The 126427-nt window shown below is 42.5% G+C and overlaps 3 protein-coding genes and 1 pseudogene across 8 annotated transcripts; 2 read left to right on the top strand and 2 right to left on the bottom strand.

The window, feature by feature from the left end:
* Positions 1 to 19570: 19570 nt before the first annotated feature.
* Positions 19571 to 61723, bottom strand: LOC135523970 (katanin-interacting protein-like). Its single transcript, XM_064951025.1, is given in 29 exon segments — positions 19571 to 21866; positions 22207 to 22292; positions 22577 to 22609; positions 22952 to 23112; positions 26353 to 26594; positions 29214 to 29324; positions 29969 to 30033; positions 30294 to 30484; position 30658; positions 30825 to 30989; positions 35529 to 35706; positions 35872 to 35950; positions 36291 to 36505; positions 37276 to 38073; positions 38898 to 39324; positions 39327 to 39728; positions 40776 to 40913; positions 47392 to 47601; positions 47734 to 47830; positions 48506 to 48612; positions 48874 to 49031; positions 49226 to 49366; positions 49680 to 49941; positions 50469 to 50624; positions 50800 to 50901; positions 51101 to 51216; positions 51577 to 51752; positions 52144 to 52232; positions 61487 to 61723. Coding segments are annotated over 29 exon segments (5037 nt in total). The 5' UTR covers positions 61559 to 61723; the 3' UTR covers positions 19571 to 21807.
* Positions 32327 to 33162, top strand: LOC135525200 (cyclin-dependent kinase 5 activator 1-like; annotated as a pseudogene).
* Positions 61724 to 62520: 797 nt separating the features above from the next.
* On the bottom strand, positions 62521 to 70561 carry LOC135523967 (DCN1-like protein 3). Of its 5 annotated transcripts, none has more exons than XM_064951019.1 (4): positions 70471 to 70561; positions 69216 to 69380; positions 68175 to 68754; positions 62521 to 66139 (listed from the first exon to the last, which is right to left on the bottom strand). In XM_064951019.1, exons 3-4 carry the CDS (start codon positions 68642 to 68644, stop codon positions 65593 to 65595), a joined length of 1017 nt encoding a protein of 338 aa, XP_064807091.1. In that variant the 5' UTR covers positions 68645 to 68754; positions 69216 to 69380; positions 70471 to 70561; the 3' UTR covers positions 62521 to 65592. The 5 variants fall into 5 exon arrangements, with proteins under 5 accessions (XP_064807091.1, XP_064807094.1, XP_064807090.1 ...); XM_064951022.1 differs by having other exon boundaries at positions 68175 to 68995; positions 70172 to 70541; XM_064951018.1 differs by having other exon boundaries at positions 70172 to 70541.
* Positions 69643 to 78456, top strand: lyrm1 (LYR motif containing 1). Of its 2 annotated transcripts, none has more exons than XM_064951024.1 (5): positions 69643 to 69694; positions 72025 to 72182; positions 77732 to 77792; positions 77891 to 77922; positions 78030 to 78456. In XM_064951024.1, the coding sequence occupies exons 2-5, from the start codon at positions 72030 to 72032 to the stop codon at positions 78144 to 78146; spliced, it is 363 nt and encodes a 120-aa protein (XP_064807096.1). In that variant the 5' UTR covers positions 69643 to 69694; positions 72025 to 72029; the 3' UTR covers positions 78147 to 78456. The 2 variants fall into 2 exon arrangements, with proteins under 2 accessions (XP_064807096.1, XP_064807095.1); XM_064951023.1 differs by lacking the exon at positions 69643 to 69694 and adding an exon at positions 70967 to 71034.
* The last annotated feature ends 47971 nt before the right edge of the window (positions 78457 to 126427 follow it).

Raw genomic sequence — 126427 nt, 5'->3', positions numbered from 1 at the left:
ACATGGAGTAAACAATTAACAAGTCAATACCACAGTAGAAAAAAGGGGAGTCTATATACATTGTGTGCAAAAGGCATGAGGAGGTAGGCGAATAATTACAATTTTGCAGATTAACACTGGGGTGATAAATGATCAGATGGTCATGTACAGGTAGAGATATTGGTGTGCAAAAGAGCAGAAAAGTAAATAAATAAAAACAGTATGGGGATGAGGTAGGTGAAAATGGGTGGGCTATTTACCAATAGACTATGTACAGCTGCAGCGATCGGTTAGCTGCTCAGATAGCAGATGTTTGAAGTTGGTGAGGGAGATAAAAGTCTCCAACTTCAGGGATTTTTGCAATTCGTTCCAGTCACAGGCAGCAGAGTATTGGAACAAAAGGCGGCCAAATGAGGTGTTGGCTTTAGGGATGATCAGTGAGATACACCTGCTGGAGCGCAGGTGTATTATTGAGACAGTGGAGTCGCAATTCAACGGCTCAGACACAAGACGTATCTGGTAAAGTTCACAGACAATGACGGACTACAAAAGGAAAAGCAGTCACGTCGCGGACACCGTTTTGCTTCCAGACAAGCTAAAGACGTTCTTTGCCCACTTTGAGGATAACATAGTTGCACCAACGCGCCAGCTACCAAGGACTGTGGGCTCTCCTTCTCTGTGGCCGACGTAAGACATTTAAATGTGTTAACCCTCGCAAGGCTGCCGGCCCAGATGGCATCTCTAGCCGCGTCCTCAGAGCATTCGCAGACCAGCTGGCTGGTGTGTTTAGGGACAATATTCAATCTCTACCTATCCCATTACATTTACATTTAAGTCATTTAGCAGACGCTCTTATCCAGAGCGACTTACAAATTGGTGAATTCACCTTCTGACATCAGTGGAACAGCCACTTTACAATGTACCCACATGCTTCAAGATGGCCACCATTGTTCCTGTACCCAAGAATGTAAAGGTAACTGAACTAATTGACTATCGCCGTGTGGCACTCGCTTCTGTCATCATGAAGTGCTTTGAGAGATTAGTCAAGGATCATATAACTTCCACCTCACCTCACCCTAGACCCACTTCAATTTGCTTACCGCTCCAATAGGTCCACAGACGATTCAATCACTATCACACTGCCCTATCCCATCTAGACAAGAGGAATACCTATGTAAGAATGCTGTTCATTGACTATAGCTCAACATTCAACACCATAGTACCCTCCAAGCTCATAATTTTTTACATTTATTTTATTTCACCTTTATTTAACCAGGTAGGCCAGTTGAGAACAAGTTCTAATTTAAAACTGCGACCTGGCCAAGATGAAGCAAAGTAGTGCGACAAAAGCAAAAACACAGACTTACACATAAACAAATGTACAGTCAATAACACAATATAAACATCTATGTACAGTGTGTGCAAATGAGGAAGTTTAGGGACGTAATGCAGTAAATAGGCCATAGAAGCGAAATAATTACAATTTAGAATTAACACTGGAGTGATAGATGTGCAGATGATGTGTGCAAGTAGCATACTGGGGTGCAAAAGAGCAAGAAGATAAATAACAATATGGGGATGATGTAGTTAGGTGTGCTATTTACAGACTGGCTGTGTACAGGTACAGTGATCGGTAAGCTGCTCTGACAGCTGATGCTTAAAGTTAGAGAGGGAGATATAAGTCTCCAGCTTCAGTGATTTTTGCAATTCGTTCCAGTCATTGGCAGCAGAGAACTGGAAGGAAAGACGGCCAAGGGAAGAGTTAACTTTGGGGATGACCAGTGAAATATACCTGCTGGAGCAACTGCTATGGGTGGGTGTTGTTATGGTGACCAGTGAGCTGAGCTGAGCTGGGCTTTACCTTGAAAATACTTGTAGATGAACTGGAGCCAGTGGGTTTGGTAATGAATATGTAGTGAGGGCCAGCCAACGAGAGCATACGGGTCGCAGTGGTGGGTAGTATATGGGCTTTGGTGACAAAATGGATGGCACTGTGATAGACTACATCCAGTTTGCTGAGTAGAGTGTTGGAGGCTATATTGTAAATTACATCGCCAGTCAAGGATCGGTAGGATAGACCGTTTTACGAGGGTATGTTTGGAAGCATGAGTGTGAAGGAGGCTTTGTCGATTCTAGATTTAATTTAGGATTGGAGATGCTTAATGTGAGTCTGGAAGGAGAGTTTACAGTCTAACCAGACACCTAGGTATTTGTAGTTGTCCACATATTCTAGGTCAGAACCGTCCAGAGTAATGATGCTAGTCGGGTGGGCAGAAGCGGGCAGCAATCAGTTGAAGAGCATGCATTTAGTTTTACTAACATTTAAAAGCCGTTGGAGGCCACGGAAGGGGTGTTGTATGGCATTGAATCTCGTTTGGAGGTTTGTAACACAGTGTCCAAAGAAGGGCCAGATGTATACAGAATGGTGTCGTCTGCGTAGAGGTGTATCAGAGAAACAACCAGCATCATTGATATATACAGTCGTGGCCATCAGTTTTGAGAATGACACAAATATACATTTTCACAAAGTTTGCTGCTTCAGTGCCTTTAGATATTTGTTACTATGTTACTATGGAATACTGAAGTATAATTACAAGCATTTCATACGTGTCAAAGGCTTTTATTGACAATTACATGAAGTTGATGCAAAGAGTCAATGTTTGCAGTGTTGACCCTTCTTTTTCAAGACCTCTGCAATCCGCCCTGGCATGCTGTCAATTAACTTCTGGGCCACATCCTGATGGCAGCACGTTCTTGCATAATCAATGCTTGGAGTTTGTCAGAATTTGTGGGGTTTTGTTTGTCCACCCACCTCTTGAGGATTGACCACAAGTTCTCAATGGGATTAAGGTTCGGGGAGTTTCCTGGCCATGGACCCAAAATATCGATGTTTTGTTCCCCGAGCCACTTAATTATCACTTTTGCCTTATGGCAAGGTGCTCCATCATGCTGGAGAAGGCATTGTTCGTCACCAAACTGTTCCTGGATGGTTGGGAGAGTTGCTCTCGGAGGATGTGTTGGTACCATTCTTTATTCATGGCTGTGTCCGTAGGAAAAATAGTGAGTGAGCCCACTCCCTTGGCTGAGAAGCAACCCCACACATGAATGGTCTCAGGATGCTTTACTGTTGGCATGACACAGGACTGATGGTAGCGCTCACCTTGTCTTCTCCGGACAAGATTTTTTCCAGATGCCCTAAACAATCGGAAAGGGGATTCATCAGAGAAAAGGACTTTACCCCAGTCCTCAGCAGTCCAATCCCTGTACCTTTTGCAGAATATCAGTCTGTGCCTGATGTTTTTTCTGGAGAGAAGTGGCTTCTTTGCTGCCCTTCTTGACTCCAGGCCATCCTCCAAAAGTCTTCGCCTCACTGTGCGTGCAGATGCACTCACACCAGCCTGCTGCCATTCCTGAGCAAGCCCTGTACTGGTGGTGCCTCAATCCTGCAGCTGAATCAATTTTAGTAGACGGTCCTGGCACTTGCTGGACTTTCTTGGGTGCCCTGAAGCCTTGTTCACAATAATTGAACCTTTCTTCTTGAAGTTCTTGATGATCTGATAAATTGTTGATTTAGGTGCAATTTTACTGGCAGCAATATCCTTGCCTGTGAAGCCCTTTTTGTGCAAAGCAATGATGACGGCACTTGCAGGTAGCCATAGTTGATAGAGGGAGAACAATGATTCCAAGCACCACCCTCCTTTTGAAGATTCCAGTCTGCTATTCGAACTCAATCAGCATGACAGAGTGATCTCCAGCCTTGTCCTGTGTCAACACTCACACCTGTGTTAACGAGAGAATCACTGACATGATGTCAGCTGGTCCTTTTGTGGCAGGGCTGAAATGCAGTGGAAATGTTTTGGGGGGATTCAGTTCATTTGCATGGCAAAGGGGGACTTTGCAATTTATTGCAATTCATCTGATCACTCTTCATAACATTCTGGAGAATATGCAAAAGTTGCTGCAGGGGGTGCAGAGCTGTTGGCCGGGGTATGGGTAGCCAGGTGGAAAGCATGGCCAGCCGTAGAAAAATGCTTATTGAAATGATCGATTATCGTAGATTTATCGGTGGTGACAATGTTTCCTATCCTCAGTGCAGTGGGCAGCTTGGAGGAGGTGATCATATTCTCCATGGACTTTACAGTGTCTCAAAACGTTTTGGAATTAGTGCGACAGGATTAACATTTCTGTTTGAAAAAACTAGCCTTAGCTTTCCTAACTGACTGTGTATATTGTTTCCTGACTTCCCTGAAAAGTTGCATATCGTGGGGGCTATTCAATGCTGATGCAGAACGCCACAGGATGTTTTTGTGCTGGTCAAGGGCAGTCAAGTCTGGGGTGAACCAAGGGCTATATCTGTTCTAAGTTCGACATTTTTTGAATGGGGCATGCTTATTTAAAATGGCGAGGAAAGCACTTTTAAGTAGCAATCAGGCATCCTCTACTGACGGGATGAGGTCAATATCCTTCCAGGATACCCGAGCCAGGCTGATTAGAAAGGCCTGCTCGCTTAATTTTTTAGGGAGCTTTGGACAGTGGTAAGGGGTGGTCGTTTGACCCCGGACCCATTACGGATGCAGGCAATGTGGCAGTGATATTCAGTTTAGGTCACCTAACAGTACGAATTCTGAAGATAGATTGGGAGCAATCAATTCACATATGGTGTACAGGGCACAGCTGGGGGCCGAGGGTGGGCTATATCAAGCCGCAACGGTGAGAGACTTGTTTCTGTAAAGGTGGATTTTTAAAAGTAGAAGCTCGAAATGTTGGGGCACAGACTTGGATAGTATGACAGAACTCTGCAGGCTATCTCTGCAGTAGATTGCAACTCCGACCCCTTTAGTAGTTCTATCTTGTCAGAATATGTTGTGGTTGGGGATGGAAATACATCACCAGAGGAGGAATAGGATAAGGGTACAGCTGAAGGCTATAAGAACTGGTTGTCTAATGCGTTCAACACAGAGAGTTAAAGGAGCAGATTTCTGGTTGTGGAAGAATAGATTCAATGCATAATAACCAGACAAGGGTATGGTAGGATGTGAGTACAGTGGAGGTAAACCTAGGCATTGAGAGACGATGAGAGATTTTTTGTCTCTGGAGGCTCCAGTTAAGCCAGGTGAGGTCACCGCATGTGTGGGGGTGGGACAAAAGTGCTATCTAAGGCATATTGGGCAGGGCTGGGGGCTCTCCAGTGAAATAAGACAATAATCACTAACCAAAACAGCAATAGACAAGGCATATTGACATTAGGGAGTGGCATGTGTAGCCGAGTGATCATAGGGTCCAGTGAGTAGCAATAGGTGAGTAATGGAGCCTTCGGGACAGAGACGTTAGCCAGGAGTAGCCACTCGGATTGCAGCTAGCTCACTGCGTGTCACACCCTGACCATAGTTTGCTTTGTATGTTTCTATGTTTTGTTTGGTCAGGGTGTGATCTGAGTGGGCATTCTATGTTGTGTGTCTAGTTTGTCTGTTTCTGTGTTTGGCCTGATATGGTTCTCAATCAGAAGCAGGTGTTAGTCATTGTCTCTGATTGGGAACCATATTTAGGTAGCCTGTTTGGTGTTGGGGTTTGTGGGTGATTGTTCCTGTCTTTGTGTTTGTTACACCAGATAGGGCTGTTTTCGTTTTTTTTTTCACGTTTCTTGTTTTTGTATATTGTTCTATTTTAATCTTTATTAAAGATGTATCAAAATAACCACGCTGCATTTTGGTCTGCCTTTCCTTCAACAGAAGAAAGCCGTGACACTGCGATGATCCGGTGTAAAGGTTCAGAGCTTGAAAAAGCAGTCCGATATGCTCTGGCTTGATATCGCGCTGTGTAGGCTGGCAGGTTCTGACCGATCTGAGGCTGGCTGGTGTCTGAGTTAACGGTGAAGACCGCTAGCAGTGGCTAATTGACTACTAGCTAGTAGCTAGTTATCTGGCTAGCTCTGATGGGGGTTCCAGTTCTAAAGTATAAAAATAGCAGATCCTTACCACATTGGGTGAGGCTGGTTGCAGGAGAGTATATTCAGTCCATAGAAAGTGAGATTAAAATATTTGTTTTAAAACAAGGAAAAATATATTTACACGGCACAAGACAAAACACACGTCCGACTGCTACGCCATCTTGGAACATTAAGCTTGAGGCCCTGGGTCTCAAACCCGCCCTGTGCAATTGGGTCCTGGACTCCCTGACAGGTGGCCGCCAGGTGGTAAAGGTAAGAAGCAACATCTCCACTTCGCTGATCCTCAACGCTGGGGCTCCACAAGGGTGCGTGCTCAGCCCGCTCCTGTACTCCCTGTTCACCCATGACTGCGTGGCCATGCACGCTTCTAACTTAAATCATCCAGTTTGTAAACAACACAACAATAGTAGGCTTGATTATCAACAACGATAATCGAGCTCTCATGGTGTGGTGTCAGGAAAATAACCTCTCACTCAACGTCAACAAAACAAAGGAGATGATCGTGGACTTCAGGAAACAGCAGAAGGAGCACCCCCTTATCCACATCGACAGGACAGCAGTGGAGAAGTTGGAAAGTTTTAAGTTCCTCTGGAGGTTGAAGAGATTTGGCTTGTCAGCTAAAGTCCTCACAAACTTTTACAGATGCACAATTGAGAGCATCCTGTCGGGCTGTATCACTGCCTGGTACAGCAACTGCACTGCCCACAACCGTAGGGCTCTCCAAACTACCTGCCCTCCAGGACACCTCCAGCACCCGATGTCACAGGAAGGCCAAAAAGATCATCAAGGACAACAACCACCCAAGCCACTGCCTGTTCACCCCGCTACCATCCAGACGGCGAGGTCAGTACAGGTGCACCACTGCTGGGACCGAGAGACTGAAAAACATCTATCTCAAGGTCATCAGACTGTTAAACAGTCATCACTAGCACAGGGAGGCTGCTGCCTACATAAAGACTTGAAATTATTGGCCACTTTATTAAATGGAACACTAGTCACTTTAATAATGTCACTTTAATAATGTTTACATATCTTGCATTACTCATCTCATATGTATATACTATATTCTATACTATCTATTGCATCTATGCGCTCGGACATTGCTCATTCATATATTTATATATTCTTATTTCATTGCTTTACTTAGATTTGTGTTTATTAGGTAGTTGTTGTGGAATTGTTAGATATTGCTTGTTAGACATTGTTACACTGTCAGAGCTAGAAGCACAAGCATTTCGCTACACTCGCAACTCGCAATAACATCTGCTAACTATGTATATGTGACCAATAAAATTGGATTTGATTTGATTACCGGGGAACCGGTCCTTAGTCTACTGTACTTCTGGATAATAACCGTTCTCGGTGAGGTAAATTACTTGTTGTCCATGTGTTTCCTGCCTGTCCCAGCCACCTTGTTGGAGTGGGGCGTCATGCCTTCTACATCCTGTTGACGGGCCGAGGGGGAAGGGACCGAGGATACGGTGGTCCTCAGCAAGCGCAAGCTGAAACAAGACGTCCTGACAGCCGGGTCCTCCACATTTGCTCCATGAGCAGCAAAGACACTAAGGAGGACATCAAAGAGGCCTTCCAGAGACTGCGCTTCAGCTACGAGTGACAGGCCGCTGTTACCATGACAACATTACCGCTGATGTATCTAAGCTGTGTATGTTATTACAATAGCTTTGACAACTGTTAGTTCTGACAATTAACAAAACTGGTTACCTTACTGCTGACAACTAAACCTTCCTCGGCTGACCATGTATTCAGACCAATCATGACAATCAGATTACAAATTGCTCTTCTCCTATAGAGAAATTATCACATTTTGTCTACATTTCTGGTCTCCTTAACTAAGCACTTTTGAGCATTGTTTTCTGAGCGCACAAATGGACAAGTCTCTTGGTAGAGGCAGACTTATCTTTGGGTCTATGCAACTAATAACTGCACTACTCACAAGACTGCCAGGGCATACCAACCAGGCAATATGTTATTATGAGTTAGCTTAATGCATTTATGCATAACTAGTTTTTAGAAACCTTTGGTCTTGCAGCTTGAGGCTATGTAAAGAGGGTTGATGGTATGCCACAAAAAGATGCACTAATAGCCCCAAAGAGCTGGAGAACACTAGTTATTGTCCTGCTTTCATATAAAATAAAGTCATAGCCTTATATTTAACCAGAGGTATTGTGCTAGATGACAATCCAGAGGAAACTAGTAGAAGGTGCTGTACTATTTCAAGTTGCTGTAAATTAAGGTCTATTAAATGTATATTGATAGAACTGTAGGCCCTGTGTGAGAGACTCAAGCCTTGAAAGTTGAACGTCTCTGGTGATCTGTTTGGCGTTGTCTGTTGACGTTCCAATCAGGCAAACGTTGACAAGGAGAGATGTAGAAAACTTTCAAAGATACTCATGGGGTTCATAATAAAATAAATAATGCTCTGTTTAAAAAAATATTGATTATGTATGGGAAGTTTGTTTTTTTGCCTTACGTTAATATATTGAACATGTAGAACAGGATTCCTTTTGAGCTAGTTGTTGTTCTCATTTGACTATCAATGTTATGATTTATTTTTAATTGTTGGAATTTCAAATATAATACATTGAATTTGAAAAATACTTGTCTTTCATAAATGAAGCTATGTAATGGTGGCAAGGTTTACCAGTTTGAAAATAGGATAAATATGATTAGCAACTACACAATGATAATGTTTAGGTCTGTAATGCATATTAAAGGGACATACAGGTATGTTACAGTAAACCCACTTACCTACATGGGTTGACGAGGGTTCGGTCACGTCTCACTAGGGTCCGCGTTATTACTTCATCTCTATACCTATCAATGTATAGGGAGCATCTCAATTGCAACTCCTCGCGGCCACTCTCCTTGCCTCCTCAAAACCCATTGGAGGAGAAGGTCAGAGGGGAGGGATCTGCCTACCAACTGCCCATAGTAAATGGAGTTTTACACAGAATCCTGTATTGTTTGTCATGCAGGGCTCCCTTGTAAAAGAGACCTCCCACTTGGCACAGATCTCAATTAACTTAATTGAAATGACGTGGAAACAACGTTGATTCAACCAGTGTGTGCCCAGTGGGCTTGGTTTCAATTGGAATCTCCACCCTGTCTAAATAAAGGTTAATGCGGTTCAACATTATGTGACAGCAGAATCGTCTAGAAAAGGGTAATGTGTGAAGAGGTAGACACTGTTGTGCAGTGACACGGGTCTCTGAGTTTGTTTGGGTTCATTTGGAGATTATCTTTAGCCTATAAGTGTACTGTGTAGGGTAGCTGAGGAACGCTCAACTCTGCTCTCTTATACAACTTGTAAAAATGTCATTTCTGAAAACGCTTACCTGTACCAATATATTTTTAAAGATGAAATTGAATCTGGTCAGCCTGTCAGGAATGAAGCTCAACCACTGTAATTCTAATTGTTGTATCTAAATGGTGACTGTTTTAACAATTAAACTCTATTTGGCTCTTTGGTGTAATGCACTTATTTCAGTTGCATTATGCCTGAAGAACTGCCAGTTTACAAACCTAACCTTTAGAGTACAACATAATAGATTTAGTGGTAGGACACTTTTACCCACGACCTGTCCAAACAGAGATGATTTAAGCCCACGCCTCCAACAAGCCACACCTCCAGATCCTCTGTGATCTTGAGATAAGTCGTGATCTTGACATAATGAGGGAATTCTTATGTCCTCTCTGAATTTCTGTATTCCCGAGCTATATGTAGGTTTAAAAAATAAAATGGTATATCACATTATTCCCTCTGAATCCCATTAGTAATTAAATTGGTCGCAATTTAATAAAATGTTTAATTTATATAGAAATGTATTATTTTAACATCACTATCTGATGTACTTTTAGCTTGCTTGGACAGTTTCCCCACCTGCACCATGTGAGTCATCTTCTAGTTACTGTAATTCTCCACCTTGTATTTGAAGCAGTTTAGCAGAAGGTCACTACAGAGTTGATAAGTGCATGAGAAAACAATATATTTACTAAGTGATTAATCAGTTTCTGATTCTGTCTCATATGAAGCTGACCGAAATAGTTTTATCAGAGATGGTTGAGCTCCCTCTATACCTATGCTTGATAGAGGGAGAAATGTCGATCATGAAATGGGGAGACGGGACTAAGATCAAGCGCGCAGAACAACCTGGATCAAAGAAAGCACAGTGTCGGTTTACTAACTGGTTGAAGGTTTCCTCTAACATTTCAGCAAATTTGCCAAAATAATCTCTCAAAAGCCTATAATAATAGTGCAATCTTATCGTGTATATATTTGATTGTGTATTTGTAAAAGTTTAGTTTTAGCTATTGTCAGGATTTGTCAGGATTGTTCAGGTTTTGGTCACTTCCCTTGATTGTATTTAAACCTTTAGTGTTCCTTAGTTCTTTGCTCTGTGTTTGTATGTTAGCACCCAGCCATGCTGTGAACTTTTGTTTTTCTAGTTGGATTTTCTTGAGGTCCTCTGGTTTTGTTCTTGTTTATTTTTTATTATTTTTTTGAGGTTTGTTTTTTCCCTGCTGTTCTTACCACTTTGTGGATTTTCCTTGTGTCTTGGAGGATATACATTTTTTTTCTTGGAATTGCTTTTGACGTTGTGGATTTATATTTTTGTCTGAAGATCTTTTCCTTTTTTCTTTATTAAATCACCATCTCCAGTATTGCTGTGTCTGCCTCATCTTCTGGGTTCTGCCGACTATTAGTGGCTCAGTTTACTAAGTGACTGTTTCTCACACCGGAGACCTGAGTTCGTAACCGGGTCCTGACAGCTAGTGTAGCTAACAGCAAGCTTTAGCTGCCACTACGTTAGCTAACCAACGCAAGAAGGATGAAGATAATTATCTTAGTTATTACTATTGTCACTGAATTTAGTTAACTAACTACTATAGTAACATGAGAAAGCACAAGTAAGGTTAGCTACATAAATAGTGTCGATCGTCTTGCTAGGTAGCTAATGTTCTAGCTAATGGTAGCTAGATAGTTAACGTTAGGTAGCCATGTGGCTACAAATTAAGCAAGCGTTAACGTTAACTACCAAACTAGTATCGACATAATTGATCGGGTTTGGTTTAACATTCAGGGCCATTCTTTGGCGGAGTTGTAGTTAACAATAGTTAGCTAGTTAAGTTGTATTTAATAGGCTGTTCACTGTTAGGGTTGCGTCAATCAAATCTGGAATCAGGACAGAAGGTGACACGGAGTCACCGAGAATCTTCTATGTTTTTATTATTAGTCAAGCAATAAATGGTACATGCAATTTTCATATATACGGGTTCAATGTAACACCACGCAGGGCAGAACAGAGAACTAGTTCCTGACAAAGTTCTTCTAATATACTCTGACAGAAGTAGTTCCCGCTTCTGAGCTGGCCTGTCAGAGTAGAGGCTGAGTGTGGTTCAGACTCACTCAGCCTATCGTTGGCGCACAGGCTGGTCCCAGCCCCAGGCTCTCCCGTTAGCAGGTGTAGTTGTTGCTGTGCAGAAGTGTGATAACAGTATCTAAGCGCTCATACCCTAGATACAGTTATCACACATCTGGCTCCTGTTATTGTCTAACAAAAGACAGTTTGTTTTCGCAACACTGTGCTCTGTATGTGTCCCCCACAACTCATGATTACTGCCTACACCCAAGGATAGCCATAACCTTCCCACTAGTCACACCATATGTTGCAAAATGTTACTTCCAGCACACACAGACACCCTCATGATAGGCCAAGCATATTTTCAACCCTCACATCACTCACTACTGTTTGACAATTGTGATGACCCTCCCACTCTGTCTCCCGTATTCTCTCTTTGTTATTGTTTCCTTATTAGGATGCCGGTGGGCGGAGTTGGGAGGGTCGTCAGCTGCATGGGAAACACCTGGGCCAGGTGTGTCCCAGGATAAATAGACCTCTTCCACATTCATGGAGGAGATTCTCTCCATGCAGACACCTTTCTAGATTTTGTTGTGTATCTTGGTAGCCTTTTGGTTGTTTGCTTTGGCACCTTTCAACACCCTGCATTATCACATTCATGCATGCAAAACACTCACTTACACTACTGATTACTGATTACACACACCATTGTATATTGTACTTAGTTTACTATATTTAATAAATATATGTTTTGTTATTCCTTATTTCCATGTTGTCTCCCTTTTGTTATGGGCTTTGAGCCGGTTCGTGACACAATGTAGAGAAAAATGTGGCAATTCAAGAGGGTGTGTCGTGGAGGATCGTTTAAAAATATAACACTTACAAGAACTTGTGAATTCAATATAGGCTTTTAATACAAACATATCAGAAGCCTAGATGGTCCGCGGAACACACCCCTTCCCAGAGCACTGGCTCTGTATTTATACACACACAGTATATGAGTCCATTCCATATGTTAATGGAGTTACTTCCCTCAGGTCATCGGCCACCATTATCTTTCAGTCCAGGCTTCCTCCATGTTCATGCCTAATAACGCTTTTATCAGCTCTTGATTAGATTACAATGGTGGCAGGACCCTCTCGTGTCCTAAAATTAATGTATATCTATCTTACCCTAAGCACTTATGGCCTTTAATCTAAGCACTTATGTCCTTTTCCCTCTCTATCTAATCTTTATAATGATGTCCTGCTCTTTCCATAATAGATCATGTATTTAAGGGTCACCTCCTCCTCTTTGCCCTAATTCCTGATTCACAATCATTCCTTTATCAAATGTACTAACTCATGTAGTTCTAACACCCAAATAGTTTATTCAATTAACTATGCTGTTTCCCACATCCATCCCATTATCTCCATAGCTGTAGAAACATTCATTTTTCTTTTTATCTTTTCTTTTTACAATAGTAAACCTATCATTATGAGGATCATTCAATTCAGTTCTTATGTTGCACATTCATGTTCTCCCAACATATTTTTTATTTAATTCACTTCTGCATTTAATGTTACCTAGTGCCAAACTGCATTCTGTGTTACACAAAGGAATGTAGTATTTTCTCTGAATCCATTGAACATTTTACATTTAACACATTCTTCAAATGATGCAAGTTCAGATACTATCAAAAGATCAGACAAAGGTGATTTGCTACACAAAATACAATTGTCCATCCTATGTTTGTTTGCTGTATACTTAGCCCATTCGTACCACTCGTTCTTCACTACTTCTTCTCGTGTGGTGTCCTTGAGTGGTTCTGATTCTGAGATATCTGTCGATTCTACAATGTTTTTGTCTTGAGGTATATCATTAGTTTGCCAAAAAGTTCCAAATGTCAGTAAAGAACCCTCCTGATTCTGATGCTTCAGGTTTCTTTGTGGGTACAGTGGACTACTTGGTAAGGGCAGTTGATGTTATCTTAGTGGTAGCTACAGTGGTCTTCACAGCAGCTGCCACCATTGTTGTTGTTGTTGTTCTAGTTGTCACAGGTTCTTCCTGTTCAGGTGCAGGGGTGGGATCAATCTTAATGACCATGGTGCTACTCCCTTCGGTCACTGTTGTTCTAACTATATGTTCCTCACCTTCCACTGGTTCAATCTTGTTCATGATGAGCACCCACTCGTCTTCTTCTTTGATTAATGTCAGGTCACATCCTTTCTGGTCCCAAACGACTTCTCCCTTTATTTGGTGATGTGTCCATCCACAGAGTGCAATCTCTGGTAAGTGTTGATCCTTTTGATTGAGATTGTCTTCTGTTCACCTGTTTCAGTTATGTGTTGAGGTGGAACAGAGATTCTAACCTTGTCAGTCTTTTTAGATTGTTTGACTGGTTCCTCTCTTCTCTTCCTGTTTCCACCCTACATCTTGATTGTGCGTGAGTCTGTTGTTTCTATGCTAGCGTTCACTGTTACTTCTGTTATGTCTGTTATGTTCTTCTGTGGTTCTAACTTCAATTGTCTGTTAAGGAGACCATTCAAGAGCTGAAAAGTCAATTGTGGGGAAATCCCCATTTTCTTCAGCTTGCTGGACTTTTCCTCCTCTTTGTGGGGTCTCTCCTTCTGTTCCTTGTGAGGCCTCTCCTCCTCTTCCTTCCCCTGAGGCTCCCTCCTCAGGCCGGACTGGGCTTCCATCTGGAAGGGTGTCAATTTTAGGGAAGAGATGTTCCCATTCTGTAGGTGATACTTCGGGGTCCCACTGTGGAGGGCTTCTGTCAAAGAGGTCTGCCACAACAGGTATTTCATCAAGAGTATCAGGCATGTTACTCCCTCCCATCCCTGGACTCTCTGGCCCCACAAGAGTGAATTCTGGTTATTCGCAGGTTCTCTCTCCAGTGTTGTCTCTCCTTCGTCTTCTTCTGGGTGCATTTGGCAATGCACCTGTCATATTTTGTCTTTCACTTGGTCTGCTGTTCTCTTGGCTCCTCCCTGGTGTCTCAATTGATTTCGCTGTTCCTGTTCCCTTCAGGGCTCCCTCCTGGTGAATCAGCATCCTCTGTGTCCTCATCTCTATATGATTGTGTCCTTCTTTCTGTTGAGACTCCGGTGCAGTGATTCAGATGGTACCACATCTTGCTTCCTTTCACTTGGACGGTTGTGTTTGTTGCTGCGGCCTCCTCGTAGGGTCCTTCTCTCCTCGGTTGATCCCACTTCCTCCGGAACACTCAAACGTAGACTAGATCTCCTGGTATCACTGGGAGAGGTCCTTCTGGTCCCCTTGGATCATCAGACGTGGAACCTCTCATCCTGGTTCAGGTTTCTGCCTTCTTTCTGTGAGGCATTCAGACTTAGAGACTTATGGCCCCTGTTCTGTGATTACACCATACATTCTCTTACTTCCATCTCTCATCACACAACAAACTGTCATTCCAGCTGAAGCTGGCGAACCCTTCTCCATCTGGTTTCCTAAACATAAGACTTGGAAAGCAAAGGACAAAACATAACAGTATTGACAATGTTATGTGTTATGCATGAATATATTCATGAATACTGACATCTAAGACCATGACAATTCCCACTCTCTCTTCACCTGACTCTTTGCCTCCAGGATACTTTTCTGCTGGACTCCACAAAAATGAAAGCCCTGAAAAGCTTCCTCGTGCTTTCACCCAGTCTTCCCCTTTCGGCCCCAGGTTCTGAGAGGTGTTCCCAAATCTTGTCATTTTTTACTTAGTTCCCCATCTGATCTATTTCAACTGATAAGCATGTGCATAACCTTAATCAACATGATTTCTTCTTGAAGTAATTCAACACTGAATGGGCTTTCACATCAAGCCTTCAACATGTTGTTTAGAGTACAACTACCCTAACATCTATCCTTTTTCACATGATACATTAACAAATAAAACAACTAACCCCCAAACTCAACCCAGTATTTCTACAGTGGAATCTAGTCTTTCTCTCTCTCTCTCTCTCTCTCTCTCTCTCTCTCTCTCTCTCTCTCTCTCTCTCTCTCTCTCTCTCTCTTTTTTTTGTTTCACGTCCTCTGTCATGGTGTTTTCAAGCTCACCCATTATTCAGCTGGACCTTACTTCTTGTGAGACTTATGCACCCACCAAAGAGAGACATGACGATCTTTACCACTGCAGGTGCTGTAAGAAGTATACCCCCAGCCTGGTGTATCTTGATGTACACTCAGTCTCCAGAATTCAGCCCATGCCCTTCCATCTGGCCTCTTATGTGCTGTTTTTTTCCTGAGGACATACACACTAACACATGGGTTATTTCCTGACAACAGGCATTCTTGTTATAGCAAGATCACTAAATCTTAATTTTTAAATAACAGCCCTACGTAAACATTCTGTCTCAAATACCTGGCCTCCTGCCACAAAAATATTCATAAATTATGGTCCCTACAGCAACTGCTGTAAGAATAACATGTAATCAGTCAAGTGTCTTCCAGTTGGAAGAATATCCAATCCTAACAAAACTAAGTCATAAGTTTCTTAAACGTTTGCTCTAGTGTTCAAAATGCCACTACTTATTACTTTTACCTTAATCTAGATATGTGTAATGTTCTATTTACTTTTAGAATTGTCCCTATATTTTATATCCCTATATTTTTACAATACCAACTGTCCTTCCTTTTCTGTGAGTTATCTTGTCTATTAATATACATTGTTTCTAGAAATAACACCCCTCCACTACCATAACCTTCATGTATGAGCCCCCAATGTAGTTAGTTTTTCTAACCCATAACACATAAGTCACTACTCCTAATTTCCTTCCATAGTTTGATACATACTTAAAACATTCTCAAATCATTTTTAGTCAATTTAGGAACAAGGAACAGGAACAATATACACACTTATTTTCCTCAAAACAAAAATAAATTGTCCAAACAAGAAAAAAGAGGTTCACCTTCCAGCAGGACAATGACCCAAAGCATTCTGCTAAAGCAACAATCAAGTGGTTTAATGGGAAACATTTAAATGTCTTTCAATGGCCTACTCAAATCCCAGAACTCAATCCATTTGAGAATCTGTGGTATGACTTAAAGATTGCTGGACACCAGCAGAACCCATCCAACTTGAAGGCCCTGGAGCGGTTTTGCCTTGACGAATGGGCAAAATTCCCAGTGGCTAGATGAGCCAAGCTTTTAGAGACATACCCCAAGAGACTTGCAGCTGTAATTGCTATAAAAGGTGGCTCTACAAAGTATTGACTTTGGGGGGTGAATAGTTACGCACGCTCACGTTTTCTGTTTTTTTGTGTCTTATTTCTTGTTTATTTCACACCCAAAAATATTTTTCATCTTCAAAGTGGGAGGCATGTTGTGTAAATCAAATAATACAAACCTTTAAATGTATTTTAATTCCAGGTTGTAAGGCAACAAAATTGGAAAAATGCCAATGCCAAGAACCAATCCCACTTGAAGGAGCTGGAGCAGTTTTGCCTTGCAGAATGGGCAAATATTCCCGTGGCTAGATGTGCCAAGCTTATAGAGACATACCCCAAGAGACTTGCAGCTGTAATTGCTGCAGAATGTGGCTCTACAAAGAATTGACTTTTTTCTAAAATAGGAAAAAGGAGGGTGAATACTTTGGCAAGCCACTACCTCTAGAAAGATGCTTTAAATAACCCCAAAAAACAAACCGTGAACGACCTGACAAGAAATGGAAAATGCAACGGGACAGAATTCTGGAGACCACAGGTAAAGTGAATACGTTTTGAGAGGGATAGTAGTATACAGTGCATTCGGAAAGTATTCAGACCCCTGACTTTATCCACATTTTGTTATGTCACAGCCTTATTCTAAAATGGATGAAATATTCCCCCCCCCCCAAATCTACACACAATAACCCATAACGACAAAGCAAAAACAGGTTTTTAGAAATTTTAGCAAATTTACCAAAAACAAAAAACACATTTACATAAGTTTCAGACCGTTTACTCAGTACTTTGTTGAAGCACCTTTGGCAGCGATTACAGCCTCGAGTCTTAGATATGACGCTACAAGCTTGGCACACCTGTATTTGGGGAGTTTCTCCCGTTCTTCTCTGTAGATCCTCTCAGGCTCTGTCAAGTTGGATGGGTAGTGTCGCTGCACAGCTATTTTCAAGTCCGGGCTGTGGCTGGGCCACTTAAGGATATTCAGAGACTTGTCCCGAAGCCACTCCTGTGTTGTCTTGGCTGTGTGCTTAGGGTCGTTGTCCTGTTGGAAGGTGAATCGTCGTCCCAGTCTGAAGTTCTGAGCACTCTGGAGCAGGTTTCATCAAGGATCTCTCTGTACTTTGCTCCGTAATCTTTCCCTTGATCTTGACTAGTCTCCCAGTCCCTGCCGCTGTAGCTCTGTCATAGTCCTGACTAGGGCGCTTCTTCCCCAATTGCTCAGTTTGGCCGGGCGGCCAACTCTAAGAAGAGTCTTGGTGGTTCCAAACGTCTTCCATTTAAGATTGATGGAGGCCACTGTGTTCTTGGGGACACAGGATGCACCTGAGCTCAATTTAGAGTCTCATAGCAAACTGTCTGAATACTTATGTAAATAAGGTATTTCTGTTTAAAAATTAATACATTTGCAAAAATTTCTTCACCTGTTTTTGCTTTGTCATTATGGGGTATTGTGTGGAGATTGATTTAACGATGTGGGAAAAGTCAAAGGGTCTGAATACTTTGCGAATGCACTGTATATGAAATCTGGATTCAGCATGACAATCTAATAGGGCGCGTTCAGTACGGGACTTTACATTGGGATTTGGCCTATCATTTCAAACAGATAACCATTGCAGAATTATTTGTAATCAGATTATATATTTTTTAGAATCATATGACAGCCAAGAAAGCAAACTGGGTAGATTTAGCCACAGATAATTTCCCAAAAAATAAAAACCTCCCACTTTCGAGACTAACAAAGTCATGGTAATACCGGTAATCTATCAGTTAACATTACGGTGCCCTAGCAGGCCACCTTTAATTTATGTCGGTTACCATTGCATTGATTGTTTGTAATTTACATGTGCTTCGGTCAAAAAGGCAGAGGCAGAGCAGAGAAAGGAGATAGACAGTGAAAGTAAGCACAAGTGTAGGCTGTTTCTTGATCACCTGTTTTGTTCAATTATGGTGTGGACATTGAAAAAGCAATACATGTTTGATTCACACTTTTATTTAATTGTATATTAAAGATGTATCACATACATTTTTTTTCATAGATTTACACTTTTTCCCCTAACATCTCCATTGTTGTTGCTATATTTATAGATTATCATTGGGGGCAAAAATCCATGGATGCTAAAGGAGCCGACACTGACCCATGTGTCTGGTATAAGAGGATCTACAAATCACTGTGCCACATTTCCTAAAAATCCTGAAGTTAATTGCTAAGGATTTCTGAAGTATTGATAACACAAATTTACTGTGGGTTTGTTTACTGGTTCACTGGTTTTGTGCAGTATAAGGTAATGCATCCACTGTTCAACCATACTGTTACACATTTTTCAGCATTCAAAAAGCAAAACCACAGGATATTATGTTACATAATGTGATCTGCTCACATGTACACAACTGAATTTCAAGTATGACATTTTTTTCTTAAAAGGGGTCACTGGGTTCAAAGTGTTAAATACATAATTTAGAGGGGGGTTTGTTTTAACCAAATTTCAACTATTGCTGGTACAATACAGTACGTAAGCATTAGTGGAGAAATATTTGCCGTATTCTCAGCTAAACATGACTTTGGCCTTATTTAGTCAAGCAAATAGACCATCGTGGCCATACAAAGGCAAACTCTTTAGTCAGCAGAGTTAATATTCAAACATTGGATTTCTCTTAGAGATTATTGACCGAGTTTGACCCATTACGAAATGAGTTATTAGTATTTGACAAAGTGTTAGAAATTGTACATAATCCAAATCCTGCAAGATAATTGGTCTGTTATTCCTACTTCAACATTTTTCTTTTTTTTCTTCTTCAGGCACTACTATGGTCTGTCAAGTAAATGTTTATTTTATGTGTTTGTCCCCAGATTCAGAAATGGGAAGACCAGAGGGAGGAATGGACTTTCCCAGGGAAATCTGAGAGGCATCTCCAAAGAACTCATCTTCATGGCAATTTTTGCATGAGTTGTAGAAATCCAGGTTGGTCCTCCACCACCTTTTCTCCAAGTACTGCTCCTCTAGAATGTAAGCAGAGTATAACTCAATACCAGATTAATTCCTTATCAAAGAGAATAATTGTATTGTCTGACATCATGACACCAAGACCAACACTGTCACTTGGTTTTTCAATTATTTAATTTATTAAAATGTACCTACATGAAATATACATGTATTTGAACAAGATTAAAAAAATAAAATATTTCAAAACAGAATGTCACACATCAAGTAATAGCTATCATCACTCAGGTGCAGTGGGAAGCCTATACCTGTAGACTGACATTTTAAAATCAAATACATAAAACAGCATTTCAAAAAAACAATGCAACTCCTCTGTCATATTCAGTACAAGGGTATAAAGTAAGAAATAGGCTATATTGTGGCTCAACCGTGGTAACTTGTCCATGCAACAAATACTACTGGGTATAGGAATAAAACTGCAACTGGATTATACTCAAACATTTACTCAAACATTCAAGATAAAACAAGATTTCATCAAATAGCCATCCCTTTTAAAGATCACATCTTCCCTATTTGAGGTATGGTTTCAGTGTTTGCATATTAAATATTAAGTTGTTTCTGGTTACATATTCTTAGGTGTTTTTCAACCAAAAGCCAACATGATGTTCACACAACAATGTATATATTGGTAATATATCTCCAATAAACTTTTGGTATTAATTATATTTGACAATTTTCGCAAACAAATGGGTCTCAAAAAATATTTTCACATAAAACAACTTCAATAAAAGGTCACTTATTTTTCAAATAAGTTTTTCTAATAACTGTGGGTGTGTGTGTGTATATATACACATGTTCACCAATATATTCATTAATCCAAAATATTATAGATGAATATATTCAGTGCTGTAAAATATACATCTAAGAAGCAAGTGTACTGTTTCTGTGTTAAAGGCCCAGTGCAGTCACAATTGGTTTCCCCTGTGTTTTCTATCATATTGTACAACAGTTGATGAAACTAACACTGTAAAAGTATAAAAAAAATGTGATCTGTGTTATTTCCTGATAGGTCCTTCTAATCAGCAGGTCTGCATGGGCGGGATTTTCGGCTTTCCATGGTGATATCACCGTGCGGTAAATTGTTTAATAGACCAATAACAAAGAGTTCCAAACCACTCTGCCAATAACAGCTAGTTTTCAGTTTCCTCCTCCCTACTCAACCCACTCCCATACAGTCCTAGGAACATTCTTGCTTGAGAAATAGTTATTTGCTAAAAAATGACTTTTTCCCATTTTAACAGAATTCTATTACAGTAAGATACTTAATTGTTACCTAGAAATTATTTAAAATTGATATAAAACATCTGCATTGGGCCTTTAGGCAAATGGAGTGGTCTTGCATGGCTCAACTGTATCAGACCGATTGCTTCAATGTGACCAATATTCTGCTTGATTCTACTTTATGGAAAAGACAGTCATATTCTCCACCCTTTGTATTAAAACCCCCATCTGCCACCAAATGCACCTAGATAAAACAGACATGAGAAAACCTTAACAGGTTTACTGCATAGCATTCATGTGTGTTTCCATGTGTTATGCCACTAGGCTAGAGGCTCGGGGCTATCAAATCTATAGCCCACTAGGCTTTTCATGAATACAACTCATTTATAAATATAGGATCTAGATCCCATCTACTAAGAGTGTACTTGTTGCCACTGAATTCATATTTGAGTATCTGTGCATCAGTGGCAGCAGGAGAATGCAGCATAACATCACGAGAAGCAGCGACAGATAGGAGCCGTAATAGAACTAGGCACGAAAATGGCCGACATAGCAGCCTTATATAGGTTCACCCTGACACTGTGAAAAGGACAATCAAAACAGGTGCAACAACAAAGGTTCTATACATGTGATGTAGTACTGACATAGTATTACACAGGTACCGTACTCTTCATCTGATGTAGTACTACACAGGTATTATGTGATGTAGTAATACTACACAGGTACTATTAATCTGATGAAACGTAGGAGTCTAGAGAGAACGAGTGGCAAGAAAACCAATCCAATGAGACAATGGAAGGCTGATCCTGTGGCCAGATGGATACAAATAAAATGTGTTCTGTACAAGCTATGTCCTCTTCTAAAGTAGACCCAATTTACACACAAGGGCTGTCACTAGGCAACACTTCCCTACAGTGTAATTACTGATGGAGGGCAATGGAAATGGTTATTTTCAGCTGGTCAAGGCTTTGTGTTAAAAGTCCCCCGAGTGGGATAGTGCAGATTGTCAGTAAACCGTCATCCTTTCATTTCTGTTCCCTCCATTTGACCAGTGGGATTCCATCAACGTGGGACTCCATCAACGTCCTGTCCATCCGATCATCTGCCTGTCTGTCCATCTGTCAGTACCTCCTTTTCCCGAGCTTCCCAGTGTCTGTCATGCAGGTTTTAGGCCGAAGCGCTGCAAGATTAGAAAGTAAATATGGTTTTGTTTCATTAGTGTCCAAAAAATGAAGGCTGCTTCACACAAAAATAGAGCAAAACATCAGAAATTCAAATGTTCTGTTTTTTAATGTTTTCAGCAGGCAGGGGGGGAATTCAAACGTTTGTGCCTTTGATATGTTTAAAAGACACTGAAACATTTGGGTTGATAATAGTGTGGAAACATCAGCTCTGAAACACCCATATTGATAATGTAGCTTTAAGTTTCATTTGCTTCTCACTGATTATTCTATTATACCTGGTATGTTTAAGTGTATACAGTATATACTGAACAAAGACATTCTGGCTGAATTGCTTACCTGGATCAGCTGTTTGTTTCTTCTTGTGGTGATGGACTATCTCGTTCTCATTGGTCATCTTCACATCTTGGTCCTCAACATAATTGCTGAAAAACACCACAAGGGGGGGAAACACACCAGTTTCACTTGAGTCTCTGCATAATCTGGCTTGACACGAGCAGGTTCAAGTCTTGTGTCTTACAATGAAATTACAGAAAGGTGGAGAGACAAGACCCATGTGTGGCAAGGGACTAGGAGGTCTGTTTGGAAGTACTAGAGAAGGACATGCCATCACAAGCCAAGCTGTGGGTTGGAGGTGAGGTGACTTGGGAACATGAACACAACTTTTTATAACTGACTGACAAGGCTGATGAGGGACTCTGTTACTCACTGTTTCAGATCGCGATGTCTGCTACCGCGGGGGCTGGAGTAGAGAGAGCACATCTTCGTTGAACACGAGTCACAAAGAGGTAGACTTCAGTGCCAATTAAACACTGTTATAAGTGATAGGAACGCCTGTCCTTGAAAATAGTTTGTCCCACTATGGTAGCCACGGTCTCCTGCCATTTGAAAAAACTCACATCATGTGAATCTGGTAAATTACTTCGCATACTCATGTTGACAGCGGCTAGACAGAAGAACCAATAAGTATGTGTGCATGTTGATGGACAAGCAGCCAAACCTATCCGCACATGCGTGAATTTCGATGGACAGGGAAATAATTTGCTTATATCAGACTGCAGCAGCCAATCCCATGCTGGGTTACCTGATGACAGTGTTCCTTTCACGGTGGGCAATGTGGGCGTTGTCGGTGAAGAGGATGGTGTGGTAGGGCACCGCCGGGTCACAGGTCGGCAGGATGCCCTGCGCCGCCTGGCTCACACTGTCCAAGATGCCGTTATACACCAGGAGGTCATCTACTAGCAGCTACACAAGGAAGGCTTACAGTAGTCATTCATTTATTACCCCTTATTTAAGCCCAGAAAGTTTAACAGAGAACAGACTCTTGTTTACAGCATATTATTTATGTGTATATAGATGTATATATATATATATATATATATATATATATATTGATGTGTATATAGAGTGCATTTGGAAAATATTCAGACCCCTTGACTTTTTCCATATTTTGTTACGTTACAGCCTTATTAGAAAATTGATTAAATAGTTTTTTTCATCAATCTACACACAATCCCCATAATGACATACCAAAAATTAGAACGTTTTGCTAATTTATAAAAAATACAAAACTGAAATATCACATTTACATAAGTATTCAGACCCTTTACTCAGTACTTTGTTGAAGCACCTTTGGCATGGATTACAGCCTCGAGTCTTCTTACCACCCTGCATCCCACTGCTGGCTTGCTTCTGAAGCTAAGCAGGGTTGGTCCCTGGATGGGAGACCAGATGCTTTTGGAAGTGGATAACTTCTTGATGCACCCATCCCGGTAGTGGGATCATTTTCACCACACCCGCTGAATTGCAGCACGCCAAATTCAAATTAAATTACTAAACATACTTAATTTTCATGAAATCACAAGTGCAATATAGCAAAACACAGCTTAGCTTGTTGTTAATCCACCTGGCATGTCAGATTTCAATACAGCTTTTTGGCGAAAGCATAACAAGCGTTTATATAAGAACATCTCTCGCATTAGACAAAATATTACAAACACCTAGCAGCCCAGTAGATTGGTCACGAAAGTCAGAAAAGCAATAGATTAAATCGCTTACCTTTCATGATCTTCGAATGCTTTCACTCACGAGTTACACAAAAAAATGTTCCTTTTGTTCCATAAAGATTATTTTTATATCCAAAATACCTCCATTTGTTTGGCGCATTATGTTCAGAAATCCACAAGCTCGAGCGGTCACGACATCACATACAAAAATTCCAAATAGTATCCAAAATGTCCACAGAAACATGTCAAACATTTTTTTATAATCAATCCTCAGGTTGTTTTTAAAATATATAATCGATAATATATCAACCGGGACTGTCACTTTTTCAATAGGAGAGGGAAAGAAAATGGCTGCCCAACTCTGTTGTGCAAGCAAAACTTATGCGAACACCCAGCTATCCACTGACGCTATGTTATCTTTCTCGCTCATTTTTCAAAATAAAAGCCTGAAACTATGTCTAAAGGCTGTTGACACCTTGAGGAAGCGATAGGAAAAGGAATCTGGTTGATATCCCTTTAAATGGAGTGAAAGCAGGCTACGGAACATGGAGCATTCAAAATAGAAGCCACTTCCTGGTTTCATTTTCCTCAGGTTTTTGCCTGCAATATCAGTTCTGTTATACTCACAGACAATATTTTGACAGTTTTGGAAACTTTAGAGTGTTTTCTCAATTATATGCATATTCTAGTTTCTGGGCCTGAGAAATAGGCAGTTTCAAATGGGTACGTTTGTTTTGTCCAAAAACTAAAATCCTGCCCCCTACACTCAAGAAGTTAACCCTGGTGTCCTGGCTAAATTCCCACTCTGGTCACCTATCATCCCCAGCTTACAATTTGCTCATTTCTCTCCCCTGTAACTATTCCCCTGGTTGTTGCTGTAAATGAGAATGTGTTCTCAGTCATCTTACCTGGTGAAATAAGGGTACTTTTTTTTGTTGCTTAGTTGGTATACCTGTATTTGGGGAGTTTCTCCCATTCTACTCTGCAGATCCTCTCAAGCTCTGTCAGGTTGGATGAGCGTCACTGCACAGCTATTTTCAGGTCTCTCCAGAGATGTTAGATCAGGTTCAAGCCTGGGCTCTGGCTGAGCCACTCAAGGACATTCAGAGACATGTCCCGAAGCCACTTCTGCGTTGCCGTGGCTGTGTGCTTATGGTCAATTTCCTGTTGGAAGGTGAACCTTCACCCCAGTCAGGTCCTAAATACTCTGGAGCAGGTTTTCATCAAGGATCTCTCTGTACTTTGCAACGTTCATCTTTCCCTCGATGCTGACTAGTCTCCCAGTCCCTGCCGCTGAAAAACATCCCCACAGCATGATGCTGCCACCACCACACTTCACCGTAGGGATGGGTCAGGTTTCCTCCAGACGTGACGCTTGGCATTCAGGCCAAAGAGTTCAACTTGGTTTCATCAGACCAGAGAATCTTGTTTTTCATGGTCTTAGAGTCTTAAGAGTCTTTAGGTGCCTTTTGGCAAACTCCAAGTGGGATTTCATGTGCCTTTAGCTGACGAAGTGGCTTCCGTCTGGCCACTACCATAAAGGCCTGATTGGTGGAGTGCTGCAGAGATGCTTGTACTTCTGGAAATTTCTCCCATCTCCACAGAGGAACTCTGGAGCGCTGTCAGAGTGACTATCGGGTTCTTGGTCACCTTCCCTGACCAAGGCCCTTCTCCCCCGATTGCTGAGTTTGGCCGGAAATATTTTGGTACCCTTCCCCAGATCTGTGCCTAGAAACAATCCTGTCTTGGAGCTCTATGGACAATTCCTTCGACCTCATGGCTTGGTTTTTGCTCTGACATGCACTGTCAACTGCGGGACCTTATATAGACAGATGTGTGCCTTTCTAAATTATGTCCAATTAATTGAATTTATAACAGGTGGACTCCAATCAAGTTGTAGAAGCATCTCAAGGATGAATAATGGAAAAAGGATTCATATGAGCTTAATTTCAAGTATCATAAAAAGGGTCTGAATTGTGTATTATTGTGTAAATAAGGTATTTCTGTTTAATTTTTTTGATACATTTGTAAACATTTCTAAAAACCTGTTTTCGCTTTTTCATTATGGGGTTGTGTGTGTAGATTGATGAGGACTTAAAAAATAAAAAATACATTTTAGAATAAGGCTGTAACGTAACAAAATGTGGAAAGCCAAGGGGTCTGAATACTTTCCGAATGCACTGTAGATATGTATAGATGTGTGTATTTAGATGTGTATATACATATAATGTAATTGTTCTTTATTGATGTTTGACAGGTCGTCATTGAAAATAGGATTTTTGTTCTTAATTGACTTACCTGTGTAAATAAGGGTGAAATAAAACTCTAGGGAAGAATTCCCAATAATAGTACTTATTAGACCATTATAGTCTGAAATGATCCTTATTCTGCTTTGCTCCCAAGTCCTAAGACCTGGGTCTCTCTGATGAATATGGTCTGTGTTACTGTGCTGAGGAGAGAGAAAAGAAAACTGACTTACCCCAAACTCCTTTACCCCCCTCTGTGGTGTCTTGGAGTAGTTCCACAGTTTGATCATGGACACGGTCACTGGCTGGTCAAATATGAGATACACGCGATTCACCAGTCCGGGGAGTACCGGTGCTAGCCACATGTGTATGCCATCATGAGAGTTGTTCACTCCATCTACCAGCTTATCTGGAGTCCTCACGTCACCCTTCACACTGTCCAGGACATTCACACTGTCTGGGAATGCAGCGACATCTAGAAGCATTGTTTAAAGAATGGACTCAGCCAAACTGTGTTGACTACAGTGTCATTACTCCTGCCATTTCCATTTCCTCTACTGGAAGCCACCCTTTTACTATTTCAGGGTACATTTATAGTTTTGGAGTTCACCAAACTTGGTCCAGGGATGGTACATGAGATTCCCACTATATGAACAAGCTACAAAATTGGCTATATCGAAATTCCATAAAAAATTTAAAAAACTAAAAAAAAACTAGTGTGGTTAAGGTTAGGTTTAAAAACAGATTAGAAGAAGAGATTGTAGAACTAGGCGGTGCTTCCGACTTTGCAACTTGGCCAGATATTGGTAACCAGTACTCCAACCTCGGCAAACAGCTCCGCCCTCCCCGCAGCTACTCGCCCAAGCCTCTCCAGGTTCTCCTTTACCCAAATCCAGATAGCAGATGTTCTGAAAGAGCTGCAAAACCTGGACCCGTACAAATCAGCTGGGCTTGACAATCTGGACCCTCTATTTCTGAAACTATCCGCCGCAATTGTCGCAACCCCTATTACAAGCCTGTTCAAACTCTCTTTCATATCGTCTGAGATCCCCAAGGATTGGAAAGCTGCCGCAGTCATCCCCCTCTTCAAAGGGGGAGAAACCCTGGACCCAAACTGTTACAGACCTACATCCATCCTGCCCTGTCTATCTAAGGTCTTCGAAAGCCAAGTCAACAAACAGGTCACTGACCATCTCGAATCCCACCGTACCTTCTCCGCTGTGCAATCTGGTTTCCGAGCCGGTCACGGGTGCACCTCAGCCACGCTCAAGGCACTAAACGATATCATAACCGCCATCGCTAAAAGACAGTACTGTGCAGCCATCTTCATCGACCTTGCCAAGGCTTTCGACTCTGTCAATCACCATATTCTTATCGGCAGACTCAGTAGCCTCGATTTTTCTGATGACTGCCGTGCCTGGTTCACCAACTACTTTGCAGACAGAGTTCAGTGTGTCAAGTCGGAGGGCATGCTGTCCGGTCCTCTGGCAGTCTCTATGGGGGTGCCACAGGGTTCAATTCTCGGGCCGACTCTTTTCTCTGTATATATCAATGATGTTGCTCTTGCTGCGGGCGATTCCCTGATCCACCTCTACGCAGACGACACCATTCTATATACTTCCGGCCCATCCTTGGACACTGTGCTATCTAACCTCCAAATGAGCTTCAATGCCATACAACACTCCTTCCGTGGCCTCCAACTGCTCTTAAATGCTAGTAAAACCAAATGCATGCTTTTCAACCATTCGCTGCCTGCACCCGCACGCCTGACTAGCATCACCACCCTGGATGGTTCCGACCTTGAATATGTGGACATCTATAAGTACTTAGGTGTCTGGCTAGACTGTAAACTCTCCTTCCAGACTCATATCAAACATCTCCAATCGAAAATCAAATCTAGAGTCGGCTTTCTATTCCGCAACAAAGCCTCCTTCACTCACGCCGCCAAACTTACCCTAGTAAAACTGACTATCCTACCGATCCTCGACTTCGGCGATGTCATCTACAAAATAGCTTCCAACACTCTACTCAGCAAACTGGATGCAGTTTATCACAGTGCCATCCGTTTTGTCACTAAAGCCCCTTATACCACCCACCACTGCGACCTGTATGCTCTAGTCGGCTGGCCCTCGCTACATATTTGCCAGACCCACTGGCTCCAGGCCATCGACAAGTCCATGCTAGGTAAAGCTCCGCCTTATCTCAGTTCACTGGTCACGATGGCAACACCCACCCGTAGCACGCGCTCCAGCAGGTGTATCTCACTGATCATCCCTAAAGCCAACACCTCATTTGGCCGCCTTTCGTTCCAGTTCTCTGCTGCCTGTGACTGGAACGAATTGCAAAAATCGCTGAAGTTGGAGACTTTTATCTCCCTCACCAACTTCAAACATCTGCTATCTGAGCAGCTAACCGATCGCTGCAGCTGTACATAGTCTATTGGTAAATAGCCCACCCATTTTCACCTACCTCATCCCCATACTGTTTTTATTTATTTACTTTTCTGCTCTTTTGCACACCAATATCTCTACCTGTACATGACCATCTGATCATTTATCACTCCAGTGTTAATCTGCAAAATTGTAATTATTCACCTACCTCCTCATGCCTTTTGCGCACAATGTATATGGACTCTCTTTTTTCTACTGTGTTATTGACTGGTTAAGTGTTTACTCCATGTGTAACTCTGTGTTGTCTGTTCACACTGCTATGTTTTATCTTGGCCAGGTCACAGTTGCAAATGAGAACTTGTTCTCAGCTAGCCTACCTGGTTAAATAAAGGTGAAATAAAAATAAAATAAACAAATAAAAAAGGGAGAGCAGGCTTTCGTTCCACAACAGCACAAAACACACCTGATTCAACTAATCATCACAACCTTGATTGACTGAATAAGGTGTTTTAATGCTTGGCTAAAACTAAAGCCGGTACACCCTGTGGATTTCTAGGACCAGGGTTTATGACCTGTCTTAGGCCAGACTTGAAGTCTCACGCTAGCTAGCTCAGCCAGTCAGTGAGATACTGGGTGTAAGTGTAGATTGCAGCAGTTCTCAGTGTGTGTATGTGTTTGTGGTGTTAACATTGTAGGTAGGATACTGTTGTCACTGAGGGGTATCTTCTTGTCGTTTTGGTCATAGATCTCCAGGCCGTTCATGCCAATGTAGTAGGGGTCACCCCAGGTGGTCAGCAGCTGCAGCTGGAAGATGACTGGTGGGTCAAGGGTTAAGGAAGAGACGTGGAGCCGTGTACACACTTAGGACTTTTACAGTCATCAAGTCATTTAGTGATCACAGTATCTCAAGCAGGCAAAACTGGTTGTAATGACATTGAATATGTACAGTATGTCTTTTATGAAAGGTAAAATATATACTGTATATTGTCAATTCTATCTACTAAAAGGTGAAATATTTAGTTTGTAAATTTGATGCACTGGTCGCAGAATTTCTGCATGTCTATGTAAGGTGACATGTTACGTCAGTAAAAGCAGCGGGCCAAATCTGTGATTTCTCAAGATTTGTAAAAATGTGTATAACATTTTTGTTGTTGGACATAAAAGACTATACAATCACCAGTAAATCAGCTGAAAGTGATTTTCATTTAGAAAATATTCTAAATTAAAGTATTCTCATGCATAAATAGAGAGAAATATGTGATCTTAGCCCAATGTAATCAGGGTTTGATATGTTTTTGTCAAATACTATATCTGTTTAGGCTTCTTGTGTACAAATTATTTATAATTATGTTCTGGACTCCCGACCATCCGCTTAAGAAAAAAATCGTCCCATGGCTGAATGTAGTTGGGGACAATATTCTGTGGGACTATGTCTTGTGTGCAGCAGGAGGAAGGATACATCCACAAGGCATGATGGGGGCCTCGTAGTCCATGCTGGCTTGCTCCTGTCTTCTGGAGCCAGCCCTGAAAACCATCGAAGACACAAACCTTAATGACATCTCATATTGTATTGCATTACAGTAGTAGAGCGTATGAATGATTCATTTGATACATGTCTAGGCGTTTGGCACAGTGGGGATAATAGCCAGAATGCTATTTTATGAGAGGCTAAAACAATTAGCCTGGTCCCAGATCTGTTTGTCCCGTCTTGCCAATTCGTATGATCATTAGTAAGACATCCCAAACCGATATGGTACCAGACTAGCCTACAAGTAAGTAGTCACTTGAGTGTGTAGGCCGAGTCCTCTCCTGTACTCTTGCTGTTGACCAGGCCAGTGGTGGGGGTCTGGAGAAAGTCGATGAAGAGGATCTCCTGAGCAAAGTCAAAGTGACAGTTCCCTGGTCCCTTCCTGATGAGGAAGCCCTCTGCTGGAGAGATGAGCGTATCGTCCAGAGACACATGGATCACCTTCACCTGGAGCACACATGAATAGGGTTAATAAGAAATGGTTATCTTGACAAATGTGTTTTCGTAAGGAATAGGGATTCACCCCTTAACAATTTTTTTCTATCAGTCAATATTTAAATATCTTTAAGGATCTATGGCAGAGTGTGAATGTATATTAATTGCATATATTGTAAATGCACACTTACGGAGCATCGTATATATTTGTACAACTACAATGCACTGCACCTTTAATGACAAAACTCACAAATGCAAAAGCAACCTACAGGGCCCAGATATTTCATTTTGAATTGATACTTCCACCAGGCTACTAAAGCCAGTTCTCCATCCCAGTGACTCTCTCTCTCACCCCCTGTAGGAGTCCTCTGGGGTCTTGTTGTAGTTCCAGATGCGGAGGCCAGCCACCGTCTGGGCCTTGTCAAAGTTCACCGTCAGGGTGTGGTGCTGGCCACAGGAGAATGGAATCAGCCACATGTGCTGGTCCTCAGTGGTGATGTTGTGGCCATCAATGAGTCTGTACAGAGGAGAGAGAGACAGCTCACTGATTCAGGAATATGTTGGAAATGAAAACTTACAGTTATGAATATAACTACTGTTCCCTGAAGGAGGGAATAAGGTAGAAAAATATTACGGGGAGAGTCAACACCATTCACATTCACCGTAAGAACTGAAATCACGCCCAACAGGTCAATGGATGCAGAGCCAGCCCTCGGAGACCCCGCCTTCCTTGCTATAATACCGGGGCTTGCATTCATTTCCTCAATTCAGTACTGCTCTTCAGCAAGCCCAAAACCCCTGACGACGCAGGGCACTTCCTTCAGGGAACAGTAGTTATTCATAACTGTATGTTCCCATTTGGTCAGTCACTCAGTATAACATACTATGGTGACATACAATCACGCCCTAAGCCAGCTTAGAGGGTACCAAAATAGCAGGCACACGGCAGTCCAAGCACACAGGTTTAACCGGCTCCAAAAAGGGGTTACAGAAGCCACCTTTCCCCTAATATGTATCTGAGAAGCCTGAATTGTCAGAGCCTCATGAGGCCTGAACTGTCAGAGACCTATATAGGGACCCATTACCTTCTTTAACTTGGTTATGCTCACTGACACGCTGCCACTGCAGCCGAAGTCCATAGACCCCATGGTTCCAAGTAGAGATCGACCGATTAATCGGCATGGCCGATTACATTGTACTGCACGAGGAGACTGCGTGGCTTTCCCTGGTCATCCCTACTGCCTCTGATCTGTCGGACTCACTAAACACATGCTTCATTTGTAAATTATGTCTGAGTGTTGGAGCGTGCCCGTGGCTATCCATAAATAAAAAAAGAAAATGGTGCTGTCTGGTTTTGATACTTAATAACATCTGGCACAGAATAAGGACTACTGCCAGAAAATAACATTTGTTTTTTGAAGTTGGTCCAAGTGTGACTTGCTCAGAGATTAAGCTCCTCTGTCCAACTTTCATTACTCAAACTCTCCTGTTGGATTTATCTACAGCTATGCACATGTGCAAATGGTATTTATTTACCAAAGATAGCAGTCAAACAAGTTAAATCGGCAAATTATCTTTTATCTTGCGACATATGTAAATTCCTTTATTACGTCACGTTAGCTTACAATAATTATTATTTTGATGGAAAACTGAATTTAGCTTCTTACGTCACGTTAGCTTACAATAATTATTATTTTGATGGAAAACTGAATTTAGCTTCTTACGTTGCTACAAGTTACGTTGACATCCCTTCTTAAATCACTTGATAACGTTATGAAGTACGACATGCTCCTTTATTTTCTTAGTCTGCTCATACTGTCTCATGATCCAAGTCCTGATCGCTACCCAGTCACCATGGGAAATGTCCAGTCTCTCTCACCCAGCTATCAGGGAGGCCGGAGATGGGCCGGAGAGTGTGGGCCATGACAAGGCTGTTCAGAACAGTAGGAACGCCAAAGGCAAGAACCTGAAGCGCTGCTCAATCATCAACATGAAGCGGAAGAAGGGTTCCAAGAAGGTGCAGCCCAACAGGAACAACGAGAACAGCGAGACCCACCTCAACAACAAAAACTTGGAGAAGGCTCAGTCCTGCACCAACCTGTCCACTCTCACCCAGGACCAGAGTACCCCAGACCTCACCAATGCTCAGAAAATGTCCTCGCCAACTCCAACGTGGCAACCGACATGCCCAAGAGGGTGATAGTCCAGGCCTCAACTGGTGAACTGCTGCACTGGGTGAGTTCCTGTGTCGGCATTGCTACCGACTCCAGAATCTGTCCCCCAACGACCCAGGGCTGTGGCTGCAGAGTGTAGACCGCTTCCTGCTCAACCACAACTGGGGGAACCAGAGCATCCTCACCTCAGCCAATGTGGTGTTTGTCTACATGCTGTGCCGCAAGGTGGTCTCCTCCGAGGCAGCCACCGAGCACCAGCTGCAGGCCATGGTGATCACCCGCCTCTACCTGACCTGCTCCTACATGGGCAACGAGAATTCCTACCCACTGAGACCCTTCCTGGTGGAGAGCTCCAGTGACATCTTCTGGGAGAGCTGCCTGTCTATCATCAACCTGATGCGTGGCAACATGCTCCAGATGAGCACGGAGCAGCACTATTTCTTCCAGCTGTTTGCCAACCAAAAAAACAAAAGCCAAGAGGAGAGGAGCCGCTTGCTCATCGGTCTGGACCGGTGAGGGGCCTGGGGAGAGGGTCCAGGGGAGTGCAGGGGCCTCCTCTAGTCTGGCATTTCAAAATGGATGGAGGGAACTTTAGTTCAGAGACTAGGAAAGGGGAGAGGGGAAGATGGGAAATGATTCACCACATATTTTGGTGTTAAAATGAGGGTACATTTGGCTTAGATGAACCCCAAAAGTTAAAATTGAACAAATCAAAACGAATAATGAAAAATATATATAAAAAGGAACACAAATCTACAGCTATAATTGAATGTGGAGAAGACCAAGGCTGCAGCCCACCAGCCACACAACTGTTTCTCTGACTTTCTAAGATGTGCACTGCCTACCATAGGAGGGTGATTGAGCACCCTTGTGTGACTGTGCTAGTGCTCACATCACACTGAGACTGCAGCCTACCAACCTACTATTCTGACAGTCAGATATGCACTGCCTATCACGGGTGGGTAGATGAGCACTGCTATACAGTTCATTTGGAAAAGTATTCAGACCCCTTGACTTTATCCACATTTTGTTACGTTACAGCCTTATTCTAAAATTGATTCATTCATTTCCCCCACCTCAATCTACACACATTAGCTCATAATGACAAAAACGTTAAAAAAAACATTTTTGCAAATGTATAAAATAAAGAAAATATCACATTTACATAAGTATTCAGATCCTTTACTCAATACTTTCTTGAAGCACCTTTGGCTGCAATTACAGCCTCAAATCTTCTTGGGTATGACGCTACAACACCTGGCACACCTGTATTTAGGGAGTTTCTGCCATTCTTCTCTGCAGATCCTCTCAAGCTCTGTCAGGTTGGATGGGAAGTGTTGCTGCACAGCTATTTTCAGGTCTCTCCTGAGATGTTCGATTGGGTTCAAGTCAGGGCTCGGGCTGGGCCACTCAAGGACATTCAGAGACTTGTCCCGAAGCCAGTCCTGCTTGGTCTTGGCTGTGTGCTTGGGGTCATTGTCCTGTTGGAAGGTGAACCATCGCCCCAGTCTTAGGTCCTGAGCGCTCTGGAGCAGGTTTTCATCAAGGATCTTCGCTCTGTTCATCTTTCCCTCGATCCTGACAAGTCCTTCAGTACCTGCCGCTGAAAAACATCCCCACAGCATGATGCTGCCATAACCATGCTTCACCGTAGGGATGGTGCAAGGTTTTCTCCAGACATGATGCTTGGCATACAGGCCAAAGAGTTCAATCTTGGTTTCATCAGACCAGAGAATCTGGCTTCTCATAGTTTGAGAGTCTTTGGGCTGTCATGTGCCTTTTACTGAGGAATAGCTTCCATCTGGCCACTCTTCCGTAAAGGTCTGATTGGTGGAGTGCTGCAGAGATAGTTGTCCTTAAACACTGCAGAAATGTTTTGGTACCCTTCCCCAGATCTGTGCCTCGACACAATCCTGTCTCTAAGCTCTACGGACAATTCCTTCGACCTCATGGCTTGGTTTTTACTCTGACAACTCTGACAACTGTGGGACCTTATTTAGACAAGTGTGTGTCTTTCCAAATATTTTTTTTTTAGAATAAGGCTATAATGTAACAAAATGTGTAAAAAAAAGTCAAAGGGTCTGAATACTTTCCGAATGCACAGTATATCGAATGAAAGCCACAATAAACACTGACATGATAGACACTTAAGAGATAGAGTCAGTTGAATGAAATCCCTTACAATACTGTTGTTGGCTGTGTTGATGAAGTTGTTGACAAGTTGACTGGATAACGACTTAAAATAAAAGGTAACTGCCAAAATAAAGGAAAAATCAACAAAGTGTCTTAGTAGGGCGTTGGGCCACCACGAATCAAAACCGCTTCAATGTACCTTGGCATAGTTTCGCCAAGTGTCTGGAAGTCAATTGTGGACTCTATGTTGGACCCCAGGAAGAGTAACTGCTGCATGTGCAGTAGCTAATGGGGATCCTAATAAACAAAACAATTGGAGGGATGCGACACCATTTTTCCAAGAGAAATTCCATTATTTGGTGTTTTGTTGATAGAAAACGCTGTCTCAGGCGCCACTCCAGAATCTCCCAGAAGTGTTCGATTGGGTTAAGATCTGGTGACTGTCATTCAGTGACCACTCATGCCCTGTGGATGGGTGCATTGTCATCCTATAGAGGTATAGCCATGGTAGCCAAAATAATGGCCGGCCCAGCATTTTTATACATGACCCTAATTATGATGGGATGTTAATTGCTTAATTAACTCATGAACCACACATGTGGAAGCCCCTGCTTTTAATACTATTTATCCCTTATCTACTCAAGTGTTTCCATTATTTCCTCACTTATGCAGTTAGATCCATCTACATTGTCAGCAGTGTGAGGTCAGAGACACGCACGCACACACACAGACACACACACAGTACTGACTTATCGAGGGTGCGTGCTTCCTGGCTGTACTCAGGCAGGTCGTTGAGGTCCCGTGGCGAGGCATCCACCATGGACAGGTCCAGAGGCAGGCTGTCCCCCTCCTTCCCCACCACCTCTAACCCTGTCAGTCCCAGGTAGTGGGAGTCCCCCCACGTCATGCTCAACTCTATCCTAAGGCCTGAAGATGGGGAGGGGGAAGAGAAGGAGAGAGAGATCTTAGAGAGTCCGTGTGAAACAAGCTGAGCTAGCGACATTTTACAGAGAGCAAAATACAGTCCTGTGTTTAAAATGAGGAATTCATGAATTGATCATGAATAACACTAACTTAGAAGAGAGTACTCACACTTTCCGTTGTACATTCCTGGGATCTGCTCCAGGGTCTCCTCAGACTGACCATCAGTCGGGTTCAGATGGGGTTTTAACTGAAAGATGGCAGTGAATAGAAACCAGAAATGTTAGCGCTAGGCTGGAAAAAAACCTGCACGTCTTGTATCAATCTGGCAGGTAGCCTAGTGGTTAGAACATTGGACTAGTAACCAAAAGGTTGTGAGACTGAATCCCTGAGCTGACAAGGTAAAAATCTATCATTTTGCCCTTGAACAAGGCAGTTAACCCACAGTTCCTAGGCTGTCATTGAAAATAATACATTTGTTCTTAACTGACTTGCCTGGTTAAATAAAGGTTAAAAACATTTTTTTTTTAATGTATGTATGGCTTTCCATGTTTTCACTGTACAGTCCCAGTCAGTCATGTTGTACTCACAGCGAGGTCGTCCTCGGGTCTGAAGCCAGCCTGGGTGAAGGGTCGTTCCTCCCCCTCTCTGTCGGCCGTGCGGGGCCTCTGCAGCTCCTCCTCATACCCCACCAGCTCTTCGAAGCCCTCCACCTCCCCGCAAAACGTCTCGTCGTAGCGCGACATAGCCTCCAGGATCTCATCATCCGTGGTGAACAAGATGGTGTCCCCAAACTGGTCCAGACCTAAGAGGAGAGGGGTGGAGGTATAATTCAAGATGTTAGAGGCAAACATGTTTTAATGCATGGGCAACAAATTACATTAAACCTACACTGAGTGTATAAAACATAAAGAACACAAGCTCTTTCCATGACATATACTGACCAGGTGAATCCAGGTGAAAGACATGATCCCTTATTGATGTCACTTGTTAAATCCACTTCAAATCAGTGTAGATGAAGGGGAGGAGACAGGTTAAATAAGGACTTTTAAGCCTTGAAACAATTGAGACATAGATTGTGTTTGTGTGCCATTCAGAGGGTGAATGGGCAAGACAAAATATTTGAGTGCCTTTGAACGGGCTATGGTAGTAGGTTTGTGTCAAGAACTGCAATGCTGATGAGTTTTTCACACTCATCAGTTTCCCGTGTGTATTAAGAATGGTCCCCCACCCAAAGGACATCCAGCCAAATTGACACAACTGTGGGAAGCATCGGAGTCAACATATGCCAGCATCCCTGTGGACCCTTGTAGAGTCCATGCCCCGACGAATTGAGGCTGTTCTGAATGCAAAAGCGGGGGTGTGCAACGCAATATTAGGGAGGCTTTCTTAATGTTTGTACACTCAGTGTATTTAGTCACCAAACAAATGCTGTAGTTCTACGATCTAAATTAATATAATACATGAAGCTCTTAAAATAAGGACCTGTTATAGGCCAACTGTGGTAGAACTATAACATGGGATACATTTGGGTGTCTAAGGAGAGAGGCTATCCCTCACTCATGATCCCCCTACCTCCAGACAGTGTCCCTGACGCCTTGGCAATCTCTCCCCTGAAGATGCACCTCCCATCCAGCAGCATCTCAGCCTCCTTCACCCCCCTGAACGAGTGGATCCTGGACTTGTTGTAATTCCACACTCTTATCATGGCCACCTGACATGGCCCAGCAAACTCCAGGTAGATCACGTGACTCATCCCCTGGGTGAACGGCGCCAGCCACAGGTGCATGTCGTCCTGCGTGCGGTTGATTCCGTCGATTAGGTTGGCGACCACGCGCGGGTCTTTGCCGTAGACAGGCAGCACGTTAATATCGGGCGGGTCGGCTTGGATGTGGACGGGCCGTACGGGCTGACCGCTGGAGCTGAAGACTTCCAGACCGTTGAGGCCCACGTAGTGGCGGTCACCCCATGTGGACAGGATGTTAATGACCAGACGTTGACCACGTGGGAGGACTGGAATCTCAAACTCTGGCTCGGCGAAAAGGTCATCCACCGGGTCATCGCAGAAGCCCCCTTGAGGGGCGGGTGAAGAGAGGTGGGACGAAGAGGGGAAGGGGCTGCAGGTGGGGCCTGCTGGGTCGGAGGTGACTGTGGCGATACTGGCGGCTCTGGAGGAACGCTGGAGGAACTGGTCAAAGATGTCGCCCTCGAAGCCCATGTTGGAGATGCGACCGCGCTGGCACTGGTTGAACTTTGTGAGGGAGTCCCAGGACTCCATGAGGTTGTCATCCTGGGCCTGCCGGCTGTGGAGCGTGGCTCGGGGGGTACGATGCTGCCTCTTGCTGATGCTGCCTGACACTGAACTTGGCTCCTCTGTGGAATCAACACACTCATGTTACCTCAAAGACCATGCAGAGTACCTAATACAAGTGTAGCTAAAGCAAGCTTATTTTTTGACCGTTTTATACATTATGGTACTCTATATCATTTTGCGAGTAAGAATTCTCCAACTAAAGTTATGGACCACAATAATCCTAAAATAATTGTACATATTCCAGTTATGAAGAAGATACAATTTTTATGGTAATGATTATGTAATTTTCACACTGAATAGCCCAACTCAGACAGCTGGTGTGATAACTTTCAGCTGACACATTCACAACAGATATGGTCAGAACCAGCTGGCATGTGCCCTGTGTGTGTGTGTGTGCTGTGTTTGTTTCCAGATAGGGGAAAAACAAGCTATTACTAGAGGGTCTGGGGGGGGGTCTGTCTGTTGTCATGGAGATAAAAAGAGATTATTATAGGATGCAGGCCTAGATTTGTTGTGATGCAGCAATCTGTCTGCTCTATAATCTCATTTAGGAAAGAAAAAAAAGATATGTCTGGTCTGCCGTTGACAAGAACAACGAGATTTCTCAATATCCTCAACATTGGGAAACCAATGGCAGATCCTGGGGGGAAAACATTCTTGAGTTGCATAATAAAGGCAAGTAGACAAACAGGCTACCACTAGAGATGATTCTGTCTCAAATCACATTAACTTCTCATATCTTGCCTGCACAGCTCAGTATGCAGAATAGATAAAGGAGCCACAAAAGTATTGTACAAATGAAATTACTCACACAGGTCTCAGGACCACACGTACACACACACACGCGCGCACACACACACACACACACACAATATTATCCTACCTGTGGTCAGTCCAATGGCTCCATGCTGGTGCTCCTCTGCTGGTTTTCTGCTACTAGTGTTGTTGTTCATGCCTGAGCTCCTACGTCCACTAACAGGCCGGTCCTGGTGCTGCTGGTCACCTCCAAGGTCCAGAGAGTCTGCACTCCACTGGCCCTCGTTCACCGTCCTCTCCACCCCCCGACACACCCTCCCCGGGTTACAGCCCAGCTCCGGGAGCACTGAGGTGGAGGTGGATTGGGGGAGGGGAGGTTTGGGCTCCACAGACTGCTGGGGCACTAGCCAGAGGGGTCTTTCCCTTCCGACCTCGCAGCCCTCGGGGGCGCTCCGGGCCAGGGGCTGTAGCCACTGGGGACTCCTGGAGGAAGAAGGCTGGGTGGTGACTGTGCACTCTGTGGGTTGACACGACTGCTCCAGCTGCTGTTTCAGAGGGGGTGGGGGAGGGCCAGGTCCGGAGGGTCCATGCCAAAGGAGTCCCTCTGTAGTGGGGGACAGTTTGTAGATGTGGGGGAGGGGGGATTGTAGATTTTATCCTGCATGTCTATCCTGACCTGGGCTAGCCCCTCAGATAGTCCGTGGTTGGGGTCTCGATTCTCCCCTCTGCTTTCCACCCACGCGCCGCTCGTGTCATGGTGCTGTGGGCTGGCACCCCGCAGACTGTGGCCGGACCCCACTGGGCTGGGAGAGAAGGATTCTGGAACTTGGAGTGCCTGGAGGTCGATGCTGGTGCTGTAATCAAAGATCTGGTTGCCACAGCCCTTGTCCAGCTCACCTTCAAACACCAGAGTGCTGTTGAGGTAAAGATTCACATGCCGGGCACCAACGTCCAGGTCCTAAAAAAGAACAGAACAGGTATTTCAGGCTCTAAGCAGGGCAATATTTAGGTAATGCATGGATATCGGTAGACCGTATAAGAAAAGCAACATTGAAAATGAAAAATGAACAAGGAAAATGTCAAAGAGCTTGAATATTGATGTGAACGTGACATAGATCAACACTGAAACTGATACTATACTGTTAACCAAGGAGCTTCCTAGTTGTAGGCCCCAATATTCTTTCCCACAGGTATGTAGACAGAGTCAATTAAGCTAACCGTGCAGACGTAGTCAACTGTAAAGCTAATTGTAATTAGCCTCCCTACCAACACACACAGGCAGACATGGTGGATGGCTAAATGGCTAAGACCAGACTCAAATCTCCTCAATCCCTGCTCATTAAATCAGTGTATCCCCACCCCATGGATCCCACAGTATCAAACAGCTCCTTACCTCGCATCCTAAAACACACCACTAGAACCTGAAATAGGACTCAATAAACAGAGACACTGCTAATATCAACCCATATCATCCATAGTTCCAGACAGACCCCTGGTTGCCTGGGCTTTGTGATTCCCGTCCTTCCCTTTTGTGACAGCAGCAGGGCGAGAGGCGAGAGCAGTAACCTGGGCGTCCCCTCACTAATCCTCTAGGTCTAATCTCTTACTGTTCCACATTTGGACTGACTGGTAGCTCACACAGACACGGCTTGAAGGCTATACCCTCCCTCCCAAAGCCTTCTGCCAATATGGTGGTCACCCTGTAGAATGACAGGGGCTGGCTGAAGCAAGCTGGATTTATGAGCAACTGTTAACAGATGAAGGTGTTTATCTTAGTAAACCCTGAACTTGGACTGGTGTGATGAACCAATCAGAGGCTTTATATATGTAAGGGCTGCACATACAGTAAGTGCTAACAACTTAAGTACCATTTCTATCAAAATCCATTTGAATCATTACCTAATGCAACCCTTTTCACTATAACTGGCAACCTCTACTGCAAAATAAGGAATATGGTGCCATTTCAGACTCAATCTGCCAGTTTGGCCCTAAAATGGGCTCTTACACTGAGGCTCCTGTTGTAGTTCCAGATCTTGATCAGGGATATCCCAAAGTCCGGAGAGCGCTCCAAGTTCCTGATGATGAAGTACAGTTGAACCGGGAGATGGAAAGGACAGGTCCACATATGACACTCCTTTGTGGTCTGGTGGTCAAACCAACACACAACAACATAGAGATAAGCAGTCAGTTTAAGTAAAAATTAAAATCTGCATTTTTTTATTGGTCATATACACATATTTAGCAGATGTTATTGCGGGTGAAGCTAAATAGATGAATACATTCACTTACAAACCCGTGCAGTCAAAATGTTCATGTATTTTATATACACTGCTAAAAAAAAATCTAGGGAACACTTATACAACACAATGTAACTCCAAGTAAATCACACTTCTGTGAAATCAAACTGTCCACTTAGGAAGCAACACTGATTGACAATAAATTTCACATGCTGTTGTGCAAATGGAATAGACAACAGGTGGAAATTATAGGCAATTAGCAAGACCCCCCCAATAAAGGAGTGGTTCTGCAGGTGATGACCACAGACCACTTCAGTTCCTATGCTTCCTGGCTGATGTTTTGGTCACTTTTGAATGCTGGCGGTGCTTTCACTCTAGTGGTAGCATGATGCGGAGTCTACAACCCACACAAGTGGCTCAGGTATTGCAGCTCATCCAGGATGGTACATCAATGCGAGCTGTGGCAAGAAGGTTTGCTGTGTCTGTCAGCGTAGTGTCCAGAGCATGGAGGCGCTACCAGGAGACAGGACCGTACATCAGGAGACGTGGAGGAGGCCGTAGGAGGGCAACAACCCAGCAGCAGGACCGCTACCTCCGCCTTTGTGCAAGGAGGAGCAGGAGGAGCACTGCCAGAGCCCTGCAAAATGACCTCCAGCAGGCCACAATGTGCATGTGTCTGCTCAAACGGTCAGAAACAGACTCCATGAGGGTGGTATGAGGGCCTGACGTCCACAGGTGGGAGTTGTGCTTACAGCCCAACACCGTGCAGGACGTTTGGCATTTGCCAGAGAACACCAAGATTGGCAAATTCGCCACTGGCGCCCTGTGCTCTTCACAGATAAAAGCAGGTTCACACTGAGCATGTGACAGACGTGACAGTCTGGAGACGCCGTGGAGAACGTTCTGCTGCCTGCAACATCCTCCAGCATGACCGGTTTGGCGATGGGTCAGTCAGGAGACCATCCGCCACCTCATCAGGAGCATGCCCAGGCGTTGTAGGGAGGTCATACAGGCACGTGGAGGCCACACATACTACTGAGCCTCATTTTGACTTGTTTTAAGGACATTACATCAAAGTTGGATCAGCCTGTAGTGTGGTTTTCCACTTTAATTTTGACTGTGTGACTCCAAATCCAGACCTCCATGGGTTGATCAATTTGATTTCCATTGATAATTTTTGTGTGATTTTGTTGTCAGCACATTCAACTATGTAAAGAAAAAAGTAGTTAATAAGAATATTTCATTCATTCAGAGCTAGGATGTGTTATTTTCGTGTTCCCTTTATTTTTTTGAGCAGTGTATAATTCCACGGTAAGAGGTTGGACAAATACTGTGAAAATGATGATGATTCCCTTTTAGTGTAAGAGCTGTTTGAAAAGACAGCCTGAAACTTCAGCCTGTTTTGGTGGGATGGAATTTTGGCCTGGCTGATGACATCACCAGGTGATAAATTAGTTAATAGACCAATAAGAAAGAAAGTTCTAAACCACTCTGCAAATAACAGCTAGTTTTCAGTTTTTCCCTCCATACTCAGACCACTAAGACAGTCCTAGCAAAATTATTTCTAGAGAAATTGCTCTTGCTAAGAAGCTATTATTGTTTATTTTTTATCATTTTAATTGAAAACAATCACAGTAAGGTATTTAATTGTTACCCATAAATGATTTTGTATTGAGATAAAAAATGACTGCATTGGGCTTTTAAAATGACCAGAGACCCAATATACTATAATCTGGTAACACTCCACCATAGTACCATAGAGCCGTGAGTACCAAAGCCACAGAGCCGTGATAGTCCGGCAACCCATTGTGACATAGCTACACGGTTCTGAGACCACTGTCCGCGGGGACGCACAGCCTGACCGCGCACCTCCCCCAAATTCCCAACCAACACGACACTGCAAACACGTCTTCTCTTCATTTGAATGGGGTGAATGTTGGAGAAATTGCTCGAGCCGCACTGAGAAATCGGAAAGCAAACGGTCCAATATTCTAGAAAAGTGCTGTGCGGACCTGTACACCTTTTGGACTATGATAAGCATTTCATGTGTATTAAGCATATTTACAGTGCTGTGAAAAATAACTTGCCCCCTTTATAATTTCCTCTATTTTTGCATATGTTTGATACTACAGTAAATGTTATCAGATCTTCAACCAAAGTCGAATATTAGATAAATGGAAACTGAGTGAACAAATAACGCAACAATTACATACTTATTTCAATTATTACATAAAGTTACAGTTGAAGTCAGAAGTTTACCAACACCTTTGCCAACTACATTTAAACTCAATTTTTCAACATTACTGATATTTAATCTTAGTAAAAATTCCCCGTCTTAGGTCAGTTAGGATCACCACATTATTTTAAGAATGTGCAATGTCAGAATAATTGTAGAGAATAATTTATTTCAGCTTTTATTTTTTTTCATCGCATTCCCAGTGGGTCAGAAGTTTACATACACTCAATTAGTATTTGATAGCATTACCTTTAAATTGTTTAACTTGGGTCAAACGTTTCAGGTAGCCTTCCACAAGGTTCCCACAATAAGTTGGGTGAATTCCTGACATTCCTCCTGACAGAGCTGGTGTATCTGTGTCAGGTTTGTAGGCCTCCTTGCTCGCATACGCTTTTTCAGTTCTGCCCACAAATTTTCTATAGGATTGAGGTCAGGGCCACTCCAATACCTTGACTTTGTAGTCCTTAAGCCATTTTGCCACAACTTTGGAAGTATGCTTGGGTTTCATTGTCCATTTGGAAGACCCATTTGCGACCAAGCTTTAACTTCCTGACTGATGTCTTTTGAGATGTTGCTTCAATATATCCACATCATTTTCCTGCCTCATGATGCTCCTGCAGCAAAACACCCCCACAACATGATGCTGCCATCCCTATGCTTCACGGTTGGGATGGTGTTCTTCAGCTTGCAAGCATCCCCCTTTTTCCTCCAAACATAATGATGGTCATTATGGACAAACAGTTTTTATTTTTATTTCATCAGACCAAAGGACATTTCTCCAAAAAGTACAATCTTCGTGTCCATGTGCAGTTGAAAACCATAGTCTGGCCTTTTTATGGCGGTTTTGGAGCAGTGGCTTCTTCCTTGCTTAGCGGCCTTTCAGGTTATTTCGATACTGGACTCATTTTACTGTGGATATAGATACTTCTGTACATGTTTCCTCCAGAATCTTCACAAGGTCATTTGCTGTTGTTCTGGGATTGAGTTGCACTTTTCGCACCAAAGTTTGTTAATCTCTAGGAGACAGAACGTGTCTCCTTCCTGAGCGGTATGACAGCTGTGTGGTCCCATGGTGTTTATACTTACATACTATTGTTTGTACAGTTGAACGTGGTATCTTCAGGCGTTTGGAAATTGCTCCCAAGGATTAACCAGACTTGTGGAGGTCTCTTGTGGAGGTCTCTTTTTTTCTGAGGTCTTGGCTGGTATCTTTTGATTTTTCCATGAGGTCACTGAGTTTGAAGGAAGGCCTTGAAATACATCCACAGGTACACCTCCAATTGACTGAAATAATGTCAATTAGCCTGTCAGAAGCTTCTAAAGCCATTACATAATTTTCAGGAATTTTCCAAGCTGTTTAAAGGCACAGTCAACTTAGTGTATGTAAACTTCTGACCCTCTGGAATTGTGATATAATTCACTGTAATTGAAATAATCTGTCAGTAAACAATTGTTGGAAAGATTACTTGTGTCATGCACAAAGTAGATGCCCTAACCGACTTGCCAAAACTATAGTTTGTTAACAAGAAATTTGTGGAGTGGTTGAAAAACAAGTTTCAATGACTCCAACCTAAGTGTATGTAAACTTCAGACTGCAACTGTATGTAACACCCAATGCCCCTGTGTGAAAAAGTAATTGGCCACGTTCAGCTGCAACGACTCCAACCATACACTTCCTGTAGAAATTTTGTCCTACTCTTCCATGCAGAACTTATTTAACTCAGTGACATTTCTGGGATTTCAAGCATGAACTGCTCGTTTCAAGTCCTGCCACAACATTTAATTTGGGATTAGGTCTGGACTAGGCCATTCCAAAATGTCTAATTTGTGTTTTTCTAGCCATTTTCATGCAGACTTGATTGCGTGTTTTGGATCATTGTCTTGCTGCATGACTCAGCTTCCGCTTCAGCTTCAGCTCATAGATGGATGGCCTGACATTCTCCTGTATAATTCTCTGATACAGAGCAGTATTCATCGTTCCTTCCATTAAGGCAAATTGTCCAGGTCCCGAGGCAGCAAAGCATCCCTAAACCATCACACTACCACCACCATGCTTGACCGTTGGTACAAGGTTCTTAGTGTGGAATACATTGTTTTTCACCAGGCATAATGGGACCCATGTCGCCCAAAAATAAATGCAGTGCATTCGGAAAGTATTCAGACCCCTTGACTTTTTCCACGTTGTGTAATGTTGCAGCCCTATTGCAAAATTGATTTTAAAATACACCTACTCATTCAAGGGTTTTCTTTATTTGTACTATTTTCTACATTGTAGAATAATAGTGAAGACATCAGAACTATGAAATAACACATATGGAATCATGTAGTAATATTTTAGATTCTTCAAAGTAGCCACCCTTTGCCTTGACAGTTGTGCACTCTTGGCAATCTCTCAACCAGCTTAACTTGGAATGCTTTTCCAATAGTCTTGAAGGAGTTCCACAAATGCGGAGCACTTGTTGGCTGCTTTTCCTTCCCTCTGCGGTCTAACTCATCCCAAACCTTCTAAATTGGGTTGAGGTTGGGTGATTGTGGAGGCCAGGTCAACTGATGCAGCACTCCATCACTCTCCTTCTTGGTCAAATAGCCCTTGCACAGCCTGGAGGTGTGTTGGGTCATTATCTTGTTGAAAAACAAATGATTGTCCCACTAAACCCAAACCAGATGGGGTATATCGCTGCAGAATGCTGTGGTAGCCATGCTGGTTAAGTGTGCCTTGAATTCGAAATAAATCACTGACAGTGTCACCAGCAAAGCACCCAAACACCCTCACACCTCCTCCACCATGCTTCACGGAGGGAACCACAGATGCAGAGATAATCCGTTCACCTCTGCGTCTCACGAAGACACGGCGGTTGGAACCAAAAATCTCAAATTTTGATTCATCAGACCAAAGGACAGATTTCCACCAGTCTAATGTCCAGTGCTTGTGTTTCTCATGCAAGCTTCTTCTTATTCTTGGTGTCCTTTAGTAGTGGTTTCTTTGCAGCAATTTGACCATGAAGGCCTGATTCATACAGTCTCCTCTGAACAGTTGATGTTAAGATGCGTCTGTTACTTGAACTCTGTGAAGTATTTATTGGGCTGCAATTTCTGAGGCTGGTAACTCTAATGCTCTGCAGCAGAAGTAACTCTGGGTCTTATTTTCATTGTGGCGGTCCTCATGAGAGACAGTTTTATCATAGCGCTTAATGGTTTTTTCAACTGCACTTGAAGAAACTTTAAAAGTTCTTGACATTTTCCGGATTGACTGACTTTCATGTCTTAAAGTAATGAACTGTTATTTATCTTTGCATATTTGAGCTGTTCTTGCCATACTATGGACTTGGTCTTTTACCAAGTAGGGCCATCTTCTTTAAACAAACACTACCTTGTCACAACACAAAGGATTGAAACCCATTAAGGAAACATATTCCACAAATTAACTTTTAACAAGGCACACCTGTTAATTGAAATGCATTCCAGGTGAAATGCATTTCATGAAGCTGGTTGAGAGAATGCCAAGAGTGTGCAAAGCTGTCCCAAGGCAAAGGGTGGCTACCTTGAAGAATCTCAAATTTAAAATACATTTAGGTTTGTTTAACACTTTTTTGGTTACTACATGATTCCATTTGTTTTATTTCATAGTTTTGATGTCTTCACTATTATTTCACAAAACCCTGGAATGAGTAGGTGTGTCCAAACCTTTGACTGGTACTGTATATCTAATCAATCTACATACAATACTCCAATAATGACAAAGTTAAAACAGGTTTTTAGAAATGTTTTCTAATTTGGCCTTACTGAGGAGCTCAGTGACATTCAATGTGACACTGTCATTGAATGCCACCTTTCCAACAAGTCAGTTTGTCAAACTTTGAGTTTTGGTTCAGATCTGATAACATTCAGTATCAAAAATATGCTAAAATAGAGAAAATCAGAAAGTGGGCAAATACTTTTTCACGGCACTGTATATCACCTTGTGCTATGTATAATCCTTTATCATGCACGACATAATATTAACAAAAGGATATCTACTCATAGGAAATGTCACCAAAATTCCCTACAAAATGTATAAATATTAAATATAATGCACCAAAACCTTTCTAAATAGTTTAATTTGTGTTGTCAGAAAGGCTTGGGGGGGGGGGGGGAGACTTCCAACTCACCTTAGCATTCCCATTGACTAGCACTCCGAGGTTCCCAGGGGAGTCGGCGTTCCGGATGTCCAAGTCGTGAGGCGACACGTACAGCTTCCTGTTCCCTGGGCCGAAGAACTGCATCTCCGTCAGCCCCACCTGGCACCTGTTCCCCCAGTTACTCAGGATCTCCATGGTGACGTACACGGTGGGTGGTGCCTCCACCGAGACCCGCCTCTTCTGCCACCATGACAGCGACAGAACTTCACGAGTCAAGCCAACCGTCACTTTATAAAGTATATTATACATGTGTGTTTTTTTTTGTGTGTGTGTCTGTCTCTCTCTCACTGTCTGTCTCACCTAGTTACTCACCGGTGGTTTGCTATTATCCGTCTTCACTGTCTGCGGGATTTCAAAGTTTGTGCCTGCCTCTAGTTTCTCCAACGCCTTTAGTAGTCTCTGCTGTTGCCTGAAAGAAAATGATTACTCATCAATTCTTTCACCACATCAATAGTCTTTGACCCTGCTCTTGGTGATTATCTATGGAAATGGATGCATGGTCACAGACAGTTATTGAAGACTCTCTACAGCTTTGTTGACTAAACCTGCTTCAAGGTCAGAGAGGTTAGGCTATCACTTACAGGTTTCTGATCGTGAGAGAGCCTCGATCGAAGGTATACAATTACTGGTGCTCTGGCGCCGCCCATCCAAGACATTACCACGAGTTTTGTACTGTACTGCAGTCTGTACATGCTGTTATTATCCCAGCATAGTACACAAGTATGACGGAGTTAGTTATGCCAGTGTCTTTCTAAACTATCACCAGTTAAGACTATATCTGGCCACTTCCCGATACGCAAACTAGCATATCTTATAGATGATTTCATTCTCTGTAGTATGCTATTTGTGGATACTATTGGAACATAGCCATTCAATGTATTTTTCCTTTGTGACAGTCAAGGATAGAAGAGATTAGTATAGACCCGGATCATGAGATTAGTATAGACCTGGATCATGAGATTAGTATAGACCCGGATTTGACACCCCTGGTACAGACTTAGATAGTAACTTAGATTTCTGTCCTTATTTCTCTCTACATGCATAGATTGTAGTGACAGCAGCGTGTAACGTTGCAGTACACTACCTGGGACCCATAAGGATGACTCTCTGCATGGCTCTGGTCACCCCACTTTCATCTTTGTCGTCATCGTTGTCACGCAGCGAGCCGTTCATCATCTGGTATCCCATCACCTGTGGATTTACAATGGAGGAGCACAATGGAGTTAGACCTAGAGAGGATAATAGCCTAACTATATTCAACTAAATGTAGAAAAGATTAGAAAATAAGAGACAGGGATAGGGCTAGACTGTAAAACATGAATCACTACAGCAGACAGGTCACAAGAAGATAACACAACCCACTAGTTGACCCAGCACAGCACACACTGGTTGTGCCCATAGAAATATCATTAAATTAATTCATTCTATTTCTATGGTTGTAATCTGTCCTACCGGGGTGCGGCTGAAGGCCCTGGGCTCGGGGCTCTGCAGTGGGCTGTTCTCTCTCTGCAGGGCCTGGAGCACCCTGCAAGCCGTCTCTTCCGAGTCGCGCTCCTCTTGGGAGGCCTTCCTTGCTGCAGACAGGGGGCTCTCTACATGATTCCACGGCCCTGAGAGAGCGAGTGGGGTCAGAGAGAGAAGTGGGGGGTGGGGTTAAGAGAGAGAGAGAGGGAAAGAAAGAGTCATACTCTTGAAACCCAGTTCAGGGACCATTGTACACTTGACTGTTGTTTACTATGCAACAGCTATTTTCTATTAAGGCCTCTTAGGTATATGAATGACATGAATACAGGGCAGAACATACGTTGAGGATCTCTGCCATCCCAGCACTCTTCTGAAGAGGGCCTGTCCAGAGTTTTGCTCTTCACCAGCAGAGGCTTGGTGGGTATGTAGGTCTCCAGGTTGTCTTTCCTCTTGGCCGACAGCGAACGCTCGATCTTACGGCCTGCAACATAATGGACAAAAGATAAAGAAAGGTCAAAGAATAGAGACAACCTGAAGCAAATGCCAGGCTCAATAAAATCTCTAAAGTGCCGTCCTCTACTTGTCTCCTTCCTTTCAGCTGCAATGATATAAAAGATCTGGTGGGTAACTCCTCAGTAGGCAGCCACCATATTACTTGCACCAATCCTTTCATTTCAGATCAGTGCAAACAAAGGGGGGGACAAGGAAAGGTAGCCACTATAGTTGATGGTTAAGATGCACTCCTGGCTGAATAACATTAATACAGGATATCGTAATCCATATTGTTGGAGTACCTTTAGGAGAGGGCCCAAAGTCCAGCACTATAAGGTCTGCAGGGTCGTGAAGGCAGCCTTTGGGGCCAGTGGCTCGCGGATGGTTTGTGTTAGTAGATGTTTTGTTGGAGGAGGAAAGAGGCAGACCTAGCTCTTCCAGGCTCTCCGTGCTCTCCTCCCTCTCAATTTGCTCTTCCACCCACTCCTCGTCTGACTCCTCCCCCGCCGACCCCCGGCTGCCGCTGCTCCGCCGCACGCTCACCTCCAGGCTCCGTCGAAGCACCTGAGCGCCAAAAAACACCAGGGGTATGTTCAATTGAGTTGAAATGGTAATGAAAAGTACATGCATTTCCTCCTCTGTTTCAAAATGTTTTTATCCCGTTTTGTGACCAAATGAACACTACTCAGCTCTCACCCTCACGTCACTGCATTGTATGTAACACTAACCACAAACAAGGTTAACACTGAGATATTACGCAAGTTGAAGAAACAGGGCAGTTCTACATTTTACGTGCCATGATTTATATCGCTCTGAAGGGGAGTGCTTGCTTGACATAAAAGGAAATTAAAAATGTTGTAAATTACACTAAAATCAGCGCAATCCGAATAGAAATCTATGATTTACGGCTACATATAATCTGGTGATGTGTAAATGGTGAAGATTGCTGTATTTCTTGCACTTTGGTTGCCCGGATCAGTGTCTTGGACACTATCTTAGGGAGTGAAAAGAGGAAAAAGAGGGAGAGAGAGAGAAGAGGAAGCAGAGGAGGGAGAGAAAAGGAGAGAAAAAACCCCCAGCTGATCTCTCACCTTGACCTCGTTAATGTTGAGTAGGACACGTTCGCTTTGATGTTCAGGCTCCACCTGGCTACCTCCTCGGCCATCAGCCCCGGAGCCAAACGAACGTGACACCTTACAGGATTCTCGCCGCGAGTGGGGACTATGAGGAGAGCGTGGACTCGACCGCTGGAGAGGAACAGGGTGAATACAGAGCAGAGTGAGATGCAATCATGCAAACCCAGACTGACAGCTGCATTTGACACATACAGATACTGGCACACACCATCGAAATGTGGCAGAAAGAACAGTAAACGCCCACACACGCATGAGCCTGATGGGCATTGTTTTCTTCCTACTTTACCTCCATCTCTATGCTGTCGTAGGGTTCAAAGTCTTCAGAGTACCGTCTCTCTGGAGATATCCGCAAACAGAATCCTTGTTCGGTTCGAATATTGATCGAGTTCTGCAAAGATGAAAATAGAAAACACAATATTATTCACAACACAAACAGTACATTCTATTCCATTTGTGTGGAAATGTCTATGATCATTGATTTGTTCACTAGATCTATCCAACTATACATTAGGGTTAGGCTGTGTAAAGACCATTAGAAATAGGATGACTAGATTATATTTCTATGATGTAGACTAGAATGGCTGTACCTGAACCCATTCTCTCCTCTGCACTTTTCCCAGGGCAGTGAGACTCCTCTTCCTGCTGTTCACCTCCAGATCGTGGATTTCCTCCTCTGCTAGCTGCGAAACCCTTCTGGAGGCATCTGGTGATGAGTCAGAGGCAGAGAGCGCAAAGTCACTGCACATGAGCAGTCAAGTCCGCCATCAAATGAAGAGCAGAGGTTACATAGCACAGATGGTACCATACCACACAGAGGGGGAAAAATGGGCACCGGTTATAACTGTCACTATCATTTATTCAACGGCCGAGGGCATAGGATTATATCATGCTAACTGAGGGGCGAGGTGGTGTTCTGCTGGGAATATGCCACAAGGACGCTACGAAGATTAGTTTAGTCATAAAGTATTTATAAACAGGGATATAATCTACAATAGCCTAACAAGGATTTAGTATTGTAGCAAAGATGGTTTGTAGTCTATGCTCAGTCATGCATGCTGTGTACCAGCCGTGTGTGTAGCTCTCAGAGCGGGTGGCGGCGAGGTGACAGACTTCTGGTTGGGTCTCTTGGTCTGCTTGCTAGCGTTAGCATTAGCCCCATTCAGATAGATGGAGAAGCCCTGCTCCAGACAATCTAGCTCAATCTCCTTTGGCTCTTTAGTTTTCAGTCTCTTTAAGATCCTATGGGTTAAAGGTCAAAGGGTTATCATCACTATGAAATAAACACATTTTCATAATAAGCGGTTTATGAATCTTTGAAAATTAGATTTAAAAAACATGTTTTAAGTCTGTTTTCATGTTTTTTTTGTATGCATGTGAGAGAGCATAATGTTATATATGCAAGCAGGTCAAACGAGCGGAGCCTAATCTCTAGAAACCAAATTGCCCTCACAGTTTGCGTGTCTGTGTCACTCATACATCATTTGTGTCACTCAATCTCTCAGCACAAGGACCTAATCAAAGTCTACCTTATCTATAAATTTAAGTATTAGACTACTGCCAGTCAGCTACTGTGTCCTCTAAGTGTACCTGGAACTGCCTCTCCTAATAAGGCATTTGCCCTACACTTCACCTGTTTTTGTGCTGAAGGGCGATTAAATATTCATTCAGTGCTTCTTCGGCAGCCGAGCCAAGCTTCCCTCCTTGGCACCTCTGGCTCTCCTACATAGATAGGTAAACAACAACAGGAAGCCGTGTCAGAGAGAAAAGTCACGCGCCAGCCATTTCAGGAACACGTACAGTATCACAATACACTAGGTCATGCTCCAGTGATCCCAATAGCTCTTTACACTCGTACCCGTATACGGGTCAAAAATGGCAGATTTGGCACTGATAAAACACCTACATTGGAACACAGTGGCTGTACAGTAACTTGCTATGCATGACATCAGAGCTCTGGCTCTGCGCTTCACAGCGCTGTATGGGTTTTGACTGGCAGCAGTTCTGAACTTGAGAACCTAGGCGACAAGTAGTTGCCCCATCCTGCTTATTTTCATAGACTAGATGGACTACTTCATAGCCTAGACTTGTGCAGTGTCCTACACCCTGCAATTATCTTGCGTCAAATGGGAGTAAAAACAATCCAAGGCTGAGATGAAATGTAAATATCTTGACAACTTGACTACTTAATACTTCTTATCATCAGCATGCCATTCAATACGAACAGATAAACCAATTAAATATAGGGCCTATTCTAAGGATCATGCAATACACAAGAAATGCTAACATGCAGCAATAACCTTGGAATAGACATAACATTGAAAGACAGAAAGGATGTTCTGGTACTAAATATTGAGTGAACTTTATAGTCTCAGTCTACTGAAGTTAAAATGTGATGAGAAAAACAAAAACAGAAAGTGTCAAAAAATGTTGAATGGAGTGTTAGCATCAGACATCTTTGAAATTAAGATCATGGATAGGCTATGAGGATTATGCTGGCTTGAGTCTGACAATAGCAAAACATTCAATATAGCCGAGCTAGAAAATTCACAGGCGCATGCAGGTTGTGAAAAGAGAATGAAATCACTAGCTCTCTTACATAAGTCTAGCAGCCAACTTGGCTTCAAAATATGCAGGAGCACTGGAGGAACAGGAGGAATGGTGGAGGAAGAAAAGAGGAGAAAAACAATGAAAGAGGGAGAAGACAGGAGAACAGCAGCATAGATGCACTATAATATTATGTTATAGGAGGTGCAATACTGACTTTGGCCAATGGCCATGTAGGCAATCTATTGAAAATAGTGTAATTCACACACCTTATGTAATTTCAGATGCAATAAAAAAATAAAAAATAAACTTGTATGCACTTCAACAATTTTGAATGGAGTGTTAGCATCAGACATCATTGAAATTAAGATAATGGGTAGGACACCATCCAACCTGGAACTGAGTGAGTAGTGTTCGGTCTCATGAGATTTTGAAAGCATAGAAGAAAAAGGAAAAATAAAAACAAAGTACGGTCACGGTTGATGAAAGGAGTGGACCAAGGTGCAGCGTGGTAAGCGTACAAGCGTACAAAGACGCAGAACAAAACAATACACACTACAAAACCGTGACGCTTAAGGCTAAGTGTCATAAAGAAAGTCAACTTCCCACCAAGACAGGTGGGAAAAAAGGCACCTAAGTATGGTTCCCAATAAGAGACAGGATAGACAGCTGTCACTGATTGAGAACCATACCTGGCCAAAACATAGAGATAGAAAATCATAGAAAAACAACACATAGAAATGCCCACCCCAACTCACGCCCTGACCAAACCAAAATAGAGACATAAAAAGGATCTCCAAGGTCAGGGCGTGACGAGTACATTACCATTATATAAACTATGCAAAAAAAGAAATGTCCTCTCACTGTCAACTGCATTTATTTTCAGCAAACTTAATGTGTGTAAATATTTGTGTGAACATAACAAGATTCAACAACTGAGACATAAACTGAACAAGTTCCACAGACATTGTGACTAACAGAAATGGAATAATGTGTCCCTGAACAAAGGGGGGTCAAAACTAACAGTGAATATCTGGTGTGGCCAGCAGCTGCATTAAGTACTGCAGTGCATCTCCTCCTCATGGACTGCACCAGATTTGCCAGTTCTTGCTGTGAGATGTTACCCAACTCTTCCACCATTTATGGGGGGAATGGCCCTAGCCCTCACCCTCCGATCCAACAGGTCCCAGACGTGCTCAGTGGGACTGAGATCCGGGCTCTTCACTGGCCATGGCAGAACACTGACATTCCTGTCTTGCAGGAAATCACGCACAGAACAAGCAGTATGGCTGGTAGCATTGTCATGCTGGAGGGTCATGTCAGGAAGGGTACCACATGAGGGAGAGGTCCGTCTTCCCTGTAATGCACAGAGTTTAGATTGCCTGCAATGACAACAAGCTCAGTCCGATGATGCTGTGACACACCGCCCCAAACCATGACGGACCCTCCACCTCCAAATTGATCCCGCTCCAGAGTACAGGCCTCGGTGTAATGCTCATTCCTTCAACGATAAATGCAAATCCGACCATCACCCCTGGTGAGAGCACTTTTTGCCAGTCCTGTCTGGTCCAGCGACGGTGGGTTTGTGCCCATAGGCGACGTTGTTGCCGGTGATGTCTGGTGAGGACCTGCCTTACAACAGGCCTACAAGCCCTAGGTCCAGCCTCTCTCAGCCTATTGAGAACAGTCTGAACACTGATGGAGGGATTGTGCATTCCTGGTGTAACTCTAGCAGTTGTTGATACCATCCTGTACCGGTCCCTCAGTTGTGATGTTCAGATGTACCAATCCTGTGCAGGTGGTGTTGTTACACGTGGTCTGCCACTGCGAGGACGATCAGCTGTCTGTCCTGTCTCCCTGTAGCGCTGTCTTAGTTGTCTCACAGTACGGACATTGCAATGTATTGCCCTGGCCACATCTGCAGTGCTCATGCCTCCTTGCAGCATGCCTAAAGCACTTTCACGCAGATGAGCAGGGACCCTGGGAATCTTTCTTTTGGTGTTTTTGAAGTTTTCATAACTGTGATCTTAATTGCCTACCATCTGTAAAATGTTAGTGTCTTAATGACCATTCCACAGGTGCATGTTCATTAATTGTTCATGGTTCATTGAACAAGCATGGGAAACAGTGTTTAAACCCTTTACAATAAAGATCTGTGAAGTTATTTGGATTTTTACAAATTATCTTTGAAAGACAGGGTCCTGAAAAAGGGACGTTTCTATTTTTGCCGTTTCATTATTTGTTTATTTTACTTTATGGGACTGAATGCTGAGTTAAGGCTGCCAGGCTTGCATGGACAGGCCAGATACAACTTCAATTAGCACCGAGGTGTGAAGTGAGAGGTGTCGAGGCCTTTGGGTCCAACAGTGGCAGGAGTCTTTGAAGCCCCCTCCAGCCATTCAAAGACCATCCACTGGCATTTTCTACAAGAAATCTGTCTCCAGAAATAAAAGTTTCTCCCAAGCGGGTGTGACACCTACTCCCGTTGCCTGCTGCACTGCTGCTTGGATTACACCTGGCGATCTGTTCACCATCTGTCCTGGCCTGTCTCCCCCTGTCTGGTACAGGTACCCCCCCACATCCCCCCCTTTCCCGAGATTTCGATCGCCTCTAGCATACCCGCACTGTTGGGGCGAGTGACTCTGAACTTACAATGGCTAGCCCCAAGTCGTTATATATATATATATTTTTTTTTTTTTTTAAATGATTTTCCATTTTGCTATTTGCCTCATTACTTTTTTTATTTCACCTCTATTTAACCGGGTAGGCCAGTTGAGAACAAGTTCTCATTTACAACTGCGACCTGGCCAAGATAAAGCAAAGTAGTGCGACAAAAAACAACAGCAGAGTTACACATAGACAAACGTACAGTCAATAACATAAAAGAAAAATAGAAAAATCTATGTACAGTGTGTGCAAATGTAGACGAGTAGGGAGGTAGGCAATAAATAGGCCATAGAGGCAAAAATAATTAAAATGTAGCATTAATATTGGAGTGATAGATGTGCAGATGATGATGTGCAAGTAGAGATACTGGGGTGCAAAAGAGCAAGAGGGTACGTAATAATATGGGGATGAGGTAGTTGGGTGTGCTATTTACAGATTGGCTGTGTACAGATACAGTGATTGGTAAGCAGCTCTGACAGCTGATGCTTAAAGTTAGAGAGGGAGATATAAGACTCCAGCTTCAGAGATTTTTGCAATTCGTTCTAGGCATCCTCTACTGACTCGATGAGGTCAATATCCTTCCAGGATACCCGGGCCAGATCGATTAGAAAGGCCTGCTCGCTTAAGTGTTTTAGGGAGCATTTGACAGTGATGTGGGGTGGTCGTTTGACCACGGACACAGTACGTACGCAGGCAATGAGGCAGTGATCGCTGGGGCGATGAAGACAGCAGAGGTGTATTTATCAAATAAAATTTACTTATAAAGCCCTTCTTACATCAGCTGATATCTCAAAGTGCTGTACAGAAACCCAGCCTAAAACCCCAAACAGTAAGCAATGCAGGTGTAGAAGCACGGTGGCTAGGAACAATTCCCTAGAAAGGCCAGAACCTAGGAAGAAACCTAGAGAGGAACCAGGCTATGAGAGGTGGCCAGTCCTCCTCTGGCTGTGCCGGGTGGAGATTATAACAGAACATGGCCAAGATGTTAAAATGTTTATAGATGACCAGCAGGGTCAAATAATAATGATCACTGTGGATGTCGAGGATGCAACAGGACAGCACCTCTAGAGTAAATATGAACAGTTTAGGGTTCCATAGCCACAGGCAGAACAGTTGAAACTGGAACAGCAGCAGGGCCAGGTGGACTGGGGACAGCAAGGAGTCATCCTGCCAGGTAGTCCTGACGCATGGTCCTAGGGCTCATGTCCTCATGAGAGAATTAGAGAGAGCATACTTAAATTCACACAGGACACCGGATAAGACAGAAAAGGTACTCCAGATATAACAAACTGACCCTGGCCCCCCCGACACAAACTACTACAGCATAAATACTGAGACAGGAGGGGTCAGGAGACACTGTGGCCCCATCCGATGAGACCCCCGGACAGGGACAAACAGGAAGGATATAACCCCACCCACTTTGCCAAAGCAGTCTCTTTCTACTGTAAAGTGAGTATCAACAGGTATAATAAACAGATCTATATATAGACTACAGGGAACATAAGGTTGAATATATTATTATAGACCTGCTAGATCTACTGTCTCTATTATATTACGACAGACCAGCTAGATCTACTGTCTTTATTATATTACAACAGACCAGCTGTATCTACTGTCTCCATTTCACTTTGGCCATTGTTGTGGGCCTGCCCTCCCCTCAACAGCCTCAAATAGGCTATTTCATGTGGGTTGGGGTGGGGCGGCAGACACACGCATCTCACATTTCATTTTTATATATTGCTTCTAAAAAATAAAAAATAATATTTTAGATTATTAATTTCAAACAAGGGCATTAGCATGAGAACAACTTACCAGTCCAAAACATTTCCTCTCCGTTCAAAAAATATTCCTCCACTTGGGAATCACTAAATGAATCGTCCTACAACAATCTGTCTCACTTTTCCGATCAATTTCTTCTAAAATTGTGTGTACACCTGTATATCTAGACTTCGATTTAGCTTTCCCTGACTTAGTTGCCATACTGATTGATATATAAACAGCTGAATCTGCGCGTTTACCAAACAATGCAGTGCGTAATATGCGTAGCTCCTTCCGGTATAAAACTTCAATAGCGAATGACTCTCTTTACACCGGAGTTTACTACATGGGTTGGTCTTCCAGCACAACCATTGCATATTGCCGTTTACCTCAGCTCATTGGCTATCTACCCAGCTAGATTTCAAGACGATCCGTGGTCATTGGGTTAAAATACAGTCAATCAACGAAACAGTAGTCATAGCATTGGTGCACAGTGATGTCATTACTTGTTGTCTTCAAATTGGTTTATTTCAGTCAATACGTCCCGCGAAATGACCCATCAGGTTTGGTTGTGTTACAAACAAACCAGTTGATTGCAATGAAACCAAACATGACTGGAAAAGTCACGTTTTGTGTGAGTATTTACCCTCGAATGTGTCGTCGAAAATGGAATGAGACGGAATTCACGACACAAGCGGTTCACAAAATGTTTTGTGTTTGGCTATAAAAAACAGATTTTATCAAACAAAAGATCATTCATTGTGTAACAACGAGCATTGGGATTGCAAACAGACGAAGATCTTCAAAAGGTAAACAATTTATTTTAATGCATTTTGTGATTTTGATAGCCTGTGCTGGTTGAAATAGTTGTTTTTTATGGGGCTATATCCTCAGATAATTGCATCGTATTCTTTCGCAGTAAATCCTTTTTTAAATCTGACAACGCAGTTGGATTAGCAAGATTCTAGGCTTCGATACATGTGAGACACTTGTATTTTCATGAATGTTTAATATGACTATTTATGTAGCGATCACCGTATGTTGTGGAATTTCAGCCCGCTACCAGGTTCCGTGCGCAGAGAGGTTAATGTTGATGATGTCAGTAATAACCACAAGAAGCATATGGCTGTGCTCTTTAATCACCACTTCATTAAGTCAGGATTCCTATTTTACTCAGCCACGCCTCCAACATTTCCTCATCTCCCACCCCTTCTAATGTGACTATCCCAGATCCCCTTTTTCCCCTGCCTGCTACAAAGTTTCTCTCTGCGGGCAGTCACTGAGCCTGAGGTGCGAAAGGAGCTCCTGAAACTTGAACCCCAAAAAACCCATCTGTGTCAGATGGTTTAGACCCTTTCCTTTTTAAAGGTGCTGCTCCTATCATCGCCAAGCCTACCTCCGACCTTTTTAACCTGTCTCTCCTTTCTGGGGAGGTTCCCACTGCTTAAAAGCCAGCCATGGTTCATCCTTTATTTAAAAGAGGGAAAGCTGATCCTAACTGTTACAGGCCTATTTCTATTTTGCTCTGTTTATCAAAAGTGTTGGAATAACTTGTCAATAATCAACTGACTGGCTTTCTTGATGCCTATAGTATTCGCTCTGGTGTGCAATCTGGTTTCCGCTCAGGTTATGGATGTGTCACTGCAACCTTAAAGGTCCTCAATGTCACCATTGCTCTTGATTCTAAGCAATGTTGTGCTGCTATTTTTATTGACTTGGCCAAAGCTTTTGATATGGAAGACCATTCCATTCTTGTGGGTCGGCTAAGGAGAACTGGTGTCTTTGAGGGGTCTTTGGCATGGTTTGCTGACTACCTCTCTCAAAGACTGCAGTGTATAAAGTCAGAACATCTGCTGTCTCAGCCACTGCCTGTCACCAAGGGAGTACCCCAAGGCTCGATCTTAGGCCACATGCTCTTCTCAATTTACATCAACAACATAGCTCAGGCAGTAGGAAGCTCTCTCATTCATTTATATGCAGATGATACAGACTTATACTCAGCTGGCCCCTCCCCGGATTGTGTTAACCTCTCTAGGGGGTGTGGGACGCTACCGCCCCACCTGGCCAACATCCAGTGAAATTGCAGAGCGCCAAATTCAAAAACAGAAATACTCATTATAAAAATTCATAAAACATACAAGTATTATACATCGATTTAAAGATTAACTTCTTGTTAATCCAACCACGGTGTCAGATTTCAAAAATGCTTTACGGCGAAAGCATACCATGAGATTATCTGAGAACAGCGCCCAGCAGACAAATCATTACAAACCGTAACCAGCCAAGTAGAGGAGTTACACAAGTCAGAAATAGCGATAAAATTAATCACTTACCTTTGATGATCTTCATATGGTTGCACTCACAAGACTCCCATTTACTCAATAAATGTGTTTTGTTCGATAAAGTCCCTCTTTAAATCCAAAAACCTCCGTTTTGTTTGCGCGTTTTGTTCAGTAATCCACAGGCTCAAAGGCAGTCACAACAGACAGATGAAAAATCTGAAAAGTATCAGTAAGGTTCATAGAAACATATCAAACAATGTTTATAATCAATCCTCGTGTTGTTTTTAGTCATAATAATCAATAACATTTCAACCAGGAAAAAAAAACAAAAAAAACTCACCCTCCTTTTCCACAGCAACCAGTGATCCGGGTCAAGGCAGTATAGCTTCTGTCCCTCTCCTCACCCCTACCTGGGCTTGAACCAGGGACCTTCTGCACACAACAACTGACACCCACGTTGTTTCCCCATTGCGCCAGGGAAACAACTATTTCAAGGTCTCAGAGCATCACCAATTGAAACGCTATTAGCACGCACCACCGCTAACTAGCTAGCCATTTCACATCGGTTACAGATACACTGTCCTTCTCCCAGCACATGTCAAAGCTGCAAGCTAAAGTTAAATCTAGACTTGGTTTCCTCTATCGTAATCGCTCCTCTTTTCACCCCAGCTGCCAAACTAACCCTGATTCAGATGACCATCCTACCCATGCTAGATTACGGAGACATAATTTATAGATCGGCAGGTAATGGTGCTCTCAAGCGGCTATATGTTCTTTACCATTCGGCCAATAGATTTGCCACCAATGCTCCTTATAGGACACATCACTGCAATCTATACTCCTCTGTAAACTGGTCAACTCCATATTCCCGGTTGCAAGACCCACTGGTTAATGCTTATTTATAAAACCCTCTTGGGCCTCACTCTCCCCTATCTGAGATATCTACTGCAGCCCTCATCCTCCACATACAACACCTGTTCTGCCAGTCACATTCTGTTAAAGGTCCCCAAAGCACACACATCCATGGGTCTCTCGTCCTTCAGTTCGCTGCAGCTCGCGACTGGAACAAGCTGCAACAAACACTCAAACTGGACAGTTTTATCTCAATCTCTTCATTCAAAGAATCAATCATGGACACTCTTACTGGCTGTTGTGGCTGCTTTAGGAGATGTATTGTTGTCTCTACCTTCTTGCCCTTTGTGCTGTTGTCTGTGCCCAATAATGTTTGCACCATGTTGTGTTGTCATGCGTTGCTGCCTTGCTATGTTGTCGTCTTAGGTCTCTCTTTGTGAAGTGTTGTCTCACTTTTCATTGTGTGTTTTGTCCAATATTTATATATATTTTTTAATCCCAGTCCCTGCAGGATGCCTTTTGCCAGGCCGTCAATGTAAATAAGAATTTGTTCTTAACTGACTTGCTTAGTTAAAAGGTTATATACATTTTTTTTAAATTAGGTGGATAAGAGTCACAGACAAGACATTTACAAGACTAAAATTGTTTTATTGGTCCTTTTAATTGTCAGGATTGTGCACCTCCTTTACAAAACACCATGGCAGAGATGCAACAGCGTCCTCCACTTGAGCGTGAGGAGTGGGCACATATATCAGGCTTCATGGCAGGGAGACGCAAAGCCATCCCTTTTTGTAGTGGACGTCCATTCACATGACCTCAGCTACTCAGTGTTCTCCAATTATTTGAATGAGAAAGTATTATTTTGCTTACCTCTTTACCCATTGTATATCTCAGACACTGTTTTTCACATAGCCCCAATTCCATATGAGAGGATGATGTCATTCCATGATGTTCGAAATCAGCTCTGAAGCAAGAAATATAGAAATGGACCGAGAAACTTTTTTATGAGGACCGTCCGTCTTGCAGATGTTGGCGCTGCTGGATGTGAGCGTTGCCGCAGCCGGATTCTCTTTTACCCGCATAACGAATAACTCATTTCCGTCATTGTTACAATATCAGTCTTTTACATTTCACATAGTTAAGTTTCAACAATGCACTCAAGACGTTGAAGTTAGCACACTCGGTGAATGAATCAGTATAGCTATTCAGTTTTAATTCTGCTGGATTTCTAGCAAATCGGCGCTAGCTAACTGACATTGCTGGCTGCACGAGAACCACTGGACGCTGTAGCTGTGTGGCTAAACTAGCCAGCTACACTAACGAATGGCTAGGCTTCTCACCATTTTCCATTAACTTGCTGTTTTTAGACGAAAGATACATTTTCGTTTTATGTTTAAACACTCACAATCCATATAATCTCTATTCACGGGTATTATAGCGCAGTTTATCGATATCCAGATCAAGTCTGATTCTCATGTGTCCTGTGTGTTGGTAATAGCTGATGCTAGTTACCAGGAGATACATCCACCAATAGCGAAAGCCCCTTTGTGTTGGACACACCCATGAGGAAGAGCACCATGTTTTGTGTACACTGCCTGTCTAAACAGCCCTGGCATACAACAGCGGGGAAGTATACTTTGCCTACCCTTGCTAACTATAATAAATTATTTTCTGGCCATATCAGAGCTACATTTTTTTATACATTTCTCAATAAAATGAAATTTCTAATTTAAACAGCTAATATTTAGCTTGAAAAGTAAGAACCAGGGCAGGGAGCAGCCTGGGACAGAGAACAGAAGGTTTGTTAGATTAGATGCCCAGTTGTGTCCAAATGTCCTCAAAAGCCGTACTGCAACCCTGAATCAGAGCGTGAAAATTACACCACAAAAACATAACTCCCCAAATGCATTTTGTGGACGACTGTCAAAAGTTGAACACTGTTTTATTTATTATAAATCATTGCATTTTATATAAAAAGGGCAAAGGGATCTGAAATGAAACCATTGTAAATGTAAACCTCACAAGAAGGGCACCACCTGACCTGGTTACAGACACTCAATGAGCCAATACACCTGGTTAACGATCCACTGTCACCAAAAGGCCTGGGCCATGTCCAAGTTCATTCAACAGTTGTGAATGGATTAGAACCGAGTGCTGCAGACATAAATGAATGAGAGCATTACAAGCATGGCGACTCAGAGGACTATTGTGTTTTGTGCACTTAACACAACGGTCACTAGCAGCCAACACACATTCTTGACATGTTCACAAAACTAGAGTGAATAGCTAGCTGTCCAATGGTATAAGATTGTTGAGAATTTGGAAAGGTAAACAAGACAAAAGCTTTGTGTAACGCCCCAGTCCTGAATGTAGCCCAGGTACAGCCACCTTCTGTTTGCACAAGACCAGGGCCAACCCATAACACCTACCTACCCTAGGGTGTTCACAGATCTGAAAAAACTAGATGCGAAAGCTATAGTCATAAGTCCACAGGCCAAAACCATATCGCTTAGATGTGTCCAGTCATTTGGGATCTGTGAACACTAAAAGGGACTGGGGCTAGGGACCAACATGGAACCAAGCCCTGGTTGTTAGTTAGAATAAGCTAAGACACTGTTGCAGTCTAGAGCACTCAAAGAGCAGAAGAGAGCTTAAAAGAGTGGGATCTTTTTTGAAGAAATCAACTTGACATTTGAAAGGACTTATTGGTACAGTGCATTCAGAAAGTTTTCAGATCTTAACTTATTCCACATTTTGTTACATTACAGCCTTATTCTAAATTTAATTCAATTGCCCCCCCCACCCCACCCCAATCTACACACAATACCCCAAAATGACAAGGCAAAACCAAAAATGTTTGCTAATTCATAAAAATAAAACTTAAGTATAAAATGTACATAAGTATTCAGACCCTTTACTCTGTACTTTGTTGGAGCACCTTCACTGCTGATCCTCTCATGCTCTGTCAGGTTGGATGGGGTGTGTTGCCGCACACAGCTATTTTCAGGTCTCTCCAGAGATGTTCGATCGGATTCAAGTCCAGGCTCTGGCTGGGATCATCAAGGACATTCAGAGCCTTGTCCCAGCACAACTCCTGCGTTGTCGTAGTTGTGTGCTTATGGTCATTGTCCTGTTGGAAGGTGAACCTTCAACCCAATCTGAGGTTCCGAGCACTCTGGAGCAGGTTTCCATCAAGGATCCCTCTGTACTTTGCTCTGTTCATGTTTCCCTTGATCCTAACCTGGCAGTCCCTGCTGTTGAAATACATCGCCACAGCGTGATGCTGCCACCACCATGTTTCAACGTAGGGATGGTGCCAGGTTTCCTCCAGACCTGACTCTTGGCATTCAGAGAATCTTGTATCTCATGGTCAGAGTCCTTTAAGTACCTTTTGGCAAACTGCAACTGGGCTGTCATGTGCCTTTTACCAAGGAGTGGCTTCCCTCAGGCCACTCTACCATAAAGGCCTGATTGGTGGAGTGCTGCAGAGATGGAAGAACCTTCCAGAAGGACAACCATCTCCACAGAGGAACTCTGGAGCTCTGTCAGATTGACCATCGGGTTTCTTGGTCACTTCCCTGATCAAGGCCCTTTTCCCGATTGCTCAGTTTGGCCGAGCGGCCAGCAGTAGAAAGAGACTTGGTGGTTCCAAACTTCTTCCATTTAAGAATGATGGAGGCCACTGTGTTTTTGGGGACCTTCAATGCAGGATACATTTTTTGGTACCCTTCCCCAGATCTGTGACACAGATCTCGACACAAACCTGTCTCGGGGCTCTATGGAAAATTCCTTCGACCTCATGGTTTGGCTTTTGCTCTGACATGCACTGTCAACTGTGGGACGTTACATAGACAGGTGTGTGCCTTTCCAAATCATGTCCAAGCAATTGAATTTACCACAGGTGGACTCCGATCAAGTTGTCAAAACATCTCAAAGATGTTCAATGGAACAGGATGCACCTGAGCTCAATTTCGAGTCTCAGAGCAAAGGGTCTGAATACTTACGTAAATAAGGCATTTGTTTATTTGTAATCAAATTGCTAAAATTTCTACAACGTTTTTCGCTTTGTCATTATGAGGAAATAAATTAACTTAATTCATTTTAGAATAAGGCAAAATGTAACAAAATGTGGAAAAAGTGATGGGGTCTGAATACTTTCCGAATGCACAAAAAAAAAATTGAATTTAGATAATAAATAAAATAAAAATTCTAGGAAGTAAAGTACTGTCACTGTCAAATAAATGTTTACTTTAGGACATTACTCAGTCTTAGGACATTACGCACGCTTGAGTACGACCACATCTTTGAACAAATCATGGTTGGCCATCACAACTACAGGCAATAGATAGGCCAAGAATAACCCTTTAAATAGTCCACATTTCAAAACGCAACCCAATTCATCCACACTCAAATATTGTCCCAAAATAAAAACATTATTTAAAATCAAGTTGATTTCACTGACCCCAAAAAGTAAAGCTCAGGCTCTGGTAATAAGGTGTTATTTGAAGACAACTAGATTTCCCTTAATGTAATACAATAATTTAATAGGCCTGCGTCTTTGGGTCAAATCACCAGTGTTTCCAGGTCAATGTAAGCTGTAAAAATATGAGACTTGGGGTATGGCTTTCTGGACCTGGCTTTTAAAGCAACCCTATATACTGAGCTTGTTTTGTGAGTTTAGGGAGGGTGGGGAAAGATTCAAATGGACCACAAGTCCAAATTACCTAAAACACATATTAAAGAAAAATAAAACAAATAACTTAAATAGAAGTGCTAAAACAATAGTTATTTGAGCCCTTTCATTAACCAGAAATAAAGCAGGGTGGATGCCCCAACAGGGCTTCCACCCCAACAGAAAAGGAGAGAGGAATAACAGTAATACCAATTTGTCATCCAATGATTCACAGATGTACAGTTCACTTAGGTCAGACTCCGCCCACCCCAACCTCCCTTCCCAGAATTCTATAGTCCTGTAGTCATTGCCCCCCCCATGTCTGTGAGCCCCGTCTGCCTTCTGTTTCAAGTCTGTCTGTGCTGGAGGGAGAGCTCTCATCAGTCTCAGTGCATCCCCTGTCCTCCTCCTCTGCCCTCTTTAACTGCTCTTCTTTTCTCCTGCGCTCCATCTCCCACTCTACAAAGGTGTCAAAGAGGCTTGGCCAGGCCTCATCCTCGCTGTAGTTGCTCAGGTCCGGCCCGATGGCCTGCGTGAAGTTAAGGAACATGTTCCAGGTGTCCCGCGAGATGCCCCGCACACCTGACGGGTTCTCGCCCAGGAAGTCCAGCCAGTGCTCGAGGATGGCTGGCGTGTCCTGCGTGAAGACCAAGCGCCACAGCGCAATGGCGATGTCACGCTGCAGCGAGCGCTGGCCTTCATCAGCGTCCAGACCGAACTGGAAGGTGAAGCGGTACAGCTCCTTGAAGTTCTCATCGCCCTGCGCCTCCAGCAGCATGAAGGGGAACCGGGAGCAGATGCCCTCGAGACTGTCTGCCTTGATCGCCCTGCATCCGTCTACAAACTCCTTCCTATAGACAGGTGGAGAAAAACAGGGCTGCATTATAGACCACAACACAAGGTTATTATAAAAAATGTAATTAATAATGAAAAAAACTATTTAGACAACTTAAATAAAATAATTAACAACACTGAAACTATATTTGACTTAAACTAAATAAAATCATCATGAATTGTTCAGTTTTATTGTAAACTTGGCAAAAAAATCTAACAGGGTTTTCAAGAGATTCAAGCTACAGAATCTGGCTGGTAAATGCTGCCAGAAGATGGTGTTGTTTCAAATAGGTCTACTTAGTGCGTCACTATCACTTGCTAACAGGGTGGGAAAAAATGCCTAAGTAGCTAACTTGATTCTTCTTACATGTACTACCAAAGTTAAAAAGCATTGGATTGGTGTAAGCATGGGGAGAGTTTGCTTCCACCATATTTTTTGCACCAGTCTTGGCGCTATTCCTTTTGAATCCAAGTCACATTGAGATTTACTTTATAATTTCAACCTAACCTATAACCTGACCGATCACCTTTAATATTACTGCCTTCTCTGTGGTATTTGTATTTATTAAGGATCCCAATTAGCTGCTGCCTTTCCTGGGGTCTAGCAACATAAAGGCAGTTATATACCCTCAGGCCACTACCCTACTACCAAATATCTAGAATACAAAATCCATGTGTACGTGTGTGTAGAGTGTGTGTCTTATCAGGTGTATGCGTGTGTGTCGGTCTCTTCACAGTCCTCGCTGTTCTATAAGGAGTATTTTTATCCATTTATCCTAATTTCCTACTGCCTGCATCAGTTACCTGATGTGGAATGGAGTTCCATGAAGCCATGGTACTATGTGGTAACATCCAAAAAACACAATAACAAACAACTCTGACAAACGGTTCCGAGCCTCCACACATGATTTCTGTCCAACACTAAAACTATAACTGCAACTAAATATAAATATTTTTGCGAAATAAAACTAGCAAATCAGGTCTGAAAACTAACAAACTAAATTTAATAGAAATAAAACTAATATAAAAACACAAAACTTTAACCTTGCTGCAACATAATGTCAACCTTTGAACCAGGCAATAAGCCTTAAATAAGCCTTATGGAGAAAAACCTGTATGTGACAACCTGGGGCAATTTCAAGCCAATAAGCTCAGTTGAGAAACTCTTACCATCAAACTGATAAAACATCACCAAGGCCTCAACATAAACAAGTCAGGTAAAGTAAGCAAGGAAATAACTGTGCCGTCTTGGTCTCTCAACTCTTTGTCAGTATGATAACGTGTAGCAGGCCCAGACACTTTACAGCACAGGGAGAGAAAGGGCAAGATGCCCCTGAGATAAACTTGACCACATCCTGTCATCCTGCCATATTGTGCTTCTGTCGCTTCAGCACATGACACCCTGGCCAGATATGTCCTCTGATATGCCTTTTTTCCCCACCCCATTTTATACTGCAGACATTAAATCAGACCTGGTCTGAACAGCAAAGCAACAGTAAAACCTTTAAAGTTTAGGTAGCTCAGATGGGAACATTTTGTTTTATGTAAAATGATCATAATAGGTCCAATTTTCAGACTAGGTACATCATTACATGACAATTGATGAGACAAAATCATCTGAGGAATAGACCATGAGAAAGACACACTGTCCACTCCATACTCATCTCAGCCACTTATTACAGAGTGCAGTGTCAGAGCCAGAGACGGATTCTATTTGTGCCTCCTACCTGTCAACTATAAAGTGTAAGCTACAGAGCTGCTGAAACGAGTGTGTGGGGGGATTGGGGTGGCCAGCCAGAACAATGTTAATTGAAACACTGCACAGTAACAGGAAACTAGCCTAAAACAGACAATGCATGGGAGCCATAGACATTTTTGAATTTGATCAGAGTTTAGCATCAGACATTATGAGCTAATATGGTCTCTTTTGGACCAATACTTGACTCGAAGAATCTTCTCAGAAGATATTCTCTGAATATCAGCAACAACACATTGATGTAGCGTTTTCTTTGTCTTATGCCTACCCCTTCCCATTCACAACCCATCTCTCACCTTGTAAACTTGCACATGGTGGCAGCCTGAAACTTCCAAGCAAGGACCAGCACACGGAACTCGGCGGGATCCACGTACAGGTCGTTGCAGAACCTCTCCATGCCCTCCTCTAAGATAGACTCCTCCTGCGGGTCCTTGTAGCAGCAGAAAAGCTCCTCGATGCGCAGCAAGGACGGCCCCTCCTTATCTGCCACCGAGTGCTCCTCATTCCTCAGGTCCCCCATCATGGCCGATGTGGGGATCATTGTGGTCTCCACGGTAACCTCCAAGGCATTCTTGGTGCCATTGAACATGAGCTCACTGGAGGCCTTGCTGCTCAGGGAGCTGGGCTCCTCCTTGTGACCTCCTCCCCCACTGCCTCCCGTGCCCCCGCATTTCTTGTGGTGGGACTTGGACCCAGGCTCCTTGTCGCCACTCTTGCTCCCGAGCGAGGACGATGGGTTCTTACACTTGGTGACACACTGGCCCATGTCGCTCGCTTTGGTTCTCACGGTCTGTCCTCCCCTCCTTCAGGCCCTGCCTGCCCCACCTAGACGCCTCTGCTCTGGCCTGGTGAGACGTCTCAACATGCCTTTGGGCCCTGAGACAGAGGAGGAGTCCAACACAGTCACACAGAGTCAACAATAACAGTGGCAATGAACCACTGGATCAACAAAGCTGCGGGTCAAAAGCCACAACACTGAGGTGATAATTACTAGACAAAACGACCACTAAATGATAGTTAGAAAAACATATGAAGATCATACAGTAGGCTACATCACCACCAATGAAGAAGGGTGGAGGGCCATGGAGAGGAGGGGGGCCCAAATCAAACTGGAGGGCTGTATAAGTACGAAACACTTATAGAGAGGAGCCTTATACAGCAAGGGTTATCATAGAAACACAGACTAAAATACTTAACAAAATGTTTTTAACCATAGAAACCACAAGATAAAACAATAAGAAGTGGTCTGGCTCATACATACTACTAGCCTACACAATACCCTTCCAGAGTAGTTCAGAGATAGAGCAAAAAAAGGGTTGGTGCTGATAAATACTTACAGACACTTCCTCAGAATGCATTGACCACTCTAGATGAAGGTGTCATCTTTTTCTGCTCCATTGTAGTGACCGCAATGCTGAATGACACGCACCATCTTGTCACCATAAGCATAATGTCATACAGGGGTGTTGTTCTCCCACATGTAGATTCAGTTTGTTTACTTGCTGTGAATTTGTAATTTGAGATCGAGAAAGCAGTCAGTTACTACGTAGCAGGGTATTCCCACAGCAAACTATAGCAACAAATATGCCTAAGCCTTCTCCTTTGTGAGAGCTTTTAATTATATACATTTGAAATATTCTGTGACTCATGAGAAATTCATGATAGCTTCCAGCTGTCTCAAGATTCATAAGCCACCTAGCAATACTCATGATTAGATGATGAACACTACAAGAGAACCGCCCCTGATCACATTTAGCTATTGAAACTATTCATGAGGAATGGAACCTCCGATCTAGTTCCTCGTGGACACGTACAGGTAAAAGCTTGCAGTGCTTTCAATTATGTTCACCCCATTCTATTATGGCAAATGGAGATTATTGTTTTAGCTAGCTGAATAGGAACACATCTACCATTTCTATACTGAGGGGAATATCTAGTTAACATAGCTATCTACGTAACTATTTAGTTAGCAACCCATTTATCAAAATAACACTGCCAGAAATAATCTAAACTAGCTAGTCTAGCTAACGTTAACTCATCTGAACGCGGCGTTGGCAAGTTGCGTCTTTTAGTTTGACCAACTAACAACATGCTGACCTAATCAACATGACTGTCTAACAACTTCAGTAGCTAAATTCCCTTGGCTTGCTATACTTCGCCATCATCATACCCTAGCTAGTGGCTGTCTAACTAGCACGTCATCATGTAGCTCGAGCGCTAACTTTACAGATAACGTTATCTAGCTAGCATGCCAAAGCTATACACTTGTTTAGATAGTGAACAACAAACGAACCTTTTAAAAATAAATGATTATCTAGAAAATCGCGTACATCACTCCAATAACATTAGCTAATAAAACAAAACGTTAGCTTGCTATCTTAGGACACGACACAAACAAACATCCCCACGTAGCTAAAAAGCTAGCCAGCTGACGTTAGCGAGTCAGCATCATAAACAAAACCGAGCGTTTCAGTTGACTTTCGCCTGATAAGAACGCACCTGGTTTGCAAACAACCGCCCTAAACGACTGACTTCTACTTTAAATTGACTGCTAAATCAAACAACTCAGATGAACCAGTACGAAAGGCTTACAGTTTCTTTGTGTCTCGCCCTTATGTGGACATTAAGGGAATATGCCCTGCATCACTTCCTCCCCGCAGAGCACCCCACCAGCGAGACGTCTCGAAAGCTATGATAACCACTGATCTACATGGATAAGGATGGGCTCCCTGTTTCGATTTAGTTAAACATTGAAGTGGCTGGCAAAAATTCAAACGAACAGGAATCAACATGATATAATATTAGGTGAAATCTTCCTCTTTTGGTTTGAATTTGCAGGGCTTTGAAAAGCGAATTACATTTGGACTTTTGAGCAGCGGTCTCAGCCACTACATGTTTGTGATATAGGCGTCACTACAGACCCTGGTTCGATTCTAGGCTGTATCATAACCGGCCGTGATTGGGAGTCCCATAGGGCGGCACACAATTGGCCCAGCGTCGTTCGGATTGGCCGTCATTGTAAATAAAGGTTAAATTAAAATTTAAATGGTTTCGGAGCATCTTTGCAACACACTGATTGCTGCGAACACGTTAATCAAATTACGTCAGTGTAATCGTCATCTCTATGCGACATGTTGACTAAAAAGCGCACAGCAGGTAGGTCAAGTAATTCATAATACGACTATTCTGCAAATCAACATTAGGAATTCATGTTATTGTAATGTTGACATACACCGTTAGATATTCCTGTCCTATATGTTCCAATTACATTAAAGATAAACATGTCATCATTAGCCAGGTGTATTGGCTTGTCACTCTGCTAGCTCTTTTTTTATTATTTTTTTAATGTAGAAAAACCAGTATACATACAAGAAGTATACAAATAGATAATGATAACATATGCTAGGAGGTATAACAAATGACATATTATACAAAAACCTTAAAATAAACACACATTGATTGTTTTAACAGCTTTCTTAGAAGAATGTTCAATAGTCTGCTCAAATGTACTCCTCGAATTCCTTATATAAAACACGGAAGTGTTTTTTAATTAGTGAATTTATGAATGACATTTTTCCATTAGCACGATTAGATTTATGAGATAAAATAGTTTTTCTTCATCCTTATTATGGTTAAGGAAATCCGAGCAGCACATTCTCCCATAAAAAAAGTCACCCTGCTTGCTCACGTTAGCCCATGTTCATCAGCGTGATGCAGACCCCAGTGAGCTAATCAAAATTAAATATACTTATACACTTTTTTTCTGAAAATCAGTTCATTGAATTCTAGTGTACATACGATCAATGTCACCAGGGATGGGCTGTATGTGAAGGACTCTACTAAGCTGATAGCTATCTAGTGATTCTAGTCCATGCTACAATGAAAATAAAACATTTCTGATGTTATATTACCACCTAGTGGTTTATTTAAACATGCGAGAACATGTATTATTTTCCCAGACTTTCCAGCAGTAAACCTACTTGTGTTTCAGTAATAATTCAAAGCAGTTAACTCACATCCATATATATGTATATGTGTTTTCACCTATCCAATGATGTTTGATCAGTGGTTATATCATTTCAAACAGGCTCCCAGTCTGACTCCCTGCATATATTCTTTATATTCCCTGCTTTGTATTGTTTTTAGACCAAATGATGTCTGCCACACGCAATCAGGTCCTGTCACTGTATATGAGGGTATTTCGGATTGCCCGGGGCTGGCAGTCCACACTCCCACAAGAGACTGAGAGTGAGAGACGGTACATTGTCCAGGAGGCCCAGACCCTCTTCAGACAGAACCAACAGGTACAGATAGTAGGGATGGGCATTTGAAATTATTTGACTGTTCACATATATATTTTTTCAAGTACTCGGAATGGAAAAAGCATTTTTGGAGAACCACCAATAATTGTCCAAGACCATATATCAGGCCGATATAGGCCTTTTCTAGTCCATCCCCTTCTATCGGCAATGCCAATAGTCCCTTTACATAGCAAAACTGCTGCTATGCCAGCCACCTCTGGCATAGCAGCACTGCACAATGCTGAGGAATGTCTAGCTGGGAAAATCAGCAGTAGTAGTAAGCTTGCTCATTCTCCAACAGAAAGGTGCACTGTTGAGAAATGGATTAATTGAGACAGTGACCAAAATCAAACTCCTGTTGCAAATATTAGTTTAGTTAATTCACTAACAATAAGTCTTGTGTCGACGTGTCCGGACATGCATGCATTAAGCAAGCTAGCTAGCTAAGCAGATAAATATGACTTGCAGTGGTGGAAAAAGTACCCAATTGTCATACTTGAGAAAAAGTAATGATACTTTTATAGAAAATGACTCAAGTAAAAGTGAAAGTCACCCATTAAAATACTACTTCAGTAAAAGTCTAAAAGTATTTTTTTTAAATGTACTTGAGTATCAAAAGTAAATGTAATTGCTAAAACATAAGTATCAAAAGTAAAAGTATAAATAATTTAAAATTCCTTATATTAAGCAAACCAGACAGCACAATTTTCTTGTTTTTTAAATTCATGGATAGCCAGGGGCACACTCCCAACACTCAGACATAATTGACAAAACTTTATTTGTCACATGTGTAGACTTTAGTGTGAAATGCTTACTTAAAAGCCTTTAACCAACAATGTATTTCAAGAAGATTTATGAAAATAATCTCATAAATGTCCTCTCACTTTTAATTGCGTTTATTTTCAGCAAAGTTAACATGTGTAAATATTTGTATGAACATAACAAGATTAAACAACTGAGACATAAACTGAACAAGTTCCACAGACATGTGACTAACAGAAATTGAGTAATGTGTCCCTGAACAAAGTCAATATCTGGTGTGGCCCCAGCTGCATTAAGTACTGCAGTGCATCTCCTCCTCATGGACTGCACCAGATTTGCCCGTTCTTGCTGTGTGATGTTACCCCACTCTTCCACCAAGGCACCTGCAAGTTCCCGGACATTTCTGGGGCCAATGGCCTTAGCCCTCTGATCCAACAGGTCCCAGGCATGCTCAATGGGATTGAGATCCGGGCTCTTTGCTGGTCATGGCAGAACACTGACATTCCTGTCTTGCAGGAAATCACGCACAGAACGCGCAGTATGGCTGGTGGCATTGTCATACTGGAGGGTCATGTCAGGATGAGCCTGCAGGAAGGGTGCCACATGAGGGAGGAGGATGTCTTCCCTGTTGAGATTGCTTGAAATGACAACAAGCTCATTCCAATGATGCTGTGACACACCGCCCCAGACCATGACGGACCCTCCACCTCCAAATCGATCCCGCTCCAGAGTACAGGCCTCGGTGTAATGCTCATTCCTTTGACGATAAACGCAAATCAGACCATCACCCCTAGTGAGACAAAACTGCGACTCGTCAGAGAAGAGCACTTTTTGCCAGTCCTTTCTGGTGCAACGACGGTGGGTTTGTGCCCAAGGGCGACGTTGTTGCCTGTGATGTCTGGTGAGGACCTGCCAACAGGCCTACAAGCCCTCAGTTCAGCCTCTCTCAGCCTATTGCGGACAGTCTGAGCACTGATGGAGGGATTGTGCGTTCCTGGTATAACTCGGCCAGTTATTGCTGCCATCCTGAACGTGTCCTGCAGGTGTGATGTTCGGATGTACCGACCCTATGCAGGTGGTGTTACACTCGGTATGCCACTGCGAGGATGATTAGCTGTCTGTCCTATCTCCCTGTAGCGCTGTCTTAGTTGTCTCACAGTACGGACATTGCAACTTATTGCCCTGGCCACATCTGCAGCACTCATGCCTCTTTGCAGCATGCCTAAGGCACGCTCACGCAGATGAGCAGGGACCCTGGGCATCTTTCATTTGGTGTTTTTTAGAGTCAGTAGAAAGGCCTCTAGTGTCCTAAGTTTTCATAACTGTGACCTTAATTGCCCGTCTGTAAGCTGTTAATGTCTTAACGACCGTTCCACAGGTGCATGTTCATTAATTGTTTATGGTTCATTGAACAAGCATGTGAAACAGTGTTTATACTCCTTCCAATGAAGATCTGAAGTTATTTGGATATTTACAAATTCTTTGAAAGACAGGGTCCTGAAAAAGGGATGTTTAGTTTATTTACCAATTAGACTAAAATAAAAAGTAACAATAACGAGACTATATACAGGGGCATCGGTACTGAGTCAGTGTGTGGGGGTACAGGTTAGTTGAGGTAATTTGTACGTGTATGTGGGGGTGAAGTGACTATGCATAGATAATAAACAGCGAGTAGCAGCAATGTACAAAAGGATGGGGGGGGTGTCAATGTAAATTGTCCGGTGGCGATTTTATTAATTGTTCAGCAGTCTTATGGCTTGTGGGTAGAAGCTGTTGAGGAGCCTTTTGGTTCTAGACTTGGAGCTCCGGTACCGCTTGCCGTGCGATAGCAGAGAAAACAGTCTATAACTTGGGTGACTGGAGTCTCTGACAACTTTGAGTTTTCCTCTGACACCATAAACTATGAAAATAAAGTTGCACACTCCATGTATAAACTCCCAGCAATTTATTGGGTATTTACCACTGTTTCGGCATCACTATGCCTTCCTCAGGGTAATGTCATGAATACTTGAACCAGGTTATGTAGACAAACAGTGCAATTAGTGCAACCAATGACAATAGTGAGGAGTGTGTCATAATGATTAAGTTAATTCAAATTAATTAATGAAACTGTTAAAAAATAGTATATGGCATATTAAATCTACTACGCTATTGTTATCATATAGAAACATAATGGAATATTTTACAACATATTTGCATCAACATACATTGTTTCATTCAATTTCACATAATTTTCTATTTAATTTCATATTTGTTACATGTAATCTTTTGGTTCAACCTTAATGTTTAAGGAGCATCATCAAACAGGGGGAACATATTAGGTGTACGCTAATGAGCTGTTGAAAGAATATATCAATATATAAGACTTGTTCATAAAGGAAAAATGTTGTTCATTAGAAGGGCCTGAGATCAAAGTCCCTGCCTATTTTATACAGGCCCTGGATGGCAGGAAGCTTGGCCCCAGTGATGTACTGAGCCGTTCGCACTACCCTCTGTAGCGCCTTACAGATGCCGAGCAATTGCCATACCAGGCGGTGATGCACCGGTCAGGATGCTTTCGATGGTGCAGCTGTAGAACCTTTTGAGGATCTGGGGACCCATGCCAAATCTTTTCAGACTCCTAAGGGGGAAAAGGTTTTGTCGTGCCCTCTTCACAACTGTCTTGGTATGTTTGAACCATGATAGTTTGTTGGTGATGTGGACACCAAGGAACTTGAAACTCTCGACCCGCTCCACTACAGCACTGTCGATGTTAATGGGGGCCTGTTCAGCCCTCCTTTTCCTTGAGTCCATGATCAGCTCCTTTGTCTTGCTCACATTGAGGCAGAGGTTGTTGTCCTGGCACCACACTGCCAGTTCTCTGACCTCCTCCTTATAGGATGTCTCATCGTTGTCGGTGATCAGGCCTACCACTGTTGTGTCATCAGAAAACTTAATGATGGTGTTGGAGTCGTGTTTGGCCACGCAGTCGTGGGTGAACAGGGAATACAGGAGGGGACTAAGTAAAAACCCCTGAGAGATCCCAGTGTTAAGGATCAGCGTGGCAAGCGTGACGTGTTGTTGCCTACTCTTTCCACCTTGGGGTGGTCCGTCAGGAAGTCCAGGATCCAGTTGCAGAGGGAGGTGTTTAGTCCCAGAGTCATTAGCTTAGTGATGAGCTTCGTGGGCACTATGGTGTTGAACGCTGAGCTGTAGTCAATGAACATGCTACATTTTCGGCAACAAGCCATCTGACTTGCGGTGTAACTTTAGCTATTTACTGGTGTGTTTCTGGCCAGCCCCAATCATATCTGTAAATTGACAGTTGTTAGTTGGATTAGAGGATTGTCGTAATAGGGAAATGAAGTGTTTTTAAAATGCCTAAATAAAGGTTGACAATAGGTTTAGATACCTAAGAATGTTCCTGCATGTTTATAGACCAAAAAATATGTAGATCAGTGCGTCCACAGTTTTTATGTGAGTGAAGTCATACGTATAAAAAAAAATCACAACCGCTGTGATGGAAACAGGAAGTTACGGTACAGTTTTGTAAATGCCGACAGATTATTTGTTCATTTGAAATGGATCTTTTTGCGTTGGTAAAATGTGTTTTGCAAGAAATGGAAGTGGATAGCCATTATGCGCAAATAGTGATATATGACTTGGAGTCACGTGATGATATGGTGTGTGGCCCTCCCACTATGACTCGGGAACCATGCAGTTTATTGGGCTACAGATGAAAAAAATAAGTATACTGAACAAAAATATAAATGCAACAATTTCAACGATGCAACAATTTCAACGAGTTACAGTTCATGTTTGAAATCAGTCAATTTAACTGGACTTCACAGCAGTTGCAGGGACTCAACCATGGGTCTGGGAGGATATAGGCCCACCCACTGGGGAGCCAGGCCCAGCCAATCAGAATGACTTTTCCCCACAAAAGAGCTTTATTACAGACAGAAATACTCCTCAGTTTCATCAGCTGTCCGGGTTGCTAGTCTCAGACTATCCAACAGGTGAAGAAGTCTGATGTGGAGGTCCTGGGCTGGTGTGGTTACACGTGGTCTGCGGTTGTGAGGCCGGTTGGACGTACTACCAAATTCTCTAAAACGACATTGTAGAGTTGGCTTATGGTAGAGAAATTAACATAAAATTCTCTGGCAACAGCTCTGGTGGACATTCCTCCAGTCAGCATGCCAATTGCATGCTCCCTCAAAACAAACTTGAGACATCTGTGGCATTGTGTTGTGTGTCAAAACTGCACATTTTAGTGGCCCTTTATTGTCCCCAGCACAAGGTGCACTTGTGAAATGATCATGCCTTTTAATCAGCTTCTTTCTATGCCACAACTGTCACGTGGATGGATTATCTTAGCAAAGGAGAAATGCTCATTAACAGGGATGTAAACAAATTTGTGAGAGAAATAAGCCTTTTGTGTGTGTGGAGGGAACGGTCAGAACGCAATTGAGTGATTGAGACACAGAGGAGAAAGTGAATTTAGGGAGATGAACGGTGTGATGCTTGGCTTGGTTTCTTTTTTGTTCTGCCCCGCAAATGCACATGTACAAATTGAACTCTAGAGTCAAAGCAAATTCACTTTGTCTTCAAGACAAAATGTAACTTGCCGGTTCAGGTATTCCACCAAATAATTTGACAGTATTTGAAAAAAAATGTGATCTTTGGTTAAAGATCGAGATTTGACGGCCGTTCGAGTTCTCTATTATTCATGCATATCCCTAAAAGATGGCCCTAAAGGTTGTCTGGTGTAGCTCAAATTCTTCTTTATCTGCTCTGTGTATCCCCTTTAGCTGACAGATCATACATCAATAAAGAAGTGCATAGACGAATGTGAGGCAAGGATAGGAATTGGTAAGTGTCAATGACAGCCTGCTTGACGTTTTTAATGATTTCATTTAGCAATGTATCAGGTGTGAGAATGTGACATTTTTCTCAACTCTAATTTGCAGGTCTTCATTACAGGAATCCCTATCCAAGACCTGTAAGTGACAGACATCTAAACCAGAACAAATGTTTCTCTTTCAGGAACTATTGTGTCATTTCACTATTGTCTAATGTAATGGTTTTATTTTGGTTCTTTAATTGCAGCTCTACCTGCCTATAATGGGACTGGCAACCCAGAAAGGCAGGAAGTTGAAAGCACAGCAACGCATGAGGGAGCAGGCCAAGCCGGTTTACTTACAGTCACATGACGAAGACAGTTGAGACTAGATTAACTCCTGTTGCCAAGGCCAGGAAGACCGATCTCAGGAGGAGTTGAGTTCATATGACCACTCAGCTGTAGATGACAAAAGTAATTTATATCCAATGTTCATCACGCACATGTCAATGCGCACTGCAGGATCCAATCCATCATGTCTGTGCAACAGTATACTTTACCAAGTATATTTATGCATGCATTTCCTGACAAAAGCTGTTATGTAAATGTCTGTCCCGTAAGATAGTCAGCCAAAAAGATGTATGATATTGTTTTGACTATTTATTCTTTCAATAAATTGAGTTTTGATAAATGCCACTCCTCTGCATTCATGCTTTCAATAAATAAAAAGTCAGATTAAATCTGTCAGGTAGAAAAATTCTTAGATTCCTCAGTACTTTTCCGATACTTTTTAGCCAGTAGTTCTGAAAGTAGAGCTTGTTCTCTAGCCTCTGTAGCATGCATAAAGAGAATTTTAAAAACTCTGTAGTGTTCATGAGCTGTGCACATGCATGGCTTCACCCCACAACCTCATTGGACAATGCAGTGCCAATCGGACCTTGCGTCCCACTTTAATCTTGCAAGCTCATTTGGGCATCATTCCACCTGCAAATCAACATTGTCTGTCATGCTTGGTTCTGGCTAATTCCCTTTGTTGTACAGACTGGTAGAGCAATTAAGCAATTGTGATAATGTAATTTATACAATGGAAAAGTTATAACCTACTTACTGTATGTTTGCATCAAATGACCTATCCTTTAAAGTCATGTAATGATTACAGTGCCTTCAGAAAGTATTCACGCCCCTTTACTTTTTCCACATTTTGCTGTGTTACAGAATGAATTTAAAATTGATTAAATTGAGATTTTTGTCACTAAACACACTACCCCATAATGTCATTGAAATGATGTTTGACATTTTTTACAAATTAATTCAAAATGAAAAGCTGAAATGTCTTGAGTCTCTTAAGTTTTCAACCCCTTTATTAATGGCAAGCAGTAAAGATTTGCTGAACAAGTTAAAAGTTGCATGGACTCACTCTGTATGCAATAAGTGTTTAACATGATTTTTTAATGACTACCTCATCTCTACCCCACACACTTATCTGTAAGGTCCCTCAGTCGAGTAGTCAATTTCAAACACCGATTCAACCACAAAGACCAGGGTGGTTTTCCAATGCCTTGCAAACAAGGGCATCTACCGGTAGGCGGGTAAAAAAAATAAGCAGACATTGAATATCCCTTTGAGCATGGTGACGTTATTAATTACACATTAGATGGTGTATCAATACACCCAGTCACTACAAAGATACAAGCGTCCTTCCTAACTCAGTTACCGGAGAGGAAGGAAATCCCTTACGGATTTCACCATGAGGCCAATGTTGATTTAAAAAAAGTTATAGTTTAATGGCTGTGATGGGAGAAAAATGAGGATGGCTCCACAACATTGTAGTTACTCCACAATACTAACCTAATTGACAGAGTGAAAAAAAGTAGCCTGTACAGAATAGAAATATTCAAAAGCATGCACCCAGTTTGCAACAAGGCACTAAAGTAATTACATTTACATTACATTTAAGTCATTTAGCAGACGCTCTTATCCAGAGCGACTTACAAATTGGATACTGCAAAATATGTGTCAAAGCGATTATGTTTTTGTCCTGAATACAAAGTGATATGTTTGGGGCAAATCCAATACATCACATTACTGAGTACCACTCTCCATATTTTCAAGCATAATGGTGGCTGCATCATGTTATGGGTATGCTTGTCTGGGGAGTTTTTCAGGATAAAAAAATAAATGGAATGGAGCTAAATACAGGAAAAATCCTAGAGGGAAAACCTGGTCCAGTCTGCTTTCCACCGGACACTGGGAGATTAATTAACCTTTCAGTGGTACAATAACCCAAAACACAAGGCCAAATCTATATTGGAGTTGCTACTAAGAAGACAGTGAATGTTCCTGAGTGGCCGAGTTAGTTTGGACTTAAATCTACTTAAACTATTGCAAGACCTGAAAATGGTTGTCTAGAAATGACTAACAACCAATTTGACAGAGCTTGAAGAATTTTTAAAAGAATAATGGGCAAATGTTGCACTTTACCCGTAGACTTACCCAGAGACTCACAGCTGTAATCGTTGGCAAAGGTGCTTCTACAAAGTGTTGACTCAGGGTGTGAATCATTATTTAAATTAGATATTTTTGTATTACACTTCCAATAATTGTAAAGACATTTCTAAAAACATGTTTTCACTTTGTCTTCGAGGTATTGTGTGTAGATGTGTGAGAAGAAACATATAATTAATCAATTTTGAATTCAGGCTGTAACACAGCAAAATGTGAATTAAGTCAAGAAGTATGAATACGTTCTGAAAGCACTGTATACAGTGCCTTGCGAAAGTATTCGGCCCCCTTGTCCGGTGGAAAGCTATCTCGGACCTGCCTGGTGTGTTCCTTGTTCTTCATGATGCTCTCTGCGCTTTTAACGGACCTCTGAGACTATCACAGTGCAGGTGCATTTATACGGAGACTTGATTACACACAGGTGGATTGTATTTATCATCATTAGTCATTTAGGTCAACATTGGATCATTCAGAGCTCCTCACTGAACTTCTGGAGAGAGTTTGCTGCACTGAAAGTAAAGGGGCTGAATAATTTTGCACGCCCAATTTTTCAGTTTTTGATTTGTTAAAAACGTTTGAAATATCCAATAAATGTCATTCCACTTCATGATTGTGTCCCACTTGTTGTTGATTCTTCACAAAAAAATACAGTTTTATATCTTTATGTTTGAAGCCTGAAATGTGGCAAAAGGTCGCAAAGTTCAAGGGGGCCGAATACTTTCGCAAGGCACTGTATATAGGTCTAGTATTTGCCTACATGATGAATGATGATCGCTCCATTCATGAAAATGGATCGCTACTACAGACAGTGAGTCACGTGGCCGTGGCTTGCTATATAGAGCAGGCATTCAGTTACTGTTTGATTGGACATTAGAATTGTCCAAACGAGTGACCTAAGCGGCTTTGAGCATGATATGATCGGCGGTGCTTGGTACGCCGGATCTAGTATCTCAGAAACAGCCCCCCTTCTGGGCTTTTCAAGCATGACAGTGTCTAAGGTTCACAGAGAATAGTGCGACAAACAAAAAACATCCAGTCAGCGGCAGTCCTGTGGGTGAAATCAGTTCGTTGATGAGAGAGGTATAAGGAGAATGGCAAGAATCGTGCGTGCAAGCGAACAGCCGGGCCATAAGCAGACCAATAACGGCGCAGTACAACAGTGCTGTGAAGAACGGCATCTCGGAACGCACAACTCGTCGATCCTTGTTACAGATGGGCTATTGCAGCAGACGACCATCCCGGGTTTCCCTCTCAGCTAAAAACAAGAAAAAGCAGCTCCAGTGGGCACGCAAATCACCAACACTGGACAATTGAGGAGTGGAAAAACATTGCCTGGTCCGATGAATCATGGTTGCTGTTGCGTCATGCTGATGGCATGACACAGACAGGATTTGATGTAAGCAGCATGAGCCAATGGACCCCTACTGCCAGGTGTCAACGATACAGGCTGGTGGCGGTGGTGTAACGGTGTGAGGAATGTTTTCCTGGCACACGTCGGGTCCCGTGATACCAATTGAGCAACGTTTCCATGCCCCCAAAGTACTCAGGCTGTGCTGGAGGCAAAGTGGGGTCGTACCCGGTACCTAATAAACTGACCACTGAGTGTATATTGTTGTGAGTGTACATAGAGTCAGTGCAAGATAGGGTCAATGCAGATAGTCCGGGTAACCATTGAATTAACTATTTGGCAGTCTTATGGCTTGGTGGTATTGTACCACACAACATCCGCAGAGTACGACCCTGCCTCACACAGGAAGCGGCACAGGTCCTAATCCAGGCACTTGTCATCTCCCGTCTGGATTACTGCAACTCGCTGTTGGCTGGGCTCCCTGCCTGTGCCATTAAACCCCTACAACTCATCCAGAACGCCGCAGCCCGTCTGGTGTTCAACCTTCCCAAGTTCTCTCACGTCACCCCGCTCCTCCGCTCTCTCCACTGGCTTCCAGTTGAAGCTCGCATCCGCTACAAGACCATGGTGCTTGCCTACGGAGCTGTGAGGGGAACGGCACCCCAGTACCTCCAGGCTCTGATCAGGCCCTACACCCAAACAAGGGCACTGCGTTCTTCCACCTCTGGCCTGCTCGCCTCCCTACCACTGAGGAAGTACAGTTCCCGCTCAGCCCAGTCAAAACTGTTCGCTGCTCTGGCCCCCCAATGGTGGAACAAACTCCCTCACGACGCCAGGACAGCGGAGTCAATCACCACCTTCCGGAGACACCTGAAACCCCACCTCTTCAAGGAATACCTAGGATAGGATAAAGTAATCCTTCTCACCCCCCCCCCTTAAATGATTTAGATGCACTATTGTAAAGTGGCTGTTCCACTGGATGTCAGAAGGTGAATTCACCAATTTGTAAGTCGCTCTGGATAAGAGCGTCTGCTAAATGACTTAAATGTAAATGTTAAATGTGGTAAAAAGCTGTCTCAGAGCTTTTTGGTCCGTTTGCTGGACGGTAGCAGAGTGAACAGTCTATGGCTTGGGTGGCTGGAGACTTTGGCAATTTTACTGACCTATTTCTGACACTTCCTGATGTAAAGGTCCTAGATGGCAGGGAGCTCGGCCTCCGTGATGTACTGGGCTGTTCGCACCACAGTCTGTAGCACTTTGCGGTCGAGGGCGGTGAATTTGCCATACCAAGTGGTGAAGCAGCCAGTCAAGATTGTCTCAACTTGGATACAATGCCAGCATACAGTCATCTGTGAAAGTGTGAGACATAGGACAGACAAGTTCAAATGTGCATGAGCACAAAAGCAGGTGAAAAGCTACGAAAGCTTTGACAGAATGCGCTTCTGTGGAGAAGCATAAAATGTTTATAATGATGAACAGTAGTGCACAGTAAAGAAGCCGATATTACTTAGTGTTGATATTTTTGTACATTTCTGGTGTTGATTCAGGAGTTAAATGAACTCCAGGTTTTACATTAATACTCATTGGTGTAAATGAACCCCAGTGTTGGTATTAATACCCAGATTTGAACCAAAGCCACGCCCATCATTATCATATTTCCCAGGATGCTCTATTGCAGGTTGATTTTTAGAATTGTTTGTTTCAATATCTAGTATATTTTTGCATGTACGTTGATTGATTGATTAATTAATCTTATGCTACTCAAATGTAAACATACATACAAATATAACATACTTTTAAAAAACTAATCCAATCTGTTACTTGGATTTATTGCACCCGTTACTGAAATGGTTGTTCCAGTTTAGATTCTTTGGGTAGTTTTAGGTGCTAATTTTCCCAACCTAAGCAGTCATTCAAAATGCAGGTTGCTGGTGAATTTTGTCTGGATTCGAATAAGAATTTTAAAAACTCTTAACAAGACAACATAATGTGACTTTGAGGCCTGATGTGGCCTTATGAAATATGTATTGTATTGTTGTAAATAATTACATTTGAATGATAACATATTTGCATAGGATTTCACTTGGTGAAGGTCACAGGACTGAACATGAATAAATGCAACAACCACGTCTCTGTCACTAACAAATAGTCCTTGGTGGTAACTCTACATTTCACTCGAAAGGCAAAGCACCCTGGGAAATATTAAAATATGGCTTTACACTACGCAACGTTTTAATTTAAGACAGAAGATTATGGACCTGAATAGAACAGTGTTAAATGTAACTCACTCAGTGTTGATTTAACACACTCAGTGTTGATTTAACACTGGAGAATTTGCTGTGTGACAATGACAACCTTGGTTACCTAGATTAGAGAAATCATGTAAAACAACTGCCTAATAAGATATACCAAATCAAAAACTGTGACAAAGCTGAAGAATGCTGAAACATAAGCAACATTACTTGAAAGTGAGGCACATCCTGGGCCAGAAACTTGGCCATTTTGACGTCCATCAGAGCTCTGAGCAGCAGAACACTCGTTCTTATCAGGGTATGTCAGTTTTAAGTTAACTGCGGCAGTCAGGACTGATTTAAATGTAAATGTAAATTTGACGGTGCACATTGTACCACAGTCATAGTGATCCTGCGAGGACAGCTGCTCTGAACACAGGCGGTAGGCCACCAGGTTGTTTGATTTATTTTACCTTTTTGTATTATCTTGGTTCCCACCTCCCACATCCCACAAAGGAATAATTGTTTTATTTCAATACCCCGTACAGTAGGTGGTGGCAACACGTCAAATCAGATTTCAACAGAAATATGGCTGAGACAAAGACAATTCAAGAAGAGGGGTTACAAAAATGGTCAGATTAATATTTCCATTGAGGAAATTTAAAACAAACCGAGACATGATCTTTTTCAAGGACAGTCTTGCAAAAATAGCATTTATTGTGTTCGAACTGCCCGCTATTCAAAGTGCTCTGAACAAATTAAGGGAATCAGTTCACAAACATTGGCACATTCTAAGATCCTCGGTAACGTGTTTTCAGACCCTCCCTTGGTCGTATTCTCACGGGGCAGAAATCTCAGAGATCAATTGGTAAACTCTGATTTACCATCCCAAGATATCCCTGCACAACGTCTGTTTGCACCCCTATTGGATGGAAACTACAAATGTAATTGCTGTGCTCAATGCAATGGCACTTATAAATGTAGATCCTTCAAACAACCCTAACAGGGAAACAGATCCCAATCAAAGGTGTTATCATGTGCTCCACTAAGACAGTCACTTATCTTATAACTTGTAAAAAATTATGTGGGTAAAACAATGCTCAAATTAAAAGTACGAATCTCAGTGTGTCGTAGCATAATTAGGTGCAAAAACTTGATAGTTGCGGCTCAATTTTTGGAAGCAAACCACTCGATTTCGTCCCTACGTTATATCGACATCGAACATGTCACCCACCCTGGGTGAGGTGATGACCTCGACATTTTATTGTTAATACGAGAGGCTGCCTGGATCTTTAATTTAAAGACCCTTGCTCCCTTCAGTCTTAATGTAGACTTTGATCTGAAGCTCTTCTTGTGATTATTGTGATTTTGCTATTGTAAATGTTTGTAGGCCTATGTAGCCAAATTGTGTCTATGATCATATGCTATCCTTTCATGTTTTTGGTATGTTTTTTTTTATATCTGACAATTAACCAATGATATTAGGCCACACCCAGCCTCTGATTACAGACACCTGTGTGTGTTAAATTATTGCGTCTGAGCCCCTAGAGTGTGCGGCTCTCCTTTAATTTTTCAAGCGTTATATTCCGCTAGCCAGTACCTCATCTAAATAAGTGTGCGTTTCTTCTATCTCTAGAATAATAGTAAAGACACCAAAACTATGAAATAACACATATGGAATCATGGAGTAACCAAAAAAGTGTTAAACACAATATATTTTATATTTTTGATTCTTCAAAATAGCCACCCTTTGTCTTGATGACAGCTTTGCACACTCTTAGCATTCTCTCAACCAGCTTCATGAGGAATGTTATTTCATAGTTTCGATGACTTCACTATTATTCTACAATGTAGAAAATAGTAAAAATAAAGAAAAACCCTTGAATGAGTAGGTGTGTCCAAACGTTTGACTGGTACTGTAAGTATCTTCGCCATATATGAATAGGGTAAACTTTTAATTATATTTTAGGACACCCTACAATCAGATTTTGGCATGAGTAGAGTAGCTTTATAAAGCTATACAAACCATGCTCCTCAGCAACACGTCTTCTCCGATGTTGGTGAAAAACATGATTTTGACTGTTCAAGACCCTTAAAGCAATTTTTCATGCAATTCTACTCATTTTGCCATGGCTTGTGCCATGTTAATGATACCTGAGTGAGAGTGACTAACAAAATCAATGGTGCCCCCTGGAGTTCAGGGCCCCTGAGCATGTGCCCTGGGTGCCCGGTTGGTATTCGTCTATGATTACTACAAGTTTAGATCACTGACTAGACTAACTTACCAATCTAAAAATTGTTAGCTGACGACTAATTGTGCAGCAGTCAGAGATTTGAGCACTAAATGCATCAGGCATTGCATGCATAGGGCTATAGGCCACTGTATGATTTTAATATGTGTGTGTATATATATATATATATATATATATATATATATATATACACACACACACACACACACACACACACACAATATATATATCAGTTGAAATCGGAAGTTTACATACACTTATGTTGGAGTCATTGAAACTCATTTTTCAACCACACCACAAATGTCTTGTAAACAAACTATAGTTTTGGCAAGTAGGTTAGGACATCTACTTCGTGTATGACAAGTCATTTTTCCAACAATTGTTCACAGACAGATTATTTAGTTTATAATTATTTCACTGTATCACAATTCCAGAGGGTTCAGAAGTTTACATACACTAAGTTGACTGTGCCTTTAAACAGCTTAGAAAATTCCAGAAAATGATGTCATGGCTTTAGAAGCTACTGATAGGCTATTTATTTTTTAACCTTTATTTAACTAGGCAAGTCAGTTAAAGAACAAATTCTTATTTTCAATGACGGCCTAGGAATAGTGGGTTAAACTGCCTGTTCAGGGGCAGAACGACAGCTCGGGGAAACCGCTCTAACCACTAGGCTACCCTGCCGCCCCCACCTCCAATTGACATGATTTGAGTCAATTGGAGGTGTACCTGTGGATGTATTTCAAGGCCTACCTTCAAACTCAGTGCCTCTTTGCCTGACATCATGGGAAATTCAAAAGAAATCAGCCAAGACCTCTGAAAAAAAAGTGACCTCCACAAGTCAGGTTCATCCTTGGAAGAAATTTTCAAACGCCTGAAAGTACCACGTTCATCTGTACAAACAATAGTACGCAAGTATAAACTCAATGGGACCACGCAGCTGTCATACCGCTCAGGAAGGAGACGCGTTCTGTCTCCTAGAGATGAACGTACTTTGGTGCGAAAGTGCAACTCAATCCCAGAAAAGGATCTTCTTAAGTTGCTGGAGGAAATAGGTACGAAAGTATCTATATCTGGGGCCTCCCGGATGGCGCAGTAGTTAAGGGCTGGGTTTGCGCCCAGGCTCTGTCGTAACCGGCTGTCGTAACCCAGGCTCTGTCGTAACCATACTCTGTAGGGCCTGGTGTCAAGAAGGGCAGCAAAGAAGCCACTTTTCTCCAGGAAAAACATCAGGGACAGACTGGTATTCTGCAGAAGGTACTGGGATTGGACTGCTAAGGACTGGGGTAAAGTCATTTTCTCTGATGAACCCCCTTTCCGATGGTTTAGGGCATCCGGAGAAGACAAGGTGAGCACTACCATCAGTCCTGTGTCATGCCAACAGTAAAGCATCCTGAGACCATTCATGTGTGGGGTTGCTTCTCAGCCAAGGGAGTGGGCTCACTCACAATTTGCCTAAGAACACAGCCATGAATAAAGAATGGTACCAACACATCCTCCAAGAGCAACTCTCCCAACCATCCAGGAATAGTTTGGTGACAAACAATGCCTTTCCAGCATGATGGATCACCTTGCCATAAGGCAAAAGTGTTAACTAAGTGGCTCGGGGAACAAAACATCGATATTTTGGGTCCATGGCCAGGAAACTCTCCAGACTTTAATCCCATTGAGAACTTGTGGTCAATCCTCAAGAGGCGGGTGGACAAACAATTCTGACAAACTCGAAGCATTGATTATGCAAGAATGGACTGCCATCAGTTAAGGTTTTGGCCCCGATATTAATTGACAGCATGCCAGGTCAGATTGCAGAGGTCTTGAAAAAGAAGGGTCAACACTGCAAATATTGACTCTTTGCATCAACTTTATGTAATTGTCAATAAAAGCCTTTGACACTTATGAAATGCTTGAAATTATACTTCAGCATTCCATAGTAACATCCCCAAAAAATATCTAAAGACACTGAGGCAGCAGACTTTGTGGAAATTAACATTTGTGTCATTCTCAAAACTTTTGGCCACGACTGTAGACCTTCATTGCAAAACACTATATTTTAACCAATTATTTGGTGACATAGTTATCTAAAAAGGACAACTTTAATGTTTCACTTTTGTACTTTTAGAAAATGTCCCTAAGGGATGGTCCTCCACTATTTTCAGGTCTCTTTAGAGATTTTCGATCTGGTTCAAGTGTGGGCTCTGGCTGGGCCACACAAGGACATTGAGACTTGTCCCAAAGCCACTCCTGCGTTGTCTTGGCAGTGTGCTTAGGGTCATTAACCTTTGGAAGGTGAACCTTTGACCCGGTCTGAGGTCCTGAGCACTCTGGAGCAGGTTTTCATCAAGGATTTCTGTACTTTGCTCCATTCATCTTTCCCTCGATACAGAACAGTCTCCCAGTCCCTGCCGCTGAACAACTTCCCCACAGCATGATGCTGCCACCACTATGCTTCACCGTAGGGATGGTTCCAGGTTTCCTCCAGACGTGACGCTTGTCATGCTGACCAAAGATTTCAATCTTGGTTTCATCAGACCAGAAAATCTTGTTTCTCATAGTCTGAGTCCTTTAGGTAACTTTTGGCAAACTCCAGGAGGGTTGTCATGTGACTTTTAGCGAGCAGTGGCTTCCGTCTGGTCACCCTACCATAAGGGCCTGATTGGTGGAGTGCTGCAGATATGGTTGCCCTTCTGGAAGGTTCTTCCATCTCCACAGATGAACTCTGGAGCTATGTCAGAGTGAAAATTGCGGACAGCTCTAGGAAGAGTCTTGATGGTTCCAAACTTCTTCCATTTAAGAATAATGGAGGACACTGTGTTCTTGGCCACTTTCAATGATGTAGAGATGTTTTTCTACCCTTCCCCAGGTCTGTGCCTCGACACAATCCTGTCTCAGTACTCTACGGACAATTCCTTCCACCTCATGGTCTGGTCTTTGATCTGACATGCACTGTTAACTGTGGGGCCTTATATAGACAGGTCAATGTCTTTCCAAATCATATCCAATTAATTGAATTTACCGTATGTGGACTCTAATCAAGTTGTAGAAACAACTCAAGGATGATCAATGGAAACATGATGCATTTTAATAAAAGTTTTAATACATTTGCAAAATGTTAAAACCTGTTTTTGCTTTGTTATTGTCACGAACCTCGCCGAAGATGGTGCCTCTTCCTCTTCGGGCGGTGCTCGGCGGTCGTCGTCGCCGGCCTATTATCTGCCGTTGATTCCTTTTCCGTTTGTTTTGATTATTGGGTAATTGGGTACACCTGTTTTGTGTTAGGGTTTGTTTGTAGGCTATTTAAGGGCACTAGGCCTGCTGGGTATTTGTGCGGGCTTGTTTCTTGTTACTCTGTTTGGATGGTGTTAATTTTGTTCGTGTCTTTATTCTCCGGACTATTTTGTCCTGTTGTTTGGACTGAGAACTTGTACACGCCTGTGTGTTGGCGTGACCGTTTTTGTTACGCCGGTGAATAAAATTGACAACGACTGAACCCTGCTCTCTGCGCCTGATTCCACCCACCACTCCTAGTTTATCGTAACAGTTATTATTGGGTATTGTGTGTTGATGGATAAGGATTTTTATTTAATCCATTTTAGAATAAGGCTATAATGTAGCAAAATGTGGAAAAAGTCAAGGGGTCTGAATACTTTCCCAAATGCACTGTATATGCAGTGGTCAGATAAATGATTGCATGAATAAACTCACCAGTTGAAAAAGTATATCGCTTCAATAGCCAACTACTGTATAAGCATGCTGTTACGGCTGTCAAGGTGTGAAGGAGAGTCGGACCAAAATGCGGCGTGTAGATTGCGATCCATGTTTAATAAAATGAAGCAACACAAATCCAAATACAAACACTACAAAAACCAATAAACTTAACGAAACCCGAAACAGCCTATACTGGTGTAAATGAACAAGGACATCAGGACACGAAGGACAATCACCCACAAAACACTCAAAGAATATGGCTGCCTAAATATGGTTCCCAATCAGAGAAAACGATAAACACCTGCCTCTGATTGAGAACCACTTCAGACAGCCATAGACTTAACTAGAACACCCCACTAAGCTACAATCCCAATACAAACACACCACATACAAAAACCCATGCCACACCCTGGCCTGACCAAATAAATGAAGACAAACACAAAATACTTCGACCAGGGCGTGACACATGCCAACTCGTAAAAGAGCAATCAGTCAGTCACTTAGGTCTACCCTGCGGAAAGAAGGCTTTTTCACCCGTGTCTTGCTTCATCGACTTGCAGCCACAGCTTCGCATGGGCTTCCCTGTCGCATTTGCTCAAATCTTCTGCAAAGCGAATGCCTTTCTCCCTGCAGATCGAAGCCAGTTTCGCAGCTCTGTACACCTTGTCTCTCACGTTCCTCAATGCAAACAGCCTGATTACCTGTTTGTATCTGTTCATCTCTTTTCACTTGTCTCTGAGACGGTGTACAACATCTACAGCGATGTTCAGGATAGCAGGGGGATATGGAACAATCTTCTCAGTAATGTTAATCATAATCCCTCATATTCTCACCATCCGTTTCAGGCAGCCCCAGTCGACGTTTGTATTAGTCCTGTCCAGCACTGGCTGTGCGCCGCTCCTCATTTTCTTTTGTCAGTGCACCAATTTTAGTGCTTTGTAATTTGTTATGTGCTGTTTTTAAGGACTTGTAAATGTGGTCACTTGCTGGCTGCGTCAGTGGATGCATTAATGGGTTTACGCACCTAATGCATGTGAATGATCGGCACATTTCTCAAATGTCCCATGAATTCCCAGTCACTTGTCTGGTGCCAAATTTTCCTAATGGAAACCCTGATATATAATGTATAGGCTACAGTAGGTAACAAAATAACCTTTCTAGTGACACTGACTCACCCAATGATGAAGATAAAGCATAGGCTACTCAACTCATACCAATATCTCCAGATAGACTAGTTTACTTTGAAAAACAGTGCTGTTTCTTTTTTTTAAAGACATATTACTCTTCTCTTTTCAGCAGTAGGCATTTGCTTCCCATATGGTTGGTCCATGTTTACATTTGTGAAAGGCAAACTGACAGCCAAAACCAACCATATTAATATAATCAATTGATGGCAATTCCCATTCAAAACCGGATTGGCAGCCATTGCTAGTGTACCATAAATTTAACAGTCAAAGTGCCAGGGTTAGACATTCCAAAATCTTTTAGATTATATCTATGGACACAATGTAACAAGCTGTTTTATACTTGGCACGCATGCTGCCCAAATTGCAGCCTTCCTGACTATAAATGCTTGTGATGAAACTTAATCCACAGATTATTTTTTTACACAACTAAATGCATCTTCTGCATTTAACCCAACCCCTCTGAATCAGGGAAGTACTTGGGCTGCCTTAATCGAGGTCAAGCAGTTTTTGTTGGGGGGTAACTGCCTTGCTCAAGGGCAGAACACAGATTTTTCCATCTTGCTGACTCAGGGATTCAAACCAGCGACGTTTCGGTTATTGGCCCAACGCTCTTTACTGCAAGGCTACGTGCCGTTATTGATCTTTGTAGCTCTCCTGTGTAGTATTTAGAAAATGTTTTATTTATTTCTGCTCAGACAGGAGTAATAACATTTTTTGGTGAAAAAAAATGTACAGCCTAATTTCGGCCAAATGATTTCAATTTATCAGGGTTGCTGCAGGTCCCACAGCACCCCTACTGCCCACGGCTGTGCATGTATGTATCATTGCATTATAACCATGGCCAGTTCATAACCATGGCCAGTTCATGACAAAGCTAGTGGTAAGTCAACCAAGTCGGAAGTGATGCGAAAGTGCCACATCTGCATATGTGGTGAATGAGAAGCATCCAATGCAAAAAAAAACCAGATATCTCTAAAACCAGATATTGCTTAAACTGACGTATTTATAAGGGGATTTTTTTTTATCATGCTAATTAGATTTCAGCAGTGCTTCGGAAATCGACACCAATTGTTCAACCTTTTTACAACAAATTAATCACATCATACGATATAAGGTCCGGAGTTTACCTGGGTTGGTTACCAGATCATGAAATACTACAGGCCCCAGAATTTTGTTTCCGCCACACTACTCTGGGACCTGTGATGCCACATCTGCCCCCAGGTACTTGTAGCCGTACTTGACAGTGGTGGTGATCATACGCAGGCACACATCTCCATCCTCCCAAAAGTACCTCAGCTGACTAATCCAGGAGAAGTCATTCTGTAACGCCCTTGCCTTAGTTATCTTTGTTTTCTTTATTATTTTGGTTAGGCCAGGGTGTGACATGGGTGATTTATGTGTTTTGTCTTGTCTAGGTTTTTTTGTAGATTTATGGGGTTGTGTTCTTTTAGGTGTCTAGGTAAGTCTATGGTTGCCTGGATTGGTTATCAATCAGAGGCAGGTGTTTATCGTTGTCTCTGATTGGGAGCCATATTTAGGCAGCCATATTCTTTCTTAGGTATGGTGATTGACTCCGGACCTGGCGTCGTGGGGAGTTTGTTCCATCCATTGGGGGCAGGGCGAGTTTTGACTGGGCTGAGCAACTGTACTTCCTCAGTGGTAGGGAGACTTGGAGGGGAGGCCAGAGGTTTGTGGGTGATTGTTTCCTGTGTCAGTGTTTGTGCCACACGGGATTGTTTCGGGTTTTCACGTTTCTTGTTTTGTAGTTGTGTTCATGGTTGAGTTTTCCTATTAAAACCATGGACACTTACCACGCTGCGTTTTGGTCCGCCTCTCATTCACAGGAAGAAAGCCGTGACACATTCAGGGAGGAGATACGGTCCTCAGCAAGTTTATCTACCATGTCCTGAGCTGGGAGAGAGAGGAGAGAGTGTGTGAGTAAGAATAATTAGTGTTGTGTGTGAGACATTTGGCACTGACTTCCTCTGAGCTGAACTCAATCTGTTCACAAAAGAAGAATGAGAACTAGAAGAAGAACAACAACTAATAAAGAGGAAAACGTCTCTAGCTAGGTTTCCATCCAATTGGCAACAGATTTTCCGAGTGTCTAGTTTGAGAAAAAGACGATTCACAAGTTCTCAACTGGCAGCTTCATTAAAAGGTACCCCCAAAACACCAGTCTCAATGTCAACATTGAAGAGGCAACTCTGGGATGCTGGCCTTCTAGGCAGAGTTCCTCTGTCCAGTGTCTGTGTTCTTTTGCCCATCTTAATATTTTATTGGCGAGTCTGAGATATGGCTTATTCTTTGCAACCTAGAAATCGAACCTCTCCTTCCTTCACTCCCGTAGTCGCCCATCGATCCGAATGGTCAAGGCGATGAGCGAGTCGAGATCCGTCGGTAGTTCCCGGCCTGCAACCTCGTCATTTACTTCCTCTGATACTCCGTGCAGTTACATGTCAAACAATACTTACGGGTTCCAGGAAATCTCAGCCGCCAAAGTACGAAAATCCACCGCGTAGTCTGCCACACTACGGGAGTCTTGACGTAGCAGAAGCAGCTAACAAACTGCCTCTCTCCCAGACAACAGAGAATCAAACACCTTCCGAACTTCCTCCACTAACTCCTCCAGAATGAGGCAGACGACGTACTGTTTCTCCTACACCGCCGTGGCCCAGTCGGACAACAGCGTTATGATGTACGCTATCCTCGAGCAGTCCGAGGGGAACGAAGAAGGCTGCAGCTTGAAAATGAAGGAGCACTGGGAGAGAAAAGCCTGGTTCCAGAATCTACAGCGTAGCGCTCCGGAGGAGGTAAGCGGGGTTCTCGGGACACTGAGGTAGGCTGGGAGATTACGCATGTGACCCGCTGCCCAGTGGGGAATCCACTGAATTTCTCCAGCAAAGTATCGAATGCCTGGTCATGGCGTTCTGCCAGGGTATGGAGTCCCTCCATATGACATTGAATTAACTCCACGTGTCTTCCAAAGGTGGCTCCTTGCAGGGAGACAGCATTGTGGAGCTGGTTTGAGTCTGCTGGGTCAGTTCGTACTATCACATTTTAGGAGAAGACCCAGATGCAGACGGTGTCGAAGTAACAAAAGTTTATTACAAGAACAGGCGGCAGGCAAAAAGACAGGTGCAAGGGGAAAAACACTGGTAGGCTTGACGTACAAAGTAAACTGGCAACAGACAACTATAAAAACACTGGGGATAATGGGGAGATGGGCGACACCTGGAGGGAGGTGGAGACAAGCATAAAGACAGGTGAAACAGATCAGGGTGTGTCACGACTGGTGCAATGCTTTATCATTTCAACAGAGCCACACGAGAACATTATGTATTTTGGCTATACTGTGGTTGGTAAGGGAGACTGAGATTTCAGAGAACAACTGTATCCAAGCAGGCACAAAAAAAGGAAAAAATCTACAAATAGACAATTTTGCGAAATTGCAATGGCTTATATTTCTGTCACAAATCTTGTTTACTGGACCCTTGCTCTAAACACAGTGGGTTGCAATGGAATCCTTAAGTGAGAAGACGGTCAGCTAATCTCCACAAAGACATGACAGGGGTGTGACACGGGCTAAACACAGTGGACAAGAAGGAAACAAGAGCCTCTGGAATTAGCTATACAAACCTTGGCCTAACTGCTTCCCATATGTCAACCTTCCTGTCTGTCTACCTGGCTGCCTGACTGTCTTGCAGGCTCTGACTGTCTGTTTTGCTGGTTGACTTGACTGCCTACTGACTAGCTCACTTTCTTTATGTCTGTCTGTCTGCCTCTACTAATGTTTTGTCCAGGTCGTCCCTAGTGATTTTTTACGGTCTCTAAACCAGATCCTCAGACTCTGTGGGCAGCAGGGGGAGGTTGGTAGAGAAAAGGTCCTCAAGCCTCACAAACCTCAAGGAAGAGAAACTGAAAGAAAGAGAGAGATACAGGGTTAACTTGTATAATCTGAACCCTGTTCTAGTGGCAGTGGTTGTAAATGCTATAAGCAGTGCTTATTGTAATAGGAATATTGTTTGTGCTTTTCTTATGATTCATTACAAACTTGTCACACCCTGATCTGTTTCGCCTGTCCTTGTGCTTGTCTCCACCCCCTCCAGGTGTCGCCCATCTTCCCCACTTATCCTCTGGGTATTTATACCTGTGTTTTCTGTCTGTCTGTGCCAGTTCGTCTTGTTTGTTTAAGCCTGCCAGTGGTTTGTGTCTCAGCTCTAGCTTTTTCCAGCTTCGCTTTTCCTGTCCTCCTGGGTTTTTTTTACCCTTGCCTGTCCTGACCCTGTCCCTGCCTGCCTGTCCCTGCCTGCCATCCTGTACCTTTGCTCCACCTTTGGATTACTGACTTCTGCCTGACCTGAGCCTGCCTGCCGTCCTGTACCTTGGCCTCTAATTATCGACCACTGCCTGCCTTGACCTGTCATTTCCCTGCCCTGGTTGTTACATTAAACATAATTACTTCACGGTCTGCACTTGGGTCTTACTTTGATTCCCGATAAAGCTAAAGATATCTGAGGTCCCAGCCTAGAGAGGAGAAGCCTTGTGGGGTGTTCTGTCACATGTTATGAAACAGTATTTGTCAGTCACATGAATGAAACAAAACGGTAATGATTGATTCATAATACCAAATCATGCAAATATAATTAGTCTGTGTATAGCCTATATAAGACAGCTGTTGGGACTGCCCCGGGAGAGCTTCTGACAGACGTGTAATATGGTGCATTGAGTGGGTTGGAACCTCTCCAGCGCGCTGACAATGAACAATGATTCATTTAAGATTGACTTCGGGTGTCCCTGTGTAAGAATTTTTGCCACAAGGTTATAAATGCTCTTTAAATTAAGTTTGATTTGATTTAGTCCTATTCTTTAACTTATTTTTTTGGTTGAAATGGAGACGTGAATCCAACATATTCACTATTAACTTAAATTTGACATCAACCAAAGCTTGAAACCCTAGGCCTACATGTACTGTCTATTTTCTGATGAACTCTGGGTCGAATTGAAACAACATAGTAGCTGCTGATGATGCTACATAGGCCTAAATAGTATCATTGATGATATATGACTTACAGAAAGAGTATGGCTACATTTCATTTGCTCCGTTAAACCCTTTAGAATGACGCCGATAGCAACAGTGAATCTATTCAGTCATTACGAGATCTCTCAAACAAATATTAAGGATCGTACCCTTTTTTCCCAATTTCCGCCTAAAATGACATACCCAAATCTAACAGCCTGTAGCTCAGGCCCTGATGCAAGGATATGCATATTCTTCGTACCATTTGAAAGGACACACTTTGAAGTTTGTGGAAATGTGAAAGGAATGTAGGAGAATACAACAGAATAGATCTGGTAAAAGATAATACAAAGACAAAAACAACTGTTTGTTTGATTTTTTTTTTAACCATCTTTGAAATGCAAGAGAAATGCCATAATATATTATTCCAGCCTGTGTGCAACATTTTAGACTGATCCATTAAACCATTGCATTTCTGTTCAAAATCATGTATTAAGACTGCCCAAATATGCCTAATTTGTTTATTAATAACTTTCATGTTTAAAATTGTGCACTCTCCTCAATCTTTCCCTGTAATAGCTACTGTAAATTGGACAGTGCAGTTTAACAAGAATTTAAGCTTTCTGACAATATCAGATATAGCTATGTCCTGGGAAATGTTCTTGTTACTTACAACCTAATGCTAATCGCATTAGCCTACATTTGTCACGCCCTGGTCGATATATATTGTGTTTGTCTTTATTTATTTGGTCAGGCCAGGGTGTGACATGGGTTTATTGTGGTGTGTTTTGTCTTGGGGTTTTGTTAGGTATTGGGTGTGTGGTTTAGTGGGGGTATCTAGCATAGTCTATGGCTGTCTGGAGTGGTTCTCAATCAGAGGCAGGTGTTGATCATTGTCTCTGATTGGGAACCATATTTAGGCAGCCATATTCTTTGAGTGTTTTGTGGGTGATTGTTCCTGTCTCTGTGTTTGTTGTTCACCAGATAGGCTGTATAGGTTTCCATGGTCCGTTTGTCGTTTTGTATGGTTAGTTATTTCATGTTGAGTTCCCTTTCAATAAAGAACATGAATAACCACCACGCTGCATTTTGGTCCGTTTCTCCTTCGACAGACGAGAACCGTTACAACATTTAGTTTAACCGTCCCGTGGAAGGGACACTGATCCTGCAGAAGTAACCCTGGATGGGAGACCAAATGGATAGCTGTAGATAGATGAACTTTCCAGTAGGAAGTACTGCCCAGCCTATTGTTTTTTTAAATAGTTGAAATAACATGGAAGATTTGATGTTGTTTTAAAGGTACAAACTCAACTTATTTTAGACTAGGCTTGTCTATGGTGAAAATTGGTTACCATAATGACATAATTCTGTGGTTGAAATTTCACCTTCAAAATAACAGTTTATGTTGATGACTTTTCGCAAATACAATGTATTTTCCACAGATTCCACGTCACAATACCTTGACAAATTACATTGAAATAATATTGATTTGTCCAGTTTGTAACCAGTGGGCGTACTCAAAATCTCTATCAGTATTGAGGGTCTTCTATACCATGGCAACAGCTGTCGTTACTTTGCAACGTGACGCACAAGAACTTGGAGGAAGACGCTTCAAGAAAAAAATAGTTACTGGAATAGTATCAAATGTTGTGCTTGAGCTGGACATTAGATACAGTTCTTAGCCTATCATAAGCTTTTCATCTGACTTCGAGAATCTCTGACAGGTCATTGTTTTTATTGACAGAATAACCTTTATTGACCCATACATTGGGGATTTGAAGATTCATTTGAGCATGCAGTCATCCATAATCATATCATGTTTCAACATGAGCTGATTGTTGATAGGGAAATGGACAATGGAGATGAAGGTTGACGTTTATTGGGATGAGACCTTGAGGCAGAACTGAGCTATTTCCGCTAGATGGCCAGTTACAAAGTCAAAATTGGCTATATTGTAAGAATGAATGAAAACAAAAATATGTCTTTTGGTTTTAATTTAAGGTTAGGCATGAGGGTTCGCTGTGTGGTTAAGGTTAGGATTAAGATCAGGGTTAGGTTTAAAATCAGATTTTATTACTTTTTGACTGTGCAGCTAGTGACCACTCTGCAGAGCTGCCTCCAGGACATGATTCATGACAAAAAATGTTAACCTGCAAAGGGGATGCGATGCATATGCATAAAATCTGTATAGCTGTGGAATATTGACATGCAAAACTTTTCTCATGCCCACCAGGGGTCACAACAGACTAGTTACTGGTCCGCAGTGAGGTCAGTGAGGGTTTGGGTGCTCTGATGTGACAAACACATTTGAAAGTGAATAGTGTTGCCTCAAGTTCGCACTTAAGTGACATTGAAGACCTACATCTAAATTCACGAGAGAGTAGACAAACAAGGACATCTCATCCTATATTTCAGGTAGGCATAGGTCAACTGATGCCTGCTTTTGCTAATGTTTTGGTTTTTCTTATGCCTGCTTTTGATTAATTACCATAGTGATGAAACTACAGCGACTGCAATATGACTCCGAATTGTCCTCTATTTTGTGTGTTGTTCTGGCTTCTCTCTGGTTGAGAGATAAATGACAGTTCAGTCCGTGCTGTGCATTCTGGGATACCTGTTGCTAAATCTATTATAAAACAAAACAAAAAGCACCTTCAACACCCAACATGGTGAAAGCAACTCAGGTAAAACGCTAACCAACTGGAGCCAGGGTCATTCCAATTGTGTTCATTTTTTCTAGCATAAGTACAATACAGGAAGGCACAATTTACAGTCCAATATTTACACATGTTTTGGGGAACAGGGGATTGTGGAGCAAGTGTTTAAATTGTGCAACATTTAGCAATCATAATAAGAGTCTGGTAGCGGCAGTTGTGATGTGTGTGAAGCATGAATACAGTTGAAGTTAGAAGTTTACATAGGTTGAAGTCATTTTTACTCATTTTTAAACCACTCCACACATTTCTGGTTAACAAACTATAGTTTTGGCAAGTCAGTTAGGACATCTACTTTGTGCATGACAAACGTCATTTTTACAACAATTGTTTACAGAATGATTATTTCATTTATAATTCACTGTATCACAATTCCAGTGGATCAGATGTTTACATACCTACCTTCAAACTCAGTGCCTCTGCTTGACATCATGGGAAAATCAAAAGTAATCAGCCAAGACCTCAGAAAATAAATTGTAGACCTCCACAATTCTGGTTCATCATTGGGAGCAATTTCCAAATGCCTGAAGGTACCACATTCATCTGTACAAACAATAGTACGCAAGTATAAACACCATGGGACCACACAGCCGTCATACCGCTCAGGAAGGAGACGCGTTCTGTCTCCTAGAGATGAACGTACTTTGGTGCGAAGGTGCAAATAAATCCCAGAACAACAGCAAAGGACCTTGTGAAGATGCTGGAGGAAACATGTACAAAAGTATCTATAACCACAGTAAAACGAGTCCTATATCGACATAACCTGAAAGGCTGCTCAGCAAGGAAGAAGCCACTGCTCCAAAACTGCCATAAAAAAAGCCAAACTACGGTTTGCAACTGCACATGGGGACAAAGATCATACTTTTTGGAGAAATGTCCTCTGGTGTGATGAAACAAAAATAGAACTGTTTGGCCATAATGACCATTGTTATGTTTGGAGGAAAAAGAGGGAGGCTTGTAAGCCGAAGAACACCATCCCAACCGTGAAGCACGGGGGTGGCAGCATCATGTTGTGGGGGTGCTTTGCTGCAGGCGGGACTGGTGCACTTCACAAAATAGATGGCATCATGAGGCAAGAAAATTGTGGATATAATAAATGGATCTTCCAAATGGACAATGACCCCAAGCATACTTCCAAAGTTGTGGCAAAATGGCTAAAGGACAACAAAGTCAAGGTATTGGAGTGACCATCACAAAGCCTGACCTCAATCCTATAGAAAATATGTGGGCAGATCTGAATAAGTGTATACGAGCAAGGAGGCCTACAATAAATGAAAGCCAAAATAAATAATTCTCTCTACAATTGTTCTGACATTTCACATTCTTAAAATAAAGTGGTGATCCTAACTGACTGTAGACAGGATATTTTTACAAGGATTAAATGTCAGGAATTGTGAAAACTGAGTTTATACAGTGCCTTGCGAAAGTATTCGGCCCCCTTGAACTTTGCGACCTTTTGCCACATTTCAGGCTTCAAACATTAAGATATAAAACTGTATTTTTTTGTGAAGAATCGACAACAAGTGGGACACAATCATGAAGAGGAACGACATTTATTGGATATTTCAAACTTTTTTAACAAATCAAAAACTGAAAAATTGGGCGTGCAAAATTATTCAGCCCCCTTAAGTTAATACTTTGTAGAGCCACCTTTTGCTGCAATTACAGCTGTAAGTCGCTTGGGGTATGTCTCTATCAGTTTTGCACATCGAGAGACTGAATTTTTTCCCCATTCCTCCTTGCAAAACAGCTCGAGCTCAGTGAGGTTGGATGGAGAGCATTTGTGAACAGCAGTTTTCAGTTCTTTCCACAGATTCTCGATTGGATTCAGGTCTGGACTTTGACTTGGCCATTCTAACACCTGGATATATTTATTTTTGAACCATTCCATTGTAGATTTTGCTTTATGTTTTGGATCACTGTCTTGTTGGAAGACAAATCTCTGTCCCAGTCTCAGGTCTTTTGCAGACTCCATCAGGTTTTCTTCCAGAATGGTCCTGTATTTGGCTCCATCCATCTTCCCATCAATTTTAACCATCTTCCCTGTCCCTGCTGAAGTAAAGCAGGCCCAAACCATGATGCTGCCACCACCATGTTTGACAGTGGGTATGGTGTGTTCAGGGTGATGAGCTGTGTTGCTTTTATGCCAAACATAACGTTTTGCATTGTTGCCAAAAAGTTCAATTTTGGTTTCATCTGACCAGAGCACCTTCTTCCACATGTTTGGTGTGTCTCCCAGGTGGCTTGTGGCAAACTTTAAACAACACTTTTTATGGAATCTTTAAGAAATGGCTTTCTTCTTGCCACTCTTCCATAAAGGCCAGATTTGTGCAATATACGACTGATTGTTGTCCTATGGACAGAGTCTCCCACCTCAGCTGTAGATCTCTGCAGTTCATCCAGAGTGATCATGGGCCTCTTGGCTGCATCTCTGATCAGTCTTCTCCTTGTATGAGCTGAAAGTTTAGAGGGATGGCCAGGTCTTGGTAGATTTGCAGTGGTCTGATACTCCTTCCATTTCAATATTATCGCTTGCACAGTGCTCCTTGGGATGTTTAAAGCTTGGGAAATCTTTTTGTATCCAAATCTGGCTTTAAACTTCTTCACAACAGTATCTCGGACCTGCCTGGTGTGTTCCTTGTTCTTCATGATGCTCTCTGCGCTTTTAACGGACCTCTGAGACTATCACAGTGCAGGTGCATTTATACGGAGACTTGATTACACACAGGTGGATTGTATTTATCATCATTAGTCATTTAGGTCAACATTGGATCATTCAGAGATCCTCACTGAACTTCTGGAGAGAGTTTGCTGCACTGAAAGTAAAGGGGCTGAATAATTTTGCACGCCCAATTTTTCAGTTTTTGATTTGTTAAAAAAGTTTGAAATATCAAATAAATGTCGTTCCACTTCATGATTGTGTCCCACTTGTTGTTGATTCTTTGCAAAAAAATACAGTTTTATATCTCTGTTTGAAGCCTGAATTGTGGCAAAAGGTGGCAAAGTTCAAGGGGGCCGAATACTTTTGCAAGGCACTGTATGTATTTTGCTAAAGGGTATGTAAACTTCCGACTTCAACTGTATATACAGTATATATATTTGTGTGTGTCTGTGATGAGTGTATATCTGTGTGGGTGAGTGCGTGTGTGCTAAGATCTATAGAGTCAGTGCAGGTGGTCAGTCCAGTTCAAGGTTTTAGCAGTTTTTAGCAAGAACAGAAGAGCGCTGGACTGGTGGAAAATAGACATTGCATGATTTGCTGTGTTCCTCTGTTTTCATTTAGGGTTTGTTGTCTGTGTTTTTTTATCTGTGACGTATAAACAGATCAGTTAAAGAGCAGTGGTATTACTGCTTCATTTACTCTACTCTGTTCTCTGTTTTCTCTGGGGCCATCATTACCTCAATGATAAATAACTCTATCCACTGTAATTGACGACTGATTGAAACACAGAGGACTTGGACTTTATACACTCTTTTAAAGAAAGGCTTGGAGCATACTTTCTTTTAAAATTGCCAGTACACAAGTCATTATGTTCATATTAGCAAGAGTAACTACTATTTCTGCATTACTTTTCTATTATTAGAAGTGACCAATCAGGCCAATAAGTGCTAGTTGCAGCAGAGCTCAACCTTACCTTGAGAGTGTGACTTTTCAAATCAAATCAAATGTTATTAGTCACATGCGCTGAATACAACAGGTTTGCAGTGAAATACCTACATACGAGCCCCTAACCAACAATGCAGTTTAAAAAAATATCAGTAAAAACACTTGTCAGTTGGTCAGCGCATGCTCGCAGTACACGTCCTGGTGATCCGTCTGGCCTTGCGGCCTTGTAAATGTTGACCTGTTTAAAGGTCTTACTCAAATCGGCTGTGGAGAGCGTGATCACACAGTCTTCCGGAACAGCTTGTGCTCTCATACATGTTTCAGTGTTATTTGCCTCGAAGCAAGCATAGAAGTAGTTTAGCTCGTCTGGTAGGCTCGTGTCACTGGGCAGCTCTTGGCCTTGCTTCCCTTTATAGTCTGTAATGGTTTACAAGCCCTGCCACATCCAATGAGCGTCAGAGCCGTTGTAGTAGGATTCGATCTTAGTCCTATATTGAAGCTTTGCCTGTTTGATGGTTCGTCGGAGGGCATAGTGAGATTTCTTATAATCGAGGATAGAATTATGGTAAGATTTGCCAAATGGAGGATGACGGAGAACTTTGTATGCGTCTCTGTGTGTGGAGTAAAGGTGGTCCAGAGTTTTTTCCCTCTGGTTGCACATTTAACATGCTGATAGAAATTTGGTAAAACAGATTTAAGTTTGTCTGCAACAATCGGTTGGGGACCTGTAAAATGTCAGCCTTCTTCTCCGGCGCCATTGTACTACTTTTACATGTAAAGTTCTCTTTCAGAACATATAGTTTACAGATAATCATTTGGGAGTTTATTCAAGTTCAACTACTGGGCCATACATGAGCACGTGTAGCTATTCTCCAGTCAATGGCTTTTATGCACATACATGATAGACGACACCCCAGGGCATTTAAGATGTTCCAAATAAAAGTCCCTGAGCTGGCCTATGACCCATTTTCATTATAACGCAACATAAACATAAACCCTAACTCTCACCCATAAAGAAAAAGGTGTCTTTTTCAGGCTTGTTTGGTATATATATAGGTGTTTAGACAATCTCCCCTGAGAGCAATGTGGCATTACAGGGATGATGAATAAGTATTAGCACAACAAGAATATAACCGGCCTGGAACGAGAAGGAGGGTGATCCATCACACGCCTCCCAAAGCCCTTCACTGTGTGTAAATTTTAAGGGATTTCAGAGAAACCCTGCGGGAATGAATGAGGGGAAGAATACAATAAGAAAGATGGAGCGGGGAATGAAAGATAAGGAAACTGTAGTTTTAGAGAGAGAGAGGGGGGGGGTTGACTAAGACCAGAAATCAGTTATCTTAGAATAACACCATCAATAACCATTGGTAATATGCTTTGGGGTTTTTCTCTGTCACTATGGCCTATGAATGACTGCATGTTCTAGGGAATCCATACTCAGTAGGCAGACCTTGGTCCGGACCCAGAATGGGGTCAATACGGAAAAGTTGACATAGCAATGGACGCTAAAAGCTAATTGAATCCATCCGGACCTTTCCCACCTAGGAAATTTGTGTGACTGGACCTTTTCAAATAGTATTTGAGTACCCTGATCTATGATCTATGAACGACCTTGTCCCATAAACAAGGTTGTCTGACATAGTATATAAGAAGGAGCTACTTGGCAATTAGAGGCTTGTAAATCAGGTAATCCATCTTACCCTGATCAACTTGCTAGTTGCTCAACGAAGATCAGGTTATCAGATGTCCTGACTTGAACTGACAGTAACAAGGTGATTTAGTTTTCCTTGTTGTGGTTGCTTATCGTTCCTGCAGAGCATTCAAAACATCAAGGTCAGACAAATGCTAGTTCTAATAGTGCTAGTATAAACATTATAATATACAGACTGAAATCAGAAACTTATCAACATTTCTTTAAAAAAGAGTGACACAAATATTTGAACTACCAATAATAGTCCTGTCAAAATAGAATAGGCCATTATAAGAAGGGATGGTTTTATGCTGCTTCCTATTTTAAGTGTTCTTTCTCAAGTGACAGTGACACAATAGCAAATGAAACACAAAAACACAGAGCAGCATTAAGATGAGCAGCATTTAGATGAAACTCTCCCTCCTACTCTCTCCTTTGTTTTACGTGTATTATACAGAGTCTCATCATCTGAATAGTCCCTCTGAATTGTCCATTCTTGTTTATTCAGTTGTCTTCCATTTGGTACTGTTAGGGGTGTGTAACTGGTGGCACGGAAGTCAGACGCAGGAGAACAGAACTAGGTAATAGCCGGAGCAGTTTAATTGCAAAACCAACGGCATAAAGAAATAACCAACATGGGTACAAAACCCGACGCTCACCACTAAACATATGCACAAGCACTTACAACAAACAATTCCTCACAAAGACATGGGGGGGAACAGAGGGTTAAATACACAACAATTCATGAGGGAAATGAAAACCAGGTGTGTAGGAAAACAAGACAAAATAAATGGAAAATGAAAAGAGGATCGGCGATGGCTAGAAGACCGGTGACGCCGACCGCCGAAAGCCGCCCGAACAAGGAGAGGAACCGACATCGGTGGAAGTCGTGACAGGTACGTAATGAACATGACAGAGACCATTGCAGCCCCTGTAGGTGCAACAGCATTGACCTTTTGAGTGACAGCGTCTTGAGGAGTTGAACTCTCCTCTTGGCCGTGCTAGCAGGGGACACTGCAGGTCAGAGATGGCACTCCGTGACATTATCACTCTCCCCTTCCAAAAAAGCGAATGGAAAAAAATTATGTGATTTATTAAATTTTCTTTCACCACTTTAAGCTACTTCTGATCTCCCATCCAGGGGCCGAACAGAACCAACCATACTTAGCTCCAGAGGCAATTCAGCAGTGGGGATGCAGGGTTGGCATCCCACCCTTGGGTTGTGCCGTGCCGGAGATCTTTGTGGGCTATACTCGGCCTTGTCTCAGGATGGTAAGTTGGTGGTTGAAGATATCCCTCTAGTGGTGTGGGGGCTGTGCTTTGGCAAAGTGGGTGGGGTTATATCCTTCCTGTTTGGCCCTGTCCGGGGGTATCATCGGATGGGGCCACAGTGTCTCCTGACCCCTCCTCTCTCAGCCTCCAGTATTTATGCTGCAGTAGTTTATGTGTCGGGGAGCTAGGGTCAGTTTGTTATATCTGGAGTTTCTCCTGTCCTATCCGGTGTCCTGTGTGAATTTAAGTATGCTCTCTCTAATTCTCTTTCTCTCTTTCTTTCTCTCTCTCGGAGGACCTGAGCCCTAGGACCATGCCTCAGGACTACCTGGCATGATGACTCCTTGCTGTCCCCAGTCCACCTGGCCGTGTTGCTGCTCCAGTTTCAACTGTTCTGCCTGTGATTATTATTATTTGACCATGCTGGTCATTTATGAACATTTGAACATCTTGGCCATGTTCTGTTATAATCTCCACCCAGCACAGCCAGAAGAGGACTGGCCACCCCTCATAGCCTGGTTCCTCTCTAGGTTTCTTCCTAGGTTTTGGCACATTAACAGTGTGTTCTCCCCACCACAGTTTCAGTAAAAAGATGAGGGATGTGGCTGGAGAAATGCAACCACTGTCAAATCCATAGAGCAGGCTATTGATGCAGACTGACCAACCATGATATCAAAACTATACATAGTTTTAACCATGTTTTTAGGCTAATAACACTCGTTATTTACATTTACTTTGTTTACAAACATTGGAGTTAAACAAACTTACATTTTGGGTTCTGATGGGGTACAAACAATAGTCGAACTAAACTCATGAGGCATTTACAAGTTATATTCTGCAAGAATCAATGGGTACATATCATTCATTTATAAACCAAAAAATGGATGTAGCAACTAAGGATTAACAGGCAGTGACCTTTATACAGAGAACTACAGTAACTGACAAAATAAAGGAAACACTTGAGTAAATGGGGGATGAGAAGTATATTGAGTATATTAAAAGAAGGTGCTTCCACACAGGTGTGGATCCTAAGTTCATTAAGCAATTACTAAATCAAATCAAATGTATTTGTCACGTGCGCCGAATACAACAGGTGTCGACCTTACAGTGAAATGCTTACTTACAAGCCCTTAACCAACAATGCTTTAAGACGTTTTAAGAAAAGTAAAAAAAAATAAAATAAAAGTAACACATAATTCAATGTGGAGGCTATATACAGGGGGTACCGGTACAGAGTCAATGTGGAGTCTATATACAGGGGGTACCGGTACAGAGTCAATGTGGGGGCTATATACAGGGGGTACCGGTACAGAGTCAATGTGGAGGCTATATACAGGGGGTACCGGTACAGAGTCAATGTGGAGGCTATATACAGGGGGTACCGGTACAGAGTCAATGTGGGGGCTATATACAGGGGGTACCGGTACAGAGTCAATGTGGAGGCTATATACAGGGGGTACCGGTACAGAGTCAATGTGGAGGCTATATACAGGGGGTACCGGTACAGAGTCAATGTGGGGGCTATATACAGGGGGTACCGGTACAGAGTAAATGTGGAGACTATTTACAGGGGGTACCGGTACAGAGTCAATGTGGAGACTATATACAGGAGGTACCGGTACAGAGTCTATGTGGAGACTATATACAGGGGGTACCGGTACAGAGTCAATGTGGGGGCTATATACAGGGGGTACCGGTACAGAGTCGATGTGGAGACTATATACAGGGGGTACCGGTACAGAGTCAATGTGGAGACTATATACAGGGGGTACCGGTACAGAGTCAATGTGGGGGCTATATACAGGGGGTACCGGTACAGAGTCAATGTGGGGGCTATATACAGGGGGTACCAGTACAGAGTCAATGTGGAGGCTATATACAGGGGGTGCCAGTACAGAGTCTATGTGGAGACTATATACAGGGGGTACCGGTACAGAGTCAATGTGGGGGCTATATACAGGGGGTACCGGTACAGAGTCGATGTGGAGACTATATACAGGGGGTGCCAGTACAGAGTCAATGTGGACGCTATATACAGGAGATACCAGTACAGAGTCAATGTGTGGGGGCACCGGTTAGTTGAATTAATTGAGTTAATATGTGCATGTAGGTAGAGTTAAAGTGACTATGCATAGAAAGTAAACAGAGAGTAGCAGCAGTGTAAAAGACGGGTCTGGGTAGCCCTTTAATTAGCTGTTCAGGAGTCTTATGGTTTGGGGATAGAAGCTGTTAAGAAGCCTTTTGGACCTAGACCTGGCGCTCCGGTACCGCTTGCCGTGCAGTAGCAGAGAGAACAGTCCATGACTAGGGTGGCTGGAGTCCCATCATGCTATGGGTCATGTGTAAAATGTCTAGTTGCCCATTAATTTGGCTATAATGGCTAGAAAAATAGATCTCAGTGACTTTGAAAGAGGGGACTCAGTCACCAGATCTCAACCCAATTGAACACTTATGGGAGATTCTGGAGCGCACCCGAGACAGTGTTTTTCCATCACCATCAACAAAGCACCAAATGATGGAATTTCTCGTGAATTTTGTTTGTTGCATCCATAAAATAGAATTCCAAACACTTGTAGAATATATATCAAGGTAACTGGATGAGCCCCGTTCGAGACTATCCTACCAACGGGACATTATAAACTGTAATATCTTATGTTTCACCGAGTTGTGGCTGAGCGACGACATGAATAATATACAGTTGACTGGGTTTTGTGGGCATTAGCATGACAGAACAGCTATGCCCAGTAAAACAAGGGGTGGGGGTGTGTGTCTATTTGTCAATAACATCTGATATTAAGGTAGTCTCGAGGTATTGCTCGCCTGAGGTAGAGTACCTCATGATAAGCTGTAGACCACAATATCTACCAATAGAGCTTTCATCTATATTTTTCGTAGGCTGTCTATTTAGCACCACAAGCCGACATGGGCACTAAGACCGCACTCAACAAGCTGTATACGGCCATAAGCAAACAAGAAAATGCTCATCCAGAAGCGGCGGTCCTAGAGGCCGGGGACATTAATTAATGCAGGCAAACTTAAATCCATTTAACCTAATTTCTACCAGCATGTCACATGTGCAACCTGAGGGAAAAAACTCTAGACCACCTTTACTCCACACACAGAGATGTGTACAAAGCTATCCGTCGCCTTCCATTTTGAAAATCTGACCATAATTCTATCATCCTGATTCCTGCGTGCAAACAAAAACTAAAGCAGGAAGTACCAGTGACTCACTCAATACGGAAGTGGTCAGATGACGAGGATGCTACGCTACAGGACTGTTTTGCTAGCACAGACTGGAAAATGTTCCGGGATTCATCTAATGGCATTTAGGAGTATACCACTTCAGTCACCGGCTTCATCAATAAGTGCATCGATGACGTCATCCCCGCAGTGACCATACGTACATAACCCAACCAGAAGCCATGGATTACAGGCAACATCCGCACCAAGCTAAAGGCTAGAGCTGCAGCTTTAAAGGAGCGGGACACTAATCCGGACGCTTATAAGAAATCCTGCTATGCCCTCAGATGAACCATCAAACAGGAAAAGCGTCAATACAGGACTAAGATTGAATCCTCCTACACCGGCTCTGATGCTTGTCGGATGTGGCAGGCTTACAAACCATTATGGACTACAAAGGGAAACCCAGCCGCTAGCTGCCCAGTGACACGAGCCTACCAGCCGAGCTAAAAATGCATTTTATGCTTGCTTCGAGGCAGGCAACACTGAAGCATGCATGCACGCTCTCTGTAGCCTATGTGAGCAAGACCTTTAAACAGTCAACATTTACAAGGCTGCCGGGTCAGACAGATTACCAGGACGTCTACTCAGATCATGCGCGGACCAACTGGCAAGTGTCTTCACTGACATTTTCAACCTCTCCCTGACCCAGTCTGTAATACCTACATGTTTCAAGCAGACCAACATAGTCCCTGTGCCCAAGAAAGCAAAGGTAACCTGCCTAAATGACTACCACTCCGTAGCACTCACGTCTGTAGCCATGAAGTGCTTTGAAAATCGTGGCTGACATCAACACCATCATCCTGAAAACCCTAGACTCACTCCAATTCATATACCGCCCCAACAGATCACCAGATGACGCAATCTCAATCGCACTCCATACTGCCCTTTCCCACCTGGACAAAGGGAACACCTATGTGAGAATGCTGTTAATTGACTACAGCTCAGCATTCAACACCATAGTGCCCACAAAGCTTTTCACTAAGCTAAAGACCTTGGGACTAAACACCTCCCTCTGCAACTGGATCCTGGACTTCCTGATGGGCCACCCCCAGGTGGTAAGGGTAGGTAACAACACATCTGCCATGCTGATTTTCAACACTGGGGGCCTCAGAGGTGCATTCTTAGTCCCCTCCTGTACTCCTTGTTCACCCACGACTGCGTGGCCAAGCACGACTCCAACACCTTCATTAAGTTTTCTGATGACACATCGGTGGTAGGCCTGATCACCGACAACGATGATACAGCCTATAGGGAGGAGGTCAGAGACCTGTCAGTGTGGTGCCAGGACAACAACCTCTCCCTCAACGTGATCAAGACAAAGGAGATGAACGTGGACTCCAGGAGGGCCGAACACACCCCCATTCACTCGACGGGGTTGTAGAGGAGCAGGTTGAGAGCTTCAAGTTCCTTGGTGTCCAAATCACCAACAAACTATCATGGTCCAAACATACCAAGAAAGTTGTGAAGAGGGCACGACAATGCCTTTTCCCCCACAGGAGACTGAAAATGTGAGATTTTCACATGTGGAGTTTTTCACTTTCCCATGTGGAATTGTAAGTTCACATGTGGAAAACAATCACATGTAAAAAATATGTGAACAACTTACACGTTAAAATCTCACTTTCAAATGTGGAATTGCATGTTCACATGTGAAAAACAATCATGTGGAAGTTTTTCATATATGAAACTGCAAATGTGATTTTCCTATCTGATAGAATGTCACGTGTGAACTGCATATCAGATTTTCACATGTGAAACCGCAAATTTCCCATGTTAAAATACAATTCACATGTGAGGTGAAAACATTTTATTCTCCTCATATGTGAAAAGGTGGTGTTAACATGTGAACTCTAAATGTAATGCAAGCGAAAATATGGTTTAGGGTGTGAAATTTAAGTGCAACATGTGAAAACAGCTATTTCACTTGTGAAAATGCGATTTCACATGTGAAACTGTACATTTGACATTTTTTTTGTAAGGGTTAAGTGTGGCTCAAGTCCTTATTCTGACCTCAGTGATGACTGACGTCAGGAAGTAACACTTATTAACAGCAAAGTAGATGGCCGTACTGTTGGCTGCAGTCTTAGTGCAGAGCTGCTAATATACATACAGTGACTTATGTGACTTATGTGACTAAATGACATTTACATTTACATTTAAGTCATTTAGCAGACGCTCTTATCCAGAGCGACTTACAAATTGGTGAATTCACCTTCTGACATCCAGTGGAACAGCCACTTTACAATAGTGCATCTAAATCATTAAGGGGGGGTGGTGAGAAGGATTACTTATCCTATCCTAGGTATTCCTTGAAGAGGTGGGGTTTCAGGTGTCTCCGGAAGGTGGTGATTGACTCCGCTGTCCTGGCGTCGTGAGGGAGTTTGTTCCACCATTGGGGGCCAGAGCAGCGAACAGTTTTGACTGGGCTGAGCGGGAACTGTACTTCCTCAATGGTAGGGAGGCGAGCAGGCCAGAGGTGGATGAACGCAGTGCCCTTGCTTGGGTGTAGGGCCTGATCAGAGCCTGGAGGTACTGCGGTGCCGTTCCCCTCACAGCTCCGTAGGCAAGCACCATGGTCTTGTAGCGGATGCGAGCTTCAACTGGAAGCCAGTGGAGAGAGCGGAGGAGCGGGGTGACGTGAGAGAACTTGGGAAGGTTGAACACCAGACGGGCTGCGGCGTTCTGGATGAGTTGTATATATATATATATATATATATATATATATACTGTATTTTGAGCCTTGTGTGTGTGTCCAAGGAATCTGGATATTGTATGCTACATACAGTGATGTATCCAGAGATAATGGGAGTCGGTGTCGACCATGGACCTATGCATATACGATATCATTTTATAACAACACATTGTCCTATTTCATTCTGTGTGTAGCAGATGATGTGAGTCTGAGACCTACAAGCAGTCCGAGGTGTTAAATTGAACAATGACTCCACTGCTCTCTGGAAGCCCTGGCCTGGGTCACAAGGTGACTGACTGTTTGATGGGTAGCTCGAAGAAGCCGTCAAATATTTAGCTGGCTTCCTTTTCATGATGATAATATATAAACAAGCATATTATCTGTGTGATTGACACACAATATACTGGCCTGGCACAGCAGTGAAAACTTATGCACCCACTTATTGTAAAAGGAACAGAGGGCTTTATCGTATAATATTCATCATCATCGTTTTAATACATTCATTTTACGAGAAGGGTGGATTCAACGTTGTATTCAAGTAGATACAGACTGAACAAATATATAAATGCAACATGTAAAGTGTTGGTCCCATGTTTCAAGAGCTGAAACAAAAGATCCCAGAAATGATCAACTCTATGTGAAGGCGATGTGTTGCGCTGCATCAGGCAGATGGTGATCACACCAGATACTGACTGGTTTTCTGATCTACGCCCCTACCTTTTTTAAAAAGGTATCTGTGACCAACAGATGCATATCTGTATTACCAGTCATGTGAAATCCATAGATTAGGGTCTAATTAATTTATTTACATTTACTGATTTCCTTACATGAGCTGTAACTCAGTAAAATCTTTGAAATTGTTGCATGTTGTGTTAATATTTTTGTTCAGCGTAGTTTACCCAATAGCAGTTTTTCATTTGTGGGTAAAGTTAGTAAAGGTGTAATCATTTTATGAGCAGAATGGCATGGTTGGGAGGAGAAGCTACATTTCCAAACATACTAAACGGTCAAAACCATTTGTTTTGTTGAGACAGGGATGTCACCAAAATAGTCTTGTTTTCATGAGGTGTGTCATAGCTAATTTTCAAAGATGCATTATGATGCATTACAAACTTAAAAACATTTCTACAAAAATGACAATTACAATAATAACTGTCGCCATTTGCATGACAATTAATGGTTACCTTTCTAGCGAATAGGCTATGTTAGAGTTTACACTTCCAGTTAATGTATAATGTTGGGAGATCAAAATAATGAAAATAATCCTAATTAAAAATAGATCTGGTAAAACTATCCACCAAATCTATTTAAAAATGTTGATTACTTGTCCTTGCCATTATCATTCACCAGATGACGGAAGAGAAAAACATATTTTGCTAATATATGATTGGGGTCCCGAGGTTGTCAGCTTGCCTGGGTGGGGGTACTTGGGCAAGAAAAGGTTGAAGACCCTTGCTCTACACACACTGTTCATCAAGGGTTCTTTGGTAAGGGTGATGGTTCCACTGAATGTAGGACCACAACGACTCAAAAAACCCTTGGAGCCATTCAATGGTTTTTTGCAGTTCAGAAAATAAAATGTGAGGGTGCGGCTCATTCGAATAGTTTGGGGTGTGGTTTTGCGCACAGCTTTTTTTGTGCGACCACGAGTGAGTGTCATTCCAGTTGATTTAATGTGTTGCAATGATTATGTCCAGTAAACAGTGTTGTGTTGAAGGTGCAAAAAGTCATGCAAGGCTTTATGTCAAATATGTTGTCTGTAGTTCATCAGTGGCTTTACAACTTGAACACACCTACTATAATACGACTAAACAGAATAAAGAACTCTGTATGCTTCTTCAAAAGGTTATTTGTAGAACCTTTGGGATTGGGAATGGTTCTTTATAGAACCTTCAGAAAGGGTTATTTACAGCACTGTAAAATTCTATAAAGAACAATTAAAAAACAGTTATTTGTAGTACCAGAAAAGGGTTTTAATAATGGCAGAACCATTTCTGGTGCTATATTGATTATAGAGAATCTTATTTGTATTTTTATAGAACCTTAGGAAAGGGTTCTTTGTAGTACACTGTAAAAAAGCCAACATAACCAATCGCTTAATCAGCATTATTCTGTGAGTTGAGTGGACTTCAAAAGGACAAGAGTTTGAGCTAATGTGTTAAAGTTTGTTTACTCAACAAACTATCCTCGAAGTGCTCGAAACGCGTCACAACCACGCCCATCACTATCATATTTCCCAGCATGCTCTATTGCAGGTTGATTTTCAGAATTGTTTGTTTCAATACCTGTACATTGACTGGTTAATTAATCGTATCCTACATAAACATAAAATACATACATTTTGCTAAACTAATCCAATCTGTTAGTAGTTGGACTTTTTGCACCTATTACTGAGATGGTTGTTTTAATGTATGTTGTGAGTGTTGGCTATGTTGGCTCACTCAGGCTGGATTCACTTTGCAAGCCCCCTTGATGTGGCTTGTAAACCAGGTGTTTCAGACCACTGCATTAGGTTGTAACTCGGCTCTCAAAGGAAGGCCTAAAATATCATAAAGAGTTTAACTTTACAATGGGAAATATGCAAATCAGATAGACTTTTTGGTTGAGAATCTTTTCTAAATTAGGTGAACATACAATTCAACTTGAGAATGTACAGTGTGGTCCTGAATGATCGGATCCCTTGATAAAGATGAACAGAAGACTGTATAAAATAAAATATAAATAATACAAATACTGAACTATATTGTATAACAAAAAAAATACATTTTGCGTAATTCTATAGCTCGAGGACGCCTGTTATCTCCAGGAGTGATAAAAAGGATACTTTTCTTTAGCTGTTGTCAACTACTGTATTGTTTGCTAGTTAAGGCCATCTACAGTACTTTAAGTGCTGCCTGTTTTCCCAGTAGTCTACTTGGTGTGTACACTTCTGACTGCTCGTATTTTGCAGATAGTTGTTGACACATCAACCAGGATCAAGGGGCAGGGCAATTTGTGACTTGTTTTGGTAATCAGTGGTGGTATTGGAGGGGGAGTGGTTTCTCCTCTCCTAGGCAATCAGTAATTAGTACTGGGAGGCGTGCTCTTTCTCTCTGCTAGGCAATTAGCAATTAGTGTTAGTAGCTCAGTCTTCCCTGTTGCTCAGCAGCAGCAGTTGTGTCAGTCTTGTCAGAAAAACTAAGACAATAGCTGAACATAAGCCGGTTCTGCCAAGTTGTTCCAGGAAGGAACGAGAGGAAGGCTCCACACCACGCTGACTTGAGTAGCTTAACTAGTTATTTTCTGATTATCACATTTTTCTCTTTTGTAGCTTTGGCAACTATGTGTGTTTTCTATACCTGTTCTCTCCTCTCCCTGTAGGTTTTAGACACTCCCCACCCCTTGGCTGCAACCTTTCTAATTAAGTGTACCTTGCACACACCATCCATGTAGAATTCCGTGGCTCTGGCAGTGTTTGGAACTGCCGATCTGCGGCCAAGAATGCAGAGGTTCTCAGCCTACGCTGCCCTTCGGTCCCTTGACTTTTAAGCCCTGTCGGAGACAAGAGCATCTGGTCATCGCAGTGGTGGCACAGGGCTACTAATTTCTTTTGACTGTAGATTTTCTCCCCCTCACCTGTCCATTTGAATTCCATACTGTCACTTTTGAACTCGAGCTTAACATTGTCATCTATCGCCCACCAGTTGCCCTTGGAGAGTTCCTCAATGAGCTGACTTCCTGATGATGGCACACCGCTTTGTACTTTCCGACTTCAACCTCCCAACATCTGCTTTAGATTAATTTCTTTTCAACTCTTTCCTCTACTTGCCTTTTGAACTCACCCGTTCCCAAACCCTGCAACGCAAGGCAGGCAATATGTTTGACCTCATCTTTATTTGAGGCTGTTTGCTTACTAACCTCACTACAACCCCTCTCCAGGTCTCTGATCACTACTTTGTTTACTTTTGTCCTCCCCTAACCACTCAGCCCCTGCCCAGATGGCCACGTGTCATTGTGATCTTCTCCCTCTACTCTTCTATCATCTCTCCCTTCTGCCAAATCCTTCTCCCTGTCTCATGATCCTGCCTCTTCTACCCTACTCTCCTCCCTTTCCCCATCCTATGACTCACACTGTCCGCTTTCCTCCAGGCCTGCTGGAGCCACCCTCCTGCTCTCTGGCTGAGTAACTCATTGCGGGCTCACAGAACAGGGCAGATGAGTGAAAATGGAGGAAAACTAAACTTCCGGAGGACCTATCATCCTTTCACTCCCTCCTCTCTACCTTCTCTTCATCTGTATCTGCTGCTAAAGCCACTCTAAATGTCAAGGTTCTAACCCCCAGGAAACTCTTTTCCACTTTCTCCTGCCTCTTTAATCAGCCACCCCCTCCCTCTCTACGGATGACTTTGCCGAACACTTTGAAAAAGTATGTCAACATCCGCTCCTCATTCAGTCGACTGGTCCCACTCACACAACTACCCTATGACTTGACCTCTTCATCCCTGAACACTGGCTAAGTCCTAACTTCAAAATGGCCTCGAGTCAGAGGGGACCAACACTTGACTCATCTGATGTAAAAACTACAGACCTGGCTGTATCCCTTTTCTTTCCAAAACACTTGGAGAGTGTTATCTCTCAACTCTCTCCTTATCTCAAAATTATATTCTTGATCCTCAGCAGTCGGGCTGTGAGACGGGTCACTCAACCGAGTCCACTCCTCTGTGTCATGGAGGCGCATCGCACTGCCAAAGCTGACCTTCTCTGTTCTCATCCTCCTAGATCTAGCCGCTGCCTTTAATGTGAACCATCATCCTTTTCTCCATCCTCTCAGGGCTGTTTGTCTCAGGATCTGCAGACTCAGGTGCTTGTCATCTCCCGTCTGGTCTACTGCAACTCTGTTGGCTGGGCCCCCTGCTTGTGCCATCAAAACCCTGCAACTAATACAGAACGCTGCAGCCCACCTGGTTTTCAACCTTCCTAAGTTGTCCCATGTCACCCCACTCCTCTCTGCATGCTTCCAGTCAACGCTAGCATCCACTTCAAGACCATGGTGCTTGCATACGGTGCAGCAAGACGAACTGTTCATCCCTACCTTCAGGCTATGATCAAACCCTATACCCAAACCAGAACACTCAGTACTGCCACCCCTGGTCTCTTGACCCTCCCACCCCTACAGGAGGGCAGCTCCCACTCAGCCTAGTCCCAGCTCTTCTCTGTCCTGTCACCCCAACGGTGGAACCAGCTTCCCACAGAAGCTAGGACAGCAGTCTCTGCCTATTTTCTGAAAGCACCTGTAACCCTACATCTTCAAAGAGTATCTTAAATAATTTGCCTCACCTCGCATTTTCTTGTGTATGACGCTACAAGTTTGGCACACCTGTATTTGTGGAGTTTCTCCCAATATTCTCTGCCGATCCTCTCAAACTCTGTGAGGTTGGATGGAGAGCGTCGCTGCACAGCTATTTTCAGGTCTCTCCAGAGATGTTCGATTGGGTTCAAGTCCAGGCTCTGGCTGGACCATTCAACGCTCCGTTGTCTTGGCTGTGTGCTTAGGGTCGTGGTCCTGTTGGAAGTTGAACATGCAGAAGAGGAACTCTGGAGCTCTGTCAGTGGCCATTGGTTCTTGGTCACCTCCTTGACCAAGGCCCTTAAGCCCCGATTGCTAAGTTTGGCTGGGTGGCCAGCTCTAGGAAGTCTTGGTGGTTCCAAACCTCATAATCATGTCTCAGGGCTCTACAAACACTTTCTTTGGACCTCATGGCTAGGTTTTAGCTCTGAAATGCATTTTCAACTGTGGGACATTGTATAGACAGGTGTGCCTTTCCAAATCATATCCAATCAATGGAATTGACCACAGAGTCCAATCAATTTGTAGAAACGTCTCAAGGAGGATCAATGGAAACAAGATTGTCTTGTAGCAAAGTGTCTGAATACTTATGTAAATAAGGCATTTCTGGTTTATTTTTAAACGTGCAAAAAAAATCTAAACTTTTCATTTTGTCTTTCACCTGTCATTGTGCTTGTCTCCACCCCCTGAAGTGTCACCTATCTTTCCCACTGATCCCGTGTGTAGTTATACCTGTGTTCTGTTTGTCTACCAGTTCGTTTTGTTTTGTCAAGTCAACCAGTGTTTTTCCATGCTTCTGGTTTTTCCTATTCTGTTTTTTCTAGTCCTCTCAGTTCTGACCTTTGCCTGCCTTGACCTCGAGCCTGCCTGCCACTCTGTACCTCCTAGACTCTGACCTGTTTTTTTTCCCCATTTTCTTTAAGGTGTCTTTAACTTTCCTCAAGTATGACAATTACTTGGTACTTTTTCCACCACTTACGAAGTAATAAAAAAAAACATCTCAAAGATAGGAGTCAGAATTATTGGATCCCCTTTTTTCAATGCTCCAGCACGCTCCCCTTGCGACGATGACGACACTGAGCCTTTTTCTAAACTTTAAGATTGGAGAACACATCAGGAGGTATCTTGGACCATTCCTCCATACATTATCTTTCTAGATCATGTATGTCCTTTGTCTGCACTTGTGGACTGCCCTCTTCGACTCAAACCATAGGTTTTCAATGGGATTCAAGTCCAGAGACGGAGATGGCCATTGCAAAATGTTATCTTTGTGGTCAATTAATAACTTGTTTGTGGATTTTGGTGTGTGCTTGGGCTTATTATCTTGCTGGAAGATTAATTTGCGGCCAAATTTAAGCCTACTGGCAGAGGCAACCAGATTTTTGGCAGAAAGTCCTGGTAAAGTTCATGATGCCATTTACCAACCCCTGGTTGATGACCGTGGCCCCACTGAGATCTAATTAGCATAATTATACAACATGGTTGCCATCATAATGTCTGTTTGAAGCAAGAGGCACTTTCTTTCGCTTCACTGCGTCTCAATCTTCCACATCGACCAATATCTCCCTTGCCTGAGGGAAATAAAATTATATTGGTCACATGCAGATGTTATTGCAGGTGTAGCGGAATGCTTGTGCTTCTAGCAGTGCAGTAATATCTAACAAATTACACAACATATACCCAATAGACACAAATATAAATAGGAATGAATTAAGACTATATACATATGGAAGAGCGATGTCCGAGATGAGTAACGCAAGATGTTAACATTGCTTTGATGCACCTGTACTGACCTCGCCTTCTGGATGACAGCAGGGTGAACAGGCAGTTGATATCCTTGCTCTTTTTGGCCTTCTCGTGTTATCGGGTGCTGTACGTGTCCTGGAGGGCATGTAGTTTGTCCCCTGTAATGCATTGCGTAGACCGCACCTCCCTCTGGAGAGCCTTGCAGTTAGGGGCGGTGCAGTTGCCGTACCAGGCGGTGATGCAGCCCGACAGGATGCTTTCAATTGTGCATCTGTGAAAATGTGAGGGTTTTAGATGATGACAAATTTCTTTAGCCTCCTGAGGTTGAAGAGACTCTGTTGCACGTTCTTCACCACATGGTCTGTGTGGGTGGACCCTTTCAGATTGTCTGATGTGTAGGCCAAGGAACTTGAAGCTTTCCACCTTCTCCACTGTGGTCCCATCGAAGTAGCTGGGGGATGTACACCCTTTGCTGTTTCCTGAAGTCTATGATCATCTCCTTTGTTTTGTTGACGTTGAGTAACAGGCTGTTTTCCATGCACCACACTCCCAGAGCCCTCACCTCCTCCCTTTAGGCTGTCTCGTCATCATTGGTAATCAATACTGTTGTGTCAAACTTGATGATGCTCTGAGAATGCGGCTAGGGATGCCGTCTGGCCTTGTGAGGGTTAACATGTTAATGTTTTACTCACGTCGGCCACGGAGGAGGAGAGCCCACAGTCTTGGTAGCGGGCCGCATCAGTGATACTGTTATCCTCAAAGCGTGCAAAGAATATGTTTAGCCTGTCCAGAAGCAACACGTCGGTCTTGGCAATGTGGCTGGTTTTCCTTTTGTAGTCCGTGATTGTCTGTAGTTCCTGCCACATACAATTTAACAGGTCAGACACAAGATGTGACTCTACTTTATCTCTATACTGAAGTTTAGCTTGTTTGATTGCCTTGCGGAGTGAATAACAACACTGTTTTATTCTGCCATATTACCAGTCGCCTAGCCATTGTTAAATGCGGTGGTTCGCGCCAATGTTTCAGGTTAGGGTTGGTTTTAATAGTCACTGTGGGTACTACATCTCCTATACACTTCCTTATGAACTCAGTCACTGTATCCGTGTACGCGTCTAGATTATTTTTGCCCGCTACCCAGAACATATCCCAGTCCACGTGATCAAAACAATCGTGAAGCGTGGGTTCTGATTGGTCTGACCAGCATTGAATAGTACGAAGCACGGGCACTTCCTATTTGAGGTTCTGCCTATAGGACGAGAGGAGAAAGATGGAGTCGTGGTCAGAATTGCCGAATGTAGGATGGGGGAGGGACTTGTAAGCATCCCCGAAGTTTGAATAGCAATGGGCTAGTGTCTTAGTAGAGCGAGTAGGAGAGTCAATATGTTGATAGAATTTTGGCAGCCTAGTCATCAGATTTACTTTGTTAAAATCCTAGCTTCAATAAATGCAGCCCCAGGATATGTGGTTACAAGTTTGCATGATGTCCAGTGAAGTTCTTTGTAGGGCCACCACAATGCTTTTCGGAGAGTGATTGGATGGTGTGGGTGATACCTGGGTGTCTAGTGGTGAAGCATGTGCAGTGGCAAGAAAAAGTATATGAACCCTTTGGAATGACCTGGATTTCTGCATAAATTGATTTGATACTCATTTAAGTCACAATAGTCAAACAGAGTGCTTATACTAATATCACACATTGTTGTATTTTTCTTGTCTATATTCAAAACGCTAACCTGGAGTCCAATCAATGAGACGAGATTGGAGATGTTGGTTAGAGCTGCCCTGCCCTATAAACATTCACAAAATGTGAGTTTGCTAATCACAATAAGCATTGCCTCAAACAAAATATCTCAGTCTTGGATATAGCTGGAAAGGGTTACAAAAGTATCTCTAAATGCCTTGATATTCATTAGTCCACGGTAAGACACGTTGTCTATAAATGGAGAAAGTTCAGCACTGTTACTCTCCTTAGGAGTGGCCGTCCTGCAAAGATGACTGCAAGAGCACAGCGCAGAATGCATAAATCCTTTTGTGACTAGGGGGCAGTATTTTCATTTTTGGAAAAATAATGTTCCCAAAGTAAACCGCCTATTTCTCAGGACCAGATGCTAGAATATGCATATAATTGACAGCTTAGGATGGTAGACACTAAAGTTTCTAAAACTGTCAAAATATTGTCTGAGAACTACAGAACTGATATTGCAGGCGAAACCCTGAGGAAAATCAAATCAGGAAGTGCCTCTTATTTTGAAACCGTTGTGTTCCTATGCACCCCTATTGGACATTGAAAGGGATATCAACCAGATTCCTTCTATGTATTCCCTAAGGTGTCTACAGCATTTTGACACAGTTCCACGCCTTTATGTTTAAAAATGAGCGTAAACGACTACATTGCGTAAGTGGCCAGCTGAGGGCTCTCAGAGTGATTCTTGCGTAAAAGACAGAGGTAGTCATTTTTCCTCTCGCTCCTACTGAAAAGCCAATTGTCCCGGTTGATATATTATCGAATAGATATTTGAAAAACACCTTGAGGATTGATTACAAAAAAACGTTTTCCATGTTTCTGTCGATATTATGGATATAATTTTGATTTTTTTTCCGGCGTTGTCGTGACCGCTATTTCCGGTGGATTTCTCAACATAACGTGACAGAGGAATTTTGGGTATAAAAATAATCTTTATGGAACAAAAGGAACATTTGCTGCCTAACTGGGAGTCTTGTCAGTGAAAACCTCCGAAGATCAAAGGTAAACGGTTAACTTGATTGCTTTTCTGATTTTCGTGACCAAGCTTCCTGCTGCTGGCTGGACATAATGCTATGCTAGGCTATCGATAAACTTACCCAAACGCTTGTCTTGCTTTGGCTGTAAAGCATAATTTCAAAATCTGAGATGACAGGGTGATTAACAAAGGGCTAAGCTAGGTTTCACTATTTCACTTGTGATTTCATGAATATGAATTTTTTTAGTAAACTTTTTTGACCGTTGTGCTATGCTAATTAGTGTAGTTCTCCTGGATCCGGGATGGATAGTTCCAAGAGGTTTAACCTCTAGCGTCGAGCAATCCCGTATCCGGGAGCGTAATCATAGCCTCAAGCTCATTAGCATAACGCAACGTTAACGATTCATGAAAATCGCAAATAAAATAAAATAAATATTGGCTCACAAGCTTAGCCTTTTAACAACACTGTCATCTCAGATTTTCAAAATATGCTATTCAACCATAGCTACACAAGCATTTGTGTAAGAGTATTGATAGCTAGCATAGCATTAAGCCTAGCATTCAGCAAGCAACATTTTCACAAAAACAAGAAAAGCATTCAAATAAAATAATTTACCTTTGAAGAACTTCGGCTGTTTTCAATGAGGAGACTCTGTTAGAGAGCAAATGTTCAGTTTTCCAAAAATATTATTTGTGTAGGAGAAATCACTCCGTTTTGTTTATCACGTTTGGCTAAGAAAACCCCCCGAAAATTCAGTCATTACAACGCCAAACTTTTTTCCAAATTAACTCTATAATATCGACAAACATGGCAAACGTTGTTTAGAATCAATCCTCAATGTGTTTTTCACATATCTATTCAATGATAAATCATTAGTGGCAGTTGCCTTTCTCCTCTGAACCAAATGGAAAAGTGGACGCAGCTGGAGATTGCTCAATAATTTCGACGGAGGACACCAAGTGGACACCTGGTAAATGTAGTCTCTTATGGTCAATCTTCCAATGATATGCCTACAAATACGTCACAATGCTGCAGACACCTTGGGGAAACGACAGAAAGTGTAGGCTCATTCCTGGTGCATTCACAGCCATATAAGGAGACATTGGAACACAGCGCATTCAAAATCTGGGGCATTTCCTGTATGAAATTTCATCTTGGTTTCGCCTGTAGCATTAGTTCTGTGGCACTCACAGATAATATCTTTGCAGTTTTGGAAACGTCAGTGTTTTCTTTCCAAAGCTGTCAATTATATGCATAGTCGAGCATCTTTTTGTGACAAAATATCCTGTTTAAAACGGGAACATTTTATTTTTATCCAAAAATTAAGAGCGCCCCCTATATCGAAGTTAAGCAATGTTTTACTCCTGTAACTATTTAGGCTTGCCACAACAAAGGGGATGGATACTTATCGACCCAATACGTTTTGTCTTTTAATTTTTAATTTGTAAACAATTTGACAAACAATTCCACTTTGACATTATGGAGTATTTTGTGTGTGTGTGTAGGCCAGTGACAAAAACATCTCGATTGAATAAATTTTAAACTCCGGCTGTAACACAACAAAATGTGGAAAAAGCCAAAGGGTGAGAATACACTGTATAGCGTTTTGCAACGAAACCAGTTGTAATACACTTTAAATTCAATTAATTACAACGTCTTCGGGATCGTTGTCCCGTCCACGAGACGGTTATGCTAACGTAGGCTAATGCAATTAGCATGAGCTTGTAAGTAACAAGAAATTTCCCAGGACATAGACATATCTGATATTGGCAGAAGCTTAAATTCTTGTTAATCTAACTGCACTGTCCAATTTACAATAGCTATTACAGTGAAAGAATACCATGCTATCGTTTGAGGAAAGTGAACAAAGTTCTGTTATAACTGCAATCCCGATATCGGGATCGATATGACAACTACCATTGAAAATGGAGGGCGCCAAATTCAAACCACAAATCTCGTAATTACAATTCCAAAAACATACATGTCTTATATCATTTTAAAGCTATTCTCATTGTTAATCCCACCAAAGTGTCCGATTTTCAAATAGGCTTTTCAGCGAAAGCACTACAAACGATTGGTTTGGTGGAGACCTAACACAATAAGCACAGCCATTTTCCAGCAAAATATAGCATTCACAAAAAGCATGAATAAAGATAATTCAAGGTTAGTGATTAATTTTATCTTCACCAGATGATGCTCATAGGACATCATGTACACAATACATGCATGTTTTGTTTGATAAAGTTCATATTTATATAAAAAAATCTGAGTTTATATTGGCGTATTAGATCCACTAGTACCGAAAACATCAAGTGATTTTGCATAGCCACATCGTTTCAACAGAAATACTCATCATAAATGTAGATGGAAATTATAGATATACCTCTCCTTAATGCAACCGCTGTGTCAGATTTCATAAATTTATGGAAAAAGCAACCCATGCAATAATCTGAGACGGCACTCAGAACAGTAGCGAAATTAGCCTCCATGTTGGAGTCAACAGAAACCAGAAAATACATGATAAATGTTTCCTTACCTTTTGAACAAATCAAAAACTGAAAAATTGGGCATGCAAATTATTCAGCCCTTTCCACAGATTCTCTATTGGATTCAGGTCTGGACTTTGACTTGGCCATTCTAACACCGGGATGTTTATTTTTGAACCATTCCATTGTAGATTTTGCTTTATGTTTTGGATCATTGTCTTGTTGGAAGACAAATCTCCGTCCCAGTCTCAGGTCTTTTGCAGACTCCAGGTTTTCTTCCAGAATGGTCCTGTATTTGGCTCCATCCATCTTCCCATCAATTTTAACCATCTTCCCTGTCCCTGCTGAAGAAAAGCAGGCCCAAACCATGATGCTGCCACCACCATGTTTGACAGTGGGTATGGTGTGTTCAGGGTGATGAGCTGTGTTGCTTTTACGCCAAACATAACGTTTTGCATTGTTGCCAAAAAGTTACATTTTGGTTTCATCTGACCAGAGCACCTTCTTCCACATGTTTGGTGTCTCCCAGGTGGCTTGTGGCAAACTTTAAACAACACTTTTTATGGATATCTTTAAGAAATGGCTTTCTTCTTGCCACTCTTCCATAAAGGCCAGATTTGTGCAATATACGACTGATTGTTGTCCTATGGACAGAGTCTCCCACCTCAGCTGTAGATCTCTGCAGTTCATCCAGAGTGATCATGGGCCTCTTGGCTGCATCTCTGATCAGTCTTCTCCTTGTATGAGCTGAAAGTTTAGAGGGACGGCCAGGTCTTGGTAGATTTGCAGTGGTCTGATACTCCTTCCATTTCAATATTATCGCTTGCACAGTGCTCCTTGGGATGTTTAAAGCTTGGGAAATCTTTTTGTATCCAAATCCGGCTTTAAACTTCTTCACAACAGTATCTCGGACCTGCCTGGTGTGTTCCTTGTTCTTCATGATGCTCTCTGCGCTTTTAACGGACCTCTGAGACTATCACAGTGCCGGTGCATTTATACGGAGACTTGATTACAAACAGGTGGATTGTATTTATCATTAGTCATTTAGGTCAACATTGGATCATTCAGAGATCCTCACTGAACTTCTGGAGAGAGTTTGCTGCACTGAAAGTAAAGGGGCTGAATAATTTTGCACGCCCAATTTTTTCAGTTTTTGATTTGTTAAAGTTTGAAATATCCAATAAATGTCGTTCCACTTCATGATTGTGTCCCACTTGTTGTTGATTCTTCACAAAAAATACAGTTTTATATCTTTGTTTGAAGCCTGAAATGTGGCAAAAGGTCGCAAAGTTCAAGGGGGCCGAATACTTTCCGCAAGGCACTGTATGTCCAATTAGCTACTTTGGCTAGCGCGTTTGGTAAACAATTCCAAAGTCACAAAGCCCGTCCACTATAACGTGACGAAATGTCCAAAAGTCTCAACAGTCAGTAGAAACATGTCAAACGATGTACTTAATCAATCTTTAGAATGTTGTTTACATATCTTGAATAACATTCCAACCGGAGAATTACAATTACTTCAGATGAGCGGTGGAACGCAAGTCCTTCACCTGTGAAAGCATGGTCCACTCATGGCTGTGTGACACAGGAAATAGTCACATCGACGCCCCCCCCCTTCACAATAGTCATCAGACAAAGTTCTATTGACTCCTGATATCTAGTGGAAGGAGTAGGAAGTGAAAACTCATCCATATCTCGCTGTAATTTCAATGAGAGCTTGTTTGAAGATCTGCCACCTCTAGAAAAAAAACAGGAAGTGAATTTCTCAAGTTTTTGCCTGCTATATGAGTTCTGTTATACTCACAGACATAATTCAAACAGTTTTAGAAACTTCAGAGTGTTTGCTATCCAAAACTAATAATATGCAAATATTAGCAACTATGACTGATGAGCAGGCCATTTTGATATGGGCACCTTTCATCCAAGCTACTCAATACTGCCCCTGCAGTATTGAGTATTAGGCACATTTGGGCAGTCTTGATAGAACATTTTGAATAGAAATACAATGATTCATTGGATCAGTGTAAAATGTTGCACATACACTGCTACCATCTAGTGGCCAAAATCTAAATTGCTCCTGGCTGGAATAATACATTATGGCCTCTCTTGCATTTCAAAGATGATGGTACAATTATTATTTTTTTGTATTGTCTTTTACCAAATCTATTGTTTTATTCTCCTTCATTCCTTTCACATTTCCACAAACTTCAAAGTGTTTCCTTTCAAATGGTACCAAGAATATGCACATCCTTGCTTCAGGTCCTGAGCTACAGCCAGCCAGATTTGGGTATTGATTTTATACTATCTTTTTTTCATCCTCTTCATCAAAGGATCCAATAATTCTGAACCCCACTATGTTGGTAGGTTCAGCTATATTCCCAAATGTTGAGCAAACTCTCAATCTTATTGGAGCTGGTTGCCTTAGGAAGTAGAATTGTATCAGCATATTTGTTTTTATAGTGCACAAAAAAGTTCTGCTATTGTTACACGCAAAATAACCCTTATTTGGCGCTATGTAGAACCATTATTTTAAGTGTGCACCTACAGTATGTCATGTCATGGGGAGAAGCGAACTATTATAGTATTATACATTTTCCCATACCAAGCCACTCAACTTTATCAGTAAGGTAAGCCATTATCTGATAGCTGAATTGATTCCATTTTATGACAGTGCATGGCCATACCTCTGCTAAACAATTTAACCTCAAGTTGTACTTCCTGGTCTGTTACACACGTCTTCCTCTTTCCCCTACTTCATACAGATCAATTAAATAAAAGCAATTGGACAGAATAACATTATTGTCCATTTAATTGCCAGCGATAGTGGTGTGTAGTGGATGGAAAACTCATTAAGTTGGGAAATGAATAATGAATTAGAGGGAGCTGGTTTTGTGGTAGCTTGGTTTACGTCTTCATTTT

The sequence above is a fragment of the Oncorhynchus masou genome, chromosome 31 (assembly GCF_036934945.1).
Source record: "Oncorhynchus masou masou isolate Uvic2021 chromosome 31, UVic_Omas_1.1, whole genome shotgun sequence".
Lineage (NCBI taxonomy): Eukaryota > Metazoa > Chordata > Actinopteri > Salmoniformes > Salmonidae > Oncorhynchus > Oncorhynchus masou.
Note: the sequence above shows the minus strand (reverse complement) of the source record. Positions and strands in the feature narration are given on the sequence as shown.

Coding starts and splice junctions, on each gene's coding strand:
- LOC135523967 (XM_064951019.1), bottom strand. CDS start 68,644: ATGGGCCAGTGTGTCACCAAGTGTAAGAACCCATCGTCCTCGCTCGGG. Junction 66,140..68,174: donor ACCATGTGCAAGTTTACAAG/GTGAGAGATGGG, acceptor ACCTGTCTATAG/GAAGGAGTTTGTAGACGGAT.
- lyrm1 (XM_064951023.1), top strand. CDS start 71,010: ATGTTGACTAAAAAGCGCACAGCAG. Junction 72,183..77,731: donor TCTTCAGACAGAACCAACAG/GTACAGATAGTA, acceptor TATCCCCTTTAG/CTGACAGATCATACATCAAT. Junction 77,923..78,029: donor GGAATCCCTATCCAAGACCT/GTAAGTGACAGA, acceptor CTTTAATTGCAG/CTCTACCTGCCTATAATGGG.